The sequence below is a fragment of the Sarcophilus harrisii genome, chromosome 1, assembly GCF_902635505.1.
Source record: "Sarcophilus harrisii chromosome 1, mSarHar1.11, whole genome shotgun sequence".
Lineage (NCBI taxonomy): Eukaryota > Metazoa > Chordata > Mammalia > Dasyuromorphia > Dasyuridae > Sarcophilus > Sarcophilus harrisii.
The window spans coordinates 690498938-690620833 of NC_045426.1; the positions used below are offsets into that span (position 1 = coordinate 690498938).

Consider the following 121896-nt stretch of genomic DNA (forward strand, 5'->3'; position numbering starts at 1 on the left):
TTTTATATAATGTACTGCCCCAAATGCTTTTGATGATCCTCCCCCATGCCCAAAGCATCTCTGTGAAACAAAGGTTCAATTCATTCATATCAATATTCTTCCAATGATACTGTTTGTTATATCATGACGGGGTAGCTAGGTGGTGCAGTGTTTAGAGTACCAGCCCTGAAGTCAGGAAAACCTGAGTTCAAATCTAATCTCAGACACTTAACACTTCCTAGCTGTGTGACCCTGGGCAAGTCACTTAACCCCAATTGCCTCAGCAAAAAAAAAAATACTATAAAAGTTAGTTATTAAATATATCTAAAAACAAGTTGATAGGCTCCAGCTTAAGAAGTCCTAATATGGATAAAAATCTGAAATGTTTTGAGTAGAACCTTGATGTATTTAATGGGAAACATGGATCAGAATTACACAGTATCAGAAGACATGAAGTCAGAAGAAATATGAGATTTATCATAAGTATCATCATTGTGATTCATTCCTTGTAACTAAATGGACAGGGCAACACCTTTCAGTTGCTCCAGTGCTCCAGTGGATAGAGCACCAGCCCTAAAGTCAGGAGGACCTAAATTCAAATCTAGCCTCAGACACTTAATACTGCCTAGCTGTGTGACTCTGGGCAAGTCACTTAACCCCAATTACCTCAGCAAATAATAATAATAAAATAATGCTATTAGAAGAGGAAAGGAGAAAAACAAAATATTGTGCAGTACTTAAGAATTGTAACAGAACCTCAGAAGTCACCTATTTAACCCCCTCATTTGACAAGAAATTGGGTCCAGAGAAAAATGACTTGTCCAAGATCATAAAGGGAAAATATCCCCTAAACAAATAAGTAAATATGAAATATGTACAAAGGCATATGAACTATCTTTGAGGACTGAGAGAACATTAATGAAATCAAGTGAAATAAATTAGGATGATCTGAAAAACTTGAAGTGCTATGTAAAGGTGACAGGTTGCTTCCATTGCTGTGTGACATCACTGTCACTATGACATTTTTATCATCCTTGTAGTACAATATTGTCATAATGATGGTGATGATCTTCATCGTGCTGAGAATCATTGTCACTGAGCTGTCATCATTCTGTCATTTTGCTGTTGTGTAGTCACCATCCCTTGGACTTTGAAGGGCAGCTAGATGGCACAGTGCACAGAGTCCTAGGCTTAGAATCAGGAAGACTCATCTTCATGAATTCAAATATACTCTCGGGCACTCACTAGTTTGTGACCCTGGGTAAGTCACTTAACCCTGTTCGCCACAGTTCCTCAGCTATAAAATGAGCTTGAGAAGAAAATAGTAAATCACTTCAGGATTTCTGCCAAGAAAACCCCAAATGGGGTCACAGAGAGTCTGAAATGACTGAACAATAACAATAGTCATCATCGCTTCCTCCTCCTGGATCACTGCCTTGTCCTGGCTCATTGAAACTCTGAGCTATGTCATGCAGGTACCCAAGACAGAGAGAGACCTGACCAAAGTTCTGACAAAAGATGATCTGCAAGAAAGGAAATAACAGATAATTCCTGCATTCTTGCCAAGAAAATCTAATGGAAGATGATCCTGAAATGCTCCATGTGGGTCATGAAGAGAAGGAACGTGACTGACAAATCATCATCATGGTGTTTGTTATCATTGAGTTATTATTTATGTTGTTAAAGAAGACGCCAGAGATCCCCGAGGGGAGAGCTCCTCCAGCATCAGAGGAACTAGGTTTGAATTACATGCTACTGGTAAGATTTTGAGCATCTAAAAGGATGTTCAGAGCAGAGAGTATTCATGGTTCAGTGCAGTCCATCCTCTTGTCAGCAGGATAACCCCAAAACTTAACCTATTGCTCGGTGGTTGGGGACATCAATGATATCACTGAGGGATGGCACCTTTTCCTAAGCCTACAACCACCAATGAGAAGCTCCTTGAAAGATTCAAGGAGCAAACACTGGCAGAAATCCCATCTTTCCTAAAAACTGTGAAAGAAGAAGGAAGTCTAGAACCCAGGGACAAAACAGAAATAGCCTCCTCACGGTAGGGCTGAGTAAAATCCCAACACATTTTCTTTCATTTTCTGGAATAAGGATATGGCTTCTGCATGTGAGGACTGCCCCCCTGGCCAGCTGCCTGGGGAAATCTCACACGCAGTGTTCTCTTTCTCTGACGCCATCTCCATTCCCTCTTGGTGCCACAGGTAAGGCAGATGGTTTTCCTGATGTTCTCAGCCAAGGCTACAAGTTCTAGGGGGAAAATCATTCTAAGAATTTTAAAAAAGGAAAAAATTTTCACCTAGTCATGACTTTCCTGCTAGCTCTCACAGGAGTCCGAGTCTATCGCTCCCATCTAATATCTGCCCTCCTATGCCTGGAGGGAATCATGTTATCCCTCTTCAACCTTATAACCCTCCTAATAGGTGTAAGAGGGGAATTAGGGCTTGAAAGAAACTACTTCCCCTCCCCCCTGCTCCCTACACACACACACACACACACCTGTTGTCAGAACTGACTTAGGCTGGAGCTCTCAGATACTCTGTTCAAATAGATAGGTTAGAATATAAGGAAACTCTATGACAGGTTCTGCTTTAATAGACAGGGAGGCCTCCAGATTTCACAGAATTCCTTGCTTTATGCAGTAGGCAAATTCCCAGAAAGCTGAGATATGAATATTAGTCTTATGAGCTGGCCCGTTTCAGGCAAGTAATCTCCCTCTTTCTGGGGACTAGTTTTCTTTTTCTGTAAAATAAGAGGCTTGGACTAGATTGTCTGAAGGAACAAAGAAGGCTAAATTAAGTCAAAAGACCCAGTTCTGGAGCTACCTAGCTAATAAGTTATTTTTTTCCCTCCCTCTGCCTTTGTTTTCTCATCTATTAAATAAAAGGATTGATCTAGATAGTCTCTAAGATTCATTTCAGCCCTGACATCCCCTGTTCTAAGACCCCTCCCAGGCCTGACATTCTCTGTTTCAAGGTCCTCCCAGCTCTGACATTCCCAGTTCTAAGGCTCCTCTCACCCCTGATAATCCATGTTCCAAAGTTCCTCCCACATCTGACGTTCCTTGTTCTAAGGCCCCTCCAAGCCTTGACATTCCCTGTTCTGAGCCTTCTCCCATCTCTGATGTCCCCTATTTTAAGGCACTTCCCCAGCTCCGATATCTCCTGTTCTAAGACCCCCTCCCAGTCCATATCCTAAGACCCATCCCAGCTCTAAAGCTCTATAACCTCTGCCCACCATTACTAAAAACAACTACAGCAAAACAAAGAATGGCCACCAGAGGGAGCTATGTCTTTGGTTCCTTTTGATTCTCCAGCTCCCAGCTGAGAACTGTCATTTTCCTTGGAGGGGCGAAAGCAGGACCATCCCAGAGAAGGAGGTTGCCTGGGTTCCCTGTCTCCAGCCAACCCAGTTTTCCCCAGCACCCTGCAGTTCATAGTGAGGCCCAAAAAAGACCTTTTTAAAACCTCTTCCTCCTCCTGTTCCCTCCTTCCCCATCATCTCTTCCCCCCCCCCCAGTCTCTCCCTACCACCCCCTCCTTCCCAGTCACTTGAAAAGTAGAAGATTCCAAGAGAATAATCCTAACAAACAGCTCACTTTGGTTTCAAAAACAACCATTTGTCCGCCTGCTCCTCCTCCTGCTCTCCCTAGTTCTGTTCCTACCAGCACTGATTCACCTCATTCCCTCTCATTGCAGCCTTGGTTTATCTCTGCCTTTTCCCTCTGGTCAGTTACTGCCCCCAGGATTGCTGGCATCTACATATCCCTGTCTGGAAGTCCCGTCTGCCATCACCCTGTGCCGTCTCATTCCCACCTGCCCAGACTATTGCACCAGCTTCTTTCTCTTCTCCCTCTAATCCTTCCCCTTCTCAACCAGCCCATTAGACTAAAAGCTCTTTGAGGTCGAGAAGTACTTTTTTGTGTGTGTATGGCCCCAACAATGAGCACAGTGCCTGGCACATAGTAGGTCCTTAATCAATGCTGATCCATAGATTGACTAATGGATAGTAGAACGGCCTTCATTATACAAAGAGCCAGCTTTCCATTCCTCTGCTGGACATTCAAGCCCCCCAGCCATAATACCCTATATGCCAGCCGAAGTAGACTACGCTCTGCCTCTCTCGGTGTGCTTTGTGCTTTCCTTCCTCCACATACATAGCTCAAGCAGTCCCCTATGCCTGGAATGCCTTCCCTGCCCTTCCTTCCCTGTTGAATTTTAAAGCCTTTAAAGCCCACCTGAAATGCTCCTCCAAGAAATACTCTCCAGCTGCTCTCTTAGAGACCCTCAAATTTCACAAACCTCCTCAATCATTTATTCAGTTAATCAAGACATGTTTGCTAAAAGGTAACATAGGGTCATGGATAGAGAGTGGCCAAAGTCAGATGATCTGGGGTCAAGTCCCACATCTGACACCCAAAGGCTTGTGATTCTGTGAAAGTCACTTATGCCCTTAGGTACCTCTGTAAGATTGAAAAGTATAAAGCAGGCGGCCAGTTAAATGCACTTTGTGCCCATTCTGCATAGACATAGGCATGTGGCCTTCCTCAAAAGAGAAAAGCTCCCTGGGGGCCATTTCAGTCTTTGTTTGCTCAGTATACGGCACAATGTCTAGCAACTAGGGGGAGAGAGAGAAAGAGAAAGAGAGACAGACAGACAGAGAAAGACAGAGAAACAGAAACAGACAGCCACAGAGAAAGGAAGAAGAAGGAAGAAGGAAGAAGAAAGAAGAAGAAGAAGGAAGAAGAAAGAAGAAGAAGAAGAAGAAGAAGAAGAAGAAGAAGAAGAAGAAGAAGAAGAAGAAGAAGAAGAAGAAGAAGAAGAAGAAGAAGAAGAAGAAGAAGAAGAAGAAGAAGAAGAAGAAAGAAGAAGAGGAGGAGGAGGAGGAAGAAGAAGAGGGGGAAGAAAAGAGGAACAGCAAGTAAGGAAAGGGATGTGAGGGAAGGGAAGGAGTTAGAAGAGAAGGGGAGGGCAGGGAAGTGAAGGGGAAAAAAGAGAAGGAGAGGACAGCAAAGGGGAAAGGAGAGGAAGGAAAGGGGCATATGGAAATAGAGACAAAGAAAGAGAGAAACAAAAAGAGAGGGGAGAAAGAGAAATTAAGGGAAAGGGAGAGAGATATAGAGAAAAAGACAGACAGAGACAGAAAGACAGACAGAGACAGACAGACAGACAGACAGAGACAGACAGAGAGAGCGGGGCAGGCAGAATACTCTCAAGTTTATTAAGGTAAATGCTAAGAACATAAATTCAAGTAAGCAAGGCAGTGCTTATTCCCTATAAGAGCCTACATTGTAAGGGGGGAATACAACATAAGATGAGAATATGGAAAAGGACTGAAAAGAGGGTACCTGAATAGGAGGTGGGAGATTGGCAGAAGAAGTCTGATCAGAGAGTGTCTTCTAGGCAGCTAAAGCATGGCTAGAGCCCTTTGCAAAATAATGGTTTAGATAAGTGAGTCACCAATCAGAAGATTGGGGTCTTGGAGGAAGGCTTCTCCAGAACAGAAATTAATTAGTAAATGCTTTGCAGATTGAATGACTGTTTGGTAGAGGAAGTCTCCTCACCAGGAGTTACTCAGGACAACTAGGTGACACAGCAGTAGATAGAGGGCTGTGACTGGAGTCAGGAAGACATCTTCTGAGTTCAAATCTGGTCTCAGATACTTACTAGCTGTGTAGCCCTGGTCAAGTTGCTTTACCCTATTTGCCTCAGTTTCCTCACCTGTAAAATTATTTGGAGAAGGAAATGGGAGACCACTCCAGTACCTTTGCCAAAAAAACATCCTAAATACGGTCAGAAAGAGTTAGATGCTAGAGAAATAATTGAATAAGTCATTGTCTATAACCCATTTGCAAAAATAAAGGGTTTGGACTATATCAAAGCTTCTTAAAGTGTGGATCACAATCCCATCTGGAGTCATGTAACTGAATGTGGGGATTGTGAAGTTATGATTTATTATCAGTAAAGTTTGATTTGTATACCTATTTATTTTATATACCTATTATATCCAGGGTAGCATAAAAATTTCTCAGGAGAAAAGGGACAATGAATGGAAAAAGTCTAAGCCCTAGACTAAGAAGAAAAGAGCTGGTCTTGTTACTCAGGACAAGGATCTCACTCATGATCAAGAGTTGGTCAATGAATGATACCTCCCTGCCTCACCCCCAGCCATCAGTTTCCCCAATAGGCTTAGAAAGCAGCAGGAAGGAAAACATTGCCATTGGAAATAGTGTTTATCCTGAAACTCACAGACTGTGGCCCTTTGGAAGACCTAAAGTGATATAACAATGTAAAAACACACGAGGGCACTCTATTCAACCAGCCATAAAGGGAAAAGTTCCTACTATTAATTAGGTTTTCACATTTTGTAGGGAAAGAGGAGCTTTATTCACTTTTTGTTTATGGTGGTGAATGCGGACTCCTGCTTCTAGGGATATTGGTCACTCTGGGCCCCTATCATTAGGTAAGTCATTAAGCATTTATTAAATACTTACTGCATGCTTGGAAACTTAATAAATGCTAGTTGATTGGTTGATTTGCTGGCACTGTGCTAAAAGCTGGGGACAGAAAGACAAAAGTGAGACAGTCTATGCCCTTCAGAAGGAACATCCAAGAAAGCCCTTCAGAACAGCTGTATTATAGCAGAAAGAACCTAGTTTTGGATTCAAATCCTGCCTCTGACTTTTAGGCAGAATTTGAGCTGGGTCTTTCTGGAAGGGTTGGAGTTAAATAAAAGGATTAACTAAGAGTTTGACAGAGAAATGGGGAAGAATGTTATAAAGTCTGGAGACACATGGATTCGAGTCCTGCCTTGTTCAGTGAGTGACCTCAGCTCTGAGCATCAGTTTCCTTTTGTAAAATGGGGTTAATAATCCCTATGGCACTTGTGAGAACTGAGATAATAGGGGTAAAACGTCTGGTAGAACAGCATGCGAGCTAAGTTTCAGCTGTGTTTGTAATTACCTCTGTGATTCTGGGAGTGTCAGTTAAGGCTGGATAGTAAATTTCTCCTCTGTAAAATTCATGGTAGATTAAATGATTTCTAAGTCCCTTCCCAGTTCTGACATTCCCTGTTCTAAGACTCTTCCCAGTACTGACATTTCCTGTTCTAAGACTCTTCCCAGTACTGACATTTCCTGTTCTAAGGTCCTCCTAAGGCTCTGACATTTTATGTATTAAGGCCCCTGGCACCCCTATATTTCAGGATCCTTTGGAATACTTGAGGCTCCCAGCCTCCCCAGGGTTCAGGCACTTAGTGTCTAACAGGGGCAGGAACTGTGGTCAAAGGCAGCAAGATGCCATCTTCCACTGGCCCAGCCTTCTGCCAGAGCCAGGTGACTTCCACTGACTTCTCAGGGAAATCAGAAGCAGATTTATTGGCTCTCTATTCCTTCTCCCAATCACATGGGAAATAACCTCCTTAAAGTCCCTATAAATTTGAGGTCATTTTTCTCAGTCACAAGGTTTTTACCAAGGGTGTGGTCAGTGTGACCAGGGCTAAGTACCAAGTAGGAGAGGAAAGAAAGGGGGTTTTAAAGGCCTGTTTGAGTCTTTTAGGCTCTAGGTTTGAGGAAAAAAGCCAAATTGGGACAATGCCTTCTTACTGAAGCCTCAGAAACCACAGGATTATGTTCCCAGGCTCCTAGGCCTTTCCTTCAGAGGATTTAACACTGACAAGACCCCAAGATTTCATATAATCCAACCTTTTTTTGTTACATCTTCAGTCAGCTACCCGCATGGTACCTAGGACAGGGCTTTGCACATTAGGGGTAATTCTTCTGTGATCTGAACAGTGTGGGGGAAAAGGGGGTTTCTAGAGCATTTAATTACAATTTACTCGGGGGTGAAAAGCTATTTACACTGGAGCCAGGTCCCTGAGAGCTTTCAGCCTAAGACAGATGGAAAAGTAGGCAGGTCCATGAGATCCTCGCAGCAAAAAAAAAAAAAAAAAGAAATATCAGCTCAATTCAATGATCATTGATTAAATGCCTGCTGAGTCCAAGGCAGAGAAAACAGCATGGAAAAGGTGGGTGACAGGGCAGGCTATGCAGACAGGAAGGCCTGGAGCTTCAAATCCCACCCCTAATACACATTCACTATGGGGCTCCAAGCAAATGACTTCATCTCTCATTGTCCTAGCCAACTCTAAGATTATTAAACTGCAGAGCAGGTGCAAGTCAGCATAGGTGGAAGATTTTTTTCTCCTTGGAAAGCACAGGTACGGTTAAGAAAAATGTTGGCCAACAGGAAGACAAAAACAAAAACTAGCACCTGCCCTCAGTGAGCTTATTTTCTTTCTACAAGGGGAATTGAATAGTGCCCCAGAAAGATTACTTGTGCTAAACTGCAGGGGTTGGTTAGAATTCCTGTCCTGCTACTTAAAAAGTGTGACCTTTCATCTTTCAGGACCTGACTCTCATCTGTAAAACGAGGAGGTTAGACCGGATGTTCTCTGAAAAAAGCCCTTTCAGCTCTACATCCCAAAGCTTTAATGAGTTGTGTGTATAGGAAGGATTCAAAGCTTCCAACCTCTTATTTTAACAGATGAGGCTGAGGAGGAATGGTCCTGACAAAACTCTGTGTTCCTCCCAGACTGGCTTTCTTGCTCTTCCCTGAATAGGACATTCCCACCTTGGAATCTTTGCTCAGACTCTCCTCCTTTGCCTGGATTGTTCTCCTTTGTCACAGATCTGCCTTTTGGAACCCCTTGGGCTGCACCTCAGCAGGAAGGCTACGTAAAGGAGTCCTTTCCTGAAGTGCTGTATCAGCTTTGTATCTATCACCTGTAAGCTTTATATGTATCGACTTGGAAGATTCTCTCTGCACTATACTAATTTTATATGTAAGACCCTCTGCACTGTACTAACTTTATATGTATCGACTTGTAAGACCCTCTCTGCATTATATCAGCTTTGTATCTATTGACTTGTAAGCTTTAAATGTATCAACTTGGAAGACTTTCTCTGCACTATACTAGCTTTGCACGTATCGACTTGTAAGACCCTCTCTGCACTATATCAGCTTTGTATCTAGACTTGTAAGCTTTATATGTATCGACTTGGAAGACCCTCTCTGCTAAACCAGCTTTGTATGTAACAACTTGTAAGACCCTCTCTGTACTATATCAGCTTTGTATCTATTGACTTGTAAGTTTTGTTTCGACTTGTAAGACCCTCTCTGGACTATGCTAGCTTTGTATGTATGGACTTTTAAGACCCTCTGGGCACTGTGCCTCACCAATCTCAGCATCATCCTCATCTCCTTCCTCTACAATCTTAGACCCCACTCATGGATCAATAAGCACCGAGAGGGAGCTCTTTCCTGCAGGGAAACTGCACCTTTATTCCCATGTTCATCTCCTCCCATTCTGTGGCATTGGTTTTCCTTCAAGAATTTTTTTTGTTCATTCCCTTATTAGAAGTAAGCTTCTGGAAGGCAGGGACCATTTTATTTGTTCCTATTTGTACCTCTGGTGCTATGCCTGACACATAGTAAAGAATAAATGCTCTATTTACCTATAGGGTATTTCTCCCACTTACTAGTGTGCCAGGCATTGGGCTACATGCATTACAACAACCCTTCAAGTCAAATGCGTTATTATGCCCATTTTATAGTGGAGATAACTGAGTCAGAGATGAAAATATCTTGCCCAAGATCACCCAGCTAGTGTCTGAGGCTGCATTTAAAGTCAAATCTTCTTCGCTACAAGCTCAATGCACTGGAAAACCAAGCTGCTGCTAGCAGGATTTGGAATTTCTGATTAGCAGTGGGGAGCACTCTCCACCACAACCCAATGGGTTAAAGCCATTTCCTGATCAGGAAGGACTGGTTTGGTAGATGAGGTAGGGCCAAAAGTGGCCCCAGCCTTCTTTGTTCCTACATTAATGTCAGAACCAGTCCCCTACTCCCTTTCACTGAAATCCTAGTGGCCGTGAGGCCTTGTGGGCATGGGGGGGGGGGGGAAGGGGGGAAGGGAGGGCTGGGATTTTTGCAATCCTATACTCTGGGGAACACATTGGGAAGTCCCCTGACCTCCCGCCTTGCCGGTCAGTTGGATGGCTCCTTCTGCCTAGAATAAACACAAGGCTCAAGGTGGTCCTGTCATTTTCCCAGCTGCTCTGTGTTATTTCCCCCTCTGCTCTTGCTTTCTTGAGGCACCCAGCCAGCGCCAGACCAGCAGGGGAAGGGACAAGTCTTTGTGAAATGGGAGTGGATTGGGGGATGCCAAGAGTGCCTCGGCGGCTCCCATCCTGCCCAACAGACAAAGCAGATATAATCCAGCCCCCACTCCATCCCACCTAAAGCCGTGAGATTTGAGTCCTCCTCTGACTGGGAATTAGGGCTCCTGACTTCCTTTCCCTAGGAGCTGGACACTGGGAGGGGAAGGGTGGTGGAAAGGCACCTTCCAGTTATCCTGGAGAAAAACAAGGAGACAAGGCATCTCCTAGACCCCTCTAAGCCACAGAGGCTAGGGAAGGGTAATTGTGCCCTTCGAGGGCTTTAATGTCTCCTTCCCAGGCCCCCAGGGGGCTGGAGCTCTCCCCGCCCTAGTAGACCCTCGGGGACCTCGGCTCTGTATTGACAGTGAAAGCCTGATTGAGGGTTTGGGGGGATGGTCCTCCCCATTCCAGGCCCGGCCTGAGGAGCCGGGGTTCGCCAGGACAAGGGGTGTGCGCTATCTCCTCCCCTTTCTCCTCCTCCGCTGGCCCCCTCCCCTTCCTCCTCCTATCCCCTCCCCTGCCCAGAGCAGCCGCTGTTGCCTTCCAGCGGGAGGATCCGGGTGTCAGTCCGTCCTGGGAGAAACGATCTCGGCTGCGGGTTTGGCAGAGGGAAGAGCCCGCCCTCGGGATCAGCACCCCTGCTCCCCGACCCCGGGCTCCGGGGCGTCCAGGAGCCCCGGGACAGGGTCTCCAACCCCGGGGGCCAACTGCCTCAGTCATCGGTGGAGAAAGCGGAGAGAGGAGAGGGAGAGCCGGAGCGAGGAGGTGGAGAAGGAGGAGGAGGAGGAGGAAAGAGAGAGGGAAAGGGAGAAGAGGAGCGGCCGCGGCCAAGAGCGGGGAGGACAGGAGCGGAGTGGATCTGGCGGTAAGGAGAACGCTCCGGCTGGGAAGGGAAAGGAGGGAGCCCACAGGGAGAGCGGCTGCCCCGAGACTTCGCCCTCAGCCCCGGGCCCGTGCCCAGCTCCTCCTCGCACACCGTGGAAGGGCCGGAGGGAACGGAACCCACCCTGTCTGGGAGAGGGAGGGGATGCCCCCCACCAAAGCAACAGACTACGTCTGCGCCCAGAGGCAGCGGCTCCCAATCCCCCGGGACCGCCGGGGCGCAGCCGGTTCTCCCTAGGGCGAGCTCTCCCCCCCCCCCCCCGAGCTTCCACCCACTTAACCCTCCTCCAGACGGGCAGGAGGTCCGGCCCGGAGGGGCTCGGAGACCCCTGGGCTGCGGCGGGGGCGGGGGAGCTCAGCGGGGAGGGAGCCCGGGAAGCCCTCCGGCCCATTTTGGCCAGCGTCAGGTCCCCCCCTTGGGCCTGGAGCACCAGCCTCCAGGTGCTATCCCCCCCCCCCAGCTGTTGTTAAGCGCCCTCTCCTGCGGGCACCCTCCCCTGGGGCTCCCCATTGTTCTCTGCCGCTATCTCTCTGGGGAAGAGGGTCGGGAGAGACGCGTTCTTAAAGAGCCCTCTCCCTTTCTTGTCTCCCCCGCAGGTCTCGATCGCAAGTGGGCTGGGGAATCGCCGCTGCTCCTCTGTGGTGTCAGGACCCGGCTGGGCCAGGTGGGGGAGGCCAAGGCACCGCCTTCAGTGACCTCAAGAGCCTCCTTATCAAGGGAGGTCACTGGGTGGGGCCGGCGGTGGGGGGTGGGAGGCGGCAGAGGGTCCGTTCTGCGGCTCCTTGACCAAGTCCAGCAGAGCGGGCGGCTTCCTGACCCTCCCCTCTTCTGGGGAGGGGGGCGGGGACACCCCCTGCAGCATGAGCTGGGAGCCAGGCCTGGGACAGGGCCGTCGGGGGGGCGGCCCCACAACCGGGTGATCCGCCTCCCCTAGGCAGACAGAGGCGGCGACAGGGCCGCTGCCGCTGCTGCCGCTTCGGGCAATGGCTGAAGCTGGTACCGGGAGGGACGCAGACTTGGTGCCTTCCAGGCCCCGGGCCCGCCTGGGCTGATGACCGGGGGAGGTTGAGGCTTAGTCCACTGATGTGAAGAGAGGACGCCGGAGAGGGAGAAAGAAGAAGAGGAAGGAGGAAGGGGCCAGACAGGATCGCAGGGGCGTGACCCCACCCTCCTTTGCCAGGATTTTGCCCGAGATTGCTGCCTTCCAGGATCGCGGGACCCAGGAGTCCGGGGCCCAGTCCCTCCAGGTGGAGGCAGGAAAGCCAGATTGAGGGGGCTGGCTGCTGGCCCCTCTTGTAGCATCAGGCCCTTGGAGGCCTGAACTGGACCATTCACTGACTCATGGACATCAGCTGCTGCAGGGTACCTCAGCAGAAGGTGGTTTAGCTGGGGTCAGGGAGGCCTCTCTTGCTTCCTGACCCCTTCCCCTTTGAGAGGAAGGAGAAGGGAACCATTGGACTTTCTCAGCCCTCCACTCCCCCTCTCCTGGGGACCCTCAGGTGTGGTTGCACCATGTCCAGGCCAGGCCCAGGGGCGCTGATCTCTATGAACGGTCTGGGTTTCCCACCCCAAAACCTGGCGAGGGTGGTGGTATGGGAATGGCTGAACGAATACAGCCGCTGGCGTCCCTACACGGCCACCGTGTGCCACCACATCGAGAATGTGCTCAAGGAGGACGCCAGGGGCAGCGTGGTCCTCGGACAGGTGGACGCCCAGCTGGTGCCCTACATCATCGACCTGCAGTCCATGCACCAGTTTCGCCAGGACACAGGTAAGCTTTCCCCCTGGGGAGCCCAACCATAGGATCGTAAAGTTCCCATTGAATTCTGGGACTTCTGTTCGCTTTTGTACAGAAGGTCAAGAAATTTGCCCCATGTCCAACAGGTAGTAACCGGCAAGCTTCCGATTCAAGCCCAGAGTCATTGACTGAGATCCTAGGTGCTTTCTCTTTATATCACATAATGCTCTCACTGCCCTCTGAAGGGGAAGCTGACCTCCACTCTCACCCCTATGCCCAGAGTTCAGTGTCAGGGACAGGCTTAGATTAGATAGTGGGTCTACAGGACCCAATCCCCAAAATGTCCAAAAAGAGGAGTCCGGTAAGCTAGAACTGCCAGTCTTAGGTCTCTCCTGTTTGAGGCTGGCCAAGGGGCAGGTAGGTAGATGGTCTGGTGGATCCACTAGCTGAGTGATTCTGGGAAATTCGTTTAAACCCTCTCAGACTCAATTTCCTCCTCTGTAAAAGGACAAAAAGTGGCTAATAATAACATCTACCACAAAAGGGGGTTAGAAGGAGAATCAAATGAGCTAACATTGATAAATGCTTTGTAAACTTTAAGGTATTGTATAAATAAATGGTTACCCTTACTATTATTAAATCACTATTATTAATACATGAGAGCCAAATGAGTTGTAGGGTTGAAGAGGAGCCCTCTTGCCCCTAATGTCACTTGTCAGGTCATCATTCTAGAGCTACAAAGGAACTTAGAGGTCACTGAGTCCAATTCTTGCATTTCACAAATTGGGAAACCGAGGCCAGAAATTATTTGTCTGAGGTAGTAAGTGACAGACTGCCATTCAGACTCACATTTCCTGACTACAAGTTCAAGAATCTTCCTCCCCCTGCTACTCTGCCTCTCTCCTTTACTAGCCAGGAGATCTTAGGCAAGTTATATCTGGTCTCAGTTTCCCAATCTGTAAAATGGAAATCTAAATACCTGAAATCTTTCCCATATAGTAGCATTATAATTAACCTACAAAAGTGGATGTTGTTTGTTTTTTGTTTTGTTTTGAGGGGAGGAGCTTTTTTGTGAGTCAAGGCTAGGTCACTTGCCCAGTATCACATAGCTATTAAGTATTACATATCCGAGGACACATTTGAACCACGTCCTTTTGACTCCAAGGCCAGTGCTAAAATATTATCAATACTTGATACTTAAATAGCAGTGTTTAAAATTAAATGTGAAATGAAAATCAAATGTTATCAGTACTTGAGGGTTGTACATGTTTCTAGTTTGTACATAAACTCATGTCCTTTTGAGTCCAAGACCAGTGTTCTATTCCAAAGATTCATTATAAACCATAAATTTTTACCTTTCAGATTTACTTGTGTAACATTTAAACCTTTGCAAATTGTGAGACAGATGTAATCCTTAATATTATCAATACTTGATGCTTAATTGTTAATTATCAGTAAATCTTATCAGTACTTGATGCTTAACTCTCCATATTTAAAATTAAATTTAAAATGAAAATTTAAATATTATCAATACTTGAGGGTTTCTAGTTTATACATTATTCTTTGTGGGGCAGAACCTGGGAGCCAATTTCTAAGTTTCCCTGGGCCCTGGGTTTGTTTCATTGAGCTGGGGTCAGAATAGAGGTAGCAGATCACCCCCAAAGAGAGGATTACAGCCAGTCCCCAACCTTGAGACTGCCCAGGATTGTCAGACTAGAGTGTGTCTCCACGGGGCGGATGATGGTGAAAAGCTGTTTTAGGACTGGGCAGATATCCAACCTGTTCTCTGTCTTTCTCCTTCTCCCCCTGGTGTCTGCCGGCCCTATTTTCTGTAGCTTTCCCGGGAGGAGAGTGACCCTCTGGGATTCTAGTGTACTCCACTCTGGGGAGGTTGAGTCTGGGGCTCCCTGGATTATAAATGGGATTGTGGGGGAGGGAAAAGAGGGAAAAGAGACAGACAGAACAGAGGTGTTAGACTCCAAATGCTTAACAAAGACACAAGTGGAATTCCCACTCAGAATATTAACGTATGCCGGGCTGAGCCCTGCAGCCTGGGAGATATGGAGAATTAGGAGATTTGGAGCTCAGAAGGGATATGTGAGACATGGTGCCAATCATCCTTTACCTTTTTGTACCTGTCCTGTACCCCTTTGTCATCTTATGCCCTTTCTATCGGGTCACTTAGGTGGTGCAATGGAGAGAGTGCCAAGCCTGGGGAAACCTATGGATGCCTTCTGAGAAGCATATTGTTGAATGTATACAATGAAATACAGGGGGTGACAATTAGAATGAAATATGGCTTTCAAAATAGTTTCTTTTAAATTCAGCGACCCTAGGTTAAGCCCCCTTGGATCTAATATGGCCTTCTTGGGTTAAAGATGAGGGTTAGAGAAGTTACTAATCCAAAATCACACATAAAGCAGCATCTATTGCCAAATTCAGCTCCTTTCACATAATTGGGCTCAAAAAAACATATTTGGGGTATGGAGGCAGCCACATGAGGGGAGTGGCCTGGATCCTGAGGACCTGGATCAGACTCAATCGTTCTCTATTGATATTATTTCGGGATAAGCCATTTAACTCCTTCTGGCCTCAGTTTCATCCTCTGTAAAAATGAGCATTTCAGGATGGAAAGTCTCCGTGGTCTCTTCTGCTCTAATCAGAGATTTATGAGGATGGACTGAAAATGTGTGGGCTCTGCTGCCAGGAAGAATGAAGGCTAAGAGGGTCCAGTATGGAACCCCGAAATCTGTGAGGGGCAGCATAGAGAAAGGAAATGTGGCTCTGGTGTTGGTTCGAGTAGGTTATGTTGTTTTGTAGGATGATGGAGGAGGGAGTGGTGTTAGGGCAAGTCAACAGATGTCCTATTTTACATAGCAGGGAGGAAACATGTAGAACCTTTGACCCTTGGTTATTGTTGTTTTTCAGTCATTTCTGACTCTTCTTGATTGCATCTGGGGTTTTTTGGCAATGGAGTGGTTCACAATTTCCTTCTCCAACTCATTTTACAGATGAGTAAATTGAGGCAAACATATGATTTGCCTAGAATCACACAGCCAGTTAATGTGTGAGGCTATATTTGAACTCAGGTGTTCCAGACTCCAGGCTTGGCACTCAATCCACTGCACCACCTAACTGACCTGATAGGGAGGTCATAAGATGAGCTTGAGACATCAATTGGCTGGGTTGCCTGTGGATGAATATGTGTATATATCTAAGCAAACATGTGTCAACGAGGGCTTCTATACATATTCTGGCACCTTATTGAGGAAGGCAGGAGTTGCACACTTCCTTGCCTCCTCTAAGACATCCCTTGCTGCCCTTGGCAAACCCAGACGGGTGACATTGCAGATGGACAGAGATGGGCAAAGAACACCACCTCCCAGAGTCATTATCCTGCCCTATCTCAGAAGGGGAGCTGAGGCTCTGACCGAGAGCTCTAATCCCCATGTGTGTTTGGGATATGGGCACACCCCGTGTGCAGGGGGGACAAATTTTCTCCTGAGGATCACGGAGAGTGGAAACTTAGATATTTTGTTAGGGCTGGTTGAGTCTCAATTTATGGCTCTCAGGATCCATAAACCCAGAATGATAGAGCAAAGTTCTCAGTGTGTCTCTGATGTCTCCTCCATGCTACCATCCCCTATGATTGCTCAGAGTTTCTCCTTCTCATTCCAGATCATTTTCTGTCCATCTCTCCGTCCCAATTCCCTCCCCCCCATAAGACTGATAAACTACTCCCTGCATAAAGTGTTTTAAAAGTGATTTGGGGTAGTTAGGTGGTGCAGTGGTTAGAGCACCAAACCTGAAGTCAGGAGGACCTGAGCTCAAATCTAGCCTCAGATACTTAACACTTCCTGGCTGTGTGACCCTGGGCAAGTCACTTAACCCCAATTGCCTAAGCAAAAAAAAAAGTTTAATTCACCCCCTTTTCAAGAGAGGACACCTTTACTTAGAGAGCCATAGATCCTAAAGACTCAAGAATTATTCTCTGATGATAAATTTTCAGTTACTGCACGAGGCATCAAGGGGAACGTCTGGGGACAAGAGATCCTCATATCAGGATGCCACTTTTTTCTACACATAAAGCCAGTCCATATAGAAACCCCTTAGACCTTAGGCTTTGTGTCTGTTCCCAGGGGTGGGGAAGGTAGAAGAGAGAGGAGGAAGATTCTTATGGGTATTAGCTAGACAGAAAGTCCCTTCTTTTCCTACTTTCTAGCCCCGTGCTTGTGGTTTTTTGAAAATCTCCTGATCCTTATCCAACCTTTTCTTCCCCTTCTAGAGCAGGCTGTTCACACAACATCTACTATCTGTTTTCAGGAAAAGAGGGACACACACACACACACACACACTCCCATCCCAGGTCTGCTGGGACCCCGCCAAGCTTCCCAATAAGGGAGGCCTGGAAACCTACCCGGCTTGGCGGGGGGTCCAGGGAGGGATCCAGGGGCCTAGAACGGAAGCCTTCATAACTTCCGGTTCACATCCTCTCCCATCAAGCAAAAATGTCAGGAAGTGGACCCCTTTCCTCTTTGTCAAGGGCGAGGGAAAGAGGCCTGGAGGTCTGAATTCTAATCCTGGCTCTTGCCACTCAGGCGCACCTCAGCCAAGTGAACTCTCCCAGAGCCTCTTTTTGCCTCTGACATGAGATACCTCTAAGGCCTATTGGAGCCTCTAATCCATAGGGGGGATCTCTCAGGTCCTACTCTCCTAGAATAGACAATCCTATAAAAACAAAGCAATATGGAAACCTAGAAACACCCTCCTTCTGTGCCTTCCCCCACTTAGATTTGCTGTCTATCAGAAAGCATGGTCTGTCAGGGAAAGACCATGTGGCTCCACCATCTCATTTTACAAATGAGAGAACCCCAGATCCAGGGAGTGAAAGGAACCATCCCCCTGGGTTAGGATATGGGTCCTACACGTTCTGCAGCCATGTTGCAACCCAAGCCTTCTCAATCCCAAAGGAAAGGCTCTTTCCACTGCACCACACTGCCTGCCAGGATGGTAAAGGGAGCCTCGGCTTCCTTGTGCTCCCTGTACACATGTGTGTTGAATTATAAACTAAGGCAGACACTCCTAGGTGTGTGGCCTGTGATCCATATTCACACATGTGCCAATAATTCTGAGTACTTTTTACGGCCAGCTCTCCTCACAAGGCTCAAAAGGCCTGGCCAATACACTGGGGATATCCTAGTGTATTTTTTTTTCTGGGGGGGGGGGAGAATGGATCTTTGGTTTTACGGGCGTGGAGACCTCCCATTGAGGATAGTCCCTCCACCAGTGCAAGCCTGCATTTTTTTTTTTTTTTTTTTTTTTGGCAACTTAAAAGTCTTGGAGACTTGTGCAGATCAATGAGCAGCTCAACGGCCTGCCCAGGGTCACACGGCATGAAGGAGATGGAGTACTTTAGCCGCAGTCTTGCTGACTTTCTTCTGGCTGAATAAATGGAAGCTAATAGCCGGGCCCAAGATCGTCCAGCTCCCCCAAATGCTTGGTTACACATAGATTCACCTCAAAGGACACCAGCATGTGGAACAGGGGCCAGTATACCAGGGCAACTCATGATCTATCCATAAACATGGCCATCTGTCAAACAACCCGGGCTGGGGGGGGGGGAGGGAGGGTGGACAGGGCCCTAAAGCACAGAGCCGGCAGGGGGGGGGTTGAGCTACCCCCCCCCCAGGCCCCTTTGGGTCAGGGTGTTTGTTCAGCTGGTGGCCCCAGGCCCTGGGGGGGGGGGGGTGCTCATCTATCTGCCCCACCCACAGCTTGTTTTCACTGCTCCCACAGGAAGATGGGTTTTGCTTTGAAATATTTCCCCAGGTCCTGGGTCAGGACCTGGGAACCCAGTCTGGAAACAGCTTTCCCACATGGAGGGAGAAAGAGGGGTGGGAGAAGAGTTTTCTGACTCGGGTCAGGGGATGGAAATGAGAGCTGAAGGTGGAAAGGGGCTGTGTATAGGAATAGAGGGGCCCAGATCCGGGGCTAAGGGAGAAGAGGGCCCTTCCTTAATCTCGGTGGTTGGTATTGTCATACTGTTGTTACGCCGTAGATAGTTGTGATATTGTTAATAATAACAAAACATTTTAAATAGCTGTATTTCTGAGATTTCTGAGACTTCACTGTGTCCCTTCCCTCCCTTCCCTCCCCTACTGGGGCAGGGTCTTCTTCATTGTCAGGCTATGGAAGCCGAGTCTTCACTGTCAGTGTTTTGATTTTCCCACTTGTGGAAACAAGGACTTCGCATGTGGCTTTATTGCATCGATCCTGGGGAGCAGAGTAAACATGCATGGGTGGAGGAAGTTGATCCCAAGGGAGAACTCAGTAATTGGATGCCTCCCTGATTTCCCCCCAGGAGTAGGACAAACATACCCAGTCTCTTCCCAGTTGGACTTTCTTGTTATTTTTCCCCACCTGGCAGAGCATTTTTCAGTCTAGTGTTCTAAACTTTTCTGAGCCTTTGGCTTCTCATCTGTCAAATGGGATTAATGTAGAACCCCTAGCTCACAAGATTGTTGTTAAGAATAAGATGAGCTCCTACAGATGTGACAGAAGTTGTAGAAAGGAGAAGTAGCCCGAGCCGCTAGGCAAAATTGATCAACCAGTCAACAAATGGCGGTTAGCCTCCCAAAGGATTTCAACCACTTTTCTGGGCCTTATCTTCATACCAAGGGTACCCAAGCCATCTACTAAAAATACTTTAAAAAAAAAAAAGAGGAAAAAAAAGCTAACCCACACACTCAAAAAACCCAACCAGGTGCTTATTTGCATAGTATTAGTTTATGAAAGAGGTCTTACTCATTCCCTACAAAGCCTCCCACTCCTGCCTCTCAGCTTTGGTGGGGTCAGTTTGGAAAAAAGAAATAAAAGCAACAATTAATTGGGTTCGAGCCAGTGTTGACGCCAGCCCTGAAGAATTGTCCAGGGGCCATACATGGAAGACAATCAGTGGAGAATAAGGAAGGGATGAACTGAATGCCTGTTTAGGGCCTTTGGGAATGAGGGTGAGGCACTCAGTATCCTCTCCTTCACTACAAATCAGCCCCTCGCCCCGACTCAGACTGGGAGAGGAAGAAAAATTAATGGGAGAACATCCTGAGAACATTAGAATTCAAGAGCTGGGAAGGCTCTTAGAACAGGGAATGTCAGATATGGGAGAGGGCTTAGAACAAGGAATGGCAGAGATAGGAGGGACCTTAGAACCAAGGATGCCAGAGCTGGGAGAGGCTTTAGAACAGGGAATGGCAGAGTTGATAGAGGGCTTAGAATAGGGAATGGCAGAGACAGATGGGAATCCTTAGAAATCTGTGTTTCAGGGATTGTTGAGTGCTTGAAGACCACTCGGTCCAAACCTCTTATTGTTCAGAAATAGATACAAAGGGTTATTGCTCTGTGAATGAAGGACACAGCTGGTCTCAATATTCCTAATCCTGATAAGGTGAGGTTAGAATAATCCTAACCTTCTTATTAGGTTAATAATAATTATTATTATTTGATTTTCCCAGTTGTGGAAACAAGGACTTCACATGTGGCTTCAGAGAAGGACAATGACAGCAAACAAATGAACCAAAGAGTTGAATCAGTAATGGAGAGTCAGTCAGTAATCAGGGCAGGGACCAAGATGGCCCTAATAAACTATGGAGTTTTGGAGGGAAAGCCAACACAGTTACAGGAGATCCCTTTCCCTCAGCAGGTTCTAGAGCTCAAGGCCATTTCCAGGGATGTGATTCCAGATAAGGCAAGTCCAACTCAATACATTAAGACTGAGATGCAATGGGATAAAACAGTTTGGGAAGACTGGAGTTAGGGCTGATGAGGGGAATGATGGTCGGGTATCTGCTGGAAATACCTCTCATGTTAGGTGCTAGATGGCACAGTGTTTAGAGTGCTGGGGTGGAATTAAAAACAGCTGGATTCAAATTCAGGCTCAGATACTTACTAGCTACAAAATCTTGAATAAGGGATTAAACTTCTGTTTGCCAAAGTTTCCTCAGCTATAAGATAATGCGAATAATAGCATCTACCTCTCAGACTTGTGAGATGATATTTTAAAAGTGCTTAGCACATAGTAGGTGCTTGATAAATACCTCTTTCCTTCCTTTAAGAAATTGAAGTTCTGCTATTTGTGATTTGTTCCTTTGGATTTTTCTGCCAATAAGAGTTTCCCTGTTCAAATAAACATGCTCTAGCAGGGATCACCCCACATTCAATCACTAGCTACTCACAATTTACTGGAGATTAGTTGGCTGGGAGTTGAAAGCAAGGCCTTGTAGGAGGACCAGAATAGGTCACTGGCGGGGGGGGGACAGAAAGGGATAGTCTTGGGATTAAGAACTGGAAGTGACCTTAGAGATGATCACAGCTAATCTCTGAACTTTACAGATGTGAGAAACTGAGATCCAGAGAGGCCAGATAATTTGACCAATGTCCCACAGATTACTAATAATAGATTCAGGATTGGAACCCATGCCTACAAATCAGTTCACTTTCCAACACCTTGAAGAGAGAAAAGAGCTTGGGATGTGAGGGGGAAAAAAAAGCCAGATTTTAGAATTCACTCTACTAGCGTTATAGGATCTTGGTAAGTCAGTTCTTCATCTTGGAAATAAGGAAGGAGGGAGGGAAAAGAGACAAGCTGTTTTCTAAAGCCCCTCCCAACTCTGCCATCCCCTGTTCTAAGTCCTTCCCAGCCCTGACATTCCCTGTTCTGAGGTCCTTCCCAGCCCTGACATTCCCTGTTCTATGACCTTTCTCAGTTCTGACATCCCCTGTTCCAAGGCCCCTGCCAGCCTTAACATTCCTTATTCTAAGGTCCCCTCCAGCCTTAACATCCCCTATTCTAAGTCCTTGTTTCCACTGCCTTGAAGGGTTCTTGTGAGATTCAGATGGGCTCCTTTTGGTTGTAAAGCCCTTTGTAAAACTTGGACCGTCATATAAATGAGAACTGCTTCTGTTATTCTAAGTCCTTAAGAGACTAAGGCCCAGAGAGTGGAAAGCCTCAAAAAGCATTCAGATGCTTTCTGGGTGCCAGGCACTAGAAATGAGAAATGGGAGACCGTCCCTTCCCTCAAGGTGCTTACATTCTAATAGAAACAACTTGTATATGTATATGTGTTTGTACAGACATATACATGTGTATACACATACACATATACAAGAAGCTTACAAACTAAGCACTAGCAGCTGGGGAGAAGGATGAGGATCAGGAAAGGCCTCCTGAAGAAGTTGGAACTGGAGATGATTCTTCAAAAAAATCAGGGATTTCCATGAGGAAGAGATGAGGAGGGAGAGCATTGGGGGCTTGGAGAACACCAGTGCAAACAAGTCAAGATGGAGGGGATGAAACTTGGAGTATGAAAAATAGCAAACATACCAGTCTGGCTAAGTCACTGGTTCTTGAAATATGGGCTGGGGATCCCTTTTGGTCCCCAGCACCCTATCTGGGAGCTTCATGAGGTCAAAACTATATTCATAAAATACTAAAATATTTTAAGTCCTAATATACTAAATATCAATAGATTTAATCCACACGAACAAAAGCTTTTAGAGGTTCCTCAATAATTTTTAAGAGTATAAAGGGGTGCTAAGTCCAAAAAGTTTGAGAACCCCTGGGTTAGATCAGAGAGGGAAGGAAGGGTAAAAAGAATGAAAAGTTTGGGACAGATGCCAAATGGAAGAGTTTATATTTTGGTCCTTAAAATAATGGGAAAACACTGATGTCTAGGAGAAGTTAGGCTATTAGCAAACCTTTATTAAGTGCCTACTATATGCATGTCACTGTGATAAGGGCTGGGGATGCAAAGAAAGATAAGACAGGATCTGTTCTCAGAGAGCCCCCAGTCTAATGAGGGGAGAGACAATCTGCAAACAACTTTATAGCTGTAGACATGATAAACTGCAGTTAATCAACAGAGGTGAGGCACTGGGGTAGCATTTAGGAAGGGGAAAGACTTCTTGTATAAGATAGATTTTTATGGATTGCTTACCATCTTGGGGAGAGGAGAGGGAGGAAGAGAAGGATAGAATTTGGAACTCAAAACTTTAAAAAAAATTTTTTTAATCGCCTTAACATCTAATTGGTGAAAAACGAACTATTATATATAAAAAAGAAAATGGCTAGGATTTGAAGAAAGCAAAGGAGTGAAGATGAGGAAGGAGAGAATTCTAGTGTGGTGGTCAACCACTAAAAATATCCACAATTGTGAGATTGAGTGTCAAGGAACATCAAGGAGGGCGGTGTCACAGGGTTGCAGAGCACATGGGGCTAAGTAAGACTGAGAAGCCTGGAAAGGTAGCGACGGAGCAAGATGTGAGAGGATTTGAACAGTGCAAGATTTTATACTTAATTCTAGAGCATGGAATAGTCAGAACTCTGCTCACAGAAAATCACATTGGGGAGCTTGAGACAGGGAGACCAATTACTTATGAAGGCTAGTGCCACGGTCCAGGTGACTTCATAAAGGTCTGATGTCCATGTGAGTGGAGCAAAGGGGAAAGATGGGAGAGATGCTTTAGAAATAGAATCAGCAAGATTAGGTGATGGATTAGATAAAGCCAGTGAGTGAGAGTACAGAGTTGAGGATAAAGCCAAGGTCATGTACCTGTTGGACCAAAACAATGGCGGTCCCCTTATGGCCTACCCCTTAAGGAAGAGGGAGGAGCAAGAACCTAAACTCAATTCCTCAGTCAATTTTGTCATCATCCCTTCACCTTTCCCTTTACTTTCCCCTAGCTCTGGCTTTGTGAACAACCAGCCTATGTCCTTTCTTTAGGGTGGACACTGTGGCAGCTTGGACATTTCTTCTACTAGAGCCCCAGCCTGGGTACTGCAAGGTCATGGAAAATAGGATTGTAGGCTTAAAGCTAAAAGGGACTTCTGCAGATCTAACCCTCTTGGGTTTTTTGTTTGTTTTGATGAAGAAACTGAGGCTTACCTTACCTAAAGTTAGACAGATAATAAGGAACAGAGCTGAAATTTGAACTCAGGGCCTTTGGCTTGCTTCCTTTAGGGTAAGAGTTCTTTTTTTCTCTAAATAGTATTTTATTTTTCCAAATACATGCAAAGATAGTTTTCAACATTCACTTTTGCAAAACTTAGTGTTCCAATTTTTTCTCCCTCCCTCCCTCTCTCACCTCCCTCCTCTCCGAGACAACAAGTAATCTGATATAGGTTAAACATATGCAATTCTTCTGAATATATTTCCATATTCATCATGCTGTGCAAGAAAAATCAGATCAAAATGGAAAAAAATAAGTAAACAAACAACAACATCAAAAAAGTGAAAATACTATGCTTTGATCAACATTCAGTTTCCATAGTTCTGTCTCAAGATGCAGATGGCATTTTTCTTCTTAACTATTGGAGTTGTCTTGAATCATCACATTGTTGAAAAGATTATAGTAAGAGTTTTTAACCTAGAGCTTGTGAATTTGATTTTGGTTTTGTTTTTGATTACTTTATTTCAATATATTTGGTTTCCTTCATAGTTCTATAAATTTTATTTTATGTATTGAAAAACATAGTTTTTAAAAGGGTTTCATAGGCTTTGTCAGACTGCTTTAAAAAGGTAAAAAGCCCCTAACAGAGGAGGAGGATGAAGGTTGGGGAGAAAAAATGGAACATGTTGGGACCAAAGAGGGACTTTTTCTGGTGGGAGCCCTAAAACAAGCTCCCAACTCAATCCTACTTCTGCTGATCCAGTCTTGGGGGGCTCACAACATTCGATATTTTCTCTTGCGTCTATCACATTAACATTTACAAAGCACTGTATTTCTTCCTTTCCACTCTGGAAGGCACATATAGGTTATTATCCCCATAGAAAGAATGCAGAAAGAACTGGGTTCAAATCTCATGTCTCAAGCACACTGGCTCTAGGACTTTCAGCTATATCAGTGGGTATAGCTCTGGGCTTGGATTCAAATCCAACCTTAGACTCTTACTAGTTGTGTGAACCTGGCTAAGTTCCTTTTTATCCACCTTAGTTTTCTTATTTGTAAAATGGGGATTAGTAATAGAACCTAGATTCAGGCCAGTTCTAATGGTCTTGTGAGGTAGAGAGCCATCTGCTCCCAGAGAGAGGACTGTGGATCACAACATAGTATTTTCATTTCTTGTTGTTGTTTGCTTGAATTTTGTTTTCTTTCCCACTTTGTTCCTTTTTGATCTGATTTTTCTTGGGCAGTGTGATAATGGTGGAATTGTATCTAGAACAACTGCATATGTTTAACATATGTTGGATTACGTGCCATGTAGGGAAGGAGATGGGGTGAAGGGATGGGGGGAAAATTTGGAACATAAGGTTTTGCAAGGATAAATGTTGAAAAATATCTATACTTGTGTTTTGAAAATAAAAGACTTTATAATTTTTTTTAATTTAAAAAGAGAATAGCGCTTATTTCTAAGGGTTATTGTGAGGAAACAATAGGATAATATTTGTAAAACACCTAAATAAACACTATTATTATTATTATTATTATTTAATTTCTTGCTGTTCAGGGCAACTCTTGAAAATTCTAAGTTGCAGAGAAGCTATTGACTGTGTTAGAAGAATTTCCTCACCAGCCTTTTAGTGGAAGTAACTGAAGGAAGACAACATAATGCAGAAAAAAATACTGAATGTAGTCAGAGGACCTAGTCCTAGACAAATCCCAGGTCTGCTTCTTGCTACCTGTGCATCCCTGTATCCCTTCTTTGAGTCTCAGTTTCTCCCTTTGTAAAATGATGAAATAGGCAGGCATTGAGAGGGTTGAACTCCCTAAGATCTTTCTGAGTTCCAGATCTGTGATCCTACTTTCAGATTCATGTTACTCAGATCCCCATTACTAATAAATGACTGAAAATCTTCTAAGAGCCAGAGCCCACATTGAACCCTTGGATTACAGCATTCTTTCCACTATTCTAACTTCGCCAGTTAATAAGGGTTTCGGTGGCCATTCTGGATCAGGCAGTATAGTATGGATCGTAGATATCTGAGCTTGGACTTAGCAAGACATGGTTTCCATAGTTAAAGACTGCTATCATACCCTTCCTAAGCCTTCTATTCTTTAGGCAAAATATTCCCAAGACCTTCATCTTCTTTTCCTGTAGCAAATTCTCAAGACTCCTCACTATCCTTGGACACACGCCTCTGGGGGCTATCCAGCTCTTCATGCTTCCTAAGTGAACAAAGCCCAGTTCTCCAGATGTGCCTGAATTAATATTCTTTCTCATCCCATATACTCTGCTTACCTCAGCCTTTCTTAAAAATTTAAAACATTTTATATCATCTTCATGCTTCTCTTAAAGCTGCCTAAATATTAAAAATATTATACACGATGGTCATTTTAATCCTACTCCAGAAATGCAGGGCTGATTCAATATAAGGAAGACATTATCCATAACATACCGTATTAATACCAGAAATAATTAAAACCACATGATTATATCAATTGATGTTTAAAAACTGACAAAATCCAGCACCCCATTCTACTGGAAAAAAACTCTAGGAAGTGCAGAAATAGGCTTTTCCTTAATAAATAATAATCATCTAAAGCTCTCTTAAATGGAGATTTAAAAATCATATGTAATGGTAAAAAGTAAGAGGCCTTTCCTGTAAGATCAGAGGCAAAGCAAGGATGTGTATTTTCATCACTACTCTCTAGCATAGATCTAGAAATGATAGTTACAGCAATAAGACAAAGGAACAAGCAAGGAGGAAATAGTTACTACTTTTTGAAGATGAATCAATGATTTTTTAAAAAGCCTGAAAGGATCAACTTAAAAATTAATTGAAATAGTAAGTTCAGGGAAACTTCAGGTCATAAAATAAATCTACATAGATCACATTCCTGTATATTTCCATGAAAACTCAGCAGGAAAACTAGAGAAATAAATTCCACTCAAAATAGCCATAAAAGATATAAAATATTTGGGTGTCCATCAACCAAAACACACCCAGAAATCCTATGAATCCAGCTACAAAACACTCTTTACAGAAAAAACAAAGACCTCGATTCTTGGAGAAATCTTATTTGCTCATGGGTAATCTGAGCCAATATAATAAAAATGATAATATCCACATTAATCTGCTTATTTAATTTTAACTTTGCCAATCAAATTCCCCAAAGAGTATATTTTACAGAGCTAGAAAAAATAATAATGAAATTTGTAAGGAAAAAGAAAAGGTCAAAAATCTCAATGGAAATAATTTTTAAAAGTGGGAAAGAAGAGCATCTGACAATAATGTGTATCTGAGTATCAGATTTCAAGTTGTACTATAGAGCCATAAACATTTAAAAGATTTGATACTGGTTAACAGTCAATCATTGGAACAGATTCAATACATAACATACAGAATAAAGCAAAAACAGTAAAGTAGCATTTAATGAAACCATACAGTCCAGTTACTGGAATAAGAACTCATAATTTGGCAAAACTTGCTGGGAACATTGGAAAGCAGTCTGGAAGAAATTAACTATCTCACAGGATGTATTATGATAGTGATAAATATATGACTTAAACATAGATAAGATGACATAAATAAATTGAAGAAGCAAGGAAAAAAATTTCTTTGTTAGTTATGGAGAGGGGAATAGTTCATAGATATAACAATGAAATGAAAGGATTTAGATAAAATGGACAATTTAATTATGTAAAAATAAAATATATTTGCACAAACAAAATCAATATAGTAAATTTAAATGGGAAACAGGTAATTAGGAGGAGATCTTTGTACCTTCTTAAGGTCTCATACCCAACATATAATGAAGAACTGATGTGAATTTATACTAACAAGAGCCATTCTCCAAAAGATAAATAATCAAGGGATATGAACAGGCAATTTTCAAAGAAGCTCAATCAATAGATATTTATTAAGTACTATTATATGCCAGATACTGTGCTATCAACAACCACAAGGAAAAAATGCTCCAAATCACTAATAACTGAAGAAATGCACAATAAAACAATTTTGAGTGTCTAATCTTCACTTATAAAAGTGGCAGAGATGACATAAAGAGAAAATCACAAATGTCAGAGAGGCAGTGGAAAAGCAGGAATACTAGTGCACTGGTAGTAAGATTGTAAATCCGTCTAGTTTTTGGAAAGCAATTTAGAACTATGGCCAAAAAATCACTAAAATATACACACCTACTATGTATGTGCCCCCAAAAACCTCAAAGAAAGAGGGAAAAAAACCTATATGTACAAAAATATTCCTAGAATCTCTTTTCATAACAGGAAAACGTCTCCCAACCAAAGGAGTAGCCACCTATTGGGGAATAGTTAAGCAAATTATGACATAGAGGTGTTATGAAATTATTGTACCATTAAAAATTATAAAAATCATCAGGTTCAGAGGAAATAAGAAGATGTCTTATGAGCTGTTGCAAAGAGAAGGGATAAGAATGAGAACAACTCAGACAGTGACACCACATTAAAGCTCCCTAAGTGTGTATGGTATTAGCTACTTTGGATTTCATGTTATACTATTGACTGAATGAACTTGTATGCCACTGAGACATGCTGATCTTTTTCTGATGAATGGCTACTTTGTTTCAGACCCAGTGCTAGGTACTTTCCTAAAAGTCCTGTTTGGTAATACAATCCTTAAAGCAATCAATATCACAGCAAAAATAAGCATGATTTTTTTGGGGGGTGGGGAAGGAAAAGTAGAACGTTGAGGAGTAACAGACTTGGCTTGAGGGGCAAGTATACAGTGAGGTAGAAGTAGGCAATAAGGTTGTAGATCATATGACCACGTAGATTTAGAGTTAGAAAAAACCTTAGAAATGACTGAGCTCAATCCCAGATATAGAACTCAAAGGGATATGGGAGCCCCCCTCATTTTTTACAACTTGGGAGACAGCAGTACTGAAGTCGGAGTCCAGGATCTGAGTTCAGTTGATAGATGAGAAAAATGAACCCCAGAGAAGTTAAATGACTTTCTGAGGACCACATTGCTGTTTGGTCTGAGGTAAAATTTGAACTCGGGTCTTCCTGACACTAAATCCAATGCCCTAAACACTGTGGTAAGCTACCTTTCCATACTGGGCGGGGCTACGTGACTCATGGATCCCCATAGTTCAGCATAGTCTGAGCATTGGCCACATCGCCAAAAAACAACTATCAGATCTAAGATTTATCCCATAGGTTCCTAAAATTTCAAGCTAGAAGGAATCTTAGATTATCAACCCAATCTCCAAACTCATTTATGAGGAAATGGAAACCCAGAGAAGAAATAATTTGCCCAAAGTCACAAGGTAATGAGCAACCAAAGGGAGATTTGAATCCAGAGCCTTTTGACTCAAGTTCCTTTCTTACTATATCACACTCCCTGCCTGAGATTGGCAGAATAATGGGCACCTAGAACTGAGGACGGCAGGCAAGAGAGGCAGATCTGGTCCCTCAGTACCCACTACACCATGGTACATCATGGGGGCTGGGATGACGCCTGCTCCCGCCTGCTGCCAGTTACCAGGCGGCTTCTCTAGAGAACTCCAGGCTTCACCAACCCAAGCCAACCTCATTAATCACTGTCCCCAGCAGGGAAAGGGAGAGGAGAAAAAGGCGGGGCAGGAGGAGGAGGAAGAGGAGGAAGAGAAGGTCGAAATCTTGAAGGACAGTGGAACTGGGGGCCGCTGTGCTGGGGGGGACTCCTTCTCTGCCACTCACAGACTGAGTGACTATAGACAAATTAATGTACTTTTCCAGATCTCATGGGAAGTAGAGGTGAAAATGACCTTCCAACCCAAAGCCCCTCATTTTGAAGAGAAGGAACCTCAGACTCAAGGAGCCCTGTAAATTGCCCAGAGTTGTACAGCTGATAAATACTCAAGGCCTGATCCAAATCAAGGTCTTCTAGATTCCATGTTCAGCACTCTATTTTATCGCCCTGTGATAGTCATCGACAGAGACAGATTTGAACTCAGGTCCTGAGACTCCAACTACTACTCTCTCCCAAGTTATTAAAAAAAAAAAATGAGGGGGCTTGCTCCTGTATCCTTTTTAGTTCTAAATCTGGGATGGTTTTCAGATCTTGGGCATGATATGAATCCCCTTAAAAATATCCCCCTTGACAGCTAGGTGGTACAGTGGATAGAACACCAGCCCTGAAATCAGGAGGCCCTGAGTTCAAATCTAGCCTCAGATACTTAACACTTCCTAGCTATGTGACCCTGGGCAAGTCACTTAACCCCAATTGCCTCAGCAAAAACAAACAAAACAAAAAACAAAACAAAAAAAACCCCTCCTTCTTCTACTGGCTGCATGTCTGTGAGAGTAGAGGTCTTTGTTAGGTGTCACCCTTAATCCTTCAAGCAAAAGTAGCCACCCTTCTTTAGCATCTCATTTTACTAAAGGCTGATACCAAAAAAAGAAAAAAGAAAGAAAGAAAACTTTGATATATTGTACCATACGGAACTCAGCAGGGCACCTTGAGGAGAAAGCCCCAAAAGCAGGATTAGCCACCTAGAGCTCTGAGCAGTCCCTGCTAGGTTCATCCTGGAGGGGGGGATTCTTTTTCTCCCATCCCACCTCAGACATCTCTTTCTTTTCTTCCTGACCCTCTACTCTTTTCCTCTCATCTCCCCCACTGTTTTCTCCCTCCTCTCCTGCCTGTATATTAACCCTGACCCTTGCCTAGTATTACAAGCTATGTAATGATAATATTTATAATGATAATAATGATAACAACTAGCAACATAGAAGTTTTAAGATTTTCAAAAATATATTTATTTAATACATTTATATTTAATTTATTTATATAATATTTGGAATATCATATGATCATTTAATATAATAATGTTATAATGATACAATATTAGAATATTCCATCCTTACAACCACCTTGGGAATTAAGGGCTATTGTTATTCCCTATTATAGATGAGGAAACTGAGGTAGTAGAGGTTGTTACTATTCTTTAAGGTCTTCTTCCTCATACCAGGTCCCCCTAAGCTGCATTCAAGGCTAATGAGTTTGTTATGCTCCTGGCCTTGGAAAGAATCCTTAGGGATGAAGGCTTACAGAGCTGAAGGATGAGGTCTAGACTGAGTTCTCTAGAGAAGGGGGAAGAGGGGCAGATTCAGAGGAAGGACAGGGATTTGTGATTGGAGAAGGTAATGGGGCTGTGGTGGAGGAGGTGAGCATAGGAATGGAGATGGAGCCAAGATGAGAAGGGATTATGGAACTGTGAGATGAGATCAAGCAAAAGCTGGATGATCACTTATTGGACGTTATGGAGGACTTGTTTGGGGAAATACTGACTTGTTTGAAGATGAGTTGGACTAGATGGTGTCTGGAGTCCTTTCCAACTCTGGAATTCTATGTTTCTGATCTGCAATGGAGGTGTAGTAATGGATCTATAAGAAGGGGGAGAGGTTGGAACTTTGGGATTAGGGAGATGAAGTACACAGGTGATAGCACCAAAGTGAGAGGCTGATGGAGCTGAGATTGAAGGTGGTATATCTGCGAAAGTAAGAAGTGAATGGTATTATGGGGGAGGTGATAGAGCTGGAATTGGGCAGTGATAGAGTTGGAATTGCATTGATGATAGAGTTGGGATGGCAAAGGAGACAGAGCCATGATGTTGGGGATGATGGAGCTAGGATTGAGAAATGAAGGATTGTGTCAGTGATGATGGAGCCTTTAATGGGGAAGGAGATAACCTTATGATGGTGGAGGTGATAAGAGTGATTCACTTTGCCCTCCTAAAAGAACCCCGATTCCTCCCTATATCACCACTAAATGAAAACAACCCTAACCTAATCAACCCTATTATACAACTAGCCCTTGGCAGTATCTTCGCAGGGTTCCAGAGTCTGGGATAAGGCAGTGTTGGGATGGAAACTGGATTGATGATAGGGCTTGGACGGAAGAGGTGATTGAGCTGAACTTTTGAAAGTGATGGAAACTGGTTTCCAGCAATGATGGCAATGGGATTCAAAAATCTCGTACACTCAAGTCGAACTCTGACGTTCTATATTCTGTGGACTTTCCCATCGTTCCCCATTCCAGCACTGTTCTAAGACCCCTCCCAGCTATGACATTCTCCATTCTAAAGTCCCTCTCTGCCCTAAAATTCCTTGTTCTAAAGCCCCTGTCTTTAGACCATGTTCTAAACCCATTTCTAATTCTGCCTTTCTTTGTTCTAAGACTCCTCACAGTGCTGACATTTTATTCTGTGCCCTTCCTCCAGCTCTGACATTCCCTATTCTAAGTCCCCTCCCAGCTCTGACATTCATTGCTCTAAGGTTTCTCCCGGCTCTGACATTCTGGATTCAGAGGGTCCATCCCAACTATAATTTTATGCTCTAAACCCCCTCCCAGCTCTGGTTTTTAATGATTCAATCTGGTCATCTGGCTCTGCCCATTCATTGGGAAGGAGCACCCCCTTTTCCTGCCTTCATTCACTAGTTTAAAAGGGCCCTCGGCTCTCCTGCCCGTCTCAGCCCACCCTTCCCCCAACCTCTTTACCCAACACCCTTTTTCTCATTCCTCTCTCCTCCGGACTTCTGTGGCCCAGGGCCAGAGGAATCGGCTGCGTCTTGCCTTATTTCTCCAAGGGTGGCAGGTGGGTGAAAGGGGTGCAGAGGAAAGAGGCTGGCTCAACCTTCCCTGATGGCAGAGGATGGCAAAGCTGGCGCCTGTCCCTGGAACTGAATGCATTTAAAATCCTAACAAAGAAAAGGGCCATCAGAGCAGCCAGGATTGTTATGGGGAAGAGTCTCGCAGAAGCTTTTCTGTGCTGGTGACGGGCAGAAAGAAGAGCAATTAGAGCATTAGGAACCCGCTCTGTTCTGCTGGGTACAGCTTGGGCAGCTCCTGTCCACTGGGATACAGGCCCACTGTCCCCTGGGTAACCTCCCCAGGACAACTGGCCTGTCACAGTTTGGCAGGAGGGGGGCTGGCATTGAAATCTAGGGCAGCCCCAGATAGAAAGGACAGAGAAAGGAGGATGGAATGGAGGGATCAGAAAAGGGAAAAAGGAGGAAGGGGAAGAGAAAGAGGCAGCAGAGACTCAGAGCTCGCAGGATGGGGGAATGAGCTGGCCATGATCCGTCATACGAACCTAGATCCAGATCCGGAAAAGACCTAGGGGCCAGCTAGTTGAACCCCTTCATTCTGCAGATGAAGAAACTGAGGCCCAGGAAGGGAGAGTGACTTGCTCAATTTTATAGAGAACATCAGAGATAGAGTTTGAACTTAGGCCTCTGACTCCAGGGCCAGAAATCTGGCACAAGTGAATGATGAGCACATCAGAGAAACAGACCAGAAACAGTGGGGCCCTTTTTCTGTGAAAATACAGAGATAGAGAAGGAGGCGAGAAGGAAAAGGAGGGGAAAAGGAGAGGAGAGAAAAGAAGATAAAGGAAGGAGGAGAGAGTGGTGAGTTGGGGAAGAGTTGAAAGCAGAAAAGAAAGAGACAGGAAGAGGACAGAGAATGAGAATAGAGGAGTCTAAAGGAAGGAAGAGAAAAGGAGATGGTCAAGGACAAGGGGAAGAGAAAAATACACACACATCTTCTGCACCCAGGGGAGCTACCCTGGCTAATCCACTAGCTTGGGAAAGCAGACCCTTCTGAAGTACAGATGCCTCCTCCACAAAACCTGGGAAGAGACTTGGGGAAGGGCGTACACAAGAAGCAGTGTCCAAGGGTTTCTATTGAAGTCTTAAAATCTAGTTCAGTGCCCTCCAGAAGACTGGGCTTGGAGTCAGGAAAACCTGAGTTCAAAGTCAGCCTCAGACATTTACTAGCTTGGGGAACGTGGGCAAGTCGCTTAGCCATGTTTGTGCCTCAGATTTCCCAATCTGTATAATGGGAAAAAGAAAAGCACCTGCCTCGTATGGTTGTTGTGAGGATCATGTGAATGTGTATATTACATATGTGTGCGTATATATATTGTGTGTATACATGTGTGTGACAGTGTACATGTATCTTTATACACATATAACAGTGCCTGTGTATATACACACCTATAAAAGTGTACATACATATACATGCTTATGACAGTATATATATATATATATATATATATATATATATATATATATAAACACACATATACTGTGTGCAAATATATACCTGTATATGTATAATATATACACTACACATACAGGTATGCAATGTACATGTTTAGATAGTGTGTTCCTATGTGTATAATGTCACATAAATAGTGGTATCTTGTATCTATGTGTAGCATATATGTATATTCTACATATATAGCTCTATCATACATATATATGTTATTTGCACTGTTATGTTTATATGAGGCAGCCGGATAGCACAGTGGATGGGTCTGGAGTCAGGACTCGAGTTCAAATCTAGCTTCAGAAACTTACTCACTGTGGGACCCTCAGCAGTTTGTCTCAGTTTTCTCATTGGTTAAAAAAATAAGCTAGAGAAGACAATGGTAAACCTCTCCAGTAGCTTTGGCAAGAAAATCCCAAATGAGGTCACAAAAACTCGGGTGCAATTGAAATGGATAAACCACAACTACAATGTATATATAATCTGTAATGTAGGTGCATATATACACACATAGATAAGTATAATACATATATAGATGTCTGGAAAATATGTATTTCTAATACCTATCTATGTGTATAATATAATACATCTATGTGTATTGTGTATATATGTGTTGTATGTATATAGCTATATATTTATCTACAGATACACATAGACACATATTAAAATGCTATATGAATAATAACTATTTTTCTTGCCTACTGAGCTCTGAGAATTCCAGGAACATTGTTGTTGTTGTTGTTGATGATGATGATGATGATGATGGTGGTAGTGGTGGTGATGGTGATGATGGTGATGATGGTGGTGGTAGTGATGATGATGATGATGATGGTGGTGGTGGTGGTGATGGTGATGATGATGATGATGATCATGGTGATGATGGTGACGGTGATGATGATAATGATGGTGGTGGTGGTGATGATGATGATGGTGATGATGGTGGTGGTGGTGATGATGATGATGATGATGGTGATGGTGGTGGTGGTGATGAGAGTGTTTGTCCTTTGTTCTCAAAGAGGACCATGGCCTCAGGAAGGGTTTATGCCATGACATGCTGGCAAAATGGATTTAAGTGAGGGAGGGCCGTGCAAGCTCACCTGCCTCAGTTTCCCCTCCAGAGCCATCTGGGTCCAGTGACCAGATATAGGTCAGGACAAGTGGAGATGGCGCTGGATGCAAAGGGAGATCTTGGTCTTTTTAAGCTAAGGGTTTCAACAGGTGACACTTTGATGGAGGCAGTGCCCTTTGGGGGTAAGGAGAAGGCAAAAGGGAGAGACATGGAGATTCTGGAAGATATTCCTGGGTCCAGCCATTAAGGACTTCAGTTTGGAGCTGTTTAACTCATTGAAATAGGAGAGGAGATGCGCATTAATGGGAAGAAGGAACCCAGCCCAATCTACTTTTATAGAGGAAGACAATGACTTTTTTAAAAAGCTTTTTATTTTCAAAACACCTGCAGAGATAGTTTTCAGCATTCACCCTTGCAAAACCTTGTGTTCCACATTTTTTCTCCTTTCCCACCCCTAGACTTCAAGGAATCCAATCTATGTTAATCACGTGCAGTTCAAGAAAATGACTTCTTTTGTGCCATATGCACCCACTATTCCAACATGCACATTGCATCGTGTCTGTATGTATGGTGTATGTGTATAGGTATATATACCTATGCACATACATACAGACACATAAACCTATATACATATATAGAGAGAGAGGTTTATGTTTACCCACAGCTTAGCAGGGACCAAACCAGCCTGTACCCCAAGACTGGTTGGTCTCCTGGATGGGTACCACTGAGACCTGCTGATCAAAAGGCATCCCAGTCAGTGGATGTAGATGGTCCTGTGGAACTCATCCCCTCCTGTGTAAGATGGCTCAGCCACGGCAGTCTTATTTCATTTCAGGTGGCAGAGAGGGAAAGGAGTAATGTCATCACATCAGGTCATTCTGCAAGGCCCAACCCAGCCTTTGGGTCTTGGCTTCCTTCTATCCCTCCCTACCATGAGTCAATGACAGATCTTGTGCTAGAATTCTGGTCGAATCTCTCTCATAGTCTCCAAAGCTAATGTTGTTGGGTCACAAGGCCACAAGAGAACACCTCTAGAAGGGGAAGAAACCTTCATATAAATCTAGTCTAACACTTTCATTTTCCAGATAAGCCTTCAAGATCAGATAGAGAAAAAGCAAAGACAGGGATTGAATCCGGCTCTTCTGGCTTCACAATTTCCATTCTCTCCTCCCAAGTCTAAGAGTCTTTAATGGATGAAAGGAGCATGTCAGGTAGACTGAGGCCAGCCTGGGATAGCTGAGGTCAGCGTCCCATCTCTCCCCCCTCAGCAGCCCCTTCAGATCCATAGTCCAGGTACTCAAGAGCTGGACAAGGCGGCACAGCCAATCCCCTTCCAATTCGGTTAAAAGCTGATTAAAAGGACTCGATTCCTGGGCATTTGAAGGAAAAGGGTCCAAAATCGGGAAGCAGAGACTTGGCGCTGGCCCAGCCAAGACTCATTGCACAAGACTCCTCTTGTGGTTTTGAGACGAAAACAGTTTAAGACGTCATCAGCTCTTAGGAGACACCCCTGCAACCTGGGAATAGACGCCTGCCTGTTTTTCCCTCTCTCCGTACCGTCGTCCCCAAGGCCACTTGTTTGCCTCTGTGGAATCTGAGCTCTTCCTGGTGACTCCAGCAGGGTGCTGGACCCCTGCCCATCCCCTAATCTTGCTTTGCTTTCCCTGCTGCTCCCCTCCCTTTAACTGCAGGGCCCAGGGCCAGGCCAGCTTTGTTGACAAGAGAGCCCACGGAAACCACTAATGTGTGTCTGTTTAGCCAGATGAGCCCCCTGGGAAGGATACATAGCCAACATTACACTTCAGATGCAATTATTGATTACACTCATGGGCTCCCAGAGGGGCCTGAGGATCATGGGGTCGCTAGCTGGAGGGGAATCTCGGTAGTGTCTAGGCAGTCCGTCAGCAAGCATCTGTGAAGCATTTACGAGGTGCCGGGCATTGTGCTAAGCACTGGGGATAAAACAAGGAAAAACGGTCCCCGTCCTCAAGAAGATCTCAGTCTGACAGAGCGGAGAATATGCAAACAACTGTGTACAAATAAACTATAGATAGAATAAACTGAAGATAATCAAGAGAGGGAAGGCACTAGCAGTGGCAGAAGAGCTTCGCTAGACAGTGAGATAAAAATAACATTTCTCTAGTGCTTACTATGGAGACAGCTGGGTGGCTCAGGGTATAGCTGAGTCCAGTAAACCTGGGTTCAAATGGCCTTAGACACCAGCTAGATGACCCCGAGCAAGTCACATTACCCTGTTTGCCTCAGTTTCCTTATTAGTAAAAATAAGCTGCAAAAGGAAATAGCAAGTCACTCCAGCATCTTTGCCAAGAAAACACCAAACCATCTTCAGACACTTGCTAGTTGGAGGACCCTGGGCGAGTCACTTTGCCCTGTGTTCCTCACTTTTGTCAATTGTAAAATGAATTGAAGAAGGAAAAGTAAATCACTTCAGTATATTTGCCAGGAAAACATCAAACCAAATTCAGACACTTGCTAGCTGGACGACCCTTAAGCAAGTCACTTTACCCTATGTTCCTCAGTTTCCTCAACTGTAAAATGAATTGAAGAAGGAAGTAGTAAATTACTGCAGTATCTTTGTCATCTTTATTATATTTGCTCGCCCAATCCAAGAGCATTTAATATTTTTCCAGTTAGTTAGATCAGACTTAATTTGTGTGGCAAGTATTTTGTAGTTTTGCTCATAAAGTTTCTGATTTTCCCTTGGCAGATAGATTCCTAAATATTTTATATTATCAGTAGTTACTTTAAATGCGATTTCTTTTTGTAACTCTGACTGTTGGATTTTGTTAGTGATATATAAGAATGCTGATGACTTATGTGGGTTTATTTTATAACCAGCAACTTTGCTAAAATTGTGGATTATTTCTAATAACTTTTTAGTAGAATCTCTGGGATTCTCTAAGTATACCATCATATCATCAGCAAAGAGTGATAATTTGGTTTCCTCATTGCCTATTCTTATTCCTTTAATATCTTTCTCAGCTCTTATTGCCATAGCTAGCATTTCTAATACAATATTAAATAGTAACGGTGATAGTGGGCAACCTTGTTTCACTCCTGATCTTATTGGGAATGGTGGCAGTTTGTCCCCATTACATATGAGGTTTACTGCTGGTTTTAAATAGATGCTACTGATTATTTTAAGGAAAAGTCTATTTATTCCTATACTCTCAAGTGTTTTTAATAGGAATGGATGTTGGATTTTATCAAATGCTTTTTCTGCATTATCTTTGCCAAGAAAACATCACACCATCTTTAGACACTTGCTAGTGAGAGGACCCTAGACCTCCCTCATGTTTCTCAGTTCCTCAGTTTCCTCATGAACTAAAGAAGGAAATAGTAAATCACTCCAGTATCCCTATCAAGCAAACCCCAAATTGGATCACAAAGAATTGGACATGACTGAACAACAGTGCTTACTATGGGCAAGCAACTTACAATTATTATGTCATTTGATTCTCACTATGATTCCAGGAGGTATATGCAATTATTAATCCTCATTTTACAGATGAGGAAACTGTGACAAACAAGGTAAAATGACTTGCCCAGGGTCACGTAGCTAGGAAGTCTCTAAGGCCAGATTTGAATACAGACCTTCCTGACTCAAGTCGCAGCACTCTATTCATTGTACTACCTAGCTAGGAATTTGAGCTGAGCCTGAAAGGAAATCAGAGAAATTCAGAGGAAGCAATGAGGATGAGAGAGCACATTCTAGACTTGAGAGACACCCATGTGAAGGTAAAGAGAGTGAGGAGCTGAGGATGGCCCCAGCTTTCAGTGATTAACCGGGACAATGATGGTGCCCTGAGTGGTAACAGGGAAGTTGAGAAAGGAGGATTTGTGGGGAAAGATAGATTTATTTTGGATATGTTAAATTTGAGATGCCTGTGGAACATTCAGTGAGAGATGTCCAGACACAACCTCCTGACTTTGCAGATGAGGAAAGCAAGCCCCAGAAAAAAGGGCCATGATTTGGCCAAAAGATCATACAAGTATTAAAGAGCAGATTATATGCCAGATTTTAGGACTGCAATTCTAGTGATCTCTCCTGTAAATCAGTAAGTATTTACTAAGTGTTAATTATTAATGAAACAAATAAAGAAACAAAAAACAAAAGCCAGTCCCTGTTTTTAATGGAGGACAACATACAATTAGGATAGGGTAAACAAGATTGTTCAGGGCCTCCAGAACCAGGGATCAGCTCAGCCAGGGCCCTGAGAATCTTCAAAGGGATCTCTGACTCTGTTTCTATCTGTCTCCTCAAAGCAAGGGGAGCCAAGATAATCAATAGAATCTTGGAGTCAGTCGCCACCATAGAATTGGAAGGAGAGCGGATGCTAGGGTATGAGAGCTTCGGAGCATGACCCGGGAGAAAGAGCCCTTGATTTGTAGGTAGAAAATTTCTATTTGTGTAACCATCAGTCAAATCTACAAAATTTCTGAACCTCAATTTCTTCATCAATAAAATGGGGGAGTTGGGACTGATTAGCCCTAAATCCCATATGTTTAAATTGTTTTTTATGGCCAAGATACATACACACACACACACACACACACACACACACACACACACACATGGTATAATCCCTATATATGTATCTATATAGAGAGATATATACCCTATAGATATATAGATATATATCCTATAGCATATAATCCCCTTTTTCCCAATTACAAAATAACTTCCCTACTGGCCATCCACAATGCCCATGATTCCACCTTTGATGATTCAGGATCCAGAGATCATCTGGTTTAGAACCAGAAAATTTTATTGAATGCCTTTGTGCTCTGGCCACAGGTGAAACATTTAAGTATACTTCTTTTCAGAAAGGATACAGTGGAAAGAGCAATGTACTTGGCTTCAGAAGCCCTGCATTCAAACCATACCTCTCTCATTATTTTTGTGATCTTGAGCAAATCTTTTAGCCTCTCTGAGCCTCAGTTTCCCCATCTGTAAAAAGAAAAGCAAATCTCTTAACCTCTACAGGGATTGGACTAAGCTCCAGCTCTTTGATCTTAGGAACAGCTGCTGAAGAAGTTGATTTGATCTTAGTCTGTGCTGATAGACCCACTGCACTCTGTCCTGGTCAGACCATACTTGGAGTATTGTGTCAGCTTTGGGCATCATGGCTAAAAAAAATTGATAAGCTAGAAATCAATAAGAAAAAAGAAGCTGACATAGGAAAGAGTCTGAAGATCATGCCATAGAAAGATTGAAGGGATTTGAGGATCTTTTTCCTGGAAAAGAGTCAGGAGAGGTACAAGAGAAATTCCACATTTCTGCTTGGCCCCTGAGGGCAGAACGAGGCACTCTGGGTGGATATAGTAAGGAATCAGAGTAAGGCTTCATGTTCCAAAAAAACTTAACAGTGAGGGCTGTTCAAGAGTGGAACTGGATACCTCAGGAGTTGGTGAGTTCCCTCTTATTGGCGGTCTTCAGACAGAGGCTGAATGGCTGCCTATTGCAGGCTAAAGAGGGGATTCTTGCTCTGGTATGGACTCTACGGCCTCTGAAGTCCATGCCAAATCTAAGATCTTGTGAGTCTTAGATATCTGACTTAATGGCACTTAGGAAGGACGAAGATGGCCAAACCTTGCTTCCTGTAGATCCTTCAGGTCTTTGATAACTGATTTAATGGAACTTATGAAGGACTGAGGATGGACAAGCTTTGTTTCCTGCGGTTCTTATGGTCACTTAGGGACCCTGAGGCCAGACCTCTGATGGCCTCTTGTTCTTCCCAAAGTTCTGATCAGGGAAGGTCTTTATTCTGCACTGGGGTCGTTCAGGCTACACATATAGATATATGACCGTGCTTTTCTAACTCTCTCCCTGGCTCTCTGTAATAGCTTCTGCCTTCATGTTTTTCCCCCACAGCCTGACAGGATGTCCCATGACCACCTTCCCCTCTTGGGCCCTGGCCCGGCTCCCTTTCCGGCGGGGGCCCCTCTGGTCAGCCGGTGGGGCCCCCTTCCCTCATGATTCTCCCGCCCACACACTGAAGTCATTTCCCTCAACCCCTGAGATGAGGGCCGAGGTTGGAGAGAAGGGGGAGGAGGTCACAGCTGTTGCTCTTCAGGGCCCCCCAGCAAAAGGGGTAGGAGGAAGAAAAATAGTCAGGAGGCCATTTGAGCTGCATTGTAAAAAAAAAAAAACTAAGAAAGAAGATGGTGGTGAAAAACCACCAATAAAAAATGTTGGGGTTTTTAAATTGTTTTTCAACCACATCCAACTCTTTGTGACCATATTTGTGGTTTTCTTGGCCAAGGTCCTGAAGCACTTTGCCATTTCCATCTCCAATTCATTTGACAAATGAGGAAACAGAGGTAAATAGGGTTAAATGACTTGCTCAGGGTCACATGGATAACAATCATCTGAAGCTGGATTTTAACTCACAAAGACATCTTCCTAATTCTAGACCTAGCACACTATCCACTGTACCACCCAGCTGCCCCATTTCTATAATGGCTTAAGGTTTATAAATTATAAATTTGCAAAAGCAACTGTGAGAGGGGTGATGTTATTATTACACAAGTGAGGAAACTGAGGAAACTCACTTAGGAGAGGTGACCGGAATGAGGCAGTGTGGAACCAGTGTAACGCACTAGATGAAACATCCAGGTGAAGAGGAGATGAAGCAATAACACTAAAAGGTTTATCCAAGCTCTTACCCACTGGGCTATGGTTCCCAAACCCTCAACCCAGAATCTCAGACCTCAGTGGCCATCCATCCTGTACATTTAGTACAGGACCAAAGAGCTTCTCTCCATAAAACTGGCAAATGGTCTTTACTGAAAGACACCTGATCAAGGGAGCTCACTCTCTCCTCAGACAGCCCATTCCAGCTTGGGATTACTCTTAATTATTAGGAAGTTTTCCCAGACATCAAGCCTAAATCTGCCTCCTTGCATCTTCCACCCACTACTCCTTATTCTGGAGCCAAGTCAAACCAGCTCTATCCCTCCTCCACACCCTTGAAGTATTTGAAGATGCTTTCTTGTCCTTAAAGTCTTCTCTTCTGTTTGCCTTCCCTCAGCTCTTCCCTCACATGTCAGAAACTCAAGGTCCTTCCTTACGTCCTGGTTGACCTCCTCTGGCCGCCCCCCATCCCACTTATTAGCCGCAAGCAAACACAAGATTTCCGGGACAGATTACAGTTGGGCTCATTAATAGCACCACTAATAAAATAATTCGCATTTATATAATGCTTTGCATTTTACAAAGTTCTTCACATGTGTTATCTCAACAATCCTGAATCCAGACCTTTAAGGGGTAGTGGTTGTAAGACAGGTGCAATAATAACAATAGTATTTATATCTTAGTATTCATATATACATATATATTTATACATAGCACATATAATATATATGCATAGGATAAATAGCATCTTATATATTTATTTATATGTTTATAAATCATATTTAAATATGAATATACATATATATTTAGACATAGCACATATGACATACGCATAGAATCAAAACTATTTTATATATTTATTATATGTTTATAAATCATATTTCAATATGAGTATTCATATATACATGTATATTTTTTATATAGCACATATAATATAAATCATAGAATAAATAGTATTTTATATATTTATTTATATGTTTATCAATCATATTGAAATACAAATATTTATATATACATATATATTTACACATAGCACATATATATGTATAGAATAAATATTATTTTATATTTTTATTATATGTTTATAAATAATATTTCAATATGAGTATTCATATATATTTATATATAGTACATATAATATATATTTATGCATATATACTATAAATAGTATGTATATTATGTATAAACAATATTTAAATGAGTATTCATATATACATACATTTATACATAGCATGTGTAAGAACTCTATAAATGTTAGCTAAGAATTATATAAATGTTAGCTATTATTATTTTTATTATTCCTGACTCCCAGTCTTGTGTTCTATTCACTGTGTCACCCAGCTGCCTATGAGATTAGGAAAGAAGTTCAGAGACTTTAATGACTTACCTTGTGTCACGCAGTGAATCAGTGGCAGAGCTGAAAATGAAGCTTGGATTTTAGACTCCCAGACCCAAGTCATTCTGGTCCTGAAAGGGCACCCTCTGATGTCTCCTCCTTGTGCTGCTTCACTAAGTCACTCAACCTCTGTCTGCCTCAGTTTCCTGATTTGTAGTATAGATGAACTGGTATTTAAATCTTGGATTCAACACGCGTTCCTGCTAAGACGGTGCCAAGCTATAATGCTCATTTGTAAACTATTTCTTGCCAGCCTTAGAAAAGAAATTCTGGAAGTCAGCTCTTTTGGAAGCTGGAAATCTGAATTTTAGATAGCTTTAAATCTCTGAAATGGGCAGCTAGGTGGCTAAGTAAGCACTTTGCAAATATTATCTCATGTGATATTACTACTTCTTGAGGCAGCTCATTTTACTTTTGGAGAGCTCTAATTGTTCAAAGCTAGGTGGCAGCTAAGTGTGCTCTGTCTGGAGTCAGGAAGATTCATCTTCTTGAGTTGAAATCTGGTCTCAGACACTTACTAGCTACGTGACCTTGGGCAAGTCACTTAACTCCTTGTGCCTCAGTTTCCTCATCTGTGAAATGAGTTAGAGAAGAAAATGCCAAAACTAATTTAATATCTTTGCCAAGAAAACCCCAAACAGAGTCAAGAACAACAATGACTGAACAATGACTAAACCACCACAAAAAAATTTCTGATCCTTTTAAGTGAGAAGAGATGCTTTTACTGGCCTGTCCTATGAAATCCTCCTTAGGAAATATGGTAGCCAAAGGCATAGAAAGAGATAATCAATCCAGGGGTTAATAAGCTTATATTAAACACCTACTATGTGCTAGGCACTGTACTAAGCACCAAAGATACAAAGAAAGGTAGATAATTGGTCTGGTCCTCAAGGAGCTTACAACCTAATGGTGACTTCCCCAGCATAGTGGGTGCATTCCCATAGAATTGGACCTCAAGCATCCCTGTCTCCTTCAACTCCGAATCTGCTTCCAGGTTACTTCTCTTGCTGATTCCAGGATGTCACTGCCCTAGTCTTGGACTGCACTTAGAAGCTGTGGAAGGAAGCTGTGGAAAATTGCCAAGGAGGTGGAGATAAGAACCGAAGGGTGTGGGGTAACCTACTCTGGAAGGACAGTCTCCCTAATTACTCCACTCCCAAAGGCCCCACTCTGGAGATTTCAATCTCTTTTCAAAAGGGCTCCAGGGACCAAGTCTTAATAACTACCAGAAAACAGGCAGAAAAATCAATACCCTTGTAAATAGAGCAGTGGCCAACAAGAACTCAGCAGCTAGCCTGTGCTGGACAGCGCCAACCTACCCAGCTCCCCTGGCTTTCTCCCCTATCCCTATGGCCAAGTAAGGTGAAGGTTTCTGCAGAATCCTTTGCTGCTAGACACGACCAGACCCAGTTAGACTTTGGTACTCTCCTCCTACATCTCTTCCCTCTGACTCTATCCCCACATCCCTGACATAGGTTACTAAATCACAGCAGCATCCTCCATTAAAAATTCCACTTCTCCCTCACCTCACCATCAATTTCTGGGGCCTCTAACCTGTGCCAGGTTGACAATGAATGACTCAGACGGCTGGACTATTTTTCCTCCCTCTTTTTTGAAATCTTTCCCCTCACTTCTCAATCTGATCATAGATTCATAGATTCTTTCTTCCCAAAGTCAGAGAGACCTAAAAATCCATCTAAGTCCAACTCTCTCATTTTTGAAAGAGGAAGTTAATTGAGAGGGGAATGATTTGACTCAAGTCTCACAGGTAGTAAGTGGAAGAGATGGGATTTAAACCATTGCCAGTTCTAGCTCCTCAATAATTCTCCCTTTTCTCCCCTTCCCTTCATCCCCACTGACTCTCCCCCATATCGATCTTCATTACCACTCCCACTATGGCAATATTCTCCTGTTTAATAGATTACACTATCTGTTCATCTCTTTTCAGTCTAATGGGGCCAGACTAACATATCTAACATGTGAATTGGGTTATATTGCTACAAACCCCTCAAGTTGATTGCTTCTGGTAAAGTTCATATTCCACTCCTGACATTTGGTACTCTCCAGAACATGACATCACCCTGCCTTTCCAACTTTATCTCATCACACACACACACACACACACACACACACACACTTCAAATTCTCACCTTCACATCACTATGCCTTGTATCTGAAATGCCTTCTCTTGGAATCTTTGCCTGTGGAAAACCCTACCCATCTTTTAGTCAGTACTCAAAGGCCAGCTCTTCCATGAAGCCTTCCCTAGTCCCCTTGATAACTTGGACTTCTCATTGAACTTTGTTTCTACCTATTAAGTCCTCACTTTGTGCCAGGCACCATGCTACCCTCTGGGAAAGACATCTCTCAAGGAGATCACAGTCTAATTGGGGAGACAACAGAAAAACAAAGATATTTTCAGGATAAATTAGAGATCATTGATTAAGGGAAGGGTTTTATTGATAGAGATAGCAGAGTAGTTTGTCATTTCTTTCTCCAGCTCATTTTACATATGAGGAAACTGAGGCAAACAGAATTAAGTGACTTGTCCAGAGTCACACAGCTAGTAGGAATCTGAGGGTGGATTTGACCATCTTCCTGACTTTGTGGCTTCACCTAGTTGTTCGAAGGCTTCTCATAGAAGATGGGATTTTATCTGGGACTTGAAGGCAGCCAAGGGAAATTAGGAAGTGAAGCTGAAGAGGGAGAGAGATTCTAAACTAATGTCTGGACAATCACAGAAAATATCCAGAGTGAGAGGACGGTGTCTTGTCAGAAACAGCTGGAGGTCAGTGTCAATAGAATATATGTCATGGCTTAAGATATAAGTAGATTGGGAAGATGGGAAGAAGCCACGTTATAAAGGGCTTTGAGGATTTTATATTTGATCCTTGAAGTGATAGAGAGCCACTAGAATTTATTGAAAGAGGGATGAGATTGTCAAGTCTATACTTTAGGAAGAGTAATATGAGCTGAGTGGAGGATGTGCCGGAGTGGGGAGAGAATAAATGAATGACCACTCCCAGATCACAAGGCTGATCATAAGATCACATATGTAGGCTTGGAGGGGTCTCAGAGGCCATTTTATCTAACCATCCCATTTGACAGTTGGGGAAAATGTGAACCAAAGATGTCATGGGATCCTAAATCCAGAGTTAAAAGTGATCTAACCCAATCTTCTCCTTTCACCCCAGGGAAAACAAGGGTCCAGAGAGATGAAACAACTTTCCAAGGACACCCAGTTAGGCTGTGCCTGAGCTAAGATTCATACTGAATTTTCTGACTGTTCAAATCTAGCTTTCTTTCCATTGCAACAAGACACTCTGTTAGCTAGCGTCATGAGTGGAGAGAGCATCTGTCTGGCAAGGAGACAGATTCAAGACACAGACACTATCTAGTCTTGGATCAGTAACCGTTCTGGGTTTTCATCACTTCATTTCCTCTGTAAAATGAGATGGTTGGGTTCGTTGGGTTCAATTATCTGCCAGGCTCCTTCCAGCTCTGATGCTAGGGCTCTTTATAAAGCCCTCACTGATCTTTCTTCTTTCTCTGCCCTTCTCATGAAAACCCCACACTTTTCCATTTCTTTTCTGCTCCTGGGAGCCTGTTATCTCTTGGGCTAGATTGGACACTCTCTAATGACAGGAACTTGTCTCATATATTTCTGATCTCCCACAATGCCTGTCACAGTGCTGGAAATTCATATACAAAGAAATACAGATACAGAATAAATAGGAAATAATTTTGAGAGGGAAGGCATTTGATGGAAGAAGAGTTGGGGGAAACTTATAGAAGGCAGGATTTGAATTAGGATTTGAAGGAAGCCAGGGAAGTCAGAGTAGAGGAGAGAGAGCAATGGAAATGTTTACTTGAGACTGCTCCTGGACCCCCTGGAGACATGGGAAGTTGGGGGGCCAGATTCCCTGTGCCCTATTCCCCATTCTTAGCAGACAGTGTATATAATGAAGTAGGAAGAGTCTTGGGTCTAGCACCAGAATTTTCAGACGCTGACTAGAACCTTGGTTCTGCCATGTAATAGTTTGGTGATCTGAGGGCAAGTTTACTTCCTTCTCTGGACCTCAGAGTTTTGATATGTAACATGAGAGGATTGGAAAATAACCATTTCTCAACCCTGGACATTCTCTTTGGCCGTCCCAATGCCTGGAGTGCTCCGACTACTGATCCCCCCTCACTTCCTTCAAGTTCCAACTAAAAGCCCACCTTTTATGGGAAATCTATCCCAACTCCCCTTAATTCAGAGTCTTCCCTCTCATAATTATTTATTATTTATCCCTTATATGGATTTCTTCATATATATATATGCTTGCATGCTGCCTTTCCTATTAGACCGTAAGCTCCTTGAGGGTAAAGGCCATCTTTTGCCTCTTTTTGTATCCCTAACATTTAGCACAGTGCCTGGCACATAACAATTGTTTAATAAATGTTTATTGATTGATTATCTTCCAGCTTTAAAACCTATGATTCTAATCAGAAAAATCATAGTTTGCTAGAAAGATATGGTTTGCAAAGATTTTACCTCTGTCATCTCTTAAGAGCTTTCCATCAGACTAATTATAATTATAATATGAATATAATATTAATAATTAGTTATATAATGATTGATAATAATTATTGATAATTGATAATAATAATATAAGATAATGATAATATTAAAATTATAATTACAAAATAATAATTATAAGGCTAGTAGGATAGGTATTGGGAAATATAGGCTCATGTAGGTTATAAGACTTACCCATGGTCACAGCAGTATTATCAGAAGCAAGGTTTGGACTTCCTGACTCCAAGGACAGACTCCCAGCCTGCCATGAAAGACTCTGAGCAGTTCTTCTGTTCACACTATTGTCCTCCTGGAGGTCAGGGATCTATGGGATCTGTGGGAGGTCTGAGGCACATGGAATCGGAGGGCTGGGAAGCATCTCAGACCATAGCATCCTACACTGAGAACTGGAATGGATATTGAACCTTCTCCTTTTACAGAGAAGAAAACGGAAGCCCTCAATTAGATCCTAGATAACAGCTAGAATTTTGTCGTACAAATATCCTCACTGCAATGCTGGGAGTGGGTACTCTTGCTATGCCTACTTGGCAGATGATAAGGGGACACACAGGAGGAAGTGCCAGGTTTGGATTTGAACCTAGTTCTCCCAACTGGTCCAGTGTTTTATCCGCGGGGCTGATACCACCTAGTTGGTATCTAGAGAGAAATCCTAGGTCATAAGATCACAAATGTTGAACTGGGAGGGCCTCGGGGGTGACCTAGCGGACCGATCCCTCCTTTTTACAAATGAGGAGTTGGGGGTGTGGGAGGGACCGGCTTGCCCAGACCTGGTTGATGCTGATGGGTAGAGGTAGGAGGGTGGCAGCTGGTAGAGCTCAGCCCAGGCTCACCATGTGCCTCCTTCTTCTCCCGACAGGGACGATGCGGCCAGTGAGAAGGAACTTTTACGACCCGTCCTCTGCACCGGGCAAGGGCATCGTGTGGGAGTGGGAGAACGACGGGGGCTCCTGGACGCCATATGACATGGACATCTGCATCACCATCCAGAATGCCTACGAGAAGCAGCATCCGTGGCTCGACCTCTCCTCGCTAGGCTTTGGCTATGTGATTTATTTCAACAGCATGTCTCAGATGAACCGGCAGACCCAGCGGAAAAGGCGCGTGAGGCGGCGGATGGACCTGGCCTACCCGCTGACCATCGGCTCCATCCCTAAGTCCCAGTCCTGGCCGGTGGGCGCCAACTCGGGCCAGCCGTGTTCCTGCCAGCAGTGCCTGCTAGTCAACAGTACCCGAGCTGCTTCAAACGCCATCCTTGCCTCTCAGAGGAGGAAGATGTACCAGGCCTCGGGCACCGGCACAGGGACGGGCACTTTGCCCGTGCGCCAGAGTAACACCTTCAACGGGACCGGGACGACACTGTGGACTGGGGGTACCGGCCCCGCCGGAGGGGCGGCCAAAGGGGAGCCCGGGCGGTCACCCGGGGGGGTTCCGGGAGGCAACTTTTCCCGGAGTCAGAGTGCCCCTGGAGGTGCCCAACTCCCCAGACAAAACAATCTGAATAGGCCTGGGACTCAACGTGTGGCGGTCCTGAGCACCAGGGCATCGATCCCACCTGGGTAAGATGGGATGGCTCCAAGGAGTCCTGGGGTGGGAGGGATGGGGGAGGAGAGCACAGCTGCCACCCCAGGTGATCTCTGAGCTGCTCTGTGGAGGGGACCAACCTGGCAGAAGTCCAGGCGTTTTAGAGCACAGAATTTAGATTCAGAAAGGACCCCAGAGCCCACTAGTTTAATTCTCTCATGCTACAGGGGAAGAAACTGAGGAACAGGGCAGTCCAAGATCATGCAGCTAGGAAGTGTCTGAGGGGAATCTGGAAAAAAGATGCATCAGGAACACAAAAGTATCTCAAAGGCCCCACAGACAAACCATTTACATTTATCAGTTGAGGAAACTGAGACCAAAGAGATTATGTGACATCCATGTGAAGGGATGGTGGGAAGAGGTTCCACAGGATTTAGAACTTGTGGGGAACCTTAGAGAGAAACTTGTCTGATCATGAGAAGCTGAGGTCCAGAAAGGTCATGGGGGTCATAAGTCCAGAATGGAAAGCAACCTCAGAAGTGACCCTTTTCCCTAACTTTTACAGATGAGGAAACTGAGCCTGAGGGGATTATATGATTTGCCCAAGGTCTCTCTCCCACTCTCCCTCTCTGTCTCTTCCTCTCTCCTTTCTCTGTGTCTGTCCTGTTTCTCTGTCCGTCTGTCTCTGTCTCTTTCTCTCTGCTTCTTTCTGTCTGTCTGTGTCTCTATCTCCCTGTGTCTCTTTGTCTCTCTGTCTCTGTCTCTCACCATTCTCTTATGCCTCTGGGGAGAGCCACATCTTAAAAAAGGGAGACAATGTAGGATCTTTCATCTAGGGAGCAATCAGGGAAAGCTTTATGGAGGAGGCGGTGTCTGAGTTGGGCCTCAGAAACACGGGGTTCTGGGAGCCAAGGGAGTAGAGCCAGATTACTTTTAGACCTCCTCCAGAAACGTCTGCATTGGCTGCCAGCTTTGGGAGATGTGTCCCGTCCCAATGAGTGGATGAGAGGGAAGAATAAGAACAAACACAAATCTTTGCCCCACCCCCTCCCTCCCCTGCCAAGCTGGCAGTTTAGTCAGCCTGGCCCTCTGATGACCAGCATCAACCAGCCTGCCCTCCAAATCTTCCAGCCAGTGGTCCCTACCACTGCTACTACTCAGTCGGCACAACCTTCAGGAGCAAAGGGGCACCAGACAATTAGGTGTGGGAAGAGAGCTTCAGTAAGACACATTGTTCTCCCAGGTAATAATACCCATAAGAACCAAGGTGATAGAGTAAATAAGGAGCTAGGGAGCTTGAGTCCCTACTTTTTTTTAGCAGTGGCATCCTAGGCAAGTCACTTAAGCTCTTAGTAACCGAGACAACTCACCAGGACTCTTAAGTCACAGAGAAGGTGCCAACCTGCACTGATGGAGAGAATTTCCTCATCCAGGAATCTCCTGGACCATGAATTCATAGAGCTAATTTCTATCCCCTAAAATAATCATCATAGCTTAGATTTCTATTCTCTAGGACCAGCCCACTGGGTGCAGCCAGAGTAATCCAAGTCCCCAGGGTTCGGTGAAGGCAGAGTGGGGTGAATGACCTATACAGGGAGCCCAGTGCCCAGATAAAGAAGGAGGGGGCAGGTCGGAGCAGCTTATGCTCCAGCTGCTGCCAGTTAGCAAGCTTGGCTCCCCAGGGATCTTGAGCTTCACCAGCCAAAGCCAGTCTCATTAATCACCGTCCCTGGCAGGAAAAGGGAGAGAAGAAAAAAAAAGAAACAGAAGGAGGAGGAAGGAGACACAAGGGTTGAGGGAAAGGAGGGTAGAGCAGAGGAAGGGAAAGTAATATCTTTGGGCAGCCACACTGACTAACAACATGTGTCCCTTTTCTCACAGCAGCTCTGTGACGTAGATAGATAAGAGAGGGGGAGGGGAAACAGAGAGAAATGACTGGAAGATATATAGACAAATAGATGCTAGAGAAAGAAATAGATGGTAGAGATAGAAATAGATATGATGTAGAACTAAATGATTGACAGATAATTGGTAGAGATATTTAGAAATAAATGATAGAAATATAGAAATAGCCAAAATGGAGACAATTAAATGATTGATGGGGATATTTAGAAATAAATAATAGAAATGGCTAAAATAGAGATAGATATAAATGACTGAGAGATACTTAGAAAAAATCATAAAAATAGAGAGAGTAATAGCAAAAATAGAGATAGAAGTGATAGAGATGTTTAGAAATAAATGATAGAAATATCAATAGGTAATAAATGTAAATTAGAGGATAGATAAATGACGAGAGAAGTAATTGATAGATGGTCAAGAGCTAAATAGATGGTAAGATATAGAACTAAATAAGTGACAGATTGTTAGTAGAGATATTTAGAAATAAATGATAGAAATAGCTAAAATAGAGATAGATATAAATGATTCATAAAGATACTTAGAAAAAAATGATAAAAACAGACAGTAATAGCAAAAATAGAGATAGATGTGATAGAGATATTTAGAAATAAATGATAGAAATATAGAGATAGCAATAGATAAAGGTAAAATTAGTGGATAGATAGATGATGAGATAGAAATAACTGATAGATGGTTAAGAGACAGAAATAGATAATTGATAGATTATTGATAGAAATAGATGATTGATAGAGGTAGAGAAATATGGAAATAAATGATAACTATATAGAGATTGATAAAAAGAGATAGATGCAGATGATAGAGACTAGCTGGGTTGATAGAAACTGAGATAGAGAAATAGCTGATAGATGAGAGATAGAAATAGATATTACCTAGTTAGAGCTTACTGTGTGCTAGGCATTGTACTAAATTGGGAATACAAGCAAAAGCAGACAGTCCCTGCCTTCAGGGAGCTTACATTCTAACTGGGGAAACTGACAGGGAAGATATGGCAAAAATACAAGGTAAGGTTAGGGGGTACTAGGAAGTGGGGATGGTGAGGGAAAACAGGAAGAGCTAGGGCTTCAACCGAGGAATAGAAGAATGGTTAAAGAATAGCCCTAGAATAAACAAATGTCTGTGACCCTGGCAGCCATCGAATCCCACCTCTATACAAAAGTAATCCCCAGTATGACAATGCAAGAAGGGGTCCTCTAGTCTCCATTTGAAGGCCTCCAGGGAGTGAAGGTCCACCACTTCCGGGAGCCTTCCATTCCACTTTGGGATAGTTTCACTATTTGTGAGGAAACTTTTCCCAACAAGATCTCTCTTTCTGCAACATCCACCCATTTCTCCTGGTTTGTCCCTTTGGGGATATAGGAGGATACAGCTTATCCTTCTTGTAGGAGACAGTCCTTCCAACCCTGACTGAAGATGGCTCTAATGGCCCCATTTCCCCCATCTCTAGGATAAACATCCTCAGTCTCTTCAGCTGATCCTTCTACACCTTTCACCCTTCCCAACTTATGAGTGATCTTCCTAAACTGCATAAAGAAACTAGGTAGCCTACTGAATAGTGTTAGACCTGGAGTGAGGAGGATCTGAGTTCAAATTCAGCCTCAGAGGCTTCCAAGTGTGCAAGTCACTTAACTTTTGGCTGCCTCAGTATCCTCATCTGTAAAATGAGGCTGATGACAGCACCTGGAACCTGGAGAGCTCAAATGAGATAATAATTATAAAGCACCGGGCAAACTTTATGCTAGCTCTTATGTATTGCCCAGGATTTTCCTTTTTTCCTGCTGTGTTATCTTGAAATCACCCTGACCTAGGGAGGAACCCAGGTATCTCTGAGCCCATACTCTCCACTCCCTCTTGATCTCTCCAAGTTTTACCAACATGCGGAAAGCTGGGTCCTGGAACAATTTATTAATTGGTTTTACAGATGAAGAAACCAAACCAAGGCAATCAGATATTAAGTGGTTTGCCCAGAATCATACGACTAGTAAAATCAAAAATCCCCATGAGATCTTTCTATCGGGACCAAGCATGGTCCTTGAAAGCCGGGGAGGAGGGGCAGGGGGGGTCATTCTACAGGTGGCAGGAAGTCTGCTGGTCCCCTCCCCCAGAATGTCTCCTTTATTCTCCCTTTCAGACCCAAGTCTAGGACAAGAGTAGATAAGCCGGGATCCTGCTGTGGGTGATGGTGGGAGCTGAGGGGTTCTGTAAACCCGGGAGAGAGAAGGCAGGAGGGGTGGAGTCTGAGAAAGCAGCGGACCAAGCTTGGCCCTGGCCTGGAGTGTCTAGCATCCTTTCCCCAGCCCAGGGAGCAAACATCTCAGCCCCGACATGTGCAGCCTACTGAGCCCCCCCACCCTAACCCACTGTAGATGTTGGGAGGGGCGGTGGGGGATGGGGGAGGTAGTGTCTGATGGGGTGGTGGTGGGGAATGAGGTGACATGCGCAGGAGGCACCGGCTCCCGAAGGCCAAGGTTTCCAGTTGCTATGGCAACAAGGGCCCAGGTGCACTGCAGAGGCAAGTGTCTAGAGAAGCCTTTGGGGGAGTGGGGGCAGCCCCTCTCCTGGCCAGGAAACCCTGTCCTCGGCCCTTTGCCTCCTTCACTGCTCTCCCATTCTCTCCATCAGTGCCTTTGTCTCTGGGCTTCTCCCTCTCTGATTCTGCATTTCTGTCCCCCTGAATTTTCCTCTCTGTCTCTCCCTCCCTCTGACCCTTCCTCCCTCTTTCTCTCTCCCTTCCTCCCTCTCTATCTCTCCCTTCCTCTGTCTTTCCCTACCTCTGGCCCTTCCTCCTTCTCTCTCGCTCCCTTTCTCTGTCTCTCCCTCCCTCTATCTTTTCCTCTTCCTGAATCATTTTCTCTCTCACCGATTGCCTGTCTTACTCGATCCTCCTTGTTTCTCTCTCCATGTCTTCCCCATTGCTTCTCCTCTGATTGTCTCCCCCTCTCTTTATATTTTCTCTCTCCTACCCTCGGACTTCCCATCTCTCTATATCTCCTTCCCTTTCTTATCATTGTCCCATCCTTTTTCTTCATTTCCCTACTCTATCTCTTCATTCTTTCCTCCTTCTGTCTTTCTCTCTCTCCCTCCCTCCTTCCCTCTCCCTCTTCCTTTCCATTTCCATCTGTCTCTCTCCTTCCCTCTTTCCCCCTCTCTTGTGTCTCTCCTTCCCTTTTCCCTTTCCTTCCCTCTTTCTTCCTTCCTCTCTCCTCCCTTCTCTGTCTTCTCCTCCTCCCTTCCTTCCTCCCTCCCTTCCCCCTTTTCCTGATCTGATTCTGTCTGTCTGTCTCTCTCCTGTCCTTCCTCCCTCTCCCCCTCCTTCCTTCCCCCCTTCTCCCCTGTCCCTCCCTTCCTCTCTGTCTCCATCTCTGTGTTTCTCTGTTTTTCTCTCTCTCCTTCTCAGACAGCTTTTTCCTCACACACTTCTAGTCTCTTCAATCTAGAGTCTTTAAAAACCAACCCTTCTATTTCCTTCCCCCACTCTAACCACAGCACACCAGACTCATCCTAACCTAATAAACCTCTCCCACAGCTTTTTAAACACAAAGAGATTCCATGACCTCCCTCAAGAACACATGGCAGAAAGCTTTCTCTGGTGTCTGACCTAAATCATTTGTGGGAGGAGGGGAGGAGTGGGGGGAAGGAAACCAGAGCCAAAACCTAGTTAAGGCGAAGAGAGTGGTAGAGGCTCACCCCCAGGTCATTGCCAGAGTCAGCTAGAGCACATTAAAATGAGGAGGTAACATGGAGCAGACTTGTAGCTAGAAGCTCTGTGATCTCCTTTATACTTATTGTGTCAGCTTAGGCAAGTCATTTAATATCATTAATTCTCAATTTCCTCATGGGTAAAAGGGGGGCTAGTAACAGATGATTTGAAGTCATTAATGTCAATTGTCTCAATAATTATTGAATAAAATAATGTGTGCAAAGGGCTTAGCAGATCTAAAAGTATATAAATAATAACCATCAGTAGTAGTACCATAGAGCACGGGCTGAACTTTTCAATGGGGTTTCATATAGGAAAAAAGATCCCAACCGTCAGAGTCCTGAGAAAGTGAAAAGGGCTGCCTTTGGGTGGTAATGGGCCAAAGATTCAAGGAACACATGGGGATATTGTAAAGGGGATTCCTGTCCGGGAATCAGGCAGCTGGTGGCTCTGTGGATTAGGTTTTGGGTCAAGAAGATCTGAGTTCAAATCCAGCCTCAGATACTGACTAGATATGTGATCCTGGGCAAGTCACTTAACCTGTCTGCCTCAGTTTTTTCAATGGTAAAAATGGGGATAATAATAGTACCTACCTCCTAGAGTAATTGTAAAGCAGAGTGTCTGGCACATGATTGTTGTTATGTAAATTCTTCCTCCCTCCCCGACCCCTTTCAGGTTGGACTAAATGATTTCTGATGGCCCCTCTAGCTTGTAGACATCTTTATGGGTCCCTCCATTTCATCCAGACAATGAGACAATAGAGAAGGGTATGTCTGGCAGTCGCTCCTAGGAGGGTCAGGGGAAGTCTGGGATGGGAGGCCAAGAGGTAACTGAGAAAAACCCAACTGTGTGTAAAAAGGGTCAATCCTCAGAGTTTCTGCGACCAGATGTTGCTGGGGAGGAGGAAACAGACTCAGAGTTTCCATTACATTGAAAGTTAGGTGGGAGAGTGATTTATATGTGTGCAGGAGGGAGTATGGGGTATGTTGGGAGGGAAGGATTTAAGAGGAGAAAGCAGGAATCGTGGTGGAGGGGAGAGAATTTATGAGTCTGTGTATGAGGGAGGATGATTTATCTTTATTTTGAAAGGAAGCAAACACCTGAATGGGCTTTTCCTCAGTCCTCTTTCCCAGTCCCATTTCCTAAAGCTTTCTGGTAGGGAAGAAGGGCAAGACCAACACAGAGTTATAGAATTGAGTCTTTGGAGGGGGTTCAGATTTTCCCATGGCCCCTCCATCCCTTCCACATTAGCTGCTTCTTTCGACCTTAAAGAATATTTGGAAAGAGCCCTTAGATTAAAAATCAAAGGATCTGGTTCAAATCCCCCCTGTCACTTACTCACCCTTTTGCCCATATGATCTTGGGGAAATCATTTATACTCTCGGATCCTCAGTTTCTCTGTCTGTAAAATGAGACAGATGGACCAGATGATCCATTCCAGCTTATGAATCCTAAGACTTCTTCCACCCCCACAGTCTTTATTCTGGGACAATTTTGAGGGAACCAATCGATTACTTTGTGCTGGACGATGAGGATAAAAAGCAGCTGGCCTCTTACATGCTGGGAGGAATCATGGTGCTGTGAGAAACCTCGGGGTCTGGACTGAGGGTCAATGACTACTGATTAGTCAGGAAACTCACTCACATTTGGGTTAAAGAAGAAACTTTGCAAGTACAAAGTCAGATAATAGTTGGCCCAAAAAAAGATCTGAGCATTTTAGTGAAATCTAAGCTCAGGAATAATGCTTAGAATGTATAGAATGCTTTAAGATTTGCAAGAGTACTTGATGTATAGACATTATCTCATTTGATACTTACAACAGTCTTGGGGGAGGTAGGTGCTATTACTATTCCCATTTTACAGGCAAGGAAAGTGAGGCCTTCCAAGGTTAAGTGATGCTTTCATAGGCTATATAAGCTAGTAACTGAGAAGCTGAATTTGAAGTCGGATCTTCCTGACTCCAGTTCAGCACTCTATCCATTGCACCACCTAGCTGCCTGAGTCAATATTGTGATATGGCAGCACAAAGAGGTATATTGTCCAGAGTTAGGGAGGAATAATCCTACTGTATTCTGGTCTAGTCAGAAGGTTTGTGGTCAACCTGGAGGGCGTCCACAGCGGGGCATGAAGGGTCTTGGGCTCTTGTTGGGTGCTTTAGAGGGGACCCAGATGTGTTCAGGTTTGGTGATCCAGACAGCCTCTGAGTCCCTTCCAGGGTAGAGCTCCTGCTACTCCGAGACCCTCATGTCTTCCCAACTTGGCTCCAACTCTGACATCCTCATTCAATTTAACACAGGAAGGGAACGTATGTGAAAGGGACAGGGAAAAAATCAACAACCCGCCAGCGTGAGTTTGTGTCGCCATGAGTGGAGAAGAAGAGGTCATGGCATCTTGCTGATGACTCCCACTTCTTCTGGGTTGGTGGATTCCCCGGTCCTGGGCCCACGCAGCTGCATGGGGAGGAAGTTGTGAACAGACAAGCAGAACTGTGTGGTGAACCGAGGGGAACTGAGGGAAGTGAGCTCTTGCAGCCTTCCTTCCCCTCTCTTCCCCTCCACGCCACACCAGCTCATCTCCCATCCCCAATTACCACAAAGTTAAACCAGATCCATCACCCAGATGAGAGATACTTCCTACCCCTTTGTCTTTGTATCCTTTGGGGGTTAGGGTTGTGGGAAGTCCTCTCCCAAGGTTCAAGTGGGAGGGGCGCTGGTTCTTACCCAGTATGAGTAGGATGCAGGTCAGTAAGAATTAATTGGCTACTAACAGCAACATGAGACTAAGGACCAATGGTGGGCATAGCAGTCAGGTAAACAGTGGGACAAAGGAAACTTCGGACCTGACATGGTGATAGGATTTTAGGACTGTGATGTGAGGAGGACCTGAGTTCAAATCTAACTTCAGACACTTAACACCTCCTGGCTGACCCTGGGCAAATCACTTAATCCCAATTGCCTCAGCAAAAAAAAAAAAAAAAAAAAAAAAAAAAAAAAAAAAAAAAAAAGATTTTTAGGACTGAAGGAACCATGATGGCAAGGTTATAAAGATTATCAGGGAAACCCTCCCAGCAAGATATATATATATATATATATATATATATCACCAAGAGATCCAGAGCCAATCCCTGGGGTTAGCTCTAACACAAATGAGCTGTATGATGAGATGACATTTGCCTCTTGTCTATGGGTCTTAGTCATGATCACCTTGCCCTTACCTCTGTTACCTGGTAACATGCTGGCCTTTGACTGAATAACAAACATCTGGCTGGGAGGAGTTCCCTGATCCCACTCATTTCAGAGACCTTCTATCTAATCCAGCCATCTTTTCATTTTACACAGGAGAGATCTGAGGTCCAAAGAGAGAAACTGACTTCCCTAAAATCACACCAGGAGAGAGGTTAGACCAAAAGGATGGGCACAAGAGCATAGGACTTTAGGTAATTGGAGCCAGGAGACATCCTGAAAGCACCTACTCTAAGCTGTCCATTTTACAGATGAATAAATAGAGGCCCACCGAAAGTAACTTGCCCAGAGTCTCACACTTAAGTAGCAGAGCTAAGATTCAAACCAGATCCTCTATCGTCAGATTCAGTGTTCTTTCTGGGACCTCAAGCTTCCTTGGTATGACATGGGACCTGGCATCTGATCTTGAAATTGGGGACCATAAACTTGGAGAGGAGGGAGGTGTCAGGAATGGATAGAATTGCTGGAGGTTAGACTTCCAGTGGTAGAATAGAAGCCTATTCCTGGGGTGGGTCCAGTCAGAGCCATGTGGTTAGTTCTCATCATTGTAACATTCTACAAAGAAAGACAGAGACAGAGAGACAGAGAGAAAAAGACAAAGACACAGAGAGAAAGACAGAGACAGAGAAAGACAGAGAGACAGAGACAGAGAGACAGGGACAGAGACAGAGACACAGAGAGAAAGACACAGAGAGAAAGAGAGAGAGACAGAGAGAGAGACAGAGAAAGACAAAGAGACAGAGACAGAGATAGAGAGACAGGGACAGAGACAGAGACAGAGACAGAGACACACAGAGAGAAACAGAGACAGACATAAATCAGATGGTTTATCCCTTGAAATAAGGATGGGCTATCAGGCTCTGAGAACAGGTTCAGAACCATTGAAACTTCAAAATAATGGACAGTGCCAGGTCAATGTCCAGGATGATGAAGGGCCTCAAATCTTTGTCATATGAGACCCATTTGAAAGAACTGGGGATATTAAGTGGGGCAGGGAGAAAGGACAAAGTGATGGCTGCCTTCAAAGATTTGAGAGGCAGTTGTGGAGAAGAGGGATTATTAGTCTTGGATTTAGCCCCAAAGGACAGTGGTCCCAGGTACTGGCTTGTGGCAGCCTCAGCTGCTCCGGGCTGAAGATATCTCTCCAACCCATCTCTGTATCCTTCCTTCTTCTCTCCAATTTTGGTGCTGATCAGCCTGTATCTTGGTCTGTAGTGGATGGAAGATGCAAAGATATAAATACTGGCTTGTTCAAAAAACTCTCCTAAGAGTCAGAGCCATGGCAAAGTCCATTAAACCACTTGAAGGAAGGGTGGGATTAGTTCCCCTCCTTCTCCCTGGGGGTCTTTGAGCAATGACCAAATGTGGTAGAGTGGATATGGGTTGGACAAGATAATCTCAGAGATGCCTTCCACCTCTGAGATTCTGTGACTGAGTTAATCAATGAGCAAACACTTATTAAGCACCGACTGTATGCCCGGTTTGGGGCTAGTCCATGAGAATGCAAAGAAACAGCACTCTCTGAATGTAAGAGCCTTATACTCCAATGGCAGCATCAACATGTGAATAAATAGGTGAATTAATAAATGAGATACTGAAGAGAGTAACTGGGGCTTCTTGCCTCTAGAAATCAATAGCAATCTTTGGAAATGATGAGTGTTAAATCAATTAACATGCATTTATTAAGTGCCTACTATGTGCCAGGTGCTATAGAAAATACTGGTGATACAAAGAAGTCAACAAGCATTTATTAAGTGCCTACTGTGTGCCAGGCACTGTGTAAACACTAGTTGTACAAAGAAAAGCAAAAGAAAGTCCCCATTCAGGCAACATAGTACGGTGAATAAAGTGTTGGGTTGTGGAGTAGGAGAACCTGAATTTGAATTTGAGGAAGAGGCCTCACTGTTTCTGTAATATTGGGCAAGGCACCTAATCTCCTTTAGTCTCAGTTTCCTCCTTTGTAAAATGAGGGAGTTAGGCTGGACGGTCTCCAAGCTTCCTTCCAATGCTCAATTTATAAATTATAATTAATAGTTATAATAGAATTCATACATAATGTCTAAAAGGAATGTTCTTAGGAAAATCAGAGCACACTTCTAGAATGCCCACACAGAACATCCTAGAATCAGGAGGAGCAGAGTTCAAATGTAGCCTTAGATGCTTACTAGCTGTGTGACCTTGGACAAGTCATGTAACCCCTATCAACTAGACCAGAATCAGCTGTCGGTGGCCAAAGCCAAAAAAATAAACCAGAGACAAGAGAATCAGGACACGAACAAAAATTTAATTAACTTCAGAGTGATGTTTGCAAATGGAAGCCCTCCCTTCTAAGAAAGAGGGCTTAACATGCTTGGCCAAAAGCAGGTCTTATATACCACAAGTGGACAGGATTATGACATAATTGTTTCTAGGTCTTGAGTTACTGTTTGCACTTTCCTGTGGGAACACAATTATCTCAAATCTTTGGGGCCGTGGCCACCATCGGGGCACCTCACCAGAGTTCTGTAATGGGAGCGGGAGTGGATACCTGTCAGTGACAAGGACCAGGGATTATGAACATGTGATGGATGGTCCTGAGAAACAGGGAGAGCTAAATCCCTCAGTGAACACCTGGTGCTAGTCCAAGCGATACACTTCGCCAGAGAGTGATATCATCCTGAGTGCAAAGGATTATTGTTATGCCAAGCTTAGAACACAGCCTGCTTACTGAGCTTTGGCTCTTGGGAACGGGGTATCTCCAAATTAGTTCAACAACTTGATTGTCTTTAAAAATAATAATAATAATAATCCAGATGCTGTTTTCCGGGAGGAGTCGGGATTCTGACTGGGACAAGTTTAGGTGGGGGCAAGAAGAAGCCCAGGTTCCATTTCAAGGAAGGGAAAGCAATTTCTGGACCGATTCACTGGCGAGAAGGGGACAAAGGCTTATAGGAAAGGAAGTTGGACAGAACTGGGGTTTTTCTAGATCCCCACCCCCATCTTCAAGAAGCAATGATTGGAGTATCTAGTAGGAAGGGCCAGCTCAGTGAGTCAGAGGAAGTCATTGAAGTACCCGAATCAAAAATTCTGAGACACAGTAGGTAGTCAACAGATAAAACAATTTTTTTGCTTTTTTACTGTAATTCAAGAAGGAAAGAGAGAGGGGGAAGGGAGGGGGAGAGAGAAAAAAAGAAGGGAGGGAGAGAGAGAAAGAAGAGAGAGGGAGGGGGAGAAACTGAGAGAGACCAAGACAGAAAGAAAAAGGGAGGGATACAGAGACAGAGAGAGATAGAGAGACAGAAAGGGAGGGAGAAAGGGAAAGAGGGAGATAAGAGAGGAGACAAGAGGAGAAGAAAGGGAAGAACAGAAGAGGAAAGGAGAGGAGAGGAGAGGAGAGGAGAGGGGAGGGGAGGTGATGTAAAGAGTCAGAAACAGAGAGAGGTCTAAATACAAAGTCAACTAGATTTTACTATAAAGTGTCTTTGAGGGAGAGGGAGAGAAGAAGCATTTATTAAGTGTCTGTTATATGCCAGGCACCATCCTAAACCTTTCACAAATATTATTTCATTTGATATTCATAACAATCTTGGGAGATAGGTGCTATTTTACCTCCATTTTATAGTTGGATTCACTGAGGTGAATGCATCACCTAGCTGGCTAATTTACACAATTTAGAGAATTTGTTTAATTTACAGAAAAGCATCAAAATCAAAGGAAATACTTGCTCGGTTCTGATTGATTATATTAATAAGATACAAAGATTCATGGGGAAAAAAGGAGAACAATCTTATAGTTAAACATCTGCCAATAAAAAGCAAACAAACAAATGTGTGGAACAGTTAATTCTAGGAATCTGTTCAAAAAGGATACAGGGTAGAGAAGGATTTCAGACAAGGGTTGTCCTATTTGTTTTCCCAGCAAACAATAGCAGTCCCTGATGGCTTAAGACCATGATGGAGTTACTTAGGTTCTGAGTCAGCTCAATGTCCATGTGATCACCTAAAAGATAGCAGAAACACTCTCTGGATGGCGGTATGGTACAGTGAAAACATTGCTAAATTTGGAGTTAAGAAGATGTGTGTTTAAATTCTAGTTCAGCCATTACCTGTGGTGACCTGGGGCAGTTATGTAATCACTTTGGGCCTCAGTTTCCCCATCTGTAAAATGAAGGCACTGGATCACATGGGTTTCCAATTCTAGAGAATTGGAATGGGCTTTCCTATAGTGTGTATCATGTGGGAAAACGGTCCCTCAAAGCAGGCAGATGTAGGAGCTCTAGAGATGGTCCCTATGATGACTTGTTGGCAGCAAAGGTCATACACAAATAGCACACACAATCATCAATCCCAAGGTTCACTCCCCTGTCTTATTAAAAAGGAAACCATCTAATTAATTAGCCAATTAAAATTACTGATGAACTCTTATCTCAGACAGTTGGTGACTCTAATTGAGGCTAGGAGTGGTACACTCTGTACTCTGTTCATGGGACAGAGATATCCTGCATCTAAGGCTGGAAGGGACCCCAGAGAACCAGATGAGGAAACTGAGGCCCAGAAATGGGAAGTTATCACTCCAAATTCTCTGCCAGAGCCCAGGATTTGACCCTTTACAGGCACATTAGCTCCAGTCCAGTCCACTACATCACATTATGTCTCTATCATGAACAAGCTGCTGAGAAGTTTCATTTAAAAACAATTCCTCCCAAGGTTACCATGACCTGATAAAGCAACTTAAAATCCACCTTAAATATTCTTATGTCCTCCAACACCTAGACCGGTGGTTGTTGAACTCACTATCATAAAGAACTGATACTGTGGTCAGAACCCTGGTGGTGATATCTCCATTGGCTACAAGGAGGTCTCAAGACTCAGTTCTTGACCTTGCTCTTAAGGAGCTCATCAAGTTCCATGCATATAGATGTCGTGGGTTAACAAACATTTATTAAGCACCTGCTGTGTACCAGATACTGTACTATGTCCTGGGGATACAAAGAAAGGCAAAAAACATTTTAAAATAAACAGGGAGCAGACTAGTGAAGCTGGAAAAGACTAAGAAAGGAGATAACTTCAAGTAATTGTGGAGCTGTCCAGCAAAAGTGGGATTAGCCTAGTTTGGCCCCAGAAGGCAGGTCTAGGATTAGAGCGGGTACTGAGGAGAGCGGCAAAATGTCTGGCTTCCTGTCAGGAGAAAACATTCTGCTACGATTCATCCAAAATGCCACAAGCTTCAAGCAAAGGCTCGATGTCTCTTTGAAGGAATGATGGACATTCTGGGTTCAATAGAACTAGGTGACCTCTTATATCAGAAAGAGCCGTAGCTCAGGAAAACTTGGGTTCAAATCCCATCTCAGACTCTCCTGGACAAGTCACTCAACTTCCCCTTGCCTCAGTTTCCTCACCTACAAAATGAAGTTGGTAACATCTAAGGTCTCCTCCAACTCTGAATCAATGATCATTAGAGGTTTTTATTTCATAACGAGGCTCTAACATTTACTACCTAGTGATGTTGAGCAAGTCATTAAAATCCTAGGTCCTCAATTTCCTCAATTGTCAAGTGAAAAGATTGGACTAGATAGCCTTTGAAGTCCCCTCTAAAATAAGGGGGTAGGAGGAGAAGATGCCTTCTTCAATCCATCATCCTCTGGAGCTTTTGACATTGCATGGGTGCTAGCCTTCAGGGGGACAGCCAATAGAGCAGAGAAATGTTTTTCACCCAGTCTGTGAGATTATTGGAATGGGGTTCTCCATTTGCTCTAGGAAATTTTCTATAGTGGTTCAGATCGGCCACCGTTCCAGTCCTTTACAGCATTCAGAGTGGATTGGGGGCCCTGAAAAGGGAAATGAGCTTACACACAGCCAGCAGAAGCATTTAAAGCTGAACTTGAACCCACATCGCCCTGAATCCAAGACAGATTCTCTATCTACCATTGTCACTCAGAAGGGAGATGAAGAGAGAGATCATTTATTTTATAACATCCTCCTTCTAGGAGTCATAGACTTGTCTCTGAAAGGGATGCTAGAAGCCAGCGTCTTTCTCATTTTATAGGGAAGAGATAAAGTGTCTTCCCCAATATCACCTCCATGCTACCTCTTGTTCGAATTAAATGGCCTTTGACGTCTTTTGCAACTCTAGGATTCTGGGATGGAGAGAGTGAGTCCCCTTAACCCAGAACAGCTTTCCCCATAAGTCCAATTGGGTCGGACCCCCCTCCATGAATCCCCTCTGTGCCAACAGAGGACCTGAATCAGGAGACAGGGCAAGAGCTGCCATTGCTGCTGGGCTCAGGGATGGAGTCTGGCTTCTTTGTTCCATTTTATTTCTTATTGTTCGCTTTGCCTACCTGATGTTGCTGGACTCAGGCTAACAACAGCATTGGGGGAAGGGGAGACGGTCACACAAACAGCCTCAGATTCATTCGTGGTCACAGAGTCTGGTCTAAATGGAGAGTGGACTGAGTTCCACAGAATGGAAGCAGGCAGGATGGTCAGGCTGTGTGAAATCAGGCCAGGGAAGGGAGAGGGACAGTGGAGGAGGTGTGTGGGTGCCTATCAGGGCCTCAGATAAATATGTAATATCACTGGTCGAGGTAATTCCTTCTGCCAACGTGATTTCAGCTTATATTCTTTTTTAAAAATAGCTTTTTATTTTTCCAAATCCATGCAAAGATAGTTTTCAACATTCACCCTTGCAAAACGTTGGGTTCCAAATTTTTCTCCCTCTCTTCTCCCCCTTCTCCTTACCTAGACAACAAGTAATTCAATATAGGTTAGACCTGGGCATTTCTTCTAACCATATTTCCACATTCATCATACCGTGCAAGAAAAATCAGATCAAAAGGGGAGAATTAAGAAATAAAAAACAAACGAGCAAACAACAAAAAAGGTGAAAATACTAGGTGGTGATTCACATTCAGCCCCATAGTCCCCTCTCTGGTTACCTCTAATCTCCTCCCTCTGTCTCTGCCTCTCTTTATCTCTTTCTGTCTCTATCTCTCTTCTCTGTCTCTGTCTCTCTTTGTCTTTTCTCTGTCTCTCTCTCTCTTTTTGTCTTTGTCTTTGTGTCTCTCTCTAGGTCTTTCTGTCTTTGTGTCTCTGTCTCTATGTCTCTTTCTCTGTGTGTCTCTGTCTCTCTATCTCTGTCTCTGTGTCTCTTTCTGTGTGTGACTCTGTCTCTCTTTCTCTCTCTGTCACTGTGTCTGTCTCCTCTGTCTCTGTGTCTTTCTCTGTGTGTGTCTCTCTCTGTCTGTTTCCTCTGTCTCTGTGTCTTTTTGTGTGTGTGTTTCTGTCTCTCTGTCTCTGTCTGTCTTGATTTCTCTCTGTCTCCTCTGTCTCTCAGTCTTTGTCTGTCTCTGTGTGTGTGTCTCTTTCTGTGTGTCTCGTCTGTATCTCTGTCTCTGTCTTTGTTTTGGTTTCTCTCTGTCTCTTCTGTCTTTCTGTCTTTCTCTGTCTCTTGGTGTCTCTCTGTCTCTCCATGTCCCTGTCTGTCTTTGTCTCTATCTCTCTGTCTCTCTCTTTGTGTCTCTGTCTGTCTTTGTGTCTCTCTTTGTGTCTGTCTGTCTTTCCCCTCCCCTATCCCACTTTCCTCTCTCTCAGAATGGGATCATGCCTCTGGATGTTTCTTTGTGTGCCGGTGTGTGGTCAGTGTGTGTGACTCGGAGTCCCTGCCCACTTCTTTCTCTGTGACTCCTGTTTTTTGCGTTGGCTGACAGCGTGGCATTTATGCACCTGTGTATCAGCAGCATGAGGTCTGCTCTCTCAGAGGGGTGTGTGTGTGAGTGTGTGTGTGGGGGGGGGAGGTTCTGGGCAGCCCTGAAAGCCCAGTTCTTCCCCAGCCTGGAGTCCCAGGCTTAGCAAGGGGCCCCTGTGAGGGTTTGTGTTCCCCGGTGCCTGTGTGTGTTTGCCTTGCGCGTGTGTTTGTGTTGTTCCACGGAGAAGCATGTTTGCCTGCTGCAGGAGACCTGACTGCTGGCCTGCCAGGGGGACCATCTGCTTGGAGAGGCCCCCTCGGAGCGGTTCTTCTGGGCTGCTTTCGGGCCGGGCAGGAGGCCAGGGCAGGATCTGCTGAATTACAGCAGTTTCCCTTTCCTCCCTAACCCAGCCTGGCATGGCAGAGGCCAGGAGCCTGCCCACTCACCTAAAGCCCAAGGGGAAGTTGGGCAAGCCTGATACCCTCCCCCACCCCGGCCTTCCATCTAGCACTCTCGTGCCCCAGTCCCTGTCTATCTGTCTGCCTGCCTCGTGCCCACCATAGCTGAGCCCGGGAGCCAGAATTCTCAACCTTAAGGCTGTCTGGTGAGATCTGTGAACCCCCATAACCTTTACTGGTCCTTCTAGATGGAAATGGGTGATTCTTTGCCCTGGAAGGCTCCTTTGGGATCTTTACTTAAGCTCCACCCCCATGTCTTTTTGGCTCAGTGAATATAATGTTTATATTACCAGCCTCACCAGGCAGGTGAGAACATTGCTTTGGAAGCGTCAAAGCACCATAGAAACGTGAGACATCGTCATAGAGAGGCAGGCAGCGTGTTAATAATAAATACAATGTTAATAATAAATATAACTAGCATTTTTATGGGGCTTTGAGATTTGCAAAGTGCTTTACCGATATTATTCTCTTTGGGTACCTCTCAATAACTTTGGGAGATATATGTTACTATTATCTCCATTTTCCAGATGAGCAAACTGAGGCAGGCAGCGATCAAGTCCAGGGACGCACAGCCCACACATGCGTTAGGTTGTTTTGCAATCAGGTCTTCCTGCCTTAGGTCCAGGTATACATTGCGCCAGCCGGCTGGTAACTGATACCAGGCCCTCCGTGGGAGAGGGAGAAAACAATAAGAGACTATGTAGTCACCCAAAGGTAAAAACACTAATGGCCTGTGTGGGAGAGATAGTTGCTCATGTTCTGGATGAAAGGACCAAGAAAGTGGCTTCCCAGGCCGGAACCGAAACTAGGACCTCCAGGAACAATAGGGCCCTTCTCCAGGAGCTAGGGAAAAGCTTAAGCTATTATTTCACTCCATCCATCTTTAGCTCCCCACCCCAGGGGAAAATGGTCATATTATATTCCCTAGGAAAAACACAAGAGCTAGAAGATCCTTTAGACCATAGAACATAGAACGTCAGTGCTGGGAGGAACCCTGGAATATAGATTATCAGAGCTGGGAGGAGTCTTAAAACAGGGGATGTCAGAGGTAGGAGGGGCCTTAGAACAGGGGATACTGGGAGGAGCCTTAGAATAGGGGATGTCAGAGCTGGAAGGGACCTTAGAACAGGGGATGTCAGAGCTGAGAGGAGCCTAAGGACATAGAATGTTAAATTCTCGGAGCAAAAAATGTCCCAGTTTAATGTTGCTTTGGAGATTGCCTAGTCTAGTGCCACCATTTTACAGCGCACAGCATTGAAAGTCAGAGTGGGGTACCCAAGATCATACAACCAGGGAGTGAGTAGAGGCTCAGGTTGAATTGCCATATCTGGTTTGTGAGTGTCAGAGGGAAATCTCATCTCCCTCTCCCCTCCTTCCTCCAGGGTCCCAGCGCTCCCTGTGAAGAATCTGAATGGCACAGGACCTGTGCACCCAGCTTTGGCAGGTAAGATATCTCCTTCTAACCCTAATTCCTTCTAACTTGGTTTAGGCACTTTAGGTACACACACACACACACACACACACACACACACACACTCACACACTCACACTCACTTACACACTCACACTCACACACACACTCACACTCACTCTCACACGCACTCATACTCACACACACTCACACTCACTCACACACACTTACACTCGCACACACACACACACACAATCACTCCCACAAGTGCACATACCCATCCATTATTGCAAACATCTTTATGCTCACCCAGATACAGGCAGATAAACACACCTGGTACCCTCACCCAGACAGATGTGCCCAGATACATCCCCGAGGGGGATGGCTGAGGTTCTAGAGCTATGGAAAAAAGGAGAATCAGATTAGTCGGGAGAAGGGGAGATGAATGGGGCTCCATGGCTAGGAGGAACAATGACCATCTCAACCGCTCCTAATTCAGAGCCAGAAAGAGAGGGTTTGGGGAGGAGAGCGGAGCTCCACAGCACCTCTCCCTGGCTGACTCCACTTTCGTTGCTGCATCTGCTCCCTAGGGATGACGGGAATCTTGATGTGTGCAGCAGGGCTGCCGGTCTGCCTGACCCGGGCTCCCAAACCCATCCTACACCCACCTCCCATTAATAAAAGTGACATCAAACCTGTGCCCGGGATCCCAGGCATCTGTCGGAAAACCAAGAAGAAACATCTGAAAAAGAGTATGGCTGGACCTTCTTGTCTCCTCCCCAGAATTAAACTTTCTTCCCAATTTACTCTCCCCCTCCACTCTCCTTTCAGTCATGGATTCCTCTGCTCCCAAGAACTTGGGAAGCCTCTCGGGGTGGGATGTGGGATGTGGGGTCCTGGGGAAGGGGTTCCTGAGGGATTCAGCTTGGAGGAGGTTCTCACCTGAAGGACTTGGTGACCCTGGAGGTGGGGGAGGAAGGAGTGAAGGGGACTCGTGACCCGGGCCCAGCCCCACCCCTGTCTCCCCTGCTTCCCCATAGGTAAGAATCCTGAGGATGTGGTTCGAAGATACATGCAGAAGGTGAAGAATCCACCTGATGAGGTAAAACCAGAGGCAAAACCCGTGAGGTGGGATGCTTGGCCATTGCCCGTCTTGTGGGCCATGTCCGGACCTGAGTCTGAGATGGAGCAAGGGTCTCTTCTGGATCCAAGCTTTCCCAGCTTGGAGAGGGAGGCAGAGCCCCCCGAACCTCAGCATGGGGCTCTCTGGGACTAAGGGTATGGGTGGGAGAGAGCCTGAGCCTGAGCCATTCAGAGAAGGGAGGTTTGGATCCAGGAAGGAGGAAGGAGAGCAGGACACATTGAGGAAGCTCACGTTCTATAGAGAGAGACGTAACCTGCTGCGAAAACAGTGTTTAGTTTAGACTTTTGTCCTATGAGGAGTCTTCTCTAATAAAACAGCTCACCATAGGCTCTGCAACTTCTAGTTTAGGGGATAGTGGGTACAAAACCTATTCCTCAGTAATGTTTGGGGGTGGGGATGCTAGCAGAGATCAGAAGGGGTTTCACTGAGAAAGAAGGATTAAAGCTGAGTTTGGGGGATTTCAGGGATTCTAAGAGGCAGAGATAAGGAGGGCCTGACAAGCATGAGGGACAGCTTGGGCAAAGATCTGGAGAAGGGAGATGGAGTGTCATATGTGAGTGATAAGAAGAAGGGGAAGGGACATAATGTCTAATAAAACTGGGGAGATAATTATTCAATCAACAAGCATGTATTAAGGAAAGACGACGTATCAGGAATTGTGTTAAGAATTAGGAATACAACTTATATTGTATTTAATTTATACTTTAACATATTTAACATGTATTGATCAACCTGCCATCTGGGGGGTGGAGAGGAGGGGAAAAATTGGAACAAAAGGTTTGGCAATTGTCAATGCTGTAAAATTACCCATGCATATAAATTGTAAATAAAAGGCTATAATAAAAAAAAGTGCAGTAGAAGAAAAGTTGGGAAAACTTGAAAAAGTAATAAAATATTTTTTAATAACAAAAAAAAAAAGAACTAGGAATACAGGAACAGCTAGATGGCACAGTGGATAGAGCACTGGCCCTGCAGTCAGAAGGACCCGAGTTCAAATCCGAGCTCAGACACTTAATATTTCCTAGCTGTGTGACACTGGGCAAGTTGACCCCAATTGCCTCAGAAAAAAAAGAACTAGTGAATACAGTGAAAGATAAAATCCAGTCCCTGCATACAAGGAGTTTCCATTCTAATGAGGTGAACAAGATTTAATAATTAAGTCCATACATGTTGGTATATATAAATATATATACACCTCCTATAGAAAAAGCTTCCTATGGAAGAAATTATTTGAGTTACCTCTTAAAGGAGGCCAGGGATACTTAGTCATTTCAGGCATGAGAAAAATTCAGTGCAAAAAACACATAAATGGGAGGTGGAGAGTCAAGGGCAAAACCAGCAAGCAGTCTGGTGCAACTGGATAGAAGACTTCCTGGAAGGGAGTAAAGTATAAGAAAACTGGAAAAGTAAATAGAGGCCAAGTTACAAGTGTCAGAAAAATTTATATTTGATTTTTGACATCAGATTGAAGGACTTCAAATATTAAACAGAGGAACTGCTCTTTGATCCTGGAGATAACAAGGAGCCACAAGTTATTGAGCAGGGGAGTGACATGGTCAGATCTGTGCTTTAGAAACATCACTTTTAAGTGCCTACTACATGTACAATTCTGTGGATGCAAAGAGAGAGAAAATACAAATGAGCTTGCTCTCAAGAAGCTTATAGTCTAAAGAGTGTGTTGTGGAGTATGGAAGAAGATACTTACACAAGTAACCAAAGACAAGGGAAGGGGTTAAGTAAAATGGATAGCTCCAAACAAAGATGTAGGAAAAGTTGGAAGAAAGAGATCCTTTACATCTGGGGGAAATGTTAAAGGTACTAGAGGTTCCACAAAGGAAGTAGCATCCGAGTTGGATCAGAGAGATCTGTTCTCAAGATTTGGGAGGGAGGAGACAGCAAAAGCACAAAAATGAGAGAAGGTGAGATAGGATTAGAGTACAGAAGATAATCCAGTCTGCTGGAGCAAAGAGTATGTCCAGGAAAGTAGCATGAAGCAAAATCTGGAGCCAGATTTTAGAGATCTTGAATACCAATCAGGAGTTCACACTTTTTGTCCAGGTAACAGGGAGCCATAGAAGGTTTTTGAGCAAAGGAATAATGATTATGGCAGTGATTTAAGATTATTTATCCTTAGTTGGGGATGAATTGGAAAGGGGAGTCCAGTTAAGAAGCTATTATAATAATTCAAGCAAGCAGTGATGGGAGCCTAAACTAGGTCAGTGATAGTTGGAAGAGAGCAGAAGGGGCAGATGTTTAAAAAATATTGAGGATGAAATTCACGGGATTTGTCAACCGATTAGAGCAGGAGACCGACAAGGAAATATAAATAATCAATGAATTATGAATGAAATGAATCGTAGACCTCAGCATTGGAAAGAAAATTGAATTTGGGCTGATTCACTTAATTCTGAGTCTCAGTTTCCATCAGCTCTAAAATGAAGGGATTGGACTAGATTATCCTTAAGGGATTCTTCTAAGCTTTCAATATACAATTCTATGAAAGACTCTAGTATAGAAACCATAGCACTGTTCCTTTTGGAGGGCCCACAGAGGTTGTATAATTTAACAGATGTCCCCCAATGAAACATCACTGGAGAGAAGTTCACCTCCTCAATCCTTTGCTCAGAGACACATTGTGGCATAGTGTATAGAGAGGCATGTTGAATCAGGAAGAGCTGGGTTCAAGTTCTACCATCTGGATTCTCCTGGAAAGTCTTAATGTTCCAGGAAACTCTCAAAGATTATAAATTATTGAACAGTTGCCAGTTTGCTTTGAGGAAGGGGAGAGAAGAGAAAGAGAGAGAGAAAGGAGAGACAGAAGGAGAAAGCCAAGGGGAGAGAGAAGAAAGAGAGAGAGAAAGGAGAGACAGAAAGAGAAAGAGAAAAAAGAGAGAGAGTTTCTTTGTATGCCCAGTGCTTATCAAGTAGTATTAATAATAATATCTATAATAGTTAATATTTTCATAACACTTTAAGATTTGCAAAATGCTTTATAATTGTTAACTCATTTTGTCTTCATAACAATCCTGGGAAATAGGTACTGTTATCATCCCCATTTTATAGAGGAGAAAACTGAGGCAGATACCAATAGACTTTTCCAAGGACATCCAATTAGTGTCTTAAGCATGGATTTGAACTCACTGACTCTGGTCCAGAGGGAGAGCTAAATCAAATAGGGACAATGGCATACTATGCTATATTTCTCCACTGTGCCACCTGTCTAATAAAGAAGCACTGAATAAATGCTTGCTGACTGACTGAGTGCATAGAAATTAAATCATAAGTAGGGAGCCCCCAAAAATCTAGTTCTTGGGGTCATTTCCTCATTAAATTTCAGTTTCGAGGCCCAAATTGGATGTCAAAAGAACTGGCCTCTGCCATTTTCCATGTGACCTTGGTCAGATCCTTTCCCTTCTTGAGACCTCAGTTTCCAACTTCCCCACTAAAGTGATTCTAGGATCCCTCAGGCATTCACAGCCCTTCCATCTTGTGTCTTTGCCCCATCTCTACTCCCATCTCTGGCAGGATTGCACCATCTGCATGGAGCGACTGGTCACTGCATCCGGCTACGAGGGCGTTCTCCGCCACAAGGGCGTGAGACCAGAGCTTGTAGGCAAGCTGGGCAAGTGTGGGCACATGTACCACCTCCTGTGCCTGGTGGCCATGTACAACAATGGTAACAAGGTATCCCTGGGGAAGGTGGCTTCGGGGAGGCAAATAGGGGAAGATGGGAAAACCCAGGATGGGCGGCAGGAGGAGAGACAAGCTCAAGAAGAGATAGACTGAGTGGGGGGAGAGGGGTTGATGGGGAGAGAAGGGCTGAGGAGGGATAGGCTGCAGGGAGAGAAACAGACTAGGGAAGAGACAATCTCAAGAAAGAGATTGAGGCGGAAGAGACCAGCTGAGAAGGAAGAGATTGAGGAGAGAAGCTAAATTAGGGAGAGACAAAATAAAGGAAAAGTGACAGACTAAGGGGGAGGGAGAGGCTGAAGGGAGAATAGATGGAAGGGAGCAGAGGCAGACGGAGGGCTAGAGAGAGACAGACCTCAGGAACCTCTGCCAAAACTGGCCCCTGGGCTGAGGAAGGGCCAAGAGTCAATGGGAGAACAGCTTAATGGGGGAGGGTGTTGATCCGGAGCTCTCTCTTCTGCCCAGCAGGATGGCAGCCTCCAGTGCCCCACCTGTAAGGCCATTTATGGGGAGAAAACAGGGACTCAACCCCCTGGGAAGATGGAATTCCACCTCATCCCCCATTCACTCCCTGGCTACACGGACACCCAGACTATCCGCATCGTCTATGACATCCCCACTGGGATCCAGGTGAATTGACCCCCTTCACCCCAGACTGCAACTGCCCTAATCCGCGATGTGCCTTTGTCTACCATTGCCCTGCCCCCAGCTGCCCAACTCCCTCTCTCCTCTCTAGTATCAGGGGTTCAAATCATAAGGAGCTCATTCTGGGAACCCCTCTGGATGACCTAGGCCCAGGAACTTCTGCCTAAAAGTCCCATTTCCAGGGCTTGATGGTCCCAGGGGCAGATCTGCTGGGCTGCTCATGGAAGGCCATCCATGGGGAAAAAATAGGGACCCAGGACCACCTCAGAGCTCCAGATATTAAGGAATCTGGGAGATTTTCTAAAGCCAAGGAGATTGGTCCCACCACAAGAGCTTCCTGGGATAAATCTAGGTTGGTCTCTGCTCCACCTGCTGGCTGCCAAAGGTAATCCCTTTGTGTCCCCGTTACAGCTCGCCCAGCTCCCAAAGTTCTTTCTACTATTCAAGGTTTGAGGCTTAAGAGAGGAACAGCCAGGGCAGAATTTATCCCAGAAAGGAGGCTCCAGATGGTTGAGGGAGGGCCGGGTCTCCCTTCCCTGAATCTGGCTTTTCTCTTCCCTATCCCCTCTGGTATCCTCCCTCCCATTGCAGGGTCCTGAGCACCCCAATCCTGGCAAGAAGTTCACGGCGAGAGGCTTTCCCCGGCACTGCTATCTGCCTGACAACGAAAAGGGCCGCAAGGTGGGTCCTGAAGAAAGAAAGGGAGGGGACCGGAATCCCACAAGCTGACATAGCAGGCTGGGAGAGAGGAGGGGGAATTGTAGCTTTTCCACATTTGTGCCCTTCCTTCAGGCTGGTGAGACCATTAGTGGACAGGTTTGGGAGCTTCTCTGTGGAGTCTACTGCCTTCTGTAAAGTGCATCTCCTGTCCCTAGATCCTCCACAGGGCTCAGGTTTGAAGGTGCTAAATTATCCCAGTTGAATTCTGATACTGGCAGCCAAAAGGAGTCTGGGAAGAGAGAATTTCTGAGTTGGGAGAAGCCTTAGACATCCTCTAAGAATACAATAGCTTCTCACTTTGTAGGGGAAGAGAAAATGGCCTCAGAGGGGAAATGGCTTGCCCAGAATCACCTACCAAGATGGTCGCAGAGTCTCTCTCTTGCTAAAGGATGCTCCCTTTTGAGATAACAGACTTGCTTTTAAAGGAGCCTTCTAGTGACAGTGGTTTAGGTCAAGAGCAATGTCAGCTGGCAAGAGTATCATTTTAGAAGAGTTTTTATATCACAGGGATGGCTGCCCACCCCCTAACCCTGGCTCTGTCTATCACTCCCTTGTCCCCCTTGCTCCAGGTGCTCCGACTGCTCATCATGGCCTGGGACCGGAGGCTGATCTTCACCATTGGCACGTCCAACACGACGGGTGAATCGGACACCGTGGTCTGGAACGAGATCCACCACAAGACGGAGTTCGGCTCCAACCTCACTGGGCATGGCTACCCAGACCCCAACTACCTAGACAACGTCTTGGCAGAGCTCACAGCCCAAGGGGTCTTGGAGCCATCTTCAAAGGACTGAGACCTGGGACCCTCCTCCAGGCTGTCCATACTCCTTGCTCTAATGGACATCTCACTCTTCTATCCCTTCACCCTCTATCCCCCCCACACACACCTCCTCCAACAGGCAGGCTACCAGGACCTCTCCTACCTGGGAAGGTGGAAATCATTCCTAGCAGGGTCTATTCTGGGGACAAATATTTAGATCTTCCCTCTTTCTATGACAGCAAGTAAGATTACAAGCAAACACGCTTTCTTGGGAGGGAGAAAAGATACACACGCCCAAAATAATCCTCCAAGAAAAAACCCTGAACCCCTGAATGAAATAATACTTTCCATTTTATAGCATTCAGTTTACAAAACACTTTCCTCACAACAACCCTATGAGGTGGGTAAGTCAGGTTCCATTTTACAGATGAATAAATGAAGTTCAGGCAAGGGGATGACTTAGAACTGGAAGAAGTCTTCAGAGATCTGCTGGTCTGAACTGCTCATTTGCTTAGAGCAGAAGGGGCTTGTCCGAGACCACACAGCCAGGGAATAACAGATCTGTGCCTTGGCTGACATGCTAACCTAATGGGAAAGCATCTCACCCATGCTATCACACACACACACACACACACACACACACACACACCCCATAGAAAAACACCCAGACCTGTCTAGAAGCAGCTTCCTTTTTCTCCCTCTCTTCTTCCCTCCCTCCATCTCCCCCTCTCTCTCCCTCCCTTCCTCTTTCTCCTTCCCTCCCTTTCTCTCCTTTCCCTCTCCCCTTTCCTTTCTCTCCTCTCTCTCTCTCTCTCTCTCTCTCTCTCTCTCTCTGTCTCTCTCTCCCCGCCCCCACTCTCCCTCTCTCCGAATCCCTCCCCACACTGTCTCTTGCTAATAGACAGGGATGGACTTAAGAGTCCAGAGTGGATTCTAGGTTCTATGTTGTGTGTGTTGGGGGGGGGGGGAGGGGGAAACATTCACATATAATTGCCTCGATAAACGGATAATCCTGGGTGGGGAGGGGGGAGAGGGTGGCACTAGGGTGAAAGGGGAGGAATCTTGCTTCTTTTTTCTCTTTGTCTCACCTTCCCTTTTACCCCCACCTTGTATTCTATCTGTCCTGTTGCAATCTGCCTATAGGAGGTGACAGACGTGACCACACAGGTGGTCCCTCTCCCATACCCTTTCCTAACCCAACTGTGGGATTTCTGAGCCACCCCTTTTGAGACGTGAGAGCCCCATTCTGGAGCAATCACTAGCCGGGGGGTGGGGGATAAGGACTCAGATGAGACCTCCCTACCATGAAAACCCTTAAAAAGGAGAGTGGGTGACAAAGAGTTAATTTTTTTTTTTTGGTGTTGGGGGGAAAAAACCCAAAGATATGACAGCTCCCAGCCAACCAGGCACCTGTTGCCTAGGCAACTCACCAGCTCTGCCTCTGTCGATTGGCTGCCATTGTGGACGTCGGCCAGGAGTTAAAGGGATGTCAACAATTGCTCTTTCAAAAAAAACACCAGTCCCACTGTGGGTGGAGAAATAAATCGCCTTTCTCCTCCCCATGTTGTCCTCCTATTGGTAAAGACTGGGGAATGGGTATGAGGGGAAGGTCCATCACACTCTTTTTGTCTCTGGAAATGGGCTTGTAAGGATTAAGGAAAGGAGGGTGGGTAGATTATTACTGCTCCACTGGGCAAAACAGCCTAGCATGTTGGAGAAGTGCCATTCTGAACTTGACCACAAGGTGGTGCGGTGATTCTAGCGCCACACAGAGAGTTATTACCACCCCACCCCACCTCACCCCCTGGGAGATTCTGCAAGACCCTCTGGGAAAATCCTGGAGAGCCAAAAAATCATAGCAAGAGAAATTCGCATCCTCCCCTGTCAGTTCTAGAGAACGGTGTAGATCTCTATTATCTCTTCGCCTTCCCTTCCACCATATACACACAGCGTCAAGTTTTCAGCCATTAATTCACTTATTCTTTCATTCACATCCGTTATTCAACACACCTACTATATAAAAATGGCTTCTGGGGTCCCTCACCTCTCTGAGCCCATGTTCTTCAAGAACTAATAAAAGCAAGAAGCCCCAGCCCTGTGCCGTCAGCCCCAGGTACTTTCTCTTGGGGAGCTTGGGCCCAGTGGGCCCCTGAAGTGGTACACGTGGTACCTAAGGTTGATTAGAAGAGAGAAAGGAAAGTCAGAGCAAGGCTCCCTTCCAGGCTGTAGTCCCTAGAGAACTGAGGAAGAACAGGGGTTGGCAGCGTCCTCCCCTCATTCATCCCTTCCAGGGACCCCTCCTGCCCCCTGCAAAAGCTCACCAATCACAACAGGCATATTTAGGGGGACTAGCCACCTCCTCTCCCTCCAAGGAATAAATATTTATTAGAGGGTCCCTTTCCCAATGGTCACAAAGACTTCAGAAGGCATGCCTTTAAGCCTACATCTGGGGGGCTCCACTAGCAGAAACCCCCTGACTTCCCCCGCTTTCCTGTTGGGTCATCTGCTCTACGACCACACTGTCTTAACTGATTGGGGGAAGGCTCTGGGAAGCCCCAAATCTCATCTCAAGAGAGTGGAGCTCAGCTCCTCCTGCTGGCCAGAGGTTAAGCTGCATCTTATTCAGTTGGCTCTGAAATTGGATGAAGGGAGCACCTGGGACCCTCCTAGTCTCTACTGTCCCTTCCCCCCCCCCCCTTCCCGATAAAACTAAATCTACTCTTCCCTTTCTCAGGCCCAGCTCCTGAGGAGGAACGGGGAGATGGGATCCCTGATAACCCTCAGCCTAGGATTCTCTCCAGTGCATTCATTTTATGGTCTCTGGTAGAATCAATCCCAGACTCCAGAATCTCTGCTCTTGGCCAGCAGTCATAGGACCTGAATTTAAATTCTCATTTCCTACCTAGGTGAGCTTGGCCCTGTTTATTCTGTAAAATATGGAGACTGGACTAGATAATTTCTCCAATCTAAATCCTAGAATCTTTTTTTTGTTTGTTTGTTTTTTTGCTCAGGCAATTGGGGTTAAGTGACTTGCCCAGGGTCATACAAGTAGGAAGTGTTAAGTGTCTGAGGCCAGTAAACTCTAGAATTTTCTGGAAAACAATATCCCATCCCCACTCCTAGTCTTCTCAGTATGGCTAGAGTGGGCTGTCTCACTCTTGTTTCTAAGAACTCAATCCCCAAAGTTAGAGCTGGGGACCCATTCCAAGCACAACAGGTCATGGGAGGAGCCCCTAACTGATAGATAATGAGCCAAGGACATCCCCAAAAATTGATTCATGAAAGGACCCGGATGAATGGGTGGGTTCCGGAGCCTCTACAGACCAACAATATTATCTACCACCAAAGCTAGAGGCTTATGGTTGGGGTTGGAGAGGGAGCATCCTCTCCTCCTCCTTCATAAGACTAGCAGCCTAGAACTAAAAAGGTTCATGCAAAGTGGTGTAGAATTGGCCATGGAGGTTCAAAGGCAGGCCCCGTGATGCACTAAGAAGAAACAAAGGACTGAACTAGACAAGGACCGATCGAAAGAACTGGGGATGTTTAGCCCAGAGAGGAGGCAAAAGAAAGAGGATTAGGTGGGTCCTGCCAGACCCCAGAGGGGCTAACTTGGAGCAGAATGCCAGAAGCTACACAGTGACATTTTTCGACTCAGTGTCAGGAAAGGCTTGCTAATGGACAGATTGCCTCAGGAGGTAGTAAGTTCCCCATCACTGAAGGTCTCCGAGAGAAAGTTTGATGTCATGTTGTCTGGGATGTTATAGAGGATTAGAATCATCTAGAGAGGCAGAGACAGAAATGGCCTCTGAAGATTTCTTTTCAATCTAGGATTCAATGACCAGGTGGCGACTGAGGAGCAAGGGTTAAAAAATAAACAAAAAGGGGTTGGTGAGCGCCTCTGAGTTGGGGCAAAGGGTCCACAACGAGCAGCCACTGTGGGTGAGTTAAAAATGACTGAAAAAGAATCCACATCTCATGACCATGGGCCACCATAACTTATGGGAGTCAGACTGGTTCAATCAACTTAGAGGATGACTGGCTCGTTGAGGAAACTGAGGTTTGCTCCCATCTGGAGTGGTTAGAAAAATGTTTTGTTCCCCCAATGCCACTCCCTGCCAGTGCAGGCCATCAATCTCAAGGGAGAGTGGGAATGATTCCATGCTATTCCATCTCCACTCCTGAAAACACCAATCAATCAGCATCCAAATCCTCCTTCATCCACTTCTTGGAGTGATATGTCTAATTCCCAGAAGTCTGTTCTTGGTTCTGGACTCCAGGCCTGCATTCAAAAGCTGACCCTAGCTCTTCCTACCCATGGTCAAGTCACTCCTAGGCTCTGTTGCCTTATCTGTAAAATGAAGGGTAAACTGGATGACTCCTGGGGTTCCTTAATCTATGAGCCCCAGAGAGCTCAGTCTTCTCTCCTCTGGATGGAACGTGGCTTTGTCCTCCATTCCAGGATGATACGTACGATCTGAGACACGGGATCCTGGGCTCATAGCGTGGCTGTCAATGGAGGGGAAAGATCTCAGCACCATATGCTGAAAGGGACCCCAGAGGACACCCTGAGGATTTGAGCCAGTGTGGGCTGTTTGAGAAACAGTCCAGCCTCCTCAGTCAATGACCTCGATACTCAGCCTCGATGGCAAGTAGGGAGTGGGAGTGGTCATTTCAAGCAAGTGAGTCTCCAGGTTCAGCGTCTCTAGGCAGCCAAGGAGTAAGTAAAGGGGAGGGGCAAGAGAGACAGGAAGCAGCCCTGAGGAGAGGCCTGGCCAGCTGTCTTCTGGGCTCCTGCCCTTTACTATTCACTGGACATCAGCTCTTCCTTCCTTGATAAAAAAAAAAATGTCCAGAACTACGGGGAGTGGACAGTGTGCCGGACTGAAGGCTGGAGATCTTAGGAATGAAGGGAGACTTTAGCTACTTGCTCCTTCTCTTCCTGCTCAAAGGTCTTGTGGGCCTGCTCCAGGTCCTCAATCACAGCCAGTAGACGGACAGCAGCTGAGGCTGTGGGGGGGCTTTGCTGCTCGGGAACAGCAGATATCTCTCCTGATGGAAGAGAAAAGGAGGGGAAATGGTCAAGAGAAGACCACCGTGACCATTAGGACAAACTCAAATGGGCCAGAGTCACTGGTCTGGGATCACAGACCCGAATTCAAATTCTGACTCTGATACTTGTTACTCGATACCTTAGGCTTAATAATCACTGTTCTCCTCTGGGTATCCATTTCCTATTCTAGAAAATAAATCAGCTGGACATGAGTTCAAAGCTCTAAGTCTGATGAGATGTCCATCCAAACCAATAGGAGAATAAGGGCCCAAAGAACAGATAAAACAATCCCTTGAACTGTGGAAAATATTATGAGGTCTCCTTTTTGGGAGATACACCTGCTAGAATCTGCTAATACTAGATTCACTCTGTATTCCTGGAGTGCACAGACATTTGGGAAGGTGGGATGGCATTAGATTATGGCCACAGATGAGTGATTGAGGATCCTAGGCCCATGTGTGCTTGAGAGCGGCAGAAAACCCGCCAGTTCTAAGTTTCTGCCTCCCAAGTTGGTTGTGGAGATGGTTGAGAATAGAACAGTGTTTGTGGGAACTGTGGATTTTTGTGCTTGAGACGAACCACCAGTGGGGGCTCGCATAGGATGCAGCCACTAGATGGAAAAGAAGCGTACGTGCATTAGTGCTGCCACTGAGAATTCAGCAAATCAGGGCAAGTGAGGAACTAAGGCCAGATGGAGCTGGAGGAGCTTTTTAAATTTTCCACCCTGAGTCAAAATCCCCCAAGAGCTCTGGTTAGAAAGGTGCCAGAAGTGACTTGGGAAGCCCTGGTGCTGGACCCCACATAGGGATAAGTGATGAAAATATACCCACAGGGGGAGTAGAGAAGTAATGGACTCCAGCCAGATGTTCTCACCTTCCTGGCCACTCTGGACCTGCGTCACCTCCTGTTCCAGCTTGATCTCCTCAGAAAACTCCACATATTTCTTCCTGGGCAGAGAGAAAGGGAGAGACAGAAAGAGATGAAGCAGAGCCAAAAACAGAAAGAGTCAGAGAAAAACTGAGATAAAGACCAACAGGCAGACATAGAGACACACGCAGGCTGGAAAGTCAGAGGACTGGGCCCAGGCCCACTAATACCTGTGAAAACTTCAAGTCATTTTCCTTCCCTGGGACCCATTTTCTTCATCTGTAAAGTGGGGGTTGGACTAGATGGAATTTAAAGTCCTTTCCAACTCAATAGAACCATGGGAGTTAATTGGATTTAAGTTGAGACTTCCAAGGCCAGCTACTCCAACATCCTCCACTTTACAAAATGATGTTCTGCGGCCCTCAGTTCTAACACTCAAAGAGGCAGCGTAATGTAGTGGAAATAATGGGGACACCAGAGTTAGGAAGACCAGGGTCTGGAGCCCCAGTTTTCTCATATTTAAAATGGGTACAAAATCAACAGTGCCTCGCAGAACTATGCCGAAGATTAAGTGAAATGTGTGTAAAGTCTTCATAATCCTTAATATACGTGCCACATGTATATTATATACATATGGGTTACACTGTAATTGCATGTGTTACATGTATAATGTTAGCGATCTGCTACATGTGTAACATTGTATATGTTACATGTATAAGATATGATACATGTGTGATGTTACATCTACAATATTACATGTTACATATGTAATGTAATGTTACATTTTAATATACACACAGTGCTTGATATGTAGCAAATGCTATGTAGTTGTTAGTATGTGTATATGCATATTAATTAACTATTATCATGATTATTATATTTAATTTTTTTAGTCTTCTCTTATGTCTGAGTCCGTGAGCCCGTGGTAGCAGAAAGAATGGTGGATTTGGAATTTAGAGATCTGGATTCAAATCTTGGCACTGCTAATTACTACCTGTGTAAGCCTGAGCAAGTCCCTTGCTCTTGGTCTCAGTTTCCTCCTCTGTAAAATAAGGTTAAGGTTCCTTCTAGTTCCTAAACTGGAAGGGATTTCTGGTCACAGTGCTGGCCTCTGGTGGTCAGAGCTGTTACTGCACCTCCCCAGCTATCTTCCCCACCCTAAAGTCTCCTCCCTCCCCTGACACTCCCCCACACCCACCTGAGCTTGTCCCTCCCCAGAAGCAATTGCCGATACACCATCTGGGCCTCTGCGTCGGGGTCCAGGGGGTCACTCCAGTCTCCGAGGGTCACGGCTGAGTGAGTGCGGCTACAGCCCTGGACTGCCAGAGAAGGGCAAGGGGGACCAGATTGGCAGGGGAGAGCCCGCATCCGGCCCACAATCCCCAGCTCGGGTCCACCTCGGCCATCACCAGACCCATCCCCATGCGGGAGCCCGCCCATGCCCCTGGGCCAGCCTGTGCGTCACCTGTGCGATCCTGCTGCAGGCAGCAGGTCCAGCGGTTGCCTCGGAAGGTCCCCGGATGGCACGAGGGCAGCATACCCGGAAACACGGTTTTTTGGGGATGGCCGACAACCACTGGTTCGTTCACAATTTGAGGAGGAAAAAATGTGGGGTTAGACAGGGAGCAATAGAGGCAGCAGCAGTAGAGTCAAGAGAGGCCGCGCGCGCGCAAAAAAAAAAAAAGGAGGAGGAGAAAAGGAGGGGGAGGAGGAGGAGGAGGAGGAGGAAAGGAGAGGAGGAGAGAAAAGGAAAAGAAAAAGGAAAAGAAAAAGGAAAGGAAAAGAAAAAAAGGAAAAGAAAAAGGAGAAAGAAAAAAAAAGAAGAAAGGAAAAGGAAAAGGGAAAAGGAAAAGAAAGGGGAAAAAGGAAAGGAAAGGAAAAAAGGGAAAGAAAAAAGGAAAGGAAAGGAAAAGAAAGAAAAGGAAAAGAAAAGAAGAAAAAAAAAAAAAAAAAAAAAAAAAAGGAGGAGGAAAGGAGGAGGAGGAGGAGGAGGAGGAGGAGGAAAAGAAAGGAGAAAAAGAAAAAGGAAAGAAAAAAAAAAAGGAGGAGGGAGGAGGGAGGAGGAAAGGGAGGAGGAGGAGGAGGAGGAGGAGGAGGAGGAGGAGGAGGAGGAGGAGGAGGAGAATTAATGATGATGATAGCATAGTGGATAGAGATATGGTCTTTGAATCCAGAAGACCTGAGTTCTTTGAATCCAGAAGACCTGAGTTAAATTCTTGCCTCTGTGAATCTGGGCTAGTCACTTAACTTTTCTATATTATAGAGGCCTTTTAAAGGAGGAGTAGTGATCTGCGGTGGAGGGGGAGTTTCCTATGAAGAAGTTCCCTATTTAAAATGGAGGGAGAGGGTGGTACCAGGGAAGGACAGAATAGATGATACTATGGTCTCTGCTGAGACCTAAGGGACAAGTGTGCTTAGGTGTGTGATTGCAGGTGAGGAAGAGGAAGGGAGATGAAGTATTCGCACCTTGCAGTGAATGTATAGGGTGTCCAGCTGCCCGTCCCTGTTCTTGGTGATGACCTGCATCATATGCGGCTGCTGGAAGGCATTTTCATCCACCCTTTCCACGGCGCAGATCCTACACACCGGGATGGAGGTCCGCACCTGCCCCAGGCCAGCCCCCACACCCTGCTCACACCAAGCTGGAGGCAGGAAGGGAAGGAGGGCTCCCCTCCACCCACTCTCCCGCCCCCACACCCAGCCCCTGTCTCCAAGATGGCCCTGCCAACTGACTCTGTCCAAGAGCTCTGGCTGCAGGGCTCAGGATGACCACAAGGAGCCCTCCAAGCACCTCTGGTCTGGCTCCTTGCTTGGTCTGGCTCCTTGCTTGGCCATGAGTGAGTGTGGGCATGTCCTGTGAGTAAGGGTGGGTGCTGCTGCCTCTGGGTCTGGGCCAGTCTGTATGTATATATATGAGCATGTAGCCGTTTGACTTGAGCTTAGAGAGGCACTGGGTTGTGTGGCTAGAGCTCTCATTGCCAAGAACATCCAAGTTGAAACCCTATCTTAGATGCTGCCTTCCTGTGTGTCCTACAGCAGTCATTTCACTTCTGTCTGCCTCAGTTTCCTCATTTAAAAAATGAAGAATCCTCAAAACCAGAATGAATCACAGTCATATAAGCCAAAATATTTTCCTTATTTGAACAAGGGGAAACAGACCGTGATGAAGATAATAACAATAATAGTAACAGCAAGAGCAATAGCTAGCATTTATATAGCACTTTAAGGTTTTCAAAGTGCTTTATAAATTTTATGCTTCTGATCTTCACAACAATCCTGGGTATTAAGCACATTTTACAGATGAGAAAATCAATGTTGAGAAGCTAAATGACTTGCAGAAGAAGGAAGGAAGGAAGGAAGGAAGGAAGGAAGGAAGGAAGGAAGGAAAGGGAGGGAAGGAGGGTTGAAGGAAGGGAGGGATGGGAAGAAGAGAAGGAAGGGAGGAAGGAAGGAAAAGAGGGAGGGAAAGAGGGAGGGAGGGAAGGAGGGAGAGAGGGAAGGGAGGACTTATTAAGCATCTATCATGTGCCAGATACTGTGCCTTAATAAATATATCATTTGAGCCTCACAACCCTGGGAAGTAAGTGCTGTCATCCTCATTTTACAGATGAGAACTTGAGACAGGCAGAAAGTAAAGTGAATTGTTCAGAGTGCTAGGAGATGTCTGAAGTTGAATTTGAATGTGTCCCTGACTGCAGTCCCAGCATTCTGTGCACTGTGGTGCCCCCTAGCTGCCCCAATTCTACATGGTACCTACCACTTTACATTTCTATAGGTTTAAAGGCGGAATCAATTAAGCAATAATGTAAACTCATTAAGAGTGCTATAACATTCTATGGTATCTATGTTTCCTATTCTAATTCAGCTCTATCCCGCTTTGATTTTCAAGAATATTTTGTCTCATGAAGCATCTTTGTAATTTCATATGAATTAGTTTGTCCCTCAGCTCTAATTATCAGGGATACTGCAAGATAGAGTCAAGTTTTGTTTCCCTGCCGGGTTGTTTCATAGACTTATGGTGTTCAAATCCTACCTGGGACATTTACAACCTGTATAATGTGAGCAAATCACTTCCCCTCAGTGGACCTCTCAAGTCTGCCCCTCTCTCAACCTATGATCCGATGATGTTATTATTAGGATCATAGAATTCATAACTGGAAGAGATCCTAGATCCTGGCTAGTGCTATCCCTCATCTTATGAAGGTTTTAATAGCACCCTCTACACGAAGCCCTTATTTCCTTAGCTGCCAGTGCCTCCTTCTCAATAAAATGCTACAACTCCTACTGTTGCTGCTTCTACTGCTGTTACTACTACTACTACTACTATTAATATTGCTATTACCACTATTACTATCAATATTATCACATTATTACTATCATCACTACTGTCAATATTACTACTACTATTACTATCACCATTACTACCACTATTACTAATATTAATAGTATTACTACTATTAATATTGCTGTTACTATTACTATTATCACTTTTAATATCACTATTACTACTACTACTATTAATATTACATCATTACTATTACTATTATTAATATCACTATCACTATTAATATTATTATTTTTATATAATATTATATAATAATAATATTAATATTATTAGTACTACTATTGATTTTATTACTACTACTAATAAAAATATCTAGCCCTTATATTACACTTTAAGGTTCACAAAACACTTTACAAATATTTGATCCCTACCTGAGAGGCAGATGTCATCACTGTCCCCACTTTATAGATGAGAAATTTAAAGCTGAATATAATAAAAATTCTTTTGTATATATGTATGTATATATCCCCAGATAAAAGGGAAATATATATATTATATATAATATATTATATTGTATACATTTTATATTTATTTAATTTATATAATTTAATTTATTTATATATATTTAATATATAATAAGTGAAATATATATATTTAAAGGGAAATATGTATCCCCAGATAAAATATAGACTCTTTAAAGGGAAAGACCGGACCCATTCATGTCCCTAACACCCAGTAGAAGCATCTGGCACACGGAAGCAATTAATAATTGCCTGATTGATGAGGATGATGACAACCCATTGGCAGAATGACAGAAAGTTGGTGAGCACTTTTCTCGTGGGAATGGGCTGGCGTGTGGGGGTCTACTTGTGTGTAACATCCACCACATGTCCTAGGCTGATCACTCAAGATCAGAGACTTAGTTATGGAGGGGATCTTCATAATCATTTAATCCAACTTCATTTAAACAGAGAATGGAGCAGGGGGCGGAGCCAGGATCCCACTGTGCCCATGTAAGTAAGTGAGCAAGCTATAGTGCCCAGCAGCCAGGGCTGAGGACAGAGGGAGTAGAAACAAGAGAAAAGGGGAAGGAAAGGAGAAGGGGAAAGAGAGCACTGAAGGTCCCCTTCTCCTCCCCTTCTCCCTTCCTTTCCCCTTCTCTCTCCTTCTCCTTCCCCTCTCCCTCTCCAGTCTACTACTTTCTTCCCCTCCTCTTCCTCTGCCTTCTCCCCCTCCTCCTTTTTCACCTCTCCTCCCCCCTTCTTCCTTTTACATATTCTCCCCCTCCCCTTCCCTCCCTCAAGGCAAGCCTCCCAGAGCTGCCTTACCTGCCACTCAGGAGCCTTGGAATAGGAGAAGGTCTCACTGCTAAGGCAAAAGTACCTCTTCTTGAAGGCAAAGCGGGGAACAAGGGCCCCGGTCTCTGCCTTCCGAAGATGCAGGTAGCCTTCTTTGATGACTGCCGATGGGGGGAACAGGAGCCGTGGTTGGGCCTCGAGGGCTGGGGGGTGAGGGGTAGGGAAGAACATGGGAGGGTGGCGTGAGATCGTAGCCTGTCCCCAACCCTCCAGACCCCAGGAAATCTGCTTTCTCAACTCTCCCAGAGATCTGAGCTGCAAACTCCTAGACTGGGCTCCTAGATCAAGGAGGCCCAACAAGTACCCCAGTAATCGGGGTGGAACCGCCGCTCCCTCCCCCCCAGATGCCCCACCAAATCCCAAAAGACTGAAAAAGACCCAGAGGTCTCCATCCACCTCAGTCATTTGACACTGACTAAGGCTTCTCACTATATTGCTCAGAATATTAATGACCTCAAGGAGAGCAGAACAGCAAAGGGAAAAGGATTGTACACTGGAGGGTGAGGGCTTGGTTCTACTCTCCAATTTGCCATATGAGGCCTCTATATTATGGGACGGGACTCTTCACTATCCTGGGCCCTAGGCCTTCCCAACGGTAAAATAAAGTGATAGACTAGATGATCTCCAAGGCCACTCCCAGCTCTGTAATCCCCTGTTCTAAGGCCCCTTCAGCTCTGACATCCCCTGTTCTAAGCCCCCTCCCAGCCCTGACATCCCCTGTTCTAAGCCCCCTCCCAGCCCTGACATCCCCTGTTCTCAGGCCCCTTCAGCTTTGACATTCCCAGTTCTAAGATCCCTCCAGCTCTGACATCTCCTGTTGAATAAGACCCCTCCCCGCCCTGACATCCCTTGTTCTAAGGCCCCTCCCAGCTCTCACATTCTCATTATCTGTGATTCCATTTAATATAACCCAAAATGAGATATCTTAAAGGAAACCAAAAAAAATCCACATATAGACAAAATCACTTAAACGTGGTAATTTTGCCAGTATATGAGAACTCCCAGTCTAGGAACTTTCTCCACCACTGCAAATCTTAACCAGTGATGTGGTAGATGTAGAGAATTTCAACTCCAAGGTCAGCCCCCTATCAACTCACTCTTCATCCATAAGCCTCCAAAAAAAGAAGAAGAAGAAGAGGGAGGATAAAAAGAGTAGAGAAGAGAGGGAGGAAGAGGGGGAGGGAGAGAGATAAGAAAGAAGAAAGAAAAAGAGAAAGAAAGAGGGGAGCAAAAGAAAGGGGAATAAAAAGGGGAGAGGAAGAAAGAGGGAGAAAGATGGGAAGGGGGGAGGGGGAGGAGAAAGCTAAGATTCAAGTTGTATCCCAGGACAGAATGAGAAGCTGCCTTGAAGATGTGAGAGAGGGGACGGCCACAGTCTGGTCAGCAGAACTCACCACCCTCAGCATCGATGTCCACCAGCTTGTCCAAGAATTCTTTTACCCGGGCGATGCTCTGGAGAAGGAAGGGATGTAGGGGGACCATCCATTGCTCCTTTCCCCGGCCCAGCTGCTGGCCCAGATTGCCAATGCTCTGTACAGCCTGACAGGAGGGGAACAATGGGGCAGGACTCCAGTCATCAAGAAGGCAGTTTCTCCTTGGCCCATTCCCCATTGCTGTCCCCAGAAGAGGGACCGGCTCAGGGCCAAAATTCTGGCAAGGAAGGTGGGGACAAGATGATAGGGACCAGGATAAGATTGGGGAGGCCATACTTCTCATCTCTGGTGACCCAAAAGAAAGTCCAGTGTCCCAACTTCCAGTCCAATTTTAATGTAATTAAGTAGAAAAGGAGCCAAGGAGGCTCTGCCGTCCCTCTAGATAAGATCCAGCCTGAAGCAGGCCAGTCCCAGACTCAGACAATTCCATCTTTCATCCCTTCTCCTTTCTCTGGTTCCCTCAGCCCTGAGAACCCTGCTCCAGATGTATCCATCCCACCTCCTTCCAAAACTTCACTGAGCTTCCGATGTTAAGAATGGTCTAATCAACTGAGTCATACTGAGACTGAGTGACTGACTAATGGGCACAAGATCCATGCTGTCTCCCAGAGGCAGCTGGTACTTTTGGGGGGAGATCTCCCCAGCTTCTCTCATCATCCATCCCTTACACAGCGAGCCCCAACATCACCAGCCCCACAGACACCTTGGCAAGTAGCAGCAGGGAACGGCTGGTCTGGGGATCGGCGTGATGGTCCCGGAGATCAAAGAGCTTGGGGGTGAGGATGGCGGGAGCAAAAAATCGAAGGAAGAGGAAGCCGCTGATGGCCACGTACTTCACATCCTAGACACAAAGACAACAGCCCCATTAGAAGGACAAGGGTTGGTGTCTGCAGTCACAGCTAGGGAGCTCGGAGCTTTTTCCCTATTGTTCTCCTCAACCCCCCTCCTTCTTTTGCAAGATGGGGAAACTGAGGCAGCACAGTACAATGGGAAAGAATAGTAGATTTGCAGAGGGAAGACCTGGCTTCCTCTTGAAACTTCCTATCACTTGAATGACTTTGGAAAAAGTCACTTTAGGAGAACTCCAATCTAGGAACTCCCTCTGCCATTGTAGATCTTACCCAGTGACTTGGTAGATAAGTCCCAGGGAATGGTCTCGGATTTCAGAGAAACTGGGGGAGAGTTGTACAATGTGATACATGGCAAAATAAGTAAAACCAGAGAACAATTTATACAGTGGCCACAATGGGGCCAAAAAATACCCCCCCAGATGCGGGAAAACTGGGACATTGATGCATTGTTGGTGGAGTTGTGAACGAATCCAACCATTTTGGAGAGTAGTTTGGAACTATGCTCAAAAAGTTATCAAATTGTGCATACCCTTTGATCCAGTAGTGTTACTATTGGGCTTATATCCCAAAGAGATTATAAAGAAGGGAAAGGGACCTGTATGTGCACGAATGTTTGTGGCAGCCCTTTTGTAGTGGCAAAACTGGAAACTGAATGGATGTCCATCAGTTGGAGAATGGCTGAATAAATTGTGGTATATGAATATTATGGAATATTACTGTTCTGTAAGAAATGACCAACAGGATGATTCCAGAAAGACCTGGAGAGACTTACACGAACTGATGCTGAGTGAAATGAGCAGGACCAGGAGATCATTATATACTTCAACAACAATACTATATGATGACCAGTTCTGATGGACCAGGCCATCCTCAGCAACGAGATCAACCAAATCATTTCCAATGGAGCAGTAATGAACTGAACCAGCTATGCCCAGAAAAAGAACTCTGGGAGATGACTAAAAACCATTACATTGAATTCCCAATCCCTATATTTATGCACACCTGCATTTTTGATTTCCTTCACAAGCTAATTGTACAATATTTCAGAGTCTGATTCTTTTTGTACGGCAAAATAAGGTTTTGGTCATGTATACTTATTGTGTATCTAAGTTATATTTTAATATATTTAACATCTACTGGTCATCCTGCCATCTAGGGGAGGGGGTGGGGGTAAGAGGTGAAAAATTGGAACAAGAGGTTTGGCAATTGTTAATGCTGTAAAGTTACCCATGCATATATCCTGTAAATAAAGGGCTATTAAATAAAAAATAATAAAAAAATTTTAAAAAATTAAAAAAATAAAAAAATAAAAAATAAATTAAAAAAAAAAACAAAAAATATCCCTCCAAAATTACTGAAAGGTTTCAGAACTTTAATCCATGGAGGGACAATGAATTGTAATTTCCAAAGGACTGACAGTGACACAGCATCAGAAAAGCGGAGACGGCAGGTATGAAATAAGACATACCTTTTCAGACAAGGCTAATAAATTGTTTCAATTGAACTTCTCTTTATTAATAAGGAAGGGTTCCTCAGGGTGGGTAGGTCACTAGGAAGTCCCAAGGATTTGGTGGAAAGGAAAAAAAGAGCATGGATAGAATGCAATGTGCTTAAGGACAGACTGTTCATTTTCATCATTATCTGGCCCCTGCCTAGCACAAAGCCTGGTGGGTACTTAATAAATGTCTGCTTGCTTGATTGATCAATAAAATATTTCCCCTAAAAGTGAGCTACCTTCTCTGGTTCTCAGTTTCCTCATTTGTAAAAATGAGGGAGTCGGACAAGATCTTTCTAAAGTCCTCCATCCTGTGATCCTACAATTTCATGATCGATCCCCCTGAAGATGGCATGACTTCCAAGGTGCTCGCCAAAGATCCAGAGCTCTCTAGAGCAGTCTGTCCCCAGCCCATAGTGTTGTCAAACAGACGGCTCTGGGGAGAAGTCCCAATGGAGCCTCCCCACCCCCACCCCCCAACGAACATCCCATCCGGGATGCAGCTGGCATCTCCAGTCAGATTTATCCGCAGCCCGAAATGCCAGCTTTCCACTTCCCTGCCCACCCTGCCACACCCCTAATCCTGGTTATATTTAGCCTTTGAGAAGAGTACTCAGGCTTTATTTGTTTGTGTGTCTGTATGCACCGGTGGTGCATAGGAGGTGGTGTTGGGTTTTTTTTTTTAGGGATAGTATTTAAATAGGAGACTGGAACAGAACCTGGGATGGGGAGTGGGGGGAGAGTAAAGGTAAAAGCCACCAAGAAAGGTTCAGGAGTAACTTCCTAACAATTGGAGCCGTCCCAAAGAGGCTACAAGCAGAGGCTGGACGACGCCTTGCTGAGGATGCCATGGGGGCAATCTCTGTTCGAGGTGGGGTAGCCTCACTGGGCTCTGGGGTCCTGAAGTTTTGATGTTCTGGAGTCCTATGTTGGGCAAGAATTACATCCCTGTCTTCCTGCTTGAGCCAGCACCCCGGGAGACATCTTGTTCTTCCACAGTCACATCTGGAAATTGGTCCTTCCAGAATGATTTAAGGGTGTTTATGTTTCAGCTTGGTGTCCTAGCTCCCTGGGAGCCTCCCTCAGGGAGACACTGGCGGGGGGGATGCCAGGAGAGAGAGACCCTCCCAGCCTGCTTCGCCCAGGCATCTTTGGGCTGCTCTTAGTGAGATCCCTGCTCCCCACAGCTTCCTCAATGCCTCCCACTCACCTCCATTGTTCCAGGCTAATTTTAGCCTCTCCCAGTGTCTCATTGACTCGATCCCCTGGGGAGGGATGGGGGAAGGGAGGGCCATGTCAGAATCAGAGTGCTAGAGAAGAGGTTCATACTACCCTGTTCCACTGGGTTCAAATAGCACTTCTGAAACAATCAGGGCGACATTAGGGGAAACAGTTAATTAACCTCCCTAGAGTCTCAACTGCCTTATCTGTAAAAAGGGAAAATCACGGCTTCTACCTCACAGTCATGAGGATCAAATGAAATAACTAACGTAAAAGCCCTTTGTACCCTAGAAATGCTGGCTGTTGATATTATTGGTATTTTAAGGCTTACAAAGCTCCTTACCTATTTCATTTGAGCCTCATTATCCCCATTTTACAGATGAGGAAACTGAGGCAGGGAGCAGTTAAGTAACTTGGGTAGCGCCACACGGCTAGCGAGTGTCTGAGGCAGCATTTGAACTCAGATCTTCAGACTCAGTCCATTGCTCTGTCTATCTAACCATCCAGCTGTCTAACTTGGCTTTATGAGTCCAGGTAGTCACATATTTTGTTCCTTCTGGAGCAAGGGACCCCAGTTAGTGAGCTGGGATTTGAGGAAATACTGTTCTATGTTCTAAGGTTCTGCCTGTGGAGAGCAAAGAACATCAGTCTCCATGCAGGGGACCACAGGCTCAGGCAGCTCCACTGGGGAATATAAGAAAATCAATCAGTAAGCGGTTCTTCAGTATCTCTTGTATATAGATCCATTAGGTTGGTACTGTAAGACACCAAGGGATGTAAATAATGTAGCCCTGTTAGCTCCTAGGAGTCCCAACTACGGAGGGAAGAGAGTCCAGGGTCCCCTACTGGAGGGAGTGGGGAGGATTTCTTCATGGCTCATCTTCTCTATCTTTACCTACCAAGAGACAGCATGTGGTGTGGGGGAAAGAGCAGAGGCTGAGAGACAAGGCAGCCAGGTTCTGGGCCTGGCTCTGGCACAACTCCTCAGACCCCCAGTTTTCTCCTCTTTAATAAAAACAAGGGGCTTAGATGGAGTCTCTGAGCCCCCTCCCAGTTCTGACATCCCATGTTCTAAGATCTCTCTCAACCCTGATATCCCCTATTCTAAGGCCCTCCCAGCCCTGACATCCCTTATTCTAAGGCCCTTTCTAGCTCTAACATTATCTGTTCTAAGGCCCTCCCAGCTCTGACATTGTCTGTTCTAAGGTTCCTCTCAGCTCTGATATTCTATGTTTTCTGAGCCTCTATTTCCCCAATTACAGAGCACAGATATCAGCACCCGACCAAGGTACCTCTCTTGCTTGGGTATGAATCAGTTGTGAAAAGAATTTCAAAAGGCATTGAATTACGTGAAGCGGCCTGAATCTGTCTGCCTCCCTTTGCCCCCCATTGGGGGCTCCCAAGCCCATTCCCTCTCCCCCTCTCTTTCCCACCCCCGCCTCTTCCCACCTCGTGCTCGGTCTCCGGGAAGCGCTCCTCCACTCTCTGGTGCAGCTGTCTGAAAGCCACCCTCATGGCCGGAGGACACTTGTCCACAGAGGCTGTGATGGCCTCCAGGATCTCTCCCAGGTATCCCGTCAGCAACCCCAGGCTGTTTTCCCGCACGTGCTCCTCGGACAGGGTGCCCTTGAAGGAGATTCTCCTAGAGGGACAGAATCGGAGCCAGGCCGAGGGAGTGAGCTGCCCCCGCAGCCTCCCTCAGCCCCACCCTGGGCTTTCTGAGGGTCTTCTGCTCTGGGCAATGAAGCTTAACTGAATTCAACCCATTTCACAAGGTCTCACAGTAGGCATCCAGGGAAATAGAAGGCTGATTAGGAGAGGGAGTGTCACATAAAGAGCATGGGGTTTAGAAGAGCTGGATTCAGGTATCACCTCCTTTATGCCTGTGTGATCCAGGCAAATAACTTCCCACTCTCTGGGCCTCAGTGTCCCCATCAGTCCCCATGAGAGGACTGAGCCTCTAGTTCTGACATCGTATTCCAAACTCCCTCCCAGCTATGGAATTCCCCATTCTAAAGCTTTTCCAGGTGTATTCCAAGGTCCCTTCCAGCTCTGACAATCCACGTTCTAGGATCCTTTCCAACCCTGACATTTTAGATTTCTAAATGCTTTTCCAGCTCTATGTTCTGTGAGACTATGGTAATATAGTCCTGCCCTCAAGGAGCTTATAGTCTAGAACGGGAGACTACCATTAACTTATTGGTACGATCTTAGACAAATCACGTTCCCCTTCTCTGAACTTCTCCAGTCATCAGCTGAGCCAACTGGGCTAGACTCTCTCTCTCCTGGCTCTCACCTCCTCTGCTCCCAGGTTTCCTCCAGCTCCAGCATTTCAGCCTCTAATCTAAGGGTCCTTCCTTCCAGAACTGGCAGGCTGGGATTGTGTGGAATAACATGGAGCTTAGATGAAGAACTCCCAGTTCCTAGAACGGTCTCAGTCCCCTTATCCTCTTTCCCCACTGGTTTAGTGGACTTGGCTCCCCTCCGCTGTGGCCTGGACGGAGTCTGGGGCAGAGTTTGGCTGGAGCCAGAGAAAGGACCAATGTGGTAGGATCTTGGATGGGCCAGATGGCTTGATGGGCAGACCTCCTTCTCCAGTTAGAGATGATCCCTCCCTCATGGCAGATAATCTTTCCGAATCTAGTCTCTTCCATCAGACACTGGCTGGATTCATGGATAACTTAGAGTAGAGCAGCCCAATTCTGATGCTTTAAATGAATAAGAAATCATGTCCTGCAGAGGGAGTGGCCACACTGCCCACATATGAGACAGAGGGCACACTCTAGGTTTGAGCACCTCCTGGGGACCCCTCTGCCCCCACTGGTTCTAACCTCAGAATCTAAAAAAGCAAGGCCACATTAAGGGTCAATCACACTTGTGTTTGAATGGCTTAACTAAGGAATCTGGCAGAAACACATTCCTTAATATAAATTCAGGTAGGGGCAGCTAGGTGGGGCAGCTAGGTGGTGCAGTGGCTAGAGCACCAGCCCTGAAGTCAGGAAGACCTGAGTTCAAATCTAGCCTCAGACACTTCACATCTAGCTGTGTGACTCTGGGCAAGTCACTTAATCCCAATTGCCTCAACAAGGAAAAAAAAAAAAAAAAAAAATATATATATATATATATATATATATATAAATTCAGGGGGACATATCTGGCCTAAGGTCCTTTCTCTATGTCTCCTCTCCACTGTAACTACCACAGAACAGATTACCCATTAGTCACAATGGGATAGATCAAATACCAGAGGCAGCTTTTCTATGAGGTACTTGTAAAAATGGACAAATGTTACCTCTCTCGTTAGCCCATAATTGGGGCTTAGTTTAACAAATTTCTGCATGAGTTTCCCAGACCCTGGAAGGAGATGCCCTGGCCCCTGGGTGCCTCAGAGCCAATGGGAGGAAAGACCCCATCCTCCTCAGCATCCCCTGAGATCAGTTGCTTAGCAACCAGCTCCGATGCCTCTGGGGAAATTCAAAAGAGAATGGATGAAATGGGGGTCTTGGCCTTGGTGAGGTGGGAGGAAATAGGGCCTTTTTAGAAGCTTGAAATGTGGATTCTGGGGAGACCTGTAAGGGTGGAGAATGCCCTCTGTCTGGGAATTCTCAGACTTACTGGCTAATCCTTAACTGCACCCTCTCTGTGAACCCTTGCCTCATATATCAGCTGCCCACTCTTGTATTCTGGCCCAGGGTACCTATTTATAGGTCCTGCCACAGCTTGCCAGACTCTATTTTCACAACTTTCATTAGCACCCCCAAAAATGAAAATTTTCTCTCTCCCTCCCCCCTCTCTCTTTTCTCTCTCTCTTCTCTCTCTATCTCTGTCTCTGTGTCTCTTGTCTCTCTCTTTTCTCTCTCTCTCTCTTCTCTCTGTCTCTTTTTTTCTCTCTTCTCTCTGTCTCTTTTCTCTCTCTTCTTTCTCTCTCTTCTCTATCTGTCTCTGTCTCTGTTTCTCTTCTCTCTGTCTCTCTCTCTCTCTCTCTCTCTCTCTCTCTCTCTCTCTCACACACACACACACACACACACACACACACCTGAGCTGGTGGCATAGCTTAAGGAAAGGAGCACTCAGAACATCTCAATTCAAATCCCACAGCTGACATTTACCTGTGTGATGACCTGTGTAATTTACTTGTGTAAATGTTATGTCTGACATTTACCTGCAGGGAACTCATTCAATCTGCCTCAGTGGCCGCTGTGGTCCTTTCCAGCTCCAGACTGAGGATCCCTTTGCCAAGTCCACTCCTTCCTACCTTTACTCCACCTCCGGTCCAGGTCCCCTTGTCTCCCTTCCCACCGCCTCCTTCCAGCTCAGTCCTTCCTCACCTTCTCTAGACGACTACAACAACCCCCCCATTGGTACCCCCATCTCGCCTCCCCCAGCCCTAGTCCATCCTCTACTCATTTATCAAGTGACTACTCCTAAAGTCCAGGTCTAACCATATCATCCCCAGTGGTTTCTAATTATCTCCAGGCTTAAACATCAAATTTCAAACTCTCCAGAACCTAGCTTCTTCCTACTTTTCACTCTCATTTAATCCTCTCTACCCCCTAGTCTTTAATCCGATGACAGCATTGTTCTTCCAGCGCAATATTCCATTTACCATTCCCATGCTCTTGCACTATCTGTCCCCAATGCCCAGAACTCTCCTCTCCTCTGCCTTTTAGTCCCTTTGGCTTCCTTCAAGACCCAGCTCATTCTACCTCCAGTGAGAGTCCCTTCCTGTTCCCTAGCGCATCTCCAGGGCTGGTTCACTCCCTCTGAGACTACCTTCTTTTTGTACGTATATGTGGTTACATGTTGTTTCCCCCACTAAAATGAGAGCTCTGGGAGAGCTGGGACCCTGGTTTTGCCTTTCTTTCTCTCCTCAAGTCCTTAACACAGTGCCTGGCATAGGCTTAATAATATTTGTAGATGACTGATTTGACTTCCCATGATCCCCCTTTCTTCTAGTTTTTGCTCCATTTACTCCAGCTCCTCAAAAGCAACTCTCTACTTTAGGAGAGAATCTCCCAATTTCTCCACTCCCATCACTCTGCTCTGAGCTCTCCCAAGTAGTTCTCCCTGAGAGCCCCCTCTCCTGTTGTCTCAAACTTCCTGGTGCCCTTTCACCTGCTCTTCTGGTAGCCCAGGAATATCCCAGGAATCTGTGCTCTGGCTCTTTCCGTTTCCCTTCTTGGTCTGCTTTCCCTCATCAGGAAGGTCTTTTAAAATGCATGAAGCATAATGGTTAGGGTTCTGGGCTTTGGCGGCTAGAAAGAATGGATTCCTCAGGTATGGAGGATCATAGATTACACAAGGACTATTGATTTCAGAACCAGAGTGAGCCCGACCTTTTCATTTTACAGATAAAGCAACTGAAGCAAACAAAAGTGAAGTGAGTTACTAAGTGTTTAAGAGGAATTTTAATCCAGCCCTCCCTGAGCAGTCAGGTCTTTATACAAGCTGTGTGACTCTAAGCAAGTCATTTAACATTTCTGAAACCTGTAAAAATGAGTGGGGAGGGGAAAACTTTATGGCCTTTAAATAGAGTCCTTCTAGCTCTGAATTGGACCAAAGTCAGATAAATGATAAACAAACCAGGGCCAGGACCACTTGAACCACAGGCAATGGAAATTCAGGGTCTGGAATGGGCTACCCTACAAAAACCTGTTCCCAGAATTGGAGGGGCCGAGATAACATCCAGGATCCAAGCTAGGTTAAAGTGGAGGAACTAGGCCGAGAAGTCTAAACATAACCCTATGAGTTCTGGGATGGAAGGGGGACATACCTACTTAATCATCTATCTCTTATTCTTTCTGCTCCTTTTCTTCTTCTCCTCCTCCTTCTCTTCCTCCTCCTCCTCTTCCTCCTTCTCCTCTTCCTCTTTCTCTTCCTCCCCCTTCCCCACCTCCTTATCCTGTTACCATAAGTCTCTCTGCCTCCAAAAGGCAGACCCCAAAAGGTCTAAGCCCCTACTAACCCCTACTCACCTGGTCCGGGTCAGCTCTATCTTACATGGGTCCAGCTCAATGTACTTCTTCTCTTCAAAGATGCGATTGACACAAGGCTTGAGGACCTCATGGAGATAAGGTGTGCCCACCAACTGCAGAAAAGAAAAGGCAGGAAGGAGATGGGGGAAAAAAGAGGATACAACTCAGGGAGAAAAGTGAACCAGACCTTGGAATGGGACCCAGGAAAAGAGTTTGAGAGCCGGGAAGGAACTGAGAGTTCCTTGTTATTCCACTTTTTTACTTTATAATTGAGGAAACTGAGGCACAAGCAAATTATCCAAGAACACACAAGTGGGAAGCATTAGATATGGGATCTGAACCCAAGTTCTCTGACTTTATGATAGACCAGCCTCAGGGAACCGATATGAGAGATAGGACACCATGCTGCCCTACTGACTGAAACTAGACTTCTATCTCCCCTCCCCCATTCAACTCAGCGAAATTCTATCCAAATTCAGGTGAGGTCTAAGTCTGACATCTTAGAGCTAGAATCTCGAGCAGGGACAGTCCCTACCCCCAAACCCTGGGATAGCACTCACCTTCATGAACTGCTCCATGGACTTGGAGGCCAGAGAGTTGGAGCGAAACAGGGTATTGGGATCCGCTGGAAGAGAAGGGACATGGCCCCTGGAGCCGGGGAGAGCTTTGTGCTCGGGGCACCTTCCCGTGCCTCAGGATAGTGTCTGGAGCATCCCCAGTGTGGTGCCCTAGGCAGTCAACGGGATGGTTTCTGAAGAGGAGAAGCTATATAGGGCCAGGTAACTTTTCTCCTCCATTAGGCCTTTTGGGGATAGACCGACAGGGAGAGAGGCAGTCTAACAGAATGGGAAAAGCACTGGGTTTGGAGTCAGAGGACAAGTCCTCAATGCCCAGCTTTACCACCTTAAACCTGGTGACTATGGCTAAGACCTTTCCCTTTTCTGTACCTCACTTGCCTTAACTGTAAAATGAAAGGGATGCACAAGCTGACATTAAAGGTCCCTTCAGTTTTAAGAGATATCTTCCTGCCTCAAGCCTTTCCCTTTTTCGCTCTAATGTGATATTCCTAAAGCACAGGTCCCACCATGCTGTCAACAAATAGCAACATATACGTACTATTTCTAGATTCAAATCCGAACACGTCTATCTTTCCCAACCTTCCTTTCCAACTTTATTACACATTATTTATTCTGTGTAACCTTTTTCTATCCTTCATCTATCATATTCCATCTTCCATTTCTATTATCTTGGCACACTGTATTTATTTTATAGCTATCTCCCAATGAACATGCTATCTCTTTCAATGAACTAGAAGCTCTTTGAGGGCAGGATCTGTTTCACTTCTCCTGTACATATCCCCAAATGAACTATAAGCTCTGTTAGGGAAGGACCTGTTTTACTTCTCCCTTTGTATGGCCCCCTACTCCCTGCCCCAGTGCTTAGAATATAATTAGACACTCAGTAATATCTGATAAGTGATTGAGTTGAATTGTACAAAGGATAAGCCTTGCAGTCAGGAAGATATGGCTTCAAGTCCTGGCTCTGATGCATCCTGGCTATGTGCCTCCCTTTCTTAATGCCTTTAGTTAATTCTCCATACTATAAATTATTGAGATACACAAGGGATTCCTATGAAATCGAAGATCCAAACCCTCTTTACTCCACCCCCTCCCTTCCAGTTGTAAATTCTATGATAAGTGGAATGGTGGGTGGATGTTGAGTAAGTTGGACACAATGAAAAGTTTGCTTGAGCCCAGTGGATCCTCCCACAGACAGATCCAGTGGCAGCAACAGTGCCCTGAAGATGTTGATAATGGTTCACCTTTGCAGTGCTTCAAGGTATGTATAATCTCATTTGAGCCTCACAACAACCCTGAAAGGTAAATGATATTATCCCTTTTATCCCTATATAAGGAAACTGAGGCAGACAGAGATGAAGTGACTTGTCTAGGATAACTCAGCTAGTGAGTGTCTAAGGTCACATTTGAATTCAAGCTGTCCTGATTCCCCAAATCCTGAGCTTCTTATCTTCAACATTCAAGTCAATGGCCTTTTCTTGGCTCTCTTGTCACTCGATGTATAAATTTTCTTTTGACACTATTAGTCACCTTTCTTCCTATAGCTCTTTCCCTTTCCTGGATTTCATGACATCGCTTTCTTCTGCTTTCCTTCCTACTTGTCTTATTGCTCTTCCTCAGTTTCTTTTGCCAGATCATTATCCAACTAAAGGCAACTAGGAATCAGGAAGACCTAGATCCAAATTCACTCTCAGAAAGGGGGACCATGGGCAAGTCATTTCACGTCCGTCTGCCTTAATTTCTCTAACGGTAAAATGGCAATAATAATAGCACCTACTTTCTAGCATTGTCATAAGAATCCAATGAGATAATATTTATAAAATACGTAGCCCAGTACCTGGCCCAAAGTGAGTGTTTAATAAATGGCTGGTTTATGGCTGGTTTAGATGGCTGAATAGGGGGGAAAATGTGTTCTCTAATAAGGATTTGTTATCCAAGATACATGTGTGTATAATATATATACATACATGTATGTATATGTATTTATATATGTAAATACGTGTGCAAATGTGTACCTTACACTCTGCAAACTGGCCAAAATGGCAGTGGTCAATATTGGAGGAGTAATAGAAGGACAGACACAGTAATACATTGTTGTGAAGCCATGAAAGGTACAATCATCTTGGAAAGCAATTTGGAGTTAAGCAAATAAAGTGACTAAATGTCCATACCCTTTGAATCAGAGACTCCATTATTGGGTTTGTACCCCAAGGAAGCCGTTAATAAGAGGAAAGTCAGTATATACTCCAAAATATTTACATTAGTACTTTTTGTGGGGGGAAAAAAAGGACTCGAAACAAAATAGATGTTCATTAATTAAGAAATGGCGAAACAAATTGTAAATACATGAATGTAATGGAATATGATTGTACTGAAAGAAATGATGTTTGTGGTGAATACAGAGAAACACAGAAAGATTTATATGAACTGATACAGTAAATAAATCAGCAGAATATGATATATACTGTGACTATAACAATATACATGGGAAGAACAATGACACACCACAAATCAAAAGTAAATGTAGCAAAAGTATAAAGATCAAGTGGAGCTAGAATGAACAAACATGAAAAGACAGCCCCAACCTATCCATTAATGAAGGTAGAACGTCCACAGGTATTACCTACTACAAATATTTTTGGACTTTTTCAATGTATCAATCAATTGCGTTGATTTTTTTTCTATAAAAATACTATTCAATATATGGGATTGGCTCTCCACGAGGTAGATGGGAATAGATATTAGGATAATTATGTAGATGTGAGAAACAAAAGATATCAATAAAAATATTTAAAACAGAATAAATGTTTTTTTCCTTTCTTTCTTATGAGTATTCCTCAATGCTCTGTCTTATTTCTTCTCATCTCTATATACTTCCTCTCTTGATATTCTCATTAGCTCCCTCAGATTCAATTAGCATCTTTATACAGACAAGTCCCAAATATATATACAGTGTCCCAAAAACCTTAGTGTATTTTTAATCTATTAAATTTAGCATGTGGCTTGTCACATAGTAGGAGCTTAATAAATACTTTTTTTCTTATTTATTGACTATTAAGGTTTAAAACTGCACTGAGACTTTGGGATACTCTGTATATGCAGTCAGAATCTCTCTGTTGAACACAGCTCCAGCTGTTTGCTGGACAGCTCCACGTAGCTGTCCCACTTGCATTTCAAATTCCACATGCACCAAACAGAATTTATCATCTCACCAATCCTCTCCCCCAAGCCATTTTTCAAACTTTTATATTTTTGTTAAGAAAAATCCATCTTTTCTAGAGATGGTTTGCAACCTTAGAGTCACCCATGATCCTTCTCTTCATTTTTTGACCCCTTATATGTAAGCATTTGTCAAGGCTTGATTCTATTTCCACATTTCTTAAATCTGCCTCCTTCTCGATCCTCATGAGGGCACTGCCTAGTTGAGATCTTTGTCATTTCTTTCCTGGGATATTGTAAAAGCTCCTAATATATTTCTCTTTTTTGGGTATTTTGCCTTTCCAATCCATCGTCCTCACAACTCCTAAATTAATATCTCTAAAACAAGACAAGGGCAGCTAGGTGACGCAGTGGATAGAGCACTAGTCCTGAAGTCAGGAGGATCTGAGTTCAAATCTGGTCTCAGACATTTAACACTTCCTAGCTGTGTAACCTTGGGTAAGTCACTTAACCCCAATTGCTTCAGAGAAAGAAAGAAAGGAAGGAAGGAAGGAAGGAAGGAAGGAAGGAAGGAAGGAAGGAAGGAAGGAAGGAAGGAAGGAAGGAAAGAAGGAAGAAAGAAAGAAAGAAAGAAAGAAATAAAGAAAGAAAGAAAGAAAGAAAGAAAGAAAGAAAGAAAAAACACAAATAAGACCATGTCCCTTCCTTGCTCAAGAGACTTCAGTGGCTTCCTATTACCTTTAAGATAAAATATAAATGCTTCAACTTGGAACTTAATGTGATTCCCCTGTACATCTCCAACCCTATTTAATCTTACTCCTTTTTCACATACTCTTTTGTCCCAGCCACAGCAGCCCATCAGTGATTCTTTGGTCTCTATATTCCATCTCTTGATTCCATGCCTTTATACTGGCTATTCTTCATGCCTGAAATACCCTCCCTCATTTCCTAGTGATGGTACAGATGAATTGGTAGATGGATGGGTGAACAGATAGAGAAAGATAGAAAGTAGATATATAAATGGATCAATGGATGAATAAGTGAGTGAATGAATGGATGGATAGATAGATAAATGGATAGACAGACGGATGGATGAATTAATGGATGGATAAAGATAGAAATAAAGATATTATTGTTTCTTAGATTCCTAACAAAATCCCAGAAGGACTAAGTTAGAATGGATCCTTTTGGCTCATCCAGTCCAACCTTTTCATCTCACCCATGAGATTGTTGTGGCCCAGGAAATGTACTTACTGAAGGCCCACACAGTCAAGTACCCAGCAAAGTACGCTTTGTACTTTGAACAGCAAACTCAGGTCCTCTGACTCTAAGCCCATTGCCTCTCCCATTATACCAGGGTTACCTCTAAGGGGCATCCCTGCCAATGTTGAGTAGGCAGATAATCACTCCCTTGGAGGCTTTTAGGAAGGAGGGGCTGTCACCTAAGAGTTAGCTTTTTGATGCAGATCAGCTCTTTCTGGGAAGCAAAGAGAAGTCCCATGTGTGGGAAATAGGCTGGAGGGATCACTCACTGGTCCGGGATACTTCCTGAAGATTGAGGTAGTCCAGGAGGGGCACGGCCAGACCTCGACCCAGGAATATTTTCACCAGTTGGGTTGCGATATCCTGCCGACTCTCCCCAGAGCTCACTTCATCCAGCATGGCCAAAGGGGTCACGGTGTCATCCTAGGACACATAACACGGGAAGGAAAGGGTAATCCCAGAAGTTCTCCTTGAATTCCCAGCCTCCAAAAGCCCAATCACACATCCTCTGTGGAATGGGAATGTGGTCTCTCCAAAGAGTCAAAGTGGGTAAGAACTGAAGGTGGGAAGAGGGATGAGATGGAAAAGGAAATAGTTATAGATCCTCACAATCCTCATTGGCATTTATACAGTGTGGTTTAAATGCAACATCTGCTTGCTATCTCAAACAAACAAAGACGAAAAGTACTGTGATTTCCCTGGTTTAGGGAACTCCCAGTGAGGAAATTCCCTCTACCATTGCTGGTCTAAGAGTTTCATAGGGCAGTGACAAGTCAGATGACTTGTCCAGAGTCACATTGAATATGTATCATTTGTAGACTAGCTCTCTGTCCACTCTATCTGTTAAGACAGTCACTACAGGTCTTATAGTTTCCATTTCTCTAAAAGAGAAATTGAGCCTCTAAGAGCCTCTTCCAGATAATAGAGATTCAAACTCCATACTCCAAGAGCAGATCTCTATCCATTATCCTATGCAGCCCAGGCAGTCCTCCAGCTGACTGGAGGGAAACCAATCCCTGACTCTGAGACAGGAACCTACCTGGGCCGGGGACAGAACAGACTCCACCAACAACTCAATAAGGGGTTGGTAGTACACAGAAGGCAAGATGCGCTCCTCAGCCAGGCGCACCTTGAGCCGCAGGGCCCCCAGTTTACCCCTGCAAAGAAGGACCAGTACATGTAAGCTGGTAGGGTACACAGCAAGAGGATGTCTCCACGCTGGGATAATGTCTGAAGTGGGAGAGGAGTGCATAGATATATCTCAGTCATGGCTTTTCTGGTAAAAGGATGGGAAGCTAGCCAATGAAAAAGCCATCCACATTACCCACCAACTAAAATCTCTCCTTCAAGTACCATAGAATTTTAAAATCATAGAGTTAAGGTTGGATGAGTCCTCAGAGACCACCCCATGCAATCTTCTCATTTTACAGAGGAAAAAACTGAGTCACATACAAGGGAAGGGACTTGCCCAGGGTCACACACCAGTTGGGTTTTTTCTACTTCTCACATACACAGATACACAAAGATACAACAGATATGCCTGTGCCCATTCTCCTGGCTGGCACAATCTCCACAAGCTCAAACCCAAGTCTTCTGCCCATCTAGAATTCAGGTGCCACCACTACTACTCTTGCCCAATGGATAAGGCATCAGCCATTGAACTTTTTTGGCAAGACCCAAGATATAGGTTTCAGTTCCATGCCAATGAAGAGACCTAAATTCCTTGCCTGCTTCTTGGGATGAAAGGGAAGGGTAGAAAAGGAGTCTAAAGACCTCAACCAAGGCTCTACAGGAGGCGTGGATAGTTCTTAACACACTTGGGGGAGGGGGTGTCAGGAATTCCAAGTCCCTCTTCCATAAAGGTTCCAAAACATTGTATCTTTAGCCATCCCATCCCATCCAGGACAAGGGCCCTTCTTTCTCAAGCCTTCATTTACCCAGCATCCTCTTCAGCACTGGCAAAGGGTAGCAGACGGAACCAGCCACTGGGGGGACACTGGAGCAGAACATCAGGAGAAAACTCCACCTGTGATGAAATACCAAGTCTTCTATTTACCATTTAAAGTAGGGTGAGAGTCAGGGGGAGTGTTTAGAACACAAGATGTGATGTTGCAATAAAAAAGCATAGGATCTGCAGTTAGAGGATCTGGGTTCAAATCCTACCTCTAATCTTTATTGCCTACATTACCCTGGGCAAATTACCCTGTATCTGTCTGTCTGGTTCTGTTTCTTCTTCTATAAAATGGGGGAGGAGGAGAGCAGAATGTAATTTGCATATAAACAAAATATTTGTAGCTGTTCTTTTTTATATAGTGGCAATGACCTAGAAATAAAAGAGGTGCCCCATTAGTTGGGGAATGACTGGACTAATTATAATAATAAAAATAACAATAATTTATGATATATAATTAATATTAATTATTAAATATATTTGATGATATATAATATTCTGATAATACATAGCACTTCAAGATTTGCAAAGCACTGTAACTAAGATCTCCCATTGTGCTATAAGAAATAAGGGGACTTGATGGCTGCTCCAAATTGGTGGTTCTATGACCCATGACTTCAACTCATTTGCCTATAGTTTTAAAGGAATGGCTAAGATTGAAAGAGATAAGTGACTTCCCTATGAACCAACATCCTCTATTAAATAATGGCAGCATGAAATTCAGCATTCAATCTACTCTCCTGTGCCGTCTTCTTTTAGAATCTCCGAATCAAGGTCTATAAGACTTGCCATTCAAATCCTTTCTGCTCTCCTCCCCATTCCCACCTCTGTCTACCTCTTATCCGCAATGCAGTTACACTCTCCCTCCAGGCTTCCCAGTCCCACTCTCCCCAACCTCTGCTTATAACTGCTCCTGTCCCATGGTTCCATTGCTTGGGGTTGGAGGTTGGGGTGCATGTACAACTGAGTTCTTAATTCTGGTGGTTGACTCACCATTCCCAGGAAGTCATTCTTGCCCACCATGTCCCAGTCCCACACCTCCACTCGGAGCGGGCCCTCCTCGCCATGAAGCTCTAGCACCTCATCCCAATGGGGAAATCGTGTCTTCTTGATGGTCTGTGAGAAGGGCATCAAGGCCGGCTGTTAGAAAGGGGAGCTGTCCTACCTACCCGAGAGCTGCTTCCCTGGATTTCCTTCCATTCCCTCCAGTAATACACGGCCCAGATCATAACATTCGCCCTATTCTGACCCCAAGATAGTTCCAGGCACTCCTCCCCACACAGAGGCAGCCCATAGGAAGCACATAGGTGCTTCTGTTTACCAACAGGGTTGGATCACCTAGGAATCATTATCATAAGACAATTTTGTTATCACTCCCATTAGAGAGAAACTGAGGCTAACAAAAGGGAAGAGAAGAAGGGAGTGAGCAAGTGATAAAGAGAAGTAGCATCTCAGCTTCTATCCCAGATAGGTATTTTTTTTCTGCAAAGGTACTTCCTCGATCCTTGAACTCAGATCCACCCCCCAGGATGGGCCCAGAGCACCAGACCCATGAAATTCTCCAACTTTACTGTTCCCAATCCAGATCCCCCATCCTCAATAGCCCCAGACTCATAGTTTCGGTATCATTTCTCTCCAGCTCATTCGCAAAACCAAGGTACTCCCTGCCACTCTCCCAAGGTTCCACTGGGACCCATCTTACCACCGTTTCGAGGCTCTGGCTGCCCCAGAATATGCGGGCAAAGGGGTCCGAAGTGCCGGAGAGGTCTCGGGGAGCCAAGTCTCTGAAGATCAAAAAGGAAGGGGATAACATCATATGTCTATAATGTTTAAAGGTTTGCACATTTGTCATGCCCAACATACAAGATAAATGGTTTAAGGATTATTATCCCTATTTTCTTATGAGTAAACTGAGGCACAAAAGCAAAGTCCATAGTCATACATTTGGTAAATGGCTGTGCTGGAATTCATACACAGTTCCCATAAATTCAAATGTAGTGTTCTTTCTACAATACCACACATGCTCTTAATTCTAGGATTCTAAGAGGTGACGGTTAGCGTCGAGAATACGGTATTAAGAGGATTATATATAGTCAGAAGACCCTGTTTCAAACCTCACTTCCTTTCTCTGCTCCTTACCTGTGTAGTCTTGGGTAAGTCACTTTATACTGCTTACCTATAAAATGTGGGAATTTAGATGATCCCTAAAGTTTGTTCCAGCTTTAAATCTATAATAAGCCTATAGAGACTATAGAAATTTATTATCTAACTCCTTTTTCTTATAGTCAAAGCAAGTGATCCTCAAGAAAGTTTTAGCCCTGGAAACTTCGAGGGGTAGAAGACGGGTTGCTAAGGCAAAGAAGCAAAGGTCAAAGGGTACAACAAGAATGGCAAAGAGTTGGAGGGGTGCATTACTCTAAGCAAACAATCCTACCTTATCAGACCCAGCAGAAAAGCTAGTCTTTGCAGGAAGAACACAACTGTAGGCAGCAGGTCCCATTGATTAACTCATAAAGTAGACCAAGAATATACTGTACCCAATGCAGTGTCAAGCAATCAGGGCCCCTTCCTTGGCAATGCTCCTCGAGAAGCCCTGTGCACTTCTACCCCCCATCCTCCCTCTCTGCTGGATTCGAAGCTCCCTGTTACCATGACAACACTCAAACAACTGGATCCCAGACAGATCCTCCAGTTCAGTCCCTTAGGATCCTACAAGTTCCCTCCCCCTTCTCTTCTTGAATGGCTTAAAGGGTGCATTTTTGTTATTTAGGGACACGTCATTTCTCTTTCCCCCCAGAGGAGAGCAAAACAAAAAGCAAAGAGGGAAAGAAAGAAGAGGGAAATAAGATACTGGAGTCTGAGGAGCTATTCCCTAAAAGAAAGGCTCATAAGGTTTGGAAGTTAGAAGGGAAATTTAAAACCATCTAATTGAAATCCCTCATCATAAAAATATGGAAATAGAGAAGAAACGCAGAGAAAAAAATAATTGGGCCCAAGTCACACAGGGGGTAGGTGTCTGAGGAGGATTCCAATCCAGACTTTATTTCATCTCTCTTAAGAATAACTCTTGTCACCTCCTCCCCTATTTAAAGAGCAATGGGTGTGGGGAGGTTGCAGTCACTTGGAGACCCTGCGGTAGCTTCTTCCCACTCCAAGCCATCACCACTAGCAGCCCAGCCCCTCCTCTCCCATCCCTATATCTAATCCATTGGCCCCCTCCTTGGTTTCCTAGGAGCTGAGTCTGGTTGCTAAGATACAATGGTCCTTTCTCTTAGTGCTAGGATCCCACACAGCCTCACTTTGGGGGTGGAGGGCAGCAAGGGCAGAGAACAAGGCTTGAAATCTCTTTTCCATTCCACCCCCTAACTAGGAATGGGCAGATCAGAAGCACCATCCCTTCTGCCTAGATTTTATCACTCCTGTTCCAAGGCCCCTCCAGTTCTGACATCTGTTCTAAGGCCCCTCCCACCCCTGACATCTCCTGTTCTAAGTCCCCTCCAACTCTGACATCCCCTGTTCTAAGACCCCTCCCAGCTTTGACATCCCTTGTTCTAAGACCCCTCCCAGCCCTGACATCCCCTGTTCTAAGACCCCTCCTGGCCCTGACATTGCCTGTTCTAAAAGCCCTTCCAGCTCTCACATTCCATATTCTCAACACTCCATATTAATCCCCCTTCTCCATCCTCAAAGCCCTTTCATATGAGATCAATCAATCTTCCACCTTACGTTCAAATGATTTCAAAGCCACATTCAATATTAGGTCAAGTTCCTTCCCCCGCACACATGCTTTGTGGGGGATGGGGGGAGGAGACACGGAGAAGAAAGAGCTCTGACCCCGCGCTCCCACAGAAAGCCAAGGGCAGAGCCGGGAACTCGATGAATTGTCTCTCGGAAAGAACAGAAAGAAATTCTGCAGAGCGGAATACGCAAGAGGAAAGGATATTAGAAGTTATTCAATCTAACTATAATCAAGGAAAGGGAGGCTCATGGAGAGCTTGTCTAGCGTCATGATGCTTTGAAGTAGCAAACCTGAAGTATGATAGCAAAAATAACTAGCATGCAAATGGCAGGTTAAGGTTTACAAAGCATTGTATGTATGCTCTCTATTTGTGCCTTAAAAACACTCTGGGAGACAGGTGTTATTATTAGCCCCATTTCACAGGAGAGAACATGGAGGCTGAGTAATAAAATGACTTGCCTAGAATCTTACAGCTAGTAGCTGCAGCGGGGCATGGGATTTAAAACCGTGTTTTTATTATTGATAGGTGTTATTATTAGCCCCATTTCACAGGAGAGTTCATGGAGGCTGAGTAATGAAGCGACTTGCCTAGAATCTTACAGCTAGTAGCTGCAGCAGGGCATGGATTTGAACTCCCATCTTTCTGACTCCAAGAACAGGACCGACATGAAACCCATCTAGAAGAAGAGGGAGGTGGGGTTGAATGAGTTCTTGTGGGAGTGAAAATGGGAGGGGACGTGACTAAGAGTGCACAAGACATATGGAGAGGAGGTAGCATCCTTCACTAGCACAGATATTCTCTGCCCCCCTCTCCCCCTGACGGTGCCCTGGCAGGTGTATTTCCAGGAATGGAGATGGGGTGCACTGAGTCATCCATATTCTCTCCCCTTATATCCCTTGGCACTGATTGGCTGGATAATGCAGAACAGAGGCACAGGGACTCTGGTAGCCTAAGACTCCCAAGATTCTGTGGTTCTCTCATTCACACCAGATGAGCCTCCTCAAGATCAATTCATTTTCTAGAGGTATTGTAACAGACTCAGCCTTGCTAGGGCCTGGCTAGTTCCTGGGTGCTATTCCCGGTTCTCCTGACCCAATTAGCTCTCTGGAGAACCTGAGCTAAGTAGAGCACATATATACAGTGGTCCTCAAAGTGTAGTCCAAAGAATTGTTGGTGTCTCTGAATCCCTTTCAGAGGATCTACAAATTCAAAATTATTTTTTATTTCTAATATAGTAAATAGCTATAAATATAACCCATGTGAACAAAAACTCTTTGAACAGATCCTCGATAGTTTTTTTTTAACAACATGAAGATACTGAGAACAAAGGTTTGAGAACCACTGAAGGTGAATTTCGCCACCATCCTGGGCTTTGATCACTCCCTGAGAGGTAATATTGGGCACGGAAAGGAGCACGAGACATGGGGTCCAAAGATCTGGCTTCAGTTCCTAGCTCTCCCAGTAGCCAGGTGAAGGACCACTGAGCAAATCACTTCTGTCTATGGATCTATTCCTAAGCTCCCTCCCAGCTCCGACATTCCCTGTTCTAAGGTCCCTCCCAGCTCTGACATTCCCTGTTCTAAGCTCCCTCCCAGCTCTGACATTCCCTGTTCTAAGCTCCCTCCCAGCTCTAACATTCCCTGTTCTAAGCTCCCTCCTTAGAGGTTCTATGGATTTAGAACCTAGCTCTGACATTCCAGGTTCTAAATCTCCCCCATCCCATTCTATATTCCTATGTCCCTATGCAAAGATTCTCCTAACACAGGATGGTATCTAAGATGCCAAATAAGGACACTGGAGAGCACTGCCTAGGACAATGCTGCCAAGGTCCCATGAGCCTTGAGGGGCACTAGGGAGGCTCTCGGGAGCCAACCGCTTCCCCTCCTCCATTCTATGGTCTGTCACGCACAGGCCACCCTATTACATTGCAGAGAACAGAGACTCCTAGGGTGGGGGCGGGAGAGAAGGCTCCCAAAGGGAAGAGGAGCTGATTTCTCTGTCCCAATTCCCAGAGGAAAAAAGGTAGGAAGGAGGGAGAGAGGGGAGGAAGGAAGAAGGGTGGAAAGCAAGATGGTCTGAGTTGGAGATTGCTGGGGAAGAGACAGCTGGTCTAGCCGACTGTTTCCAAGAGTGGCCACAGCTGATTCACAATGCCAGGCTGGGGATGAGTCAGAGGAAGACAACACTGGCAAGCCCCCCAAGGCTGCCACGAAGCCAGGCTGCCTCCTTGGTACCGTCCACCCCCTCACTAGCGCCCACTTCCAACTGCCCATGACCTTTCCCAGTCTCAGAGCGGCTCGACAGAAGCAGCTGCCCAAGGTGTCTCAGCAGGAACCCTCCAACGCTGGGGTCCAGCCGGCCCCCTGGCCTCCCCCTTTCTCACTGTGTCCATTTTGTCCCCCAGATACAAGGAGGTTCTGCCCACCCCCGTTACCCTCCACATCGGGGACTGTACCGAGCCTCGATGATGTGGCAGCGGAGCCGAGGTCCCTGGGCCTCTGCCAGGAGCTTCACATCCAGGTGGATCTCCCCTTGCACCTCCTCATCGGGGTCCACGTGACTCAGATTGAGCCAGCTATCAATCCCTTGTATCAGAAAAGGTCAGAAGGAACATCATCGCCCGGCTGGATCCGGCTGGCTCTTTCCCCATGACATGTGAGGAGTTCAAAGTCCCAAACAGAACCAGCGCTATCCTCTGCTCCAGCACCCCTCCCCGATCTGATAGTCTTCATTCTCAAGCCCTTGGTAGCCCTGACATTCTGCGTTCTAAGAACCCCTACTAACCCTGACATTCTCTGTTCTAAGACCCCTGCTAGGTCTGACATTCTATGTTCTAAGACCCCCTACTAGCCCTGACATTCTTTGTTCTAAGACTCCTGCTGGCTCTGACATTCTCTGTTCTAAGACACTTCTTGGCTCTGATAGTTGATTCTCTGGGAACCCCCAGCCCTTGGGCAGCACTCCCCATGCTTGGGCACCACTCCCATGTTCCCATCAGTCCCGGATTCTCACCTCGGGGGCTTGCAGATGCAATGGTCTCCTTGCTCAGTGAGATCTTGCCAATGATGTCATCGTGTCTGCGGGGAACATGGTGAGGGATACCTGGGGTGAGAGTCTGACGGGGGCAGGGAAGAGGGCCAATGAACCTGCTCCTTCCAAACCAGGACTGGGGAACCTTTTTTCTGCCAAGGCTATTTAGATATTTATAACATCATTCACGGGCCACACAACACTACCGATTTGGAGAACTCTAGCAGTGGGAGGTTGTTGTCCCTAGCTTTCAGCTCATCATCCCTGAGCCTGATTATGCAAATGATATCCCTGGCGGAGTTCCCCTCCCTGTTCTAAGCCCTCCTCTGTGAGACCAAGTGGAGATCTTTGAGCCCTTCCTCAGGCAGGGGCTGTGGTCACTTTGCCATGAGCCCTGCCCATCTAGAACTCAAAAGGGTCACTGCCATCTAGTGACCTGTTAGAATGACTGGACCTTCCCACCAAAGTGGGATCGGCGGAGTTGGAACTAGAAGAGATGGCAAAAGCAATAAGCCCCAAGCTCATCACTTTACAGAGAAGGAAACGGACTCGGGTCCTTAACAGGTGCTCCTCACCATGGGCAGAACAGCAGAAGACAAGATGCTACAGGCGTGTTGTGAGACATTAGAGGAATTCCTTCCCTTCTACCGATTGCAATTTTCTCCTTTGTGAATTAATGCAGTGGGACTAGATATTCCTTAAGCCCCCTCCCAGCCCAGACATCCCCTGTTCTAATTTCCCTCCCAGCTCTGACATCCCCATTTTAAGCCCCCTCCCAGCCCAGACATCCCCTGTTCTAAGGCTTCTCCCAGATCTCCCATGCCATATTCTGTAGGCCTCCTTGACTACTCTTATATGCCTTTCTCACTTTAGTGTTCTGCCATCTTTTTTGAGAGCCAGACAAGCTTTGCCCAGGGAGAAGGGCCATCATCCCCAGCTCCTGCTGAGCCCGCTCACTGCTAGCCCACGATTGGTTCTTCAGGTGGCCCCCAGCTCTGCTCAAGATCATTCTACGGGGCCCTCACCCGATGGTGTCTTCATCCAGAACATAGAAGGCCAAATGATGGAAGTCCAGCGGCAGATGCAGGGTGTACTCTTCTCCCCAGAAGGGATTCAGGTTTCTCCACACAGTTGCTGTCCTGGAGGGTTGAAAGAGAGTGCCTGGACATCCAAGTGGGAGTGTGCACCCTCCCCCCCCCACACTCACACACACACTCACACACACACACAGAGACACACACACTCACACACACACACTCACTCACACACACAAACTCGCACACACTCACACACATACACACACACTCACTCACACACACACACTTATACACACACACACACACACACACACACACACACACAGCCTCAGTACAGCTAGAGCTGGGGGTGGGGAGGAAAGGAACCAGCTCAGCCTGGGAAGGAGGAGATGTCACAGGACAGCCTTGGGAGGGGTGGCAGGCAGGCATCCTGGTGAGTCAGCCCTGGGAGGAGGCCAGAAGGAGCAGAAGAAGGTTATGGAGACACAGGTTTGGGGATGGATGACAGGGAGACTGAGTCAATCCCTTTGGGCTTGGCTCCCATCGATGTCACACCCAGGACTTCCCCAAAGAGCCAAGATGTGGGTCATGTGTCCCACGTGCGGATCATGAACTCTAGATCAGGGTGGGACCCAGAAGCCACCTCATTTTACAGCAGAGGAAACTGAGGCAGGGGCGGGAGAAGGGAAATAATCTTAGTTAAAGTCATAAAGCCTCTTGCTGTTCAGTCATTTCAGTCCTCTCTTGCTCTTCACGATCCCCTTTGGGGTTTTCTTGGCAAAGACACTGGAATGGTTTGCCATTTCTTCTGCAGCTCATTTTACAAACAAGAAAACTGAGGCAGATAGGATAAAATGAGCTGTCCAAGGTAGTGGGTAGGAAGAGGTAATACTACAGCTGCAACCTGAATTCTAAGAATTTTTAGGAATAGAACCCAGGACTCCTAAGTCTCTGCCCCAAGTAACCATTTAAGACACAAGGGCATTAAACACCAAGTTTAACACCTAGCACAGGGCTTCTCATCTAGATGAAGGCATTTAATAAAAATAAAAAAAAATGAATGAATGAATGTCAGGGTAAATTGCCCCTTTCCCAGAAAGGTCACAAGCATAGGTCCATAACCTCTGAGGACAGAGAGCTGTGCCCAGTGCCCAGGGTAGCCCCCCACTCTTGCCGTGGCCAGGCAGCTTCCAAAATGCTCACCTGGCTACCACCTCATGGTCCACCTTGACAATGCAGTAGGGGTCACTGTTGCCAGACCTGTGGAGAGAGGACCTCACCCTTCAGAGCAGCCAAAGCTTTTATCTCACTTACAGTTAGGATGGTCCTAAGAGCTCCTCACACGCAATGGATCATGACCTACCTCGGGGACTTTGCACCAGCTGTCCCCAGGCACCTCCTAAAACCCTACCTCCTTTCAATGGGACGGATCCAAGAATAAAGCAATGAAGCAAAAGGCAATTATTAAATACTTACTTAACCTCGTGCTAGTTTGTTTTTTTCCCACGTTTGTTTCTTTCATTTTTAATTTATGAAATAAAACAAGCATTTCTATAACATAAGATAATGGCACATGAAAACTGCAGATCTACTATGTACAACCTGTTGTTCCTTCTAAATATACAGTAACTTTATTATGTGAATCCTTTTTTTTGTGCTAATTCTGAGCGTAGGATCATGGACAGCGTCAGATAGACGGGAGCTCATCCACCATGTGGTCTGACCCTCTCATTTTACAGATAGCTGTGAGGTACAGTGGATAGCACACCCAGGCTGGAAGCAGGAAGCTCTGACTTCAAATCCAGCCTCAGAACTTACTAGCTGTGTAAGTGACTTAATCTCTATTTGTCCACACAACAAGTAGGTCGCTCAGTGGATAGAACCCTAGGCCTGGAATCAGGAAAACCTGAGTTTAAATCCTATTTCAGAGACTTACTAGTTGTGGTCAAGTCTACCTCAGTTTCCTTAGCTGTAAAATGGGGGTCATCATCACACCTACCTCCCAGGGTTGTTTTAAGGACCAAAGGAGAGAATAAACATGAAATGCTCAGCACAGTGCTGGCACATAGTAGGCATCATAAAAATGAAAGCTGTTATATCGATGAGTAAACTGGAGACCACAGAGATTGATTGATTTGCCCAGCAACATGAAGAGAGTCCAAAGCAAAGCTGGAATTCAATCTCAAACTGTAGGATTATGGACCTAACTCTCCCTGGAGGCAACCATAGAAGATGCCTAGTTGAAGCCCTTCATTTTAAAGGTGAAAGGCCTGGAAAAGTGAAATCATGTACCCAGGGGCTCTCATGTAGGTGGGTAAATTTGGAATTAAAACTCAGACCCTCTGACTCCAAAAAGGGTTCTCTGTCATGCAGGGAGAAAAACTGGTTTAAGTGATAATTTTCCAACTACGACAAGTGTTGAACAATAGCTCCCACACAGAAGAGCTGGTGCTTGGGGGCAGTGTGTGAGCAGGAATACCAAGGGGCCAAGCCTACCTCTTTATTCAGTGTCTGTACGACCTAAGCATTCATAGAGCACTTTGGATCTGAAGTCCACTCCTGTTTCACGGCCTTCCTTTCACTGAGTGAACGGTTTTAATCCCTTCTGCCTCAGTGTTTGAATCAATCAATTGGGGAGGGGTGGGATTGGGCTGGAGATCCCATAAAAAAATGCTCTCCTGGATGCCCTTGTTCTGACCTCCCAAAATTCTGTCCCTTGAATCCCACTCCGAAAAGACTCCCTCCCTCCCAGCCAACTCTCCACCCTGAGCTGCTGACGTGAGGAAAGGTCTTTATCAAGCTCCCATCACATAGGGGTGATCCGGTGTCACCCAGGGAAAGTGCCTACTCAGCAGGATGCTATCTGCCCTGAACCCTGGCCCCTTAGCCTTTCCCACGGGGATGTGAACCGGGTCCTCTTGCTCCCTACTTGTGGGAAATCAACTATAACTTCCCTCTGTCCCATTTTTTCATGTCCAGGAAAGATATATGACATCTGAGAGTCTTTCTTCCAAGACCTCTGGATCAGTCCTAAATTAAACTCCTTTCAAAGCTGGAGAGTTTTAGAATAGGAAGTAGTCATATTAACTAGTGCTGAAGGAATCAGCAGTCTACCTGGTTTTGATAACTAACTTTCCCCTTCTGTACCTCAGTTTCCCCTTCTGTGGATGGTGGCAGCTAGATGGCACAGTGGATAGATACTCTGTCTCAAATCCTATCTATTGACTTCAAGCTTGGAGGAAATGTAACACTATACAAAACCAGAGCTTAAAGATCATTTAGTCCAAGCTTGTTATTTACAGAAAAGGACACTGAGACTCAGAAAAAAAAGACACAGAGAATTGTAGGCTCCTGCATCTAGAGCTGGAAGGGATTTCAGATATCCAACTAAGGAAACTAATCACACAGGTGTTGTAAGCATAAGAGGCAGTATTTGAGCCCAAGTTCTGGTGACAGAGCCAGAAATCTCCTCAGTATTAGAACCCAGAGGTCCTGACTTCCAAACTGGTATTTTTGTTCTTTAAAAAATTCTGCCCAGATTATTTCAGAAAGGCTTAGAGAGATTTACACGAACTGATGCTGAGTGAAGTAGAACCAGGAGATCATTGTACACAGCAACAGCAAGACTATACAATGATCAATTCTGATGGATGTGGCTCTTTTCAATTTTCACCTTTGTTGTTGTTGGTTTTTGCTTGCTTGTTTTTTTTCTTTATCCTTTTTTTTCCTTTTTGATCTGATTTCTCTTTTTTTTTCAATTTTTTTCTGATTTTTTTCCTGTGTAGCATGATCAATGTGGAACTATATTTATAAGAACTGCATATGTTTAACCTATATTGGATTGCTTGCCATCTAGGGGAGGGGGAAGAAAGAAAAGGAGGGAGAAAAATTTGGAACACAAGGTTTTGCAGGAGTGAATGCCAAAAACTATCTTTGCATCTATTTTGAAAAAATAAAAAAAAAGATTATTATAAAAAAGTAATTTTGCCCAGGAAAAAGGGAGATACTTAGGTACCCAGACCAATTTTCAAGCAGTCAAAAAAGTGCTTGGGAAAGCTTAGGGCTCTCCCCACCCCATTCTGCCCCAGCCTGATAGCTCTGTTCATATCTTCTTTGTTAAACTTCTAAATCAAAGTATCTGGTGGAAAGAGCCAAAAGAATTGGCTTTGGCACTTTGAGCCAAAGAAGTTAGACTTGAGTCAAATATGATCTCTGAGGCCAGCCACAGAACTATGATGGTGGAAGGGGAATGCCACTCCCTTCCCCCTCACCAAAGGGAAGTCTCCAATATATGGGACCTTTCTGTGAGACTAAAACTGGATCTGTGGGAAAGGATGGCATTTCCTGGCCAGGAAAGTGTGGGTAGGGCAAGATTAGGACACAAGGTTCTCGGAGAAGCTGAGGTTCCCAGTGCCCTCCACCTGCCTGGGAAAGCCTGGGGCTCTCCCTACCCCATTCTCCCCCATCCAGGTGGCTCTGTTCAGAGCTTCCTTGTTAAATTTCTAAATCCAAGTGTCTGGGGAAAAGAGCCAGAAGCCAAGCCAGATACACACACACACACACACACACACACACACACACACACACACACATCTCAACTCCAACCGAGTAATATGGACAGTAGTGTCTCCCAGCTGCAAACCACCAGGCCATGGGTGACAAGACATATCTGTGCCCTTCAGGACAGGGCAGGCTCTCCGACAGGCCAACATGTTAGCTTTTCCATGCCTCAGTTTCCTCAATATGAGAATGGATTAAAAGAGATCACTCCCAGCTGTGACACGCTTAATACTGATATCGGGAATTTCCATTTCACTTTATCAATTTTAACCTGCTTTTTATATTCATTATCTCCTTGGAGTCTCCTAACAACCCTGTAAGCCAGGTACTGCTGATATTGTTAACCCCATGAGGGCCTCAACATACCTTTCCAGACTCATTAGACATGGCTCTCCCTCCTACAAGGTGACTTTTTCTCCGCTGCTCTATTACACCACCGCATTTCCCATTTCTGTGGATTTACACTGGCCATCCCACATACTTGCAATGTTCTCCCTACTAACCTCTTCCTCATAAAGCCCTCTCTTCCCCTAAGGCACAACCCAAGCTCCCACTTCTTTATGGAGCCCTTCCCAACCCCTCCAACTTCGGGGCCCTTCTTCCCAGACTACCTTGTATCTCACTGCTACTCTGAACTAATTTGTATTCATACTGCGTACTGATATATAATCTCATCTTCTCCATTAGAATGTAAACTCTTTGAGAGCAAATATTGTTTCCTTCTTTATCTTTCTATGTTATTGTCGCTCAGGCTTCTCAACTCCATTTGGGGTTCTCTTGGCAGAGATACTGTAGTGGAGAAATTATTCCTTTCTCCAGCTCATTTTTCAGAGGAGGAAAATGAGGCAAGCAGGGTTAAGTGACTTGCTTAGGATCACAAAGGTAGTGATAAGAGTCTGAGGATAGATTTGAATTCAGGAAAATGGGTCTTTCTGACTCCAAACCCAGCACTCTATCCACTTTGACTCATAATTGCCTTTTCCTTGTACCCGAGTGCATAACAAATGCTTGTTGACTTGACTGATTGAAGTGGCTCACCCAAGGTTATAGTTGAGATAGATACAAACTTGGGTCCCTTTTGATTCTAGGTCCAATGTCCATTCCATTATACAGGAACCCAGTTTTCTCTTACTCCAAGCATATTGTTTTTGACCCTCCAAAAATGGAGTGCTACCCATGATGGAAATACCACAAAAATACCACAACTCTCTCCCACACACACACACGCTCCCAATGACTTCAGCAGGGATTCTTAGTCTGCCCACTACTCTCCTCTATAAAGTAGCCATCCTTAGGTGCTGAATCACAGGCACAGTCCCTTCCCTGATAAAGATAAGCCCTTTGGGGAAGGGGGTGGAGACTGTGTTCCACATTGGTGTTGACCCAATGCCTCTAGGGAAAAAAAACCATACAAACAAGGAGTATGGAAGCTCTAGAGCCAAGGGTCTCTTGCTCTAATCAGACCAACACCAGCCATGGGCCAATCTCTGATCCACCTCCTCCCACAACACCTAAGGCCCCCATGAACAGATATACCCTGGAGTGCTGAGGTCTAGACTAGGAAAGGAACAGGATGAAAGACTACTTGTTCCTCCTTCCCAAAATAGCCTTAACCTGGCTGGGCACCCTGGGGGAATGGAAAATGTGCCCATGGCTGAGAACAGGCTCGATCAGTTGACAGAGGGTGGGGACTGGGGATGAAAAGTTACTGAACCCAAGACCCCAGGAGGACTATGGGAGTGAGAATCATAGGGCTAGAAGCCCTGCAAGGGAACCCACCCCAAGAACCTTAAGCACAGAAGAGGATGCCCCCAATAGCTCATCTCCCCTTCCAGGGCCATCCTCCATCTGTAAAGGCCCCCACAGGTTGAAGCTGAACGAGTCTCGGGGGGAATCTATTGTGCACCACTGTTCCACCCCCTCCCCTTGAAGCCCCGGGGGAGAAGTTCAGCTCAAACTCCACGACTCCCTCCCCCAGGACTGTCTGGGGAGAGATGCCCTGATTTTCAGACAGCCTACAATGAGAAACCATCTGCCTGGACTGACTGGGAGAACACTGGGGGGGGGGGGAGGCAGAAAGAGGGAAGAACAATGACCGGGGGGGGGGTCGAAGCTGGCACGACCCGTTCCCCCAAACTTCGGGGAGAGCAGACGGGCTCTGCAGGGGCAAGGGTGGGGCTGTGGTTGGGACAGGTTGCTTTTCTCCAGGATTTCCCACCTAGGTTAAGGGGGGAGGGACACAGGGCGCCTCTAGTGCCCAGCACAGTGGCGGACACATAGTAGGCACTTATGACACGCGTGACTTCCTTCCCCTCCCCCCCCCAAAAAAAACAAACCAACGAGGAGGCGCAGAAAGAAATGGGGTGGCCGGGGAGCGGGGAGACTCACACGTCTTTGGCCGGCAGGTCTCGTCCCTCCACCACGCGGAAATTCAGGGAAATGTTCCGAGCCATGGTCTCCCTTTGCGTTGGGGGTGCGGGGGGCCGGGTGTCCCAGGGCGGCCGCAGCCCAGGCAGCTACATGTCCGGAGCTCTGCGCCCCAGGCAGCGGGGGCGGGGAGGAGGGGGAGCAGATCGCCGCGGAGCGAGGATGGGGAGCGGGGGGTGTGCGGGGGCGCCCGAGGGGGCAGGGGCAGGGGGCGAAGCGGACCTGGGGGAGAGGGGGAGGGAGACCAACGGCTGCCTGGGCTCTACAGGTGGCTCCGGAGGGTGGAAGCGAGCAAAGAAGGAGGCATCGGCAACCAGCGCCGCACTGCCCGAGCGCCTCCCTCGGCCCGCCCCCCGCGCCCCACCCGGGCCAGCTGGAGCGCAGAACAGGCGGGTGTGGTGCGGGGCAGGAGAGGGGAGGGCGGAGGAGGGGGCGGGCTCAGGAGGATTCTCCTCCCCCCACTCCCTCCAAGATCGTAATTCCCCCCTCCCCACGCACGCCCCCTGCTGATTGCCCCCCAGATCTACCCCACGCCCTCCTCTCGGGCTCCGTCCCTAGACCGACGTCTCCCCACCCCGCGGTGCAAAGCTAAGCTGGGTTCTAGGGACGCAACTCTGGGCAGAAATGGGGGAGGATCCCCCGGAATTGGGGCTGCTGCGCCGCTGTGGGATCTGGGAGAATCCTTAGCTCTGGCGGAGATGAGGTTGCGCCCTCCGTCTCCGGAATGGGGAAGGGGCCACCGGGCTCAGTTCTGGACCCCGGGGAGAGGGGAAAGTGGAAATGCGAGGGAGGGGCTGGTCCAGGATCGGGACAGAAAGGGGGTGCTCAGACCTGGTTAGCTCTGATGGGAGCTGGGGGGTGGGGCGGAAGCAGCTGCGGTGTGGGATGGGGCAGAGTAGCTCCCTTTTTCCAGCTCCGGCTTGGAACTCGGGGTGCGGCACCAGACTGGGATGTGGAAACCAGATCGGAGATTTAGGTGCAGCTCGGGTCCAACAAGCCAGGAGGGGGGGCGGGGTTGACCCGGGGGAGGAAGAGCGTGGGGAGAAGGGCTTAACTCTGGGGACTGGGTGGTGGAGAGACTGGGGACGGGTGGGGACAGAGGCTAAGCGCTAGTCCCAGCCCGAGGGGCCCGGAGGGGGCCAGTGGGGCTGGGGGCCAGCTCTGCCAGGGATTGGTACGGGATGGGTGGGGCGCAGCTCTGGCCGGGGATTGGTGGGGTTCCGCAGGGGACCGGGGTTGGAGAGCACTGCCCGGGAGGCTCAAGCTCCGGTCTGCACTGCCCGCGCTCGCTTCTGCCCCGGGTTTGTGGCTCGCCCACCTCAGGACTGGGCTTGGCAGGAGGGCCAACTCTGCTCTGCCCCGGGATAGAGGGAGAACTTGGCCTGGGACAGGCTCCGTCCGGGTTTCGGGGATGAAGCCCGGGCCAGAAAGACTCGAAGTTTTCCACGGCTTCTGGGGACGAGAATGCATGGGAAATTTAAGGACGTCGGGGAGAAAGACTTTGCCTTCATCCCTCCGGGGCCAGGTTAGGATCTGGAGGCAGGTTGTTTGAATCGTAAAGACGTCTCCTCCCTCATCCCCGTTCCATCCAATCCCTCTCCAGGTGCCCCCAGTGTCTCCCCTGGCCCAGGGGCCTCTCCCCCCACCCTCTGGACGCTGACCAGTTGAAGCGTCAGGTAAAGTTCTCAGTTGGTCAGGTCGGGCACTCCTGGGGGCGAGCAGGGCCTCCTGAGCCCGCTTCCAGATCTCTAAGCAAGCTTAGGAGACTCCTGGGAGGGAGGGGCCTGGGATCCAGCAAAACAAGGAGCCTCTTGCTCCCCACCCAGTTCCCCATCCTCTCTCCCATCCCCCTATGGTTCTTAATTTAACCCAAATGTATGCCAGATGATGCAGTCTTCTCACACTCCCTGGCAGAAAGTGGAAGGAAGGGGGGCTCGGAGGGGGAGAAGGACTGAAAAACAGGCCTCCTGAGGCCTCAGGAGACTCTTGACTTCCCCCCCAAAGAACAAGAACTGCAAAATCTCCCTTAAACGTTGGGGATGGCCAAGCTCCACAGGCATCCCCAAATCTGTGGGGATGGGAGTGGGGTGGGGAAGGGAATGATCTAAATGACCTCCCACCCTGAAACTCCTAGGATTTCTTCCTCCACAGGGCCAGGTTCCTGCGTGGAGGGGCAAAGGAGATTTCCTTCAAATAGGGGCTTCTGGACAGAATATCTGTCCAGGGATGCAGGGCCCTATTCCCTGTGCCACTTCTGGCCTGTAATTCCTACCCCCACTCCACCTTGAACTCTTCTTTTCCCTGTCTAGGAAATGGAGCTGAGACAGGTTTCCCTAAACAGAAACTGAGAATGGGGATATTCATCCTTAAGAAAATACCAATCAATCCCTCCCTCAGGGAGAGAAGGAAGGGGAGGGAAAGAGCACGAGGTGGTGGCAGACGGACCCAGCTTGAAGGAGCTGTGACTCCTTCTCCTTGGATTCCCCGGCAGTGGTCCCCCTCCCCCTCCCTCTTTCACACCCTCAATCACACGTATCGGATGGCTTAAGCCTGCCAGCTCGATGGGGAAGGAGAGCAACAAGCTGGGAAAAGCAAGGCAATGACATGAGAGCGGTGGAGAAGCTGCCATTAGCAGGGCTGCCCCCTTCATCTGCCAGCCCCGCGTCCCGAAGAAGCTCCTGAGCAAGAGAACCCATGGACCCTGCCCACCTAATGCAGGAGCTGAGGACAGAACCAGGAAGCCAAAGCCTTTCAAGTCCAGAGAAAGCCTGACATATTTTTTAAAACTCTCTCAACCCTCTCCCTAAGTTTTTCATTCACTCAACTAATTTGGAAGACCAGAGAAATCTCTTAGAGAATGGTAGGGATCACAGAGCTGGAGAGGATCTCAGAGACCAGCTAGTGGGGCAATAGATAGAGTACCAGGCTTGGAGTCAGTAAAACTCAACTTCTGGAGCTCAAATCCAGTCTCAGACACTAGCTGTATGATCCTGAGCAAGTCACTTCATCTTGTTTGCCTTAGTTTTCTCATTGGTAAAATGAATTGGAGAAGGAAATGGCAAGCCACTTCATTTATCTCTTCCAAGAAAACCCCAAATGGGATCACAAAGAGTCGAACATGACTAAAAAATAACAACAGCAAAGCCTACAGACTGAAGTCTGGAGTTAAGGGATAGCAACTGGTCTCAGAGGAAGAAA

The 121896-nt window shown here is 45.5% G+C and overlaps 2 protein-coding genes across 3 annotated transcripts; one reads left to right on the forward strand and one right to left on the reverse strand.

The window, feature by feature from the left end:
* Positions 1-10186: 10186 nt before the first annotated feature.
* Positions 10187-74500, forward strand: DTX1 (deltex E3 ubiquitin ligase 1). Of its 2 annotated transcripts, none has more exons than XM_031948632.1 (10): positions 10187-11069; positions 11684-12858; positions 48398-49097; positions 67431-67492; positions 68050-68211; positions 68500-68561; positions 72129-72287; positions 72759-72923; positions 73530-73619; positions 74228-74500. In XM_031948632.1, the coding sequence occupies exons 2-10, from the start codon at positions 12600-12602 to the stop codon at positions 74450-74452; spliced, it is 1884 nt and encodes a 627-aa protein (XP_031804492.1). In that variant the 5' UTR covers positions 10187-11069; positions 11684-12599; the 3' UTR covers positions 74453-74500. The 2 variants fall into 2 exon arrangements, with proteins under 2 accessions (XP_031804492.1, XP_031804493.1); XM_031948633.1 differs by having other exon boundaries at positions 10189-11069; positions 72762-72923.
* An 863-nt stretch (positions 74501-75363) lies between these two features.
* On the reverse strand, positions 75364-119137 carry RASAL1 (RAS protein activator like 1). The gene is made up of 22 exons (XM_031948584.1): positions 118660-119137; positions 112915-112971; positions 111700-111813; positions 110657-110721; positions 110100-110229; positions 105607-105688; positions 104898-105020; positions 103891-103979; positions 102993-103110; positions 102223-102376; positions 97514-97578; positions 96954-97066; positions 92428-92620; positions 88115-88252; positions 87373-87517; positions 85949-86121; positions 82742-82939; positions 82579-82645; positions 81801-81911; positions 81534-81654; positions 80342-80415; positions 75364-79467 (listed from the first exon to the last, which is right to left on the reverse strand). Exons 1-22 carry the CDS (start codon positions 118722-118724, stop codon positions 79316-79318), a joined length of 2547 nt encoding a protein of 848 aa, XP_031804444.1. The 5' UTR covers positions 118725-119137; the 3' UTR covers positions 75364-79315.
* Between the last annotated feature and the right edge of the window lie 2759 nt (positions 119138-121896).

What these genes read in the sequence shown, in the direction of transcription:
- RASAL1 (XM_031948584.1), bottom strand. Translation starts at nt 118,724, where the DNA reads ATGGCTCGGAACATTTCCCTGAATTTCCGCGTGGTGGAGGGACGAGAC. An exon ending in GACCATGAGGTGGTAGCCAG is followed by an intron (nt 111,814 to 112,914) that starts GTGAGCATTTTG and finishes TCAACCCTCCAG; the next exon opens with GACAGCAACTGTGTGGAGAA. An exon ending in CCTGCAGCAGGATCGCACAG is followed by an intron (nt 81,655 to 81,800) that starts GTGACGCACAGG and finishes CTTCTCTGGCAG; the next exon opens with TCCAGGGCTGTAGCCGCACT.
- DTX1 (XM_031948632.1), top strand. Translation starts at nt 12,600, where the DNA reads ATGTCCAGGCCAGGCCCAGGGGCGCTGATCTCTATGAACGGTCTGGGT. An exon ending in AGGGCATCGATCCCACCTGG is followed by an intron (nt 49,098 to 67,430) that starts GTAAGATGGGAT and finishes TCCTTCCTCCAG; the next exon opens with GGTCCCAGCGCTCCCTGTGA. An exon ending in TGTACAACAATGGTAACAAG is followed by an intron (nt 72,288 to 72,758) that starts GTATCCCTGGGG and finishes TCTTCTGCCCAG; the next exon opens with CAGGATGGCAGCCTCCAGTG.